Below are 130,055 nucleotides of genomic sequence, written 5' to 3' on the forward strand. Positions count from 1 at the left end.
GGCCTGATCTGGGGCCAAAGTCAACAAAGTAGTACAGAAAAGCCCTGTTCTTTTCCATTGCACCTCCCCTGATCCTAAGATGTCCTATTCTGTACTGATTTTTTAATAAAAATAATTGCGGCAATAATATTAACAGCCATCATTTATCCAGAACGTACTGTATGCCAGGTATTATGCTGTTAGTGCATTATTTTATTTAGTCATCACCAGTGAGTGTCCTTGAGGTAAGTATTAGTGTTGTCAGTAGCTCAGCTGTGTCCGACTCTTTGTGACCCCATGGACCATAACCCACCAGGGTCCTGCATCCATGGAATTTTCCAGGCAAGAATACTGGAGTGTGTCGCCATTGTCTTCTCCAGGGGCTCTTCCTGACCCATGGATCAAACACAGGTCTCCCACACTGCAGGCGAGCTCTTTACCATCTGAGTCACCAGGGAAGCCCAAGGTAAATATTAGAGTTGAACTCATTTTATAATTGTAAACTGAGCTAAAAGAAGTAAGCAATTTGCTTATATGTACATAATTCCTTCAAAAAATGTTTTTGTTTAAAAACAGCAGTTTTCAAATACCTGTTTTAATGAACTAAATGCTTCTCACTTTTAATTAATATTCTTTTGATGCCTTTCCCTCTCTTTTTCTTTCTCAAAGAGCCAGACCCAAATAAATGCTTTATAAGCATTATTCCACTTAATTCTCATAACAATTTTATAAAGCTTATGTAAGTTATGTAACTTGCCCAAATGATCAAATTGATAGTAAGCTACTAGGCTGGATTTGAACTCAAGCCGTCTGAATACAGAGCTTGCACGGATAACAGTCAAATCATGCCATTAAAACCCACCTGTGCGATAAAAACCGTAAGCCGATCAGGCAAAGCTCAGGTGGTCTCTCATGAGCTATCATCTTCTCATTTGACTTTTTAGCCTTTCAACAGGTCAGATCTATGTATCTGGCTGGCACTAAAGTGTGAAGATCCATCTCATAAATTCAGTCACTGAACTCAAATAAGCCCCTGAAATCTACTTTTCTACAGCTTCACAGCAGAAATTAACTAAAGCCTGATTCTAGCCTTCAGTTTAATATTATAAGTTAATCAAATCTACTGAATCTTTGCTTTGTTTTGAGAACTGGTGAACTGTATATTTGTACTGAAATCTATGGGCTTCCCTGGTGCCTCAGTGGTAGAGAACCCACCTGCAATGCAAGAGAGGTGGTTTTGATCTCTGGGTCAGGAAGATCCCCTAGAGAAGGAAATGGCAACCCCCTCCAATATTCTTGCCTGGAGAATTCCATGGACAGAGGAGCCTGGCGAGCTGCAATCCATGGGGTTGCAAAGAGTCAGACACGACTTAGGGAATAAACAACAAACTCTCTAAGCCTGTTTTCTCTTCCCTTGTCAGTGGGATAATAATGCCTATATTATGGGATTTAGGAGATATTAATAAATATGCATTAAATATATGGTTGATAATCTGGTTAATGTTATGGTTAATAGTGTGGTTCACTTGGTGAACATAAGTGTTCAATTAATGTCAACTCACTATTTAACCTAAATTGTCAAGACAGTTATTTTGACTCTTCTCATGCCTATGAATTGTACACTGCTAACATTAGCTTCAGAGAAGGCAATGGCCCCCCACTCCAGTATTCTTGCCTGGAAAATCCCATGGACCGAGGAGCCTGGTGGGCTGCAGTCCATGGGGTCGCAAAGAGTCGGACACAACTGAACGACTTCCCTTTCACTTTTCACTTTCATGCATTGGAGAAGGAAATGGCAACCCACTCCAGTGTTCTTGCCTGGAGAATCCCAAGGATGGGGGAGCCTGGTGGGCTGCCGTCTATGGGGTCATACAGAGTCGGACACGACTGAAGTGACTTAGCAGCAGCAGCAACATAAGCTTTGAATGTGAGGGTTCAGTAGGCAGACAAATCTGAAGAATTAAGCATGTGTTTTTGATCTAGTACTTATTAGGTTTATTGTTTATAATTCTTCATACTTTGCTCCATATTAATTCATGTAAAGTTTGAGTTGGCATTCATAACAAGTTCAGTTTGGAACAAATTGTGGCAGATACTTAATGACACACACACAAAACAGAAACTCTTGCCTCTATTATTTGCAAATAAAAAGTAAGCAACTGGGACTTCCATGGTGGTCCAGCGGTTAAGAATCTCCCTTGCAATGCAGATAATGTGGGTTTGATCTCTGGACCAGGAACTAAGATCTTGCACATGCCTTGGAGCAACTAAGCCGCACTCCAGAATTAGAGAGTCTGTGCGTTGCAACAAAAGAACCTGCATGATAGAGAACCCAGAGATAAACCTACACACATATGGGTACCTTATTTTTGACAAAGGAGGCAATAATATACAATGGGGCAAAGACAGCCTCTTCAATAACTGGTGTTGGGAAAACTGGGCAGCTACGTGCAAAAGAATGAAATTAGAACACTTCCTAACATCATACACAAAGATAAACTCAAAATGGATTAAAGACCTAACTGTAAGACCAGAAACTATAAAACTCTTAGAGGAAAACATAGGCAGAACACTCAATGACCTAGATCAAAGCAAGATCCTCTATGACCCACCTCCTGGAGTAATGGAAATAAAAATTAAAGTAAACAAGTGGGACCTGACTAAACTTAGAAGCTTTTGCACAGCAAAGGAAACTATAAGCAAGGTGAAAAGACAACCCTCAGAATGGGAGAAAATAATAGCAAAGGAAACAACTGACAAAGAATTGCTTTCCAAAATACACAAGCAGCTCATACAACTCAATTACCAGAAAAGCAAACAACCCAATCAAAAAGTGGGAAAGGGACCCGAAGAGACATCTCTCCAAAGAAGACATACAGACGGCTAACAAGCACACGAAAAGATGCTCAACACCACTCACTTTTAGAGAAATGCAAATCAAAACTACAATGAGATACCACCTCACACCAGTGAGAATGGCCACCATCAAAAAGTCTACAAACAATAAATGCTGGAAAAGGTGTGGAGAAAAGGGAACACTCTTGGATTGCTGGTGGGAATGTAAACTGATACAGCCACTATGGAAGACAGTATAGAGATTCCTTAAAAAGCTAGGAATAAAACCCCCATATGACCCAGCAATCCCACTCCTAGGCATATACCCTGAGGAAACAAAAATTGAAAAGGACACATGTATCCCATTGCTCACTGCAGCACTGTTTACAATAGCAACCTAGATGTCCATCAACAGATGAATAGATAAAGAAGCTATGGTATATATATACAATGGAATACTACTCAGCCATAAAAGGAATGCATTTGAATCCATTCTAATGAGGTGGATGAACCTAGAGTATATTATACAGGGTGAAGTAAGTCAGAAAGAGAAAGATAAATACAGTATACTGACACATATATGTAGAATCTAAAGAGATGGCACTGATGAATTTATTTTCAGGGCAGCAGTGGAGAAAGAGACATAGAGAACAGACTTACGGACATGGAGGAGGAGAGAAGGGAGAAGGGGAGATGGATGGAGAAACTAACAGAAATTTACAATAGTGTATGTAAAATAGATAGCCAACAGGAACTCAAACAAGGGCTCTGTGACTGGGTGAAGGGCAGGTTGGGGAGGGAGATGAGAGGGAGGTCTGGGAGGAGGGGACATGGGTGTACCTATGGCTGATTCTTATTGAAAACCACAAAATTCTGTAAAGCAATTATCCTTCGATAAAAAAAAAAAAAAGAACCCACATGATGCAACAAAGATCCTGTGTGCTGCAACTAAGGCCCAACATAGCCGAATAAATACATTTTTTAAAGTTATTGTTGTTTAGTTACTAAGTCATGTCCAACTCTTTTGCAATCCCCATAGACTATAGCTTAGCAGGCTCCTCTGTCCATGGAATTTCCCAGGCAAAAATACTGGAGTGGGTTTCCATTTCCTTCTCCAGAAAATCTTCCCAACCCAGGGATCAAACCTGAGTCTTCTGCATACGTAGGCAGATTCTTTACCACTGAGCCACCAGAGAAGCCCTTTTTCACAAAGTAAGCAACCATAAAAATTCTCAACTCCTACAGAGTCACTTAGATTTAGGAATAGTCAAGTTTATAGAATAAGAGTTTCTCTTTGAAATACAGATATGCCTCAACTGCCAACAGATATTCCTCAACTGACCATGGGGTAAGCTGACTATATTGCATGTTGAAAATACATTGAATACACCTAATGCACTGGACATCAGAGCTTCACCTCATTCACCCTAAACATGCTCAGAACAGTTCCAGTAGCCCACAGTTGGGAAAAACCATCTACACAAAGTTTAATTTATAATAAAGCATTGAATAGCTCATGTATATGAATATTGTACTGAAAGTCAAAAACAGAATGGCTGTGTGGAGACAGAATGGTTATTAACGTATGTTGGCTGTTTACTGTCATGATCGTGAAGGCGGCTGCTCCTACCGAGTATCGTGAGATTATACCATATAACGCTAGCCTGAAAAAAAGATCAAGCTTCAAAATCTGATGTATGATTTCTACTGAATGCATACTGTCCTGCCATTAAGTTAAAAATTTATTAAGTTGAACCACTGTAAGTCAGGGACCATCTACAGCAGCATTGTTAATACCATATCTTTCTTCTCTAAATATAGCAATGTTGTTAAGAACATTTCTTTTTCAACTTTATGACTTCCTGAAATATGGGATCCATTTACTTGTTTTTCCTGAACATAGTATATATTCATTTTTGCTGATTTATGTAGAACAATTTCTTTTTCATTCAGTATCATTCTTAAGATTGTTTAATATCCTGCAACTTCATGAGAACTGTGGTCTAGAGTGTGACATTTATGAAAACTGAAATCACAGCATTCTCCAGTAGTGTGGTTGTGTGAATTCCATGATTGATTTTGCACTTGTATGATGGGCTTCCCTGGTGGCTCAGATGATAAAGAATCTGCCTACAATGTGGGAGACCTAGGTTCCATCCCTGGGTTGGGAAGATCCCCTGGAGGAGGGCATGGCAACTGACTCCAGTATTCTTTCTTGGAGAATCCCCATGGACAGAGGAACCTGGCAGGCTACAGTCCATGGAGTTGCAAAGATTCGGACACAACTGAGCCACTAAGCACATGATTTACTCTGACCACCAAAAACACTTAAAAAAATTGCCGTTGCTCCAAAGTCATCTCCAGATGCTTAAAAATTGTTTGGTCACAGTCCCTCTAGATTTGCTAATCCAATCTATCATCTAAGGGCATAAAAAAGAAAATATAATGGGAAGATACATATCTGTAGCAAAATAAAATGTTCTAAATAAAGTCAGTTTCTTTGTTTTTATTAACATTTTCCATAAAAACTCAATTTAACTTGCAGGGAAAAAACTCTGCATTTCACTGCCTTCTGTGCATTTAACTCCAGGCAACCATCTCACAAAGGTAAACAACTAACCATCAAGAGAACTAGATAAGAGACTAGAATCAGTGAAAATATTTATTGAGAAGCTTATACTAAGTAATGAGGATCCAGAAACGAATAAGATCCAGTACCTCACTCAAGAGCTTATATAAGCCCAGCACAAATCCATCCAACCACTTGAGAAAAATTCATTATGAAAAAGACAATATATTTTTAAGTGCTCACTTGGATTCCACTAAATGTGCCCTTTGTGCTTTCTTTGTAAATCTTTATCAAATATATTTTGAAAATAAAAGAATATAGAAAATTATGAAGTACAAAATCATAACTTTCAAACACTATTATGTATCACAATCAAGAACCCAAATTATGGCATTATCTATATTCTTAAAACTAATGTTATTGCTTAGATTTTTGTGTTGATTTCCAGTGTTCAAGCATTTTAAAACTCTTCAAGAGATCTATTTCTTAACAGATTTCTTCTTTCTGCCTTCATTATTATATGCCCTGTTGCGCTAGTTAAGTTCCAAAGGTTAATATTATTCAAAGTTATTGTTGAGTCTTTGAAACAATTTACCTAAAACATTTCTGAAGACAAACATTCCCCAAGACATAAGCATTACATTAATAGCTGTTCTTTCACAGAACAAAACCTTGTTAGTTAACATTTCTTATTTCAGGTTCCTCCATGGAACCCAGAAACATCCGTGAAGTTGCCTTTGCTCAGGCTCAGAAGTGAGCTCCAACAGAACTGATACTGTGTGCCTAGTATTATTTTTCTTGTTAACTGACTGACCATATTTCATTTTTCTAATGACCATGGGATAGCAAAGAACATTCAGTCATATGTAGAGACTTTCAACACTGGATAGAGGTTTTCTAAGCCTTCTAAAAATAAAGACTAGTCTAGAGTAGCATCATATTTTTAATGCCCCGTGTTTGTTACACAACTCAGTTATAGATACTGCCAATGAATCTCTGTTTCAAGACTGTTATCTATCTTTCAGTCTCCAAATGAGGGCAAACTGTACTTCACAATGTAACTGTTTTATGGAAGGGGAAAAAAGAAATTCTTTCTAATTTCAGCTCCACCAGCATATTTTATTTCTAGTTGTTATAGCAGTGTTATGCATGAGCGTGAGCCTTTTTAATGCTTTGGGGTTTTTGGTTTGAGGGTGTGTAGGAAAGCAACAGCAATGTGTGAAGCTTAAATGTCTTGGACAAGAAACTTCACTGCATTACAAAATTCTGGGAGTTGTGGTGAATACAATTTAACTGAGAAGTTTTGTGATCTCCTCATCAAATTGTTATTGCTGTTGTTGATCAGTCACTAAGTTGTGTTTGCCTCTTTGCAACTCCATGGACTATAGCCCGCCGGGCCCCTCTGTCCATGGATTTCCCAGGCAAGAATACTGGAGTGGATTGCCATTTTCTTCTCCAGGGGATCTTCCCAACCCAGGGATCAAACCTGCTGTGGTCCCCTGCTTGGCAGGCATATCCTTCACCACTGAGGCAACGGAGAAGCGCTCTCATCAAATTAAACCAGGGCTATTTTTGTTTCATGTTTCTTTTCCTTTATCAGTATCCTACTAGGGACAATCTTACATGTGGTACAACTGCAGGAGGCTGCCTCCTTATCCAAATTCCTGCTCTCCTGGGACTCCGTTCAGGGGATGCCTGAAAGCCCATAATTCCTTTGTCCGTTCCATGCATTCTTTTGTCCCTGTTACAATGTGAATATCTCCACACTGGTTGATACATTAAGTCTTATCAGGCAGCTGGTACACTTTGGGAGTCTTTTACTAGGAGTTTGGAGACTTGAATTCATTGATAAAATCTTTTGGGTTTTTTTTTTTCCTTGCAAACAGATACAAAACAAGACTGAGTTAGCTTATAATGGAGAGTGGGAGATAATTCTAGGGATATTAAGACATCTTTGCTTACAGCTGACCCTATGTTTCACTGAAGTGATTGTTTAATTGACAACACACCTCCAAGATATTTAGCTTGGGGAAAATTCATGTAGTCACACTGCAAATAAGTATCTGTCTGTCTGGGACTTCTCTGGTGGTCCAGTGATTAGGAATCTGCCTTGCAATGCAGGGTTCGAACCCTGCTTGGGTAAGGAAGATCTTCTATCCCGCCGGACAACCCGGCCTGTGCGCACAACTAGAGAGTCCAGGCTCTGCAACAATCTGGCTCAATGTAATAAAGATCCTGCGTGCTGCAACTAAGATCCCATGCAGCCAAATAAATAAATAAGTACTTTATAAATTCCTAATATATATACACATTTCCTTCATAGAACAGTTTTATAGAATGCAGCTATAGTAGCCAATCTCAAAGACAGCCCCCACCCCACCCCCCCGCCCCCGCCCCGGCCGTCTCCACCCCCTGGAACTCACACCCCTCCTGCACTGTAGCACAGTTACTTTACTCTAGTTTACTCTGTGAGCAATAGGATATGGCAGAAGTGACAGTATGTCAGTTGAAAGATTAGATCATAAGAATCTTCGTGATTTCTGTCTTGGTCACGCTCACGCTCTTTTGGATCACTGGCCCCGGTGGAAGCCAATGCCTTATTGGGAATGGCCTTATGAGAATTCCCTGTGCTGAGGAACTAAGGCCTCCAGCCAACAGCCTGTGAGTGATCTGGGAAGCAATTCCTCTAGCGCAGCCAGGCCTTCAGATAACTGCAGTCCCATCACCACTTGGACTGCAGCTTCATAAGACATCTTAAGCTGGAAACACCCAGTCCGGCAACTCGCAAATTCCTGACTCCCAGAAACTCTGTGAGATAATAAATGCTTATTGTTTTAAACCACTAAATTGTGGGACAAAACATTGTCATGTCACTGTAGACATTTATCATGTGTCTCCAGAATCCATAGGCTAAAATCGATGAAATATCATAACTTAGCATGAAACTGCTGCCAGATAAAAAAGTATAAACCGGGTGTAGTAAACGCAAATGCTTACAAAGTCCAGGCAGGTAGGACCCATGGTGAATAGAAGACTGTTCCCTAAGTCTAGGATGGAAACAGCCATAGATATTTGTCACTGTGTGGGAACTAGGGTTGTGATAGTGCCAGAGCTTCTAATTTTTTCAATTTGTAGTATACATCAGTTGATCTCTTTCCAAGTTCCTACAAAATTAGTCCAAGCTAATCACAGCTAAGTCTATTCTTTCAGTCAGTGATTGCTGCGGGAACAGGTGTGCACGCATGCTCAGTGGTGTCCGACTCTTTGTGACCCCACGGACTGCAGCCTTCCTGCCTCCTCTGTCCGTAGAATTCTCCAGACAAGAATATTGGAGTGGGTTGCCATTTCCTTCTCCAGGGGATCTTTCTGACCAAGGGATCACACTTGTGCCTCCTGCTCTCTTGCACTGGCAGGTGGATTATTTACCACTGAGCCACCAGGGAAACCATAGGTTCAGGCATGGGGCTCAGGAATGGCCTACAAAGCGCAAGGGGAAATGTCCCTGGAAGCCTCTGGGAAAGATTATTTTGCTCCTCAAAAGGGGCACAGAAGGAACAAATCTCTTTTCTTCTTCCGGACATGAACTCTATCTAGATGTAATGTCTTGTTCTTTGTTGGCAGTCTGAAGATGAAGCCAACACTTGGATAGCCACACAGAGAGATAAAGAGCCTGCCACCTCAAAGGCATGGTTAGGCACTGAAGCAATCAACCTGGATTGCTTGGTACTTCCTACTGAATGAGATCATATAATCCTTGAAAATACCTGACTTTAAGCCAGTTTGAGTTGAAGCATCTTTTACTTGCAGCCAAAAGCTTTCTAACATGCACACACACAAGGAAGGCTGGTAACCCGTAATTTCATGGATGAGCTACTGATTTTCAATAATACATACAGTTCAATTATTAAAATAATGCTTCACTAAACAAAATATATCTGGATGGCATGTCCATCTTGGTGGTGGCTAGTTTGTGATCTCTCTTGTAGACACTATCTGATCATATTAGAAAAAAGCATTAAAAGCTCATTTGCATTTTATTTGAGGATCTCATTTGCTCACTGATCATTGGCTGACATTTTAAAAAACTTGACTTAAAATTCTTAGAGCAGTTTTAGGTTTACAGCAACACTGAGGGGGAAGGTACACAGATTTCCATATATCCTCTTCACCACTCATGCACAGCTTCCTCCATTATCAACATCCCCCACCAGAGCGACATATTCGCTACAATTGATGAAGCTACACTGATACATGATAATCACCCAAAGTCCATAGTTTATATTAGAGTTTACTCTTGGTAATATACATTCCGTGAGCTTGGGGAAATGTATAATGACATGGATGCATTATGATAGTATCACATAAAGTATTTTTACTGTCCTAAAAATTCTCCATGCTCTGTCTGTTCATTCCTGCCCCAACACCTCAACCACTAGCAGCCACCGATCTTTTTACTGTCTCAACAGTTTTGTCTTTTCCAGAATGTCAAATACTTGAACTCATATAGTATATAGTCTTTCCAGATTGGCTTCTTTCACGTAGTGATATGCTTTTAAGATCCCTCCACATCTTTTCATGCTGAGTAATTCTTTTCAGTGCCGAATAATACTCCATTGCCTATTGGCTTCATTTAAGGACCAATCACTATAGAATGCATAATTCTTTCCATTGGGGATTTTACAATGAAAGCAAGTCTGGAACAATGTGATTGTGACTGTAGAAATCCTGTGTGTATGGCATGCCAGGCTAACCCATATTCCAAGAGCATAACTTGATTAGGGAAGATTTCATAGTTTGAACAGGGTTTTAATGGCTATGGGGAATTTTGTCAGACAGACAAAAGTTTAAGAGTAAACTCAAATAGAAGAGTGACTGTGTTTATTGTATAACTACCACATATTATGCGGCTGTGGAAAAGTTAATGTAATCATAGTGTGGTATATGGAATAAGAGTGACTTTTTTCCCATTGAAATCTGCAATGGGGAAATAATATCTGAGGTACCATTTTTAATTCTGTGAGTTGCCATTTACTGCCGTATTTGTCCTGATAATTGTCTTCACATACTTAAATGATAGTCATGTGCTCACTGTCCAGCCCTTAATATACTGTTTCTAATTCTTATAGCTTTGTAAAATAGAGTTATCTCCATATTGCAGACAGGGAAACTCTATTTTCAAAGAGGTTAGCAGTGATTGATGGATGAGCAGGCAGCCAGGACCCCTAAATCCTATCTCTGCTCCCACTCTCTCCCATCCTCGGGCAATGAGTTCCCCAGAGGACGTTTATGCATAGTATACAAGCCGGGCAAATGCAGACTTTTACAATCAGCTGAGGCTTTGATCCCAAACCCCAAAGTAGTTTCCTAGTAGTCGTGGAAGTGTTGGTCGCTTAGTCATATCCAACTCTTTGTGACTTCACAGACTGTAGTCCGCCAGGCTCCTCTGTCCATGGAATTCTCCAGGCAGGAATACTGGAGTGGGTTGCCATTGCCTTCTCCAGGAGATCTTCCCGACCCAGAGATCGAACCCAGGTACCCCGTATTGCAGGCAGATTCTTTACCATCTGAGCCACCAGGTAGGCAAATGACCAAACAGCTAAACTGCTTCTCTCCCTCTCTTCCAACCTCAACCCAAATCTCAACTTTATGGTCCCTAAGATTCCAGTGATGAAGTAGGAAAAACAGTAAGCAAAAGGAGGGAAAATAGGACATTGACCATTTATGCTTGTACAGACTTAGACCTCCCACAATAATACTATTAAGGGAGTCCAGTAATGCGAATCAATTGCTGTTCTTGGATCTGCACACTCCAAATCGGGACATCTCTTTCTTGAACGTGAAAGAAGCTGGGGAGAAAGGAGTCTTTAATACCACTCTACCCCTGGAGGCCAGGAAACTAATAAATAATTTAATAGGGATTTGAACCCAGGTCTGCTGGACTCTAAATCAGTAGGAGAGTATAACCAGCATCATAGCTGGATAAAGTAGGTTTCCACTTGGAGGCAACTTGTGGCTTAGTAGATGGGCAGATTTTCCTAACAATTTGGATTTTCTACAGACAGAGTGAGCTGGCTTCCAAGTAGAAATTTCCCCCACTCACAGTTTTTAAAAAGTACCTGGAAGTCTACTTGTTAGGAAATTCTGGAAAGGTTTCCTGCATTTGACAGAGAGTTGGGGCTCTAAGTCATTTTTAGCGTGGAGATTCTGTGCTTCCCAGATCACGGGCAAACAGTTCTAGCCAGGTTTTTCTTCCTATCCGTTTATTCCTTTTACCAGTGACCATAGCTCGCTTGCAACTGAGAGATTTGAAAACTATTCATTATCCTTAGGCAGACTGCTCAGGAAGAGTTTTAACTCAAAATATCTAGTATTGGGTTGACCAGAAAGTTCATTTGGGTTTGTCTGCAACGACTTGGCTTTCAGGGACCAAACCTGTGGGGGAAGGAGAGAGAAAACCCATCGGACAGGACTAGTGCTCAGGAGAGTGGAGCGAGGGTGGCTTCATTCTTGTTGTCCATCTTAGGGGGGAGATGCTGGGGTGCAGCAAGGGACAGGTGCATGGTAGTGAGGGGATTTTCTGTTTTGCGGAGGCAGGTTTTCACAGAGTGACGTACTCTGAGGAGTTAAGAACTCAAAGGCAGTTACTGAGGCTAACCTACCACATTATAGTTGGCACTTCTGAGTGCTCTGCTCATCCGTTTATAGGCATTATCTCAGTTACCTCCCCCCATCAGATCTATCTTGGAAACATGATTACTATCCCTTTTTCAAAGATGCTGAGCCTTTGACTTAGGAAACTAAGGGAACTCACTTAAGATATTTTAAGGCCAAATTAACCTTTTTTTTCTTGTGGGGGGCTCAGGGGTAAAGAAACCTCCTGCCAATGCAGGAGATGCTGGTTTGACCCCTGGTTCAGGAAGATCTCCTGAAGAGAGAAATGGCAACCCATTCCAGTATTCTTGCCTGGGAAATCCCATGGACAGAGGAGCCTGGTGGGCTACAGTCCACAGGATCACAAAAGAGTCGGACATGATTTAGCCTTAGCAACAAAACAACAATGAAAATCTATATTCCTCATATATCCTATGTACAATTTGAGTAAGCCTGAAAATGAATCTATAGAATTAATTTCCATGTAGGGATTACACCAAGGTTAGATGAGCTTTTTAAAATAAATGGAAACAAGTATTCTGTTTTATAAAATTCTATTTGAAACAATAAGGAAAATAGAGATCAAATGCCTCTTAAAAGCATTATGAATACAATGAGTCACACAGAACTTTTCTTTGGCTCTCGGCCACCATATGTAAGGGCAACAGCCCTTATACATGGGTATATATGGTTAAATATGGAACAGCTGTTGCAATTGTGGGTCCTCAGACATCTTCATGGCAGAGGGCTGGCAAAGCAGAGCGAGACCAATACAAGGAAGAGGTATAAACCTGACCTCTACTGCCGGAGACTTCTTGCCAACAGAGGCCCTTTGCCCAAACCACTCATTTAGCAATTCACTACTTGTTTTCTGGATCTTTCATTTCCTAGAACTTTAAACTAAATACTACATGTTCTTTTACTGTATCCACTCCCCTTGGCCAAAGCCCTGATAATGTCTTATAACTTTAAATCTTCCACAGTCCCTAGACAGGGACTTATGTTATTGATATTATTTAATATATTTTTGCTTTTATGTGAAAGAACAACGCCCAGTGTTTCTTTTTTAACAATATTTTGGCACTTGGAATTGTTCAAGTAAATACTGCTTTTAGCTTTTCCAAATATAGGCAGGACCCAAACTGTACATGGAAACTTATCCAAAAGTTATTTGGTGTATTGGTTTTAGAACCCTGTATATTCAGTCCATTAAGTAGGTAAAGCATAATGATCGCCTAAATGACCGTAAAACCAAATGTCCCTGTATAACAGTTGCCACAGTAAAGTGCAGGTATGCACATGGGTTCAGTACTCGCGCCCCGCTCCACCCCCCTGAGGCTGCAGCTCCTCTCTGCTGTGAGGTGGGCAGGGACACACCCCTCTTCACTTCCCTTGTTAGGTTTTTGGCTGGGAGGCTGGGGACAGTTGAGCTCTTGAGCCTTTGTAACCCAGGTTGCTCGATGGAGCTAGAGGCTGCAGAGGTGGCAAGAGAGACTGGGGGACCTCAGGGGGCTTTCAAGACTTTTGCTGGGAACGGCCTGCCGCGTGCCATCTGCTTCCTTCTGTTCCTTCTCCTCGCTCCTTTAGTGCTGCTGAAGGGACGGGAAGGCAAAGAAAGAATCCACAGTGGGCTTCTTGCAGCTGTAACACGATGGAGCTGCAGCCCCCTTTCCTTCGGCTTTGCTGTGTGTGACAGCGTGAGGCGCGTCTGAGGGGAGAGCGGTGGCTGGATGGGGCCTCGCCTCTCCGGGGTGGAGGGAGACTTCTCCCCTGGCCCCCAACACAGGTACCGTAATGTGTCAGAGGCAGGAGTGAGAAACGCATGCCAGGGAATGGGGAATCCACTCCATCGGATGGGGAACTGGAAATCCCAAACATCTGCATGTTGGCAGCAGCCAGGAGGAATGAAAGAAGGAAGGAAGAGATTAGCAGCGGAGGGGAGTAATACGTAAAGAGCAGGTCTGTTTAAGCCATACTTTCCCTGTAAAATAGAGGACAAAACCCAGACCGAGGCCCTTGACTTCGCAGTCCAATTACAGACATGCTGTTTTATCAACTCAGAAAGGGTACGCTTTAAAATGGAAGCGATTACATCCAGATGTGGAGTTTTCTGTGGTTAACTCCACTTCGTACGTGTCAGCTTCATAACCTGTTAAATGTTAAGCGCTAAGTCGCTTCAGTTGTGTCCGACTCTGTATGACCCCATAGACAGCAGCCCACCAGGCTCCTCCGACCCTGGGATTCTCCAGGCAAAAATGCTAGAGTGGGTTGCCATTTCCTTCTCCAATGCATGAAAGTGAAAAGTGAAAGGGAAGTTGCTCAGTCATGTCTGACTCTTCACGACCCCATGGACTGCAGCCTACCAGGCTCCTCTGTCCATGGACTTTTCCAGGCAAGAGTACTGGAGTGGGTTGCCATTTCCTTCTCCAAAATGTTAAGTAGACCTTGGAAAATCTTCAGCTCCTCTTAGGTGTAAAACGAGCTGGCGAATAGGCCACACCAGGGTCCCTCCTCTTTTGAGCTCAGTTCCAACCATCTTCTCTTCTACTCACTTCTTGTTATTTTCCTCTCTCCAAGGTGCATAGGTGCTCTGGGACTGGGTCTGCCTTCAGGCTCCCAGGAAGTGTGAAAGCCTGGGTGTAGGCGCCACGCAGAGAAAGGAGGGCAGCAGGGTTAAGCGGGCCACTCAGAATCCCCAGGTGAGCCTTTCGTGGACCATCATGAGAGTGGCAGAAGGCGGAGACTCAGTTTTGAAGAAAGAGGGTGATTCCTTTTAGAACTGTCACCTATTATAGGCAAAGAATCTATGATTTGTCAGAATCTGTGATTCTTCCCTGATGGTCCAGTGGCTCAGACTCCATGCTCCCAATGTAGGGGCCTGGGTTCAATCCCTGGTCAGGGAACTAGATCCCATGTGCCACAACTAAGACCCAGCACAGACCAAAAAAGAAAAATAAAGAGGTAATTAAAAAATAAAGTGTACAAATCAATGGTTAAATAAAAAAAAGAATCTGGGATTGATGAATTCTGCTGACCCCTTCTAAAATAAGTAAATCAACTTCCCCCAAATATGGATTTTAACTTTACTCTTTCTCGCCAAGTACAGTTTTAACTATGCTTTAGGAGTCGGAAAAGTGTAAGTTAAAAAAAAAATGAAACAGTGGGAAAATCATCTTGAGTAAAACATATCAAATAAAGATTTGATAAACATTACTGGATGCCTAATATTGTTCATTTGTCCACTTCTCAAAAACAACAGAATGATCTCTGTTCGTTTCCAAGGCAAACCATTCAATATCACAGTAATCCAAGCCTATGCCCCAACCAGTAACGCTGAAGAAGCTGAAGTTGAACGGTTCTATGAAGACCTACAAGACCTTCTAGAACTAACACCCAAAAAAGATGTCCTTTTCATGATAGGGGACTGGAATGCAAAAGTAGGAAGTCAGGAAACACCTGGAGTAACAGGCAAATTTGGCCTTGGAATGTGGAATGAAGCAGGGCAAAGACTAATAGAGTTTTGCCAAGAAAATGCACTGGTCATAGCAAACACCCTCTTCCAACAACACAAGAGAAGACTACACATGGACATCACCAAATGCTAAACACCGAAATCAGATTGATTATATTCTTTGCAGCCAAAGACGGAGAAGCTCTATACTGTCTACAAAAACAAGACTGGGAGCTGACTGTGGCTCAGATCATGAACTCCTTATTACCAAATTTAGACTTAAATTGAAGAAAGTAGGGAAAACCGCTAGACCATTCAGGTATGACCTAAATCAAATCCCTTATGATTATGCAGTGGGAGTGAGAAATAGATTTAAGGGACTAGATCTGATAGAGTGTCTGATGAACTATGGAATGAGGTTCGTGACACTGTACAGAGGACAGGGATCCAGACCATCCCCACAGAAAAGAAATGCAAAAAAGCAAAATGGCTGTCTGGGGAGGCCTTACAAATAGCTGTGAAAAGAAGAGAGGCGAAAAGCAAAGGAGAAAAGGAAAGATATAAGCATCTGAATGCAGAGTTCCAAAGGATAGCAAGAAGAGATAAGAAAGCCTACTTCAGCGATCAATGCATAGAAATAGAGGAAAACAATAGAATGGGAAAGACTAGAGATCTCCTTAAGAAAATTAGAGATACCAAGGGAACATTTCATGCAAAGATGGGCTTGATAAAGGACAGAAATGGTATGGACCTAATAGAAGCAGAAGATATTAAGAAGAGGTGGCAAGAATACACAGAAGAACTGTACAAAAAGATCTTCATGACCCACAGATAATCACGATGGTGTGATCACTCGTCTAGAGCCAGACATCCTGGAATGTGAAGTCAAGTGGGCCTTAGAAAGCATCACTACGAACAAAGCTAGTAGAGGTGATGGAATTCCAGTTGAGCTATTTCAAATCCTGAAAGATGATGCTGTGAAAGTGCTGCACTCAATATGACAGCAAATTTGGAAAACTCAGCAGTGGCCACAGGACTGGAAAAGGTCGGTTTTCATTCTAATTCCAAAGAAAGGCAATGCCAAAGAATGCTCAAACTACCGCACAATTGCACTTATCTCACATGCTAGTAAAGTAACACTCAAAATTCTCCAAGCCAGGCTTCAGCAATATGTGAACCGTGAACTTCCAGATGTTCAAGCTGGTTTTAGAAAAGGCAGAGGAACCAGAGATCAAATTGCCAACATCTGCTGGATCATGGAAAAAGCAAGAGAGTTCCAGAAAAACATCTATTTTTGCTTTATTGACTATGCCAAAAAGCCTTTGACTGTGTGGATCACAATAAACTGTGGAAAATTCTGAAAGAGATGGGAATACGAGACCACCTGAGCTGCCTCTTGAGAAATCTGTATGTAGGTCAGGAAGCAACAGTTAGATCTGGACATGGAACAACAGACTGGTTTCAAATAGGAAAAGGAATACGTCAAGGCTGTATATTGTCACTCTGCTTATTCAACTTATATGCAGAGTACATCATGAGAAACGCCGGACTGGAAGAAACACAAGCTGGAATCAAGATTGCCAGGAGAAATATCAATAACCTCAGATGTGCAGATGACACCACCCTTATGGCAGAAAGTGAAGAGGAACTCAAAAGCCTCTTGATGAAAGTGAAAGAGGAGAGTGAAAAAGTTGGCTTAAAGTTCAACATTCAGAAAACGAAGATCATGGCATTCGGTCCCATCACTTCATGGGAAATAGATGGGGAAACAGTGGGAAAAGTGTCAGACTATTTTTTCGGGCTCCAAAATCGCTGCAGATAGTGATTGCAGCCATGAAATTAAAAGACGCTTGCTCCTTGGAAGAAAAGTTATGACCAACCTAGATAGCATATTCAAAAGCAGAGACATTACTTTGCCGACTAAGGTCCATCTAGTCAAGGCTATGGTTTTTCCTGTGGTCATGTATCTATGTGAGAGTTGGACTGTGAAGAAGGCTGAGCGCCGAAGAATTGATGCTTTTGAACTGTGGTGTTGGAGAAGACTCTTGAGAGTCCCTTGGACTGCAAGGAGATCCAACCAGTCCATTCTGAAGGAGATCAGCCCTGGGATTCCTTTGGAAGGAATGATGCTAAAGCTGAAACTCCAGTACTTTGGCCACCTCATGCGAAGAGTTGACTCATTGGAAAAGACTCTGATGCTGGGAGGGACTGGGGGCAGGAGGAGAAGGGGACGACAGAGGATGAGATGGCTGGATGGCATCACTGACTCGATGGACATGAGTCTGAGTGAACTCCGGGAGACGGTGATGGACAGGGAGGCCTGGCGTGCTGTGATTCACAGGGTCGCAAGGAGTTGGACACAACTGCGTGACTCAACTGAACTGAACTAAGTAAAATTCTGATATTTCATTAACAGGAATGAAAAATTAAGAAAACAATAAGATGATTCAGAATGGTTAAACTAAGATTATTTGAGTTGGGTGTAGGAAATTAACTCAGTTTCTAACTGAATTAGGTTTTAACAGTAAACATTTAAGTCATGTTCAAGCTTTCTTCAGAGTACAGTGTACTATGGGATTCCCAGGTGGCTCAGCACTAAAGAAACTGCCTGCAATGCAGGAGCCTCGGGTTGGATCCCCGGGTCAGGAAGATCCCCTGGAGAAGAAAAAGGCAACCCGCTCCAGGGTTCTAGCCTGAGAAAACCAATGGACAGAGGAGCCTGGTGGGCTACAAAAGAGTCATGGGGTCATAAAAGAGTCAGACACGACTGAGCGACTAAACAACAGTATACTGTGGGACAGGCGGGCTCCCTTACACTTTAACACGATTATGCCAGGCTGCAAAGCATTACCTTCTTTATTGGCCTTCCTCGTTTCTTGTTTAACTTCAGTGGCATAGTCAGGAACAACTGAAAGGGGAAATCCCTAAAACATCCAGCTTCAGGGATGTTTAAAAAGATTCTAAACCAACTTTTTTTTTTTCCTGGCCGGAGAGGTGGGGCGGTGCAAGTCGGGGGAGGTGTTGAAAAGGCTTTGCTAAGGTCGAGCCAACAGCTACAGAGTTGCCGGTGGACAAGGTCCACTGTGGAGAGGCAAATGAGTAGGCTTAACTCAAGTCCCATGCTCGGCCAAAACGAGGCAGGTGTTAGAGGGATGGGCTTTTTGGATAGGATGGAGACCCGGACGGATGAGGTCTTCTCTGGTTAGAAAGGAAATTTGGTATTAAGAGGGCTTCACTGAATCCCAATAATAACCAAACAACTGGTGTTGTTCAGGGCTCCGGTGGAGAGTGGGTGGCAGGAAGTAGAAAGGCTCGACCTGCTTTCCCTGGGTCGGTTCAGGAATTTAATTTCAGCAAATGTTTATTGGAGCCTAATAAGCGCTGCCCACGGTTTTAAGTTTTAAGCACTGGGATACAAAGGGAAACGAAACGTGGTCTTGTCCTTGAGGAGTTCACAGCTCAGGAAAATGGCTTCGGCATTCCAAGTGGGCTTTGAGAACTTTTACGCCGGGACTTATCAAGGGTAGTAACCCATCCACACTTGTAAATATTTCAAAACATAGGAAATGAGGCGCGGCATGGGGGTGGAGGAGAGGTGGGCTGCAGGGGCTGGCGGCAGGTTTGGCAGCCGCCAGACGGAGGGGCTGTGGTGGTGTCGCCTGCTAGCAAGGAGCAGCCAAGACCGTCTCCCGCGTTGGCACCCTCGGATTTGGCTCGGGCACCCCGAGGCCGCCCGGGCGCGCGGACGGCGGGAGCCGGGCAAGGACAGGCGGAGCCCGGCCCCGGGGCGAGACCGCGCGCCTGTGCCCGCCGCCAGGGGGCATAGTGCCCGGGTCCGCGCCTTCTCCCGGCGGGGCCTCTCCACGAGCCAGGGCTCCGCGGAGCGCACGCCTTCCCCGCCCGGGACCGCTCCCGAGCGCGGCGAGCAGGGGCGCGGCCGCGGGCCCCGCGGCGGGAGGCGGTCCGCGCGCGGGAGGGCGGGAGGGGGCAGGCGCGGGGGTTCCGGGGACGCGCAGCGCCGCCCCCGCCTCCCCTTCAGAAGCGGCGGAGCCGGGGAGCATGGACCAGACGCCGCGGCTCCGGCACCATGACACTCCCCCACTTCGCGGTGGCTCTGATTCTCGGGGCGCTCCCCGGAGTGGTCAGCCTTGATTCGGTCCTCGGTTATCCCCTCCACCCCCGCCATCACCATGCGCCCTCTCGGGGTCCCCGGGACCCTTATTACCTTACCACCCAGCGGCGGCCACAGAAGACGCCGCCGCCCCCGCTCCCGCGCACCCCGCACCCCCCGCCGGCGCTCCGCGCCTCGCGCGCGCACGGCCTCCGCGCGCCCCGGCCGCCTCCCGGGGGCTGCCCCGCCGGCGCGCCCGGGGCCAACGCGACGGACTCCGGCGCCCCTTGTCTGCGCTGGGCAGACGTGCCGCCGTTCCTCGCGCGGCCGCCGCCGGCGGGCTGGGCGCAGCTGCGAGGGCAGCGCCACAACTTTTGCCGGAGTCCGGACGGCGCGGGCAGACCCTGGTGCTTCTACGGGGACGCCGGCGGCAAGGCGGACTGGGGCTACTGCGACTGCAGACGCGGTGAGTGGCCGCGGGGCGGCGGCGCCCGCGCACCGGCGGGGAGCCCGGCTGGGTGGCCTAGGTGCTCCTGGAGGAGAAAGTGAGAGCGGGTGGGGTTGGGTTTGCCTCGCTCTGTGTGAAGGTGGACGGCCACGGACCTGCCGTCCGAGTGCCTTGGCACCGTACCTTTGAACTAGCGAGGCGCGCTTTGTGTGCGGTTACCTGGGGTGACAGTCTCTCCGGAAGGTGCTGCCCTGTCGGGCTCCTGCGTGCGGGCGTGGCTCCCGGCTGCGGGCTGGTCTCCGGCCACGGAGATGTGGTGGGGGGAGGGGAAGGGGGTGTGTGCGCGCGCGCGCGCCCGTGGCGTGGATGTGTGTTTTCTGCATCCGCTTTGCCTTGAGAATGGTACCGTATTTAAGTGGAAGTGGCAAAGCAAAAGAGAAGTAGTTTCTAATTACCTGTTTTGGAAAGGGAAATATTAAATCTAATATGACAATCAATTACCACCCCCCGCCCCCAATTTCTGCCCGCAGGTGACATGTATTTGAAAAAGTTTTTGCAGACTTTCTGGGCCAAAATGCGACTTGTCAAATGATGTTAATGTTCTGGGGCACAGCGTGGTAAATATCAGTGAGTGAAGAAGAAAGAAAGGGAAAAGATAGGAATAGTAACTATTCTAGGGAAAAAGCATCTTGATATAATAGTCAAGGGCTGTTTTCAAGAATGCCAGTATTCAACTGTATACGTTATTTGTAGAAAACCGAAATTAGTTGGTAAAGAGATAAAGTTGGTAAGATGTTTCACATTAATTAATGTAAAAGATCACAATAGATTTAATGTAAGTGAATCATCTGCCTTTGAACAGTACTTTGTTTTGAATTGGTGGCGTTTTGTTTACTGTTATTAGGGGTTTTTTTTCTTTAATATTTGTGGGGAAAAAACCCTAAAGTTCTTCAAAGTTTGGATTTTCCTTAAAAAAAAATTTTTTTTTTTGGCAACTCTCCATCCAAGCTCTGTGGCAGGGGCTTCGTTAATTGTGATTCTGAGATATATTGTACTTTGTACCTTTTGGTGATTTGGAGGTTAAACTTTCACCGGGCCATTCTTTCCCTTCAGAAATTTTTATTTATCTGTGCCTTCAGTTGCATTAATGCATTGAGTTAAAGGAAGGTTAAGATCCATTATCCTTCATCCTAGAGGATGAAGTCATCCCTATACTTCTTACACAGACAGAATGCCAATGTGGCTATAAAAAATTTGAGGTGATATCAAGCAGAGAGCTCTAGTGCTGTTTCACTCTTTGCTATGAAACTATTTGTAGTAAAAGCTCATGGTTAGCAAACACTGACACTTTGTTCATTTTTGTATTATTATATTTCATATTTCTTGTTGTATATATATATATGTATAAATAAGTGGAATTCAAAGTTAAAACCCTGTAGTGATCTATTGTTCTCTGTTTAACATATAATTTTTAAAATTTTACATTCGGAATAGCTTGGCGGTTCATTCTCCCCACCCTCTTGTGTTGAAAAGAAATTTAAACCTAACATCAGTACAGACTCTTTGGGATACCTTTATATTGATAGCTAATTCTCACCAGACAAAACTCTGCTGCTGCTACTGTTGCTAAGTTGCTTCAGTCATGTCCGACTCTGTGCGACCCCATAGACGGTAGCCCACCAGGCTCCCCCGTCCCTGGGATTCTCCAGACAAAACTCTAAGCACTGCATAATAGTGTGTACTTCCTGAAATAAAGTGACTGAACACAAGAGAAACAAGAGAAGCTCCCCCCCAAGATGGGAGATAAATACACTCCCCCCACAAAAAAAGAGAAACAGGAAAACCATCTGCTGGCTATGTAATAACTTAATTACTCTCACAGGCTCAGTGTGCCCTTTACCCTTCGCTTTCTGATTGAGCATAGTCAGGCCTTAAAATGCCTGACATGTTCTGAAACTATGGCTTTCTTGGTTCTACATTTCACTGCGGAGTGTAAACAAAGCTATCTTGGTGTGGTGAAAAGAATATGGAACTGTGCTCCGGAAAACACTGGTGTCCACTTGGGCTCAGCCAGTAGCTATACAGTGTTGAGTAGGACTGTTAACCCCCAGAGCTTTGGTTTCCTTATCTGGAGGAAGGCGGTTTTGGGATAGATCTATTCAAAGGACTTTCCTCGCACTGAGCACCTACCAGCACAGCCCAGCCTGATAGTAACAGGGAGGATTTATTGAGGATTCATTCTGTGTTGGATGCTGAGCTAAGCATTTTATATATCAGTTTTCTCATTTATTTCTCATAGGAACGTTATAAGATACTGCACGTTTCACTCCACAGCTCATTTTCCTCTTTAATTATATAAACATGTAGAAAGTCTGTGTGCTTAGTTGCTCAGTTGTGTCCCACTCTTTCTGACCTCATGGACTGTAGCCCGCCAGGCTCCTCTGTCCATGGGATTCTCCAGGCAAGAACGCTGGCTAGAGTGGGTTGCCATTTCCTTCTCCAGGGGATCTTCCCCACCCAGGGAATGAACTCAAATTTCCTGTGTCCCCTGCATTGCTGGTGTATTCTTTACCAGTGAGCCACCTGGGAAGCCTGTAGAAAAGTCTGATGAGTCTATAAGCTTAAAGACCAGTTTAAAAGGAGAGAGAAAGGAAACTATGTTTGGCCTAATGCACATGATTTCCAGTCTCTTATGACTTGAAAATATTCAGGGTTTTCATTCTCTCTCTCTTTTTTTTTTTTTAAACAAAAAACAGCTTGAACAAAAGGAAAGATTAATTGTAACGGAATCCCTCCTTTGAAAAATACACTGGAGGCCAGATTTTCGTGTCCCTGGTTGCGTGGAGAGAAATGAGGAAGTTGGTGCCTCCAAGGTGGAAAGTTGGTTGAAACCTCGTTGAAGGGGTGGCAGGGGGATCTCAGGTGAGTGGAGCAGGGCGTGGACACTCCAGTGGCTCGAATGGCTGAGAACAAGGAAGATGATGCCTGGGCCCTGGGTGTGTGAAACTTGCAAATTAGTGATAAAAGAATCATTGGGGGATTGGAATCAGCCCCGGGAGTTAATTCTTATAATAAGCATTAGAATTGTGGCACGGGAAGAGGGGGGATGGTCTTATTAAAATGCAGATACCTGGGCTCTAGCCTTGAGACCCTGTTTAAGTAATCTCAGGAATCTGGCTGAGGAATGTGCGTGTCTAATGAGCAGTCAAGGTCATTTGGGAACTGAAAACTCATTGCCACGGTCAGGGAAAACCAGGGGAGGGCGTCAGAACCCACCTAAGCTGTGTAGCGGTGGGTGGTCAGGTCAGCTGAATCTGCCATTCTGTGACTTAATCCTGCTAGATTTGGGTGGTGCTAACGGTAAAGAACCCTCCTGCCAATGCAGGAGACGTAAGAGATGCAGGTTCGATCCCTGGGTCAGGATGTCCTTGGAGGAGGACATAGCAACCCACTCCTGTATTCTTGCCTGGAGAATCCCATGGACAGCAGAGCCTGGCTGGCTACAGACGGTAGGATCGCAAGGAGAAACAATTTAGCATACATGCACATATGGCAGGCCTATGGTAACTTTTTGTGTGGTTTTAGAACATGGTATCACACTTTTTATTTGACCAGTATGGGATAGTACCAACTTAGTTCACCAGAATATGATATATTAACTGAATGTGAGCCAGATTAGTTTTTACATTTCTATAGGAATAATCGACAGGCAGCTGATGACCTCCAGTAATGCATTCCGTTGTGTCTGTCTCTCGGCGACCTCATGGACTGTAGCCCACCAGGCTACTCTGTCTATGGAATTTTTCAGGCACGAATACTTGGAGCGGGTTGCCATTTCCTCCTCCAAGGAATCGTCTAGATCAAACCCCCATCTCTTGTGTCTCCTGCATTGGCAGTCAGAGTCTTTACCACTGTGCTCCCTGGGAAGCCCCAGTAATTTATGACTTCCTGCCTAGAAAGAGAAATCCCTTTTCTAGTCTTAGGTTGGCCCTGGCAGGTGGGGCAACTTGCTTGCACTGTGCTGGGAACTCCTCTTTGTTACAAGCAGCTGAGTGGAACTCAACCTTAAGTGACTGATGGGTAAAATAGATATAAGAAACAATAGTGCCCTAATAACTGCGATTTTACCAGAAGGAATGATTCACAGATCTGACTTTTTGTCATGTCCTGCTAATCTGTTCGCCCAAATCTGATTTAAATAGAGATAGTGGACTTGTGGGATAAATGATGTTGTTTACAGGCTGTGCTCTTTGGAGTCCATCTGGTGTTTGAAGTGAAGGTTAATTAAAAAGTTGGCTGAAAGCTGTCCCTTTAAAAATTTTTTTAATGCTTCGTCTTGATTCTATGTAGCAGGTGCTAAAATCATTTATTAGCAATAACAGATTTGATATATTTCCTAGCTGGATTTTAGATATTGAGCTCAATTTTCTTTACAGGCTAAGGCAGGTATAAAATACTTTGATTTGGAGACATTATCAGACTCTTTACTAATGTGAAAAAAGATTTTAAGAAGAAAATTAGATGTTCAGTTACTATTGCCTTTTATGAGTGGTTATCCTGGACACACACTGTACACAGATAGACATACACACACTCTCTTACTGCATATATATTTATGAAATATATATTTATTCACATATAAATATGAATATATTTATGAAGCATGTATATTTATATTTATGCAGTGTGTGTGTGAAGGTAACCTTTGTAAAAGTAATTGGTTTTATAACTGTGAAGGCAAACCCAAATATGCAGTAATAATGTATTACTCAGAGATCCCTTCTTGGAAGAAAAGTTATGAGCAACCTAGACAGCATATTCAAAAGCAGAGACATTACTTTGCCGACTAAGGTCCGTCTAGCAAGGCTATGGTTTTTCCTGTGGTCATGTATGGATGTGAGAGTTGGACTGTGAAGAAGGCTGAGAGCCGAAAAATTGATGCTTTTGAACTGTGGTGTTGGAGAAGACTCTTGAGAGTCCCTTGGACTGCAAGGAGATCCAACCAGTCCATTTTGAAGGAGTTCAGCCCTGGGATTTCTTTGGAAGGAATGATGCTGAAGCTGAAACTCCAGTACTTTGGCCCCCTCATGCGAAGAGGTGACTCATTGGAGAAGAACTCTGATGCTGGGAGGGATTGGGGGCGGGAGGAGAAGGGGACGACAGAGGATGAGATGGCAGGATGGCATCACTGACTCGATGGCCGTGAGTCTGAGTGAACTCCGGGAGATGGTGATGGAGAGGGAGGCCTGGCGTGCTGCGATTCATGGGGTCGCACAGAGTCGGACACGACTGAGCGACTGGACTGAACTGAACTGTGCAGGTCCTAAGGACTTCCCAGGTGGCACTAGTGGTAAAGAACCCACCTACCAGTGCAGGGGACATAGACGTGGGTTCAATCCCTGGGTCGGGAAGATCCCCTGAGGAGGGCATGGCAACCCACTCCAGTGTTCTTGCCTGGAGAATCCCATGAACAGAGGAGCCTGGTGGGCTGCAGTCCATAGGATCGCAAAGAGTCGGTGTGTGGTGCAGCTCCTGAGTGGTAATTGCAAAGATTGTCTATAGAAGATGGAAAAATGCGAATGATAAGGTTGAAGGGAAAAGATTAACACAAAATGTATATACGTTTTTACTAACTGAAAATAAAGATGGCTGTGGAAGGTTTGGGAGAGAAACCAGATGATGATTATGAACTCGGATATGAGTGTGGCTTCGATCAGTTCATGTAATTTTGGTGGCAAAGAATAGAAAACCCAACTCAAAATGACTGAAGAAATAAGGAGGTTTGTTGTTCATGTTGCAAGTAGTCGGGCTCCAACATAGTACATCTCTGTTTCTCTGCTACTCTTTTGATTCTATTATTTTCAAAGTGTGGCTTTTACCCTTAGACTAATGGTTAGTCCAGATTTCATATTGGGATAGAACAACTTGAAGAAGCAAGGTAGGGCGCCCTCTTCATGTATGTCCCGTTGAAAGAGCAAGGAGACCTTCCCAGAACTCTTGCACAGATTTCCTCCTGTATTTCACTGGTCAGACCTTCCTGGCACTCGCTGGGAAGGAAAATGCAGTTACCATGCGTTGCCGATATTAGTCAGGATCGACCTCTGAACACATGGGGAGGGAGAAGCAGGTAGTTATTCAAGAGAACCAACAGAGTCCGTCAAGAAGCGTGATTGAGATTTGTCCTGTTGGGCTGCACACCACAAACTTGCAAGCCCTGGTACCTGCCCAGCCTCCTACATCCGTGGTTTGATGGATGTGGGGACCTTACATGTCTGCAGCCAGCTCCTGAAGCAGCATCTCACCAGGTGTGGCAGGCGGTGGGTGGGACGTGGCAGTAGGCTTTGCTCTGTGTGTGTGTGTGTGTGTGTGTGTGTGTGTGTGTAGGGGGTGCGAGGTAGGAGGAATAGGGGTGAGAGTTGGGGCTGGGAGGTGGAGAGGGAGGTTACCAGTTCTAGAGGGAATTGACTTTTCAGGTTGGCTCCCTGGTTACCAGGGAAGCTAGCAAGAAGCACACCTCTCACCACCCCTTTGACAAGCTGTCATGGTGGAGATGCTCTGCTCTAAGAGTTCACACAGTCCCTAGCTGGAGTTGGGGCAGGTATGTAGGTGTTTACTGATTAGGCTCTGTGATTAAGAAGAAAGGTCAGTTACACGAGTAGGGTATAGGTAACGCAGGGACTGATGGAGCAGAGGGGTGTGCTGAGAGCAAGAGGACTTCATCTGGGATGGCCTGACCATAGAGTCCTTATACTGGTATCCCCCACTTTTTGAAAGTTTGCTTTATGCTGCTTCAGTTTTAAGAAAGACCTCCATCAGTACTTGTTTTCACTAACCAAAAGAAATCCAGAGACAATTTTCACTTTTATGCAAAATGGTGAAAATTGAAAAGTGCTTTCAGCATTTGTTTTGCTGGGGCCGTTATAAACTCAAGGAGATAGTGGAGGACAGAGGTGCCTGGCCTGCTGCAGTCCCTGGAGTCACAGAACTTAACAGACTTAGCATCTGAATATTATAGAGGCGGCTCACACCCTACTCAGCAGCGAGAGTGCTGCCCCCAAGCGCCTTCCACAGGAACTGCACTCAGTAAATCAGCATCCGGCCGCCGCCAGGCTTTGAGCTGTCTGGGAGCATCTGTGCTTTTTCTGTTTATTTTGTGCATTTCTTAGCAAGATGTTTCCTAAGACTAGTTGCTTCTTTTTTGTTTGTTGTTGTTATTGTAAGGTGTAGGTGTTGTTTTTTCGACAAGTTGTGTCTGACTTTTGCAGCCGCACGGACTGTAGCCCGCCAGGCTCCTCTGTCCATGGAATTTTTCAGGCAAGAATACTGGAGTAGATTGCCATTTCTTTCTCCAGGGGATCATCCTGACCCAGGGATCGAACCCACGGCTTCTGCATTGGCAGGCGAATTCTTCACTGCTGAGCCACCAGAGAAGCCCAGGAACAGAACTTACAAAGATGAATAAGAAATCTCCTAAGTCCTCTGGTTAAGAAAGCCCACTCTCTGGTTGAAATGTCGAGATAATACTAGGCATTTTTTATTACCTTTCCTGTGATATGTACTCTGGGAGACAGATAAACTTACTATTAAGTGTAGTTTAGTTTCATCACTTAGAGTTGTACAATAAAATGTTAATACCCACACCATGTGTTTAAGTGTGGACTGAGCTACTGAACTGAACAGTGGATAGTTCAGACACAATTTGTAAAATTTTCTGCTGACGTTATTTAAATGCATATATTGTCTTCTTTTGCATAATATTATAAAATGTTTTAAACACATGAATAATTGGTAGTGGTGGTGTTCAGTAACTCAGTCGTGTCTGACTCTTTGGGACCCCATGGACTGCAGCACTCCAGGCTTCCCTGTCCTTCACCATCTCCCAGATGGGCTTATAAATTTATGTAAGCCCAATGTTAATGGGTAGAATTGCTTATTCAAAAGATAAGCTTTCATTTTGAACCTGACAAGTTCATATTTTTCTCAGTACGAAAGGTATCTGCATATATAATAGATGAACAGTTAATATGAATAATAGATGTGGACTAATGGGGCGAGTATAGTTCAGTTGGATATTTAAGGGGATGCTGACAGGGAGGCCTGGCGTGGTACGATTCATGGGGGTCACAAAGAGTTGGACATGACTGAGCCACTGAACTGAACTGAACTTCCTATGTTAAAAGATGATTTCATCTTGACATGACATGATTTGAATGAAATCTATTATTTCACAATGCTAAACTGATTTCAGAGAAGGCAATGGCACCCCACTCCAGTGCTCTAGCCGGGAAAATCCCATGGATGGAGGAGCCTGGTGGGCTGCAGTCCATGGGGTCGCGAAGAGTCGGACACGACTGAGCGACTTCCCTTTCACTTTTCACTTTCATGCATTGGAGAAGGAAATGGCAACCCACTCCAGTGTTCTTGCCTGGAGAATCCCAGGGATGGGGGAGCCTGGTGGGCTGCCGTCTATGGGGTCGCACAGAGTCGGACACGACTGAAGCGACTTAGCAGCAGCAAACTGATTTCAGTTATGGGTAAGTGTAATCATTGATAAAATAGAATACCTGAATACTATCAAATAAGCGGTAGGAAAAAAAACAAACCATAAAAATTAATGTAGCCTCCCCAACTGTACTTGAAAATTTCAACTATTGCTCTATTCACTTGTTTTTAGGCATTGTGATTTTTTTGTGTGTATTTATAATTAAGACCGAAAATGATCATTTAGTATATTTTTCCAGTTTTGCCTTTGGTAGAAGGTATAAGATTGTATTTAATTCATTGTCAAATATGTGTACTAAATTGTCCAATCTGTAATGGACTTTTGTTCTGTTTGTTTAATAGTTCATAAACTGAAATTTCTACGTCACTTTCGGCTTTAAGTATACTTTTTGTCAAAGATCTGAATAATAGATTGATGTCACCAGCATGAATTTCTGATTCCACCAGAACAATAGAGCTGACTAACATTAATTATTTTGTGCCTCTGTGAAGTTCAGTAATGGATGAGAAAGGATTTGGGTGATAACATTAAATTTCTATTACTCATTTATCAAACTGTGATTTTTACAATTTCAGAAATATTTATTTTTAATTCTGTTCAGAATACTGCTGTTTTTTCTGTCGCATGAGTGAGTGCTATTGTATAAGTATATCTTAAGGAGTTAACTAAACAGGCATAACTTTTCATTTGGCTAATTTTGGAATGAGCTGGATTTAGAGAACAAAGATAACTGACCTGTTTGGTTCCTTTCCTGATATTTCTTTTAGGTCTTCTTGAAGTATGGACGGTGAGAAGGGAGGTTTTGCCAGCTGTCCACAGAGGGATAATACCAGAATGGGTCTATTAGTTCGCTAGAGCTGCTGTAATGAGTACCACAAACCGAGTGGCTTAAACAAAGAAACTTGTTATTTCACAGTTCTGGGGACTGGAAGTCCAAGATCAGTGTCAGCAGAGCCATACTTCCTCTCAAGACACTAGGGAAGGATCTGGTCCAGGGCTCTCTCCTAGCTTCTGATCGTTCCTTGGCTTGTGAAAATGTAACTGCAACCTCCGGATGCTGTTCTCCCTATGTGTGTCTATCCAAATCTCTCCTTTTTATAAGATCATAGCCATACTGGACTGGAGCCCACCCTAATGACCTCATTTATCTTGATCCTCTGCAAAGACCCTATTTCCAAATAAATTCACACAGTCACTGGAGGTCAGTGCTTCAGCATCTTTTGAGGGGAAGGAACTGAGCCCACTGCAATAGCCTTGAGAACCAATGAAACTTGTGAAGAGAGATTTAATCTAGTTAGCTCTCTTTCTCTAGACTACCTTGTATTGAGTGAGACTGATAACATGGCAGAGGAGAACCCCTCTGGAATGTCTCTTTGTTTTAGGAATCCTTATTTATTTATTTTTTTTAGCTAAGTTATCCATAAAGCCAATTTCTGTAACAAAAATCTTTTATGTTCCTTTTCTTTTATAAAACTGGAGATATGTTTACATAATAAAAAATAGTAGTAAACTAAAATGACAGTGATTTCAACATTTTTAAAAAGTGTATTCATTTTCAATTGGAGGATAATTGCTTTACAATATTGTGTTGGTTTCTGCCATACATCAACACGAATCAGCCATAGGTATATGTATGTCCCTGCTCTGTTGAACCTCCCTCCCACCCCATCGTACCCCAAGTTCAACATTTTTGGCAGGGAGTTAAGGTAATAGAATTCTGGCCATTGTTGTGTATTGGCACATTTTGCCTTTAGGTAGTTGTTAATACCAAGAGGCTGGTACAACTGACAGTTTTCTTTGTTTTTTGCAATAATTCTTTCCATGAACTCTAGGGGCTCCTCTCCATGACATGCCATCATGCATAGCTTTATAGTTCCAGACTTTTTTCTATTACTGGTTTAGTCTGTAAATTAGTAATGACTACTATAGTTGATCTAAAACCTCTGAGACTTCAAATTTTAGATTACGGTTGTTAACACTTTTTAAAAATAGGAATATTTAGAATAGAATATTTTCCATCAAACTGGCACATGAGAGACTTTAAGACCATGCAACCCTGGATTCACCTTGGTGTTGCAGAGAAACATGAGCTGAGACTATGAGGAACATCACAAAGTGCTGGGCGGAAGTAGGAAAATGTGGACCGAGGAAGACATCAATTTTTGGTAATAAGAGGCCCTGACAATGGAGCAATATTTACCAAATATTTACCAAATATTCAGAATTTGTCTGAAGAATTTTATTGTTAGTAAGATAGTAATAGAAATGAGTTTACCAGGCTCTGGCCTTTGTGGATTGCTTTATTGTTTTATCCTCTTCTCTCTCTCTGTTTTTTTTTTTTTTATTGAGCTAAGGGTATTTTCTCTTGTAATTTTGTACCTATAAATTTGTGCAAATGTATAGTCCTAGAAATTTGTACAGCCCATGGGACAAATCAGCCTCCACTGGAGGATTAGCCTCAAATATAGATCACCAGAAAGCCACTTCTCTCGTGTTGTGTAGTATAGAGAAACTCTTAAGACTGTCTTATGGATCTGCCTGGCTAGTTTATTCCCATGTAATGTTTGGTAGATTTGTAATATTTCACCATGCTGGTGAATGCCAACATGGCAGATTGCATAAAGTGGTGCCTGAGCTGTTGAAAGGTGCTTATTGCATACCAAGTCTTTGCTCAGGTTCGGAGGCAAGGGACTGGTCGCAAGGGAAGGAATCTGGGAGGCAGTTTGTCATGGCTCTGCAACTGCTCAGTTGATTGGCTCCATAGCTTCCTCATCCATAAATTGCTGCTGCTGCTGCTAAATCACTTCAGTCATGTCCGACTCTGTGCAACCCCATAGACTGCAGCTCCTCAGGCTCCCCCGTCCCTGGGATTCTCCAGGCAAGAACACTGGAGTGGGTTGCCATTTCCTTCTCCAATGCATGAAAGTAAAAAGTGAAAGTGAAGTCGCTCAGTCGTGTCCGACTCTTCGCTACCCCATGGACTGCAGCCTACCAGGCTCCTCCATCCATGGGATTTTCCAGGCAAGAGTACTGGAGTGGGGTGCATCCATAAATTAAGGGAAACCAATTACAGTTCAACCGTCTTAAGCATTCTGAGAGAGCTAAGTGAAGCAAGAACAAAGTAAAACCAAAGCCAAACAAAAACTACTGCCTGTCTTAAATGTATGTAGTATGAATTGTGTGTTCATGCTTCTGTTATCTTAGGCATATTATCATGCTGATATATTTTTAAAAAGTTCTTTCAAAAAATTATTGGAAGTATAAACTTCATGGAATTACATACCAGTAAGACATACTTACTGAGTTCAAAGTAGATGATTACTCAGATATTTTGGAAATTTTTATGGCGTAAGGAAAGGATAAACTATGTGGAGGGCCACTGCTAGGCAGGTGTGTGCTTTGGGGATGTTGGTGTTGAGAATGGATTCTGCCAGAGAATTTGTTATTCATTGACATGCAAACTGCCTTTCCAGAATTGCAAGTATTTGTATCCATTTGTTAAAGGAAAATTGGATGAGCACTCCACATTTCTTGCCATATAGTGAATACAGATAAACAAACCCAGGTTTTCAGAGCGTGTTTGGCGCATGTGAAGAATGATGGTAGAACTGATAGTTGACCTGGAAATTATTTCCAGTGCTATCATTTTTGTTATAGTGATGTTATGGTAACAATTACACATTATGCAGAGTTTTCTCCTCATTTGTAGATGCCTTAATCATTTAGATAATATGTCTGCATCATTTTTTCTTTGAAAGCTTTTTAGTGATTTGGGCAATATTTTGCATTTTATTGTGATTATTTAACATGCATAAGTAGAGTTCCAGTTTGTTTTCATTGCTAGAACTTTTGTCCAACCCTTTGACATGAATAATTTGATGGTGGTATTTGTGGTGGTGGTGAATTAATAAACAGGTAATAGATTAAACAGTTTCCCTGGTGGCTCAGCTGGTAAAGAATCTGCCTGCAATGTGGGAGACCTGGGTTCGATCCCTGGGTTGGGATGATCCCTGTGCAGAAGGAGACGGCTACCCACTCCAGTATTCTGGCCTGGAGAATTCCATAGACTGTATAGTCATGGGGCCACAAAGAGTCAGATACGACTGAGCGACTTTCACTTTCAGATTAAATATCATTTCAAATAACATGTGTTTGAGGTGAACAAATGAATTCTTTGATTTGGAAAAAATCAAAAGATGTTTTTATTGTGCATGACATTAGTATTATGTGGGTCTCTATGGAAGACATTTTGTGATTATAAAAAATCATTAAAGTTCAGTTAAACTCTTTGGACATATTTCTTTAAAAATATTCTATAGTTCACACTTTTTGTTGCAGGAAAGGGGACCTCTTAAGAGTGGGCTCTTGTCTGACACTGAGAAATGAATTGTCTGAGGAGGCACATGGGCTGACAAAGCAAGAGATTTTATTGGGAAGGGGGGCCTGGGTGGAGAGCAGTAATGTAAGGGAATCCAGGAGAACTGCTCTGCCCCATGGCTCACAGCCTTGGGATCTGTGGTGATGAGATTAGTTTCCCGGTTGTCTCTGGACAATCATTCTGACTCAGGTCCTTCCTGTTGGTACAGGCATTGCTCAGTCAAGATGGAATCCAGTGAGGAGGATTCTGGGAAGTTGGTAGGACATAGGGATTGGTGGCTCCTTTGGAGCTTTCCCAAATTCTTCTGGTTGGTGGTGGCTTGTTAGTTTCATGTTCTTTACCAGGACCTCCTGTCATAAAAGAAATCATGCAGAAGGCTACTGTGGTGCCTGGCCAGGGCGAGCGGTTTCAGTTGGTATTTCCCCCTAACATTTTCACTGAGCTAGACAGGGCTTCCTCTTGCTTGGTCTGAATTAAAGAAGGTTATGACTAACCTAAATAGCATATTAAAAAGCAGAGATGTTACTTTTGCCAACAAAGGTCCATCTAGTCAAGGCTATGGTTTTTCCAGTGGTCATGTATGGATGTGAGAGTTGGACTATAAAGAAAGCCAAGCGCCAAAGAATTGATGCTTTTGAACTGTGGTGTTGGAGGAGACTCTTGAGAGTCCCTTGGACTGCAAGGAGATCCAACCAGTCCATTCTAAAGGAGATCAGTCCTGGGTGTTCTTTGGAAGGACAGATGCTAAAGCTGAAACTCCAATACTTTGGCCACCTCATGCGAAGAGTTGACTCATTGGAAAGGACCCTGATGCTGGGAGGGATTGGGGGCAGAAGGAGAAGGGGACGACAGAGGATGAGATGGCTGGATGGCATCATCGACTCGATAGACATGAGTTTGGGTAAACTCTGGGAGTTGGTGATGGAGAGGGAGGCCTGGCGTGCTGCGATTCATGGGGTCGCAAAGAGTTGGACACGACTGAGCGACTGAACTGAACTGAACTGAGAATATAAATGAATGAGTTTTAGATTATCTGCTGTATGAATGATGCACGCCCACGTTCTCTCTTGAGTAATCGGGATTTGGCAGTGCAACTTTGCCTCCATTTGTTCTTGCCTTTTGTTTGAATTAAATGACATGAGAGATAGGATATGTGAGAGATAGGATATGTGTTTCTTAGTTACATTTTTTAAGGATGTATTTATCGTGAGAGATGATATGTGTTTCTTAGTTACATTTTTTAAGGACGATTGTGTGGAAAATAATAGTGATAGATATCTAGGCTAGTGCAAATGAAATGAATGGATGATTTAGAATCTATTATTTTTGAAAAATAATTATAAAGCCATAGATTACTTTGAAATACGTAAAATATGCCAGAAATTTTTAGTAAAATTTAATTTCTTCTTTACCTATGAAATAAAGGTCATCTTAAGTGACTTTTCACAGACTTTTATGAAATTTTTGAGTTGTCTGAGTTTGATTCTACCTCTGCATATCTCAACTGCAGCCTCAGGACTGACTCTAAAAAGTGCTGGTGAGAAGAGAAGCGTAGTCCTTTGATGCACACTTAAAAAAAACCCCGAAATATATTTGATGTACGCTATTATGTTGGTTTGAGATGTACTGCATGGTGATTGGAATTTGCATATGTTATGAAATAATCACCACAGTAAGCCTAGTAACCACTTTGATCCACAGTTAAGGGATAAGACTTAAAATATTATCTTCCCAGGGATGCTCTAATTTAAATTTTTGACTCTTTTAAGACTGAGAAGAATGACTCAAATTATGGACTGTGGAGCAGCTGAGTGGGGATCCTGTGTAAAGAGAACTGAAGTTCAAGGGCCGTTCAGTTACACCACACCACTCTCCCTAGGGGCAGTTTCCTTAAGCCTAACATTAGACAATAATTCTGACACTTAACACCTTTCTGAAACTTTAGACATTATCTTTAGACTTCTCACAACTACTGGTAGAGGCTAAAAGGGGAAAAACATTTATTCTCCTTTACTGGAAGAACAGATAGAAGGAAGATACAACAGCCAATAACAGGTAACTTATAAACAGTATTGTATTTGTTTCTGATTTTGTTTTTTTTAAATCTGTGACCTCTCATGAAGATGGAAAGTGATATATAAGTGATAAGAACTTCATATGTGATGTAATCAAATATGTGGAATGCAATATCAGCCATTAGTCAAAGGCTTCCACTTTTTCCCTTGGGACTTCTGTTTGCCTGGGTTAAAAAAGAAAGTATCCTTAGCATTGACATCAGGATGTTAATTAAAAAAAAAAAGAGCCTGCTCAATTCTCATTTAAAGAAAGGAGGACTTGCTGTGAACAGTGAAAGCCTGGCTCTCTCAGCATGTTACCCGAGGACTTGTTCAGTATGTTCAAAGGGTTATGTTCTATTCAAGGATGTGGGGATTCTTTTCCGTTTAGGGTCAGTCCGGCTTCGTGGTGGCAAAAGCGCCTTTGAAGGCACAGTAGAAGTATATGAGAACGGAGTCTGGGGCGTCATTTGTAGCAGCCACTGGGACGACGCTGATGCCTCAGTCGTTTGTCACCAGCTGCGGCTGGGGTGAGTTTGTTCGACCTTGACCGAATCTGTCTGCTGAGACCTGAAGGGGGTGCTGGCCCCCTGCCGTTACCTTGGAGAGGTCACCTCCTCCTTCTCCTTCTCTCACATTCCTCACTGACTTCTTGCAGAAGACTTTTAAAGAAAGAGCCCCCAATGGGAGGAGTGAGTTCCTTTATACACAAATGCACTTCACTTGTTACTACCCCTACTGACTAGGAAACACCTGCCAGAGACACTCAGAGGGCTCAGACAAACCTTGTGCACACCAGGACCCAGAGACCCCACAGAGACTGAGACAGGCTGTGTTTGAGTGTCTCCTGCAGAGGTCCGGGTCAGCAGTGGCCTGCCTCAGGGGCAAGGGCTCTGGGTGCCGCAGCCCTGGGTGTGGCATAAGCCCTCTTGGAGGAGGTCACCATTAAGCCCACCATAGAGCCGCCAGAACTTCCACAGGACTGGGGAAACAGACTCTTGGAGGGCACAAACAGAACCTTGTGTGCACCCGGACCCAGGAGATAGGAGCAGAGACCCCTCAAGACACTGACCCAGACTTGCCCGTGAGTGTCCAGGAGTCTTCAGCGGAGGCGTGGTTGCCAACAAAGGTCTGTCTCATCAAAGCTATGGTTTTTCCAGTGGTCATGTATGGCTGTGAGAGTTGGACTGTGAAGAAAGCTAAGCACCAAAGAATTGATGCTTTTGAACTGTGGTGTTGGAGAAGACTCTTGAGGGTCCCTTGGACTGCAAGGAGATCCAACCAGTCCATCCTAAAGGAAATCAGTCCTGGCTGTTCTTTGGAAGGACTGATGCTAAAGCTGAAACTCCAATACTTTGGCCACCTCATGTGCAGAGCTGACTCATTTGAAAGGACCCTGATGCTGGGAAAGATTGAAGGCAGGAGAAGGGGACGACAGAGGATGAGATGCTTAGTTGGCATCACCGACTCAATGGATATGAGTTTCAGTAAACTCCGGAGGTTGGCAATGGACAGGGAGGCCAGGCACACTGCAGTCCATGGGTTTGCAAAGAGTAACGACTAAGCAACTGAACTGAACTGAATTGGCTAGGAAATGGGCAGAAGCTAACTGGTCCAAAAAGAAAAGCATCTTTTGGTCTTTGATTTAACAATCGGATTCTTCAGTGCCAGGAAACAAAGAATTGGGTCCTAAGATTTTCATTTTCCCAGTAGCCTGTGCAGCCTGTGGTTGCTGTCATTTGCTTTTGTCTTTCTACCTTGAGCCACCCACAAATTCCACTATTGTGTGTGTGAGTAGGAGGTGAAGTTCATTTGCAGTTTCATCCCATGCTGGGTAAGTTGTGATATCCTGGGACATAGGTTTCTGCACCGAGAAGATTCTGTAAGAAATGGCAACTCCCTAGGCCCAGCAGCACCCGTCTTCCTGGGAAGCTGCTGGCCCTTCCTCCCATCCTCAGTTCAGTTGAGTTCAGTCGCTCAGGCGTGTCCGACTCTTTGCGACCCCATGGACCGCTGCACGCCAGGCCTCCCTGTCCATCACCAACTCCCGGGGTTTATCCAAACTCATGTCCATTGAGTCAGCGATGCCATCCAACCATCTCATCCTCTCTCACCCTCTCCTCCTCATGCCTTGAGGCTGACCCTAGGCACTCTCCTTAAAATGGACTGGTGTACACTGACTCCCACCATGCCCAGTACCTTTATGCTTTGTTTCAAGGGGTTTCCCAGGAGCAGAAGTTTCCATTTTGGAATGAATGGTTTTGGTTTTGTTGTTATCGTTCTGTTTTTGTGTATCATTTATTTTTTCCAAGTATACATGCCCTATATTTTTCTTGACCTTTATCACCAAGGATCTTTAAAAAGCTTGGAAAATATCTTGTTATGAAAAAATAAAGGCCTGAAAGAAAAACTTTCCATTTGCAAATATTTTGGATTAATAATCAATGAGTGGTAATATCTAATGGGATGACACAAATGAAAAGATTAGTCCACTAAGTCAGATCAGTAAGAGTTTTAATTTGTGCGTTTCCTGTCTTCTCACTTGGAAGGTGGGAAATTAGTATTTAGTACAGGCTAACCTTGAGGGCTTAAGGGTTAATGTAATACTTAATTGATGCTTTCCGACTGTGGTGTGGAGGATACTCTTGAGAGTCCCTTAGATTCAAGGAGATCATACCAGGCAATCCTAAAGGGAGTCAACCCTGAATATTTATTGGAAGGACTGATGCTGAAGCTGAAGCTCCAGTACTTTGGCCACCTGATGTGAAGAGCTGACTGATTGGAAAAGACCCTGATGCTGGGAAAGATGGAAGGCAGGAGGAGAAGGGGATGATGAGATAATTGGATGGCATCACTGACTCAATGGACATGAGTTTGAGCAAGCTCCTGGAGATGATGAAGGAAAGGGAAGCCTGGTGTGCTGCAGGCCTTGGGGTCTCAAAGAGTTGGACATGACTGAGCGACTGAACAACAGCAACAACAATACTTAATTAAGCTTCCCTGGTGTCTTATCTGTAAAGAATCCACCTGCCAGTGCAAGAGATTCAAGTTTTATCTCTAGGTCAGGAAGAGCCTCTGGAGAAGGAAGTGGCAACCCACTCCGGTTTTCTTGATGGGAAATTCCGTGGACAGAGGAACCTGGTGGGCTCCAGTCCGTGGGATTGCAAAGAGTCACGACTTAGCAACTAAACGATTAGTTAACTAAACGATTAGTTTTAAGCAACAACTTCACTAAGTTTTTACAATGAGGGTTGGAATAAATCAGGGAAAAAGCAAGAGGAAGGGGAGAGCCTACAAAGAGTTATGGTGTTAGCATGTTAATTACTGATTTCATCTCCGGTATTTTGTCTGGCAAACAGTCCTTGGCTGGTGGGCAAGTCACAAAGAATGTTGGCTGGGTGCTTTTTCTTCGACAGCCTGACGGTGTAACAGATTTGTCGGCTGGTGTCAGTGTCTTCCTTCACGAACCTTTCTCCCCGTGCTTTTATTATCCCTGAAAATCAGGGAAGAATGAAATTTTCTGTGAGACTGACATAAGAAAAAACGAAAATGGTACAAATGAACTTATTTACAAAATACAGTTACAGATGTAGAAAACAATCTTACGATTACTAAGGGGGAACAGTAGGGAGGGATAAATTGGGAGATTGGGATTCATATGTACACGCTACTATTATAAAATAGATCATTAAGAAGTACCTGTTTTATAGCACAGGGAACTACTCAGTGCTCTGTGATAACCTATATGGGAAAATAATCTAAAAAAGAATGGATATATGTATATGCATAGCTGATTCACTTCTTTGTACAGCAGACACAACATTGTAAATCAGCTATGCGCCAATTAAAAACAAGCTCTGTAGTGGAGATGTGAATTACAGAGATTCTCTTGATTGATAAAAGAATGTAAACTACCTTTCTGCAAACATAAACTTCAAATAAGCTGATCTGATTCCTTCATCTCTTAGTAGATGCCCCGGTGGCTCAGACGGTAACGGGTCTGCCTGCAGTGCAGGAGACCGGGGTTTGATTCCTGGGTTGGAAAGATCCCCTGGAGAAGGAAATGGCAATTCACTCCAGAGCTCTTGCCTGGAAAATCATCTCTTAGTAGTCCATTAATAAAAGAGAATTTCAAATAAGGGCAGAGCAACCTGGCTTTATTGCTGTCAAGAGAGATTCACATTTTAGACACACCCCAAATATTTATTGTTGGCTTAATGGAAGCTGTCGCATGGAGACAGTTCTAGAGGTCATCATGTTATTCAGATAAGCATTTAATCTTTTAAAAATTTAATTTCAGTATTGTACCTATCAGAGGTTAAAAGTATGTAGGCTAGATGAGTTATCTTAATTGATTTCAAAGTCTTGCTAGCAAATACTATTATATATACGTAAAATTTTTTTAAATGAGAATGGATGGTCTCTCTTGATATTACCTTGCCTAGGTGTGGTAATAATAATTGTTTTAGAAATGACAGCGTAAAATATTGGAGTAGGAAAGACTCTTCAAGCATCCAGACTTCTTTCATGTATCAGAAGGAAGGACTTAGAGACATGTTAGAGTAATTTGCAGCTGACTGGAATCCAAGTCCCCCTAGACCACAGGACAGACACACTTCTTCCACATAACCATCCAGACTCCTGTTTTATGTCTGTAGTATTTGCCCATTTTCGTGTAAAATCAGCTGTAGATAAAGGCATATGCCTAGCATTAGTTATTCAAGGTTAATTAGAAGGATTGCCATAGGTAGTCTTTCTGATCTAATGTTTTGATTTCCTTGAAATTTACATAATCCATCATGTTTGTCTTTTTCTTCCACATCCACCTTTATTGATTTCTTCCATTCTGTAAAACCCTAGCGCTTTGATAAAAGTTAGCCTACATTTGATCAACCTAACCTTGAGCATTGTACTTCCAGAGGAAAAGGAGTTGCAAAACAAACCCCATTTTCTGAACTGGGCCTTATTCCCATTTATTGGAGCAATGTCCGTTGCCGAGGAGATGAAGAAAATATACTGCTTTGTGAAAGAGACATCTGGCAGGGCGGGGCGTGTTCTGAGAAGATGGCAGCTGCTGTCCTGTGTAGCTTTTCCCATGGTAAAAAAAAAAAAAAATTATTCTCTTGCTTTACTTTTATTCTGTTTTCAGCATTCCAGATGAAAAACGTGTCTTAGTTAAATGTTTTCCTAAGCTTTTAAATACAGACTTGAGTCTAAATCATCATGGTCTATCAACAATCTAATTAGTCTTCAAAGGAATTCATCTAACAGTTCGACTTACATTTGAAATCAGTTGTTTTTTAATTTTTATTTACTTAATTGAAGGCTAATTACTTTACACTATTGTATTGGTTTTGTTACACATCAACATGAATCCACCACGGGTGTACACGTGTTCCCCATACTGAACCACCCTCCCTCCTCCCTCCCTGTACCATCCCTCTGGGTCATCCCAGTGCACCAGCCCCAAGCATCCTGTGTCCTGCATTGAACCTGGACTGGCAATTCGTTTCATATATGATATTATACATGTTTCAGTGCCATTCTCCCAAATCATCCCACCCTCTCCCTCCCCCACAGAGTCCAAAAGACTGTTCTATACATCTGTGTCTCTTTTGCTGTCTTGCATACAGGATTATCGTTACCATCTTTCTAAATTCCATATATATGCATTAGTATACTGTATTGGTGTTTCTCTTTCTGACTTACTTTACTCTGTATAATAGGTTCCAGTTTCATCCACTTCATTAGAACTGATTCAAATGTATTCTTTTTAATGGCTGAGTAATACTCCATTGTGTATATGGAGTATATGTATCACAGCTTTCTTATCTGTTCATCTGCTGATGGACATCTAGGTTGCTTCCATGTCCTGGCTATTATACACAGTGCTGTGATGAACATTGGGGTACATGAGTCTCTTTCCATTCTGGTTTCTTCAGCGTGTATGCCCAGCAGTGGGATTTCTGGATCATAAGGCAGTTCTATTTCCAGTTTTTAAAGGAATCTCCACACTGTTCTCCGTAGTGGCTGTACTAGTTTGCATTCCCACCAACAGTGTAAGAGGGTTCCCTTTTCTCCTCACCCTCTCCAGCATTTATTGCTTATAGACTATTGGATAGCAGCCATTCTGATTGACGTGAAATGGTACCTCATTGTGGTTTTGATTTGCATTTCTCTGATAATGAGTGATGTTGAGCATGTTTTCATGTGTTTGGTAGCCATCTGTATGTCTTCTTTGGAGAAATGTCTGTTTAGTTCTTTGGCCCATTTTTTGATTGGGTCTTTTATTTTTCTGGAATTGAGCTGCAGGAGTTGCTTGTATATTTTTGAGATTAGTTGTTTGTCAGTTGCTTAATTTGCTATTATTTTCTCCCATTTCGAAGGCTGTCTTTTCACCTTGCTTATATTTTCCTTTGTTGTGCAGAAGCTTTTAATTTTAATTAGGTCCCATTTGTTTATTTTTGCTTTTATTTCCAGTATTCTGGGAGGTGGGTCATAGAGGATCCTGCTGTGATTTATGTCGGAGAGTGTTTTGCCTACGTTCTCCTCTAGGAGTTTTATAGTTTCTGGTCTTACGTTCAGATCTTTAATTCTTTTTGAGTTTATTTTTGTGTATGCTGTTAGCAAGTGTTCTAGTTTCATTCTTTTACAAGTGGTTGACCAGTTTTCCCAGCACCACTTGTTAAAGAGATTGTCTTTTCTCCATTGTATATTCTTGCCTCCTTTGTCAAAGCTAAGGTGTCCATAGGTGCATGGATTTATCTCTGGGCTTTCTATTTTGTTCCATTGATCTATATTTCTGTCTTTGTGCCAGTACCATACTGTCTTGATGACTGTGGCTTTGTAGTAGAGCCTGAAGTCAGGCAGGTTGATTCCTCTAGTTCCATTCTTCTTTCACAAGATTGCTTCGGCTATTTGAGTTGTTTTGTATTTCCATACAAATTGTGAAATTATTTGTTCTAGCTCTGTGAAAAATACCGTTGGTAGCTTGATAAGGATTGCATTGAATCTGTAGATTACTTTGGGTAGTATACTCATTTTCACTGTATTGATTAAAAATTTTTTGGTTGCACCGAGTCTTTACTGCTGTGCACGGGCTCTCTCCCGTTGCAGTAAGTAGGGGCTACTGTCTAGTTGCAGTGCACGGGCCTCTCACTGAGGTGGCTTTTCTTACTGTGGAGCACAGGCTCTAGAGCATGCAGGCTTTAGTATTTGTGAAGCTTGGGCCTAACTGTCCCCTAGCATGTGGGATCGTCCCAGACCAGGGATTGAACTGGTGTCCCCTGCATTGCAAGGCAAACTCTAAACCACTGGACTACCTGGGAAGCCTGACCTCACTTCACGTATTTTCTGTTTTAATCTAATTTGTTTATAGAATTGTTATATACTGTATATGAAACACTTATTTGGGTAATGAAAAATTGTGATGGAATGAAGTTAAAAACCATCTTGAAACCAAAAATAAAATACAGCAACTACAACAAAATATTTTCACTTTATAGAATAGAATAGAATCATAGTTATTAGTGTTCTAATAACTTTGTTCATAAAACAAATCGGTACCTTGGATGAGGGCTCCTTCTATGCATGATGTCCTAGGCATTCAGTTCAGTTCAGTTGCTCAGTCATGTTTGGCTATTTGCAACACAATGGACCGTGGCATGCCAGGCCTCTCTGTCCATCACCAACTCCTGGAATTTACTCAAACTCATCTCCATTGAGTCAGTGATGCCGTCGAACCATCTCATCTTGTGTCGTCCCCTTCTCCTCTTGCCTTCAGTCTTTCCGAGCATCAAGGTCTTTTCAAATGAGTCAGCACTTCACATCAGGTAGCCAAAGTACTGGACCTTCAGCTTCTACATCAGTCCTTCCAGTGAACACTCAGGACTGATCTCCTTTCAGATGGACTGGTCGGACCTCCTTGCAGTCCAGGGGACTCAAGAGTCTTCTCCAGCATCACAGTTCAAAAGCATCAATTCTTCAGCGCTCAGCTTTCTTTATAGTCCAACTCTTACATCCATACATGACCAGTGGAAAAACCATAGCCTTGACGAGACGGACCTTTGTTGGCAAAGTAATGTCCCTGGTTTTTAATATGCTATCTAGGTTGGTCATAACTTTCCTTCCAAGGAGGAAACGTCTTTTAATTTCATGGCTGCAGTCACCATCTGCAGCATTGGTGATGAGTATATGGTTTCAGTATACAGATGTGTGTATGATCATGTGAACAGAAGCAGCGGGAGAAGCTCCCTTTGCTGGTTATTTTTCCTTGTTTGGGATATTCTTTCTAGGCTGTTAGTTTCACAATGGTGGGTGGGTTTTCTGGAGTCCATGGTTGTTTTAATGTGTGACCACAACCTGTGGCTATCACACTTTTTTGGATTTTCTTGGAGATAGCAGCGTGATCAAATGTCCCAGGTCTTAGAATGCCAGCAGACAGCCGTGGGCAATGGTTTCTGATTGAGTACAAGTATCAGGGAAGGAATTGATATGCTCCCTCTGCAAAACATAGGAAGATCCAAGGTAGGGTGGTTCCTGTGAACTGACTGGAAGACCCAATGGAAATGGTGCAAGATCTCATACAAGGGTGTGCTTGGAGAGCTGCAGTCCTTTTGTGGGTGCAAGGTGCATTCTAAATCTTTTATGTCTTGTAAGGTTTTCCTTTTCTTCCTTTGCCTCTCCACCTCTTGGTAATACTGCTGCTGCTGCTAAGTGGCTTCAGTCATGACCGACTCTGTGCGACCCCATAGATGGCAGCCCACCAGGCTCCCCCGTCCCTGGGATTCTCCAGGCAAGAACACTGGAGTGGGTTGCCATTTCCTTCTCTAATGCATGAAAGTGAAAAGTGAAAGGGAAGTCGCAGAGTCGTGTCCAACTCTTTGCGACCCCATGGACTGCAGCCTACCAGGCTCCTCCGTCCATGGGATTTTCCAGGCAAGAGTACTGGAATGGGGTGCCATTGCCTTCTCCACTTGGTAATCCTACCTTTGGCAAATACATGTTTACACTTTGCTACATCAGGGATGCTCTGAATCGGGCTCAATGGTACACTGCTTTTTGTAGATATTGCTTGTATTCTGTGTTCAACCTAACTGGTAAAATATGTTAACGTTTTTCAAGTAGTGAAGTAAGTAAAATTTTGAAAACAATCATTTTTTTCAGGATCTCTGTCTACTCTTTTTTTTTTTTTTTAAAAAAGCTCTCCATTCTCTATAATCTATCCACTTGTTTATACTCTGGCTGCAAAGATAAATTTAAGGTTGGTGTAAGCATATATATATCAAAGGTTGAGATAAAATTAGAAGTGGGAATGAAAAAATATGCTTTTATGGTAAATTAAATGAGAATATGAAAACAAATAGCTCAGAGCAGCAAACACTGAGTCTATCTTAAGGCACAGCAGCAGACCTTTAATATTAACACTTTCTTTTAGTTTCGAATTTACATTTAGCATCTGGGCATGTGGCACTTTTCCAACACTTACAAAGTAGAAGATCGTATCTGAGTATTTGACATAGGAAATATCGATATAAATGAAAATGTCTGGGAGTTTTATTTATCCATAAGTTAAGTACGAGTCAACTACTTCACTGAAATGTCTTTCAAATGATTTTTTTTTTGTGCATGTATTTGTTGGGAAGGTGTGAGATGGTGACTAAATTTTGTCTTTGAGCTTCTTAATATTTTCACAAATGCTTATACAACCAATGTAAAAACTCCATTTAAAAATAAAGCACAACATTTTAAAAAATGTAAGGTAATTGTGCCATAATGTTTCTAGATTGAAGATAATTTTAAATGTCCTCTTAAATTTTTTTGTTTTTCTGTTTTCTCCAAGCTTACCATGGGGGTGGGGAGAGGAGGAGGCAGAGAAGGATATAATAATTTAAGAAATTTATGTTGTTTCCATTGGTTTGTTTCTATATTTTCCAAGCTTCTTAAAAGAAAAATAAACATAATAACATGTAAATTTAGGTTTCTTATCATAATTGAGCAATCATTAATTATAAGAAGCTGCTATATAATGTTGAGAACAGTTATGTTTATTAAACCTACATTTATCCTTTTCCAAATTACAAGTGCTAGTTGACTTATATAAAAAAAAAAACTGTGTTACAAATATCAGCATATGAGTAGATGTACATGTTCACTAATCTAAATCTCTTCTCTGGTGTGATATTTGAATATAAATATGAATGTCCAAATACCGTTTATTGATAGCTGCTTATACTGTGGAGGAATTAGAAGCATATTTCAAGTGGATAAATGATGAGTATTTGGCAAAAGATAAAACTAAATTTCCTAATAGGGACCCAGCCTGTTCTGAACCTTTGACCATCTCACATTCTTTATTCCAGAAAAATTAGAGGGCCTGTTTCCCAAACACATACAGCTTTGTGCTTCTATGCTTTTGTTCATTCGGTTCATTTTGTCTGAACTGCACATCCCCCATGTCTAACTTATGAAGTCCCATCCATCATCTTGGCCTTCTTAGCTACAGCTTCTTTAGAAGAGATGCCCTAATTTCCCCCAGTGGTGGGCAAACACCTTTTGCACCTGAACCCCTGCAGGGTCTTCCCAGTGGTCTCCCGTCTGTGCTCATGTTGTCCATATCCCAAGGCAATATGCTTCTTAAGGGGAAGCATTTGTGCAGTGCCTCTCTGCCTAATAGCTGTTTAAGAAACAGAATTGAAGGGATGGATATCGATAGTTATTTTTCATTGTTTGAGATATTCTTTCTAGGCTTTTAGTCATTGCTTGCCAATCCAGTCAGTCAACAAATATTTATTAGATGCCTTCTACATAGCTGGGTATCTGAAGTACTTGAGTGAAAGGGAAAGGCGTTCCCTGTGTCCTCAATTCTAGACTAAGAAAAAGAGAAAAATTAAAAAACTGATAAAACTAGATAAGGGTATTGTAGACTATAATAGGGAATTTGCATGGGGAAGCCTCTGGTATTCTTCACAGAGAATAAATTGATTCATACACAAATGAATCTTCAGTATTGTTTTTTTGAAGGTACTGGCTGCGATGTCCACCAGCTTCTTATATAATGTGATAATGTAAACTTTGACTTGATCTCTACAAGTGTAAAAATATTTCTATTCGGAAAGCAAGTATGTCATAGATATAAGTGCCATTCTTAATAATTACATGTTGGTAATGCTCAAGTTACTGTAAACAAAAAAAATGCTGCCCCCCACAATACCATAAAAATCAAATGGATTTTCAATAACTGCAGATTTTGAGTGTGTCTTTTCTGGTTTCTGAGGTCCTCGGGGAAAAGTGAATTTAGACTGCTTCCTCTTGACAGCTATTTGTATGAGTGTAATTCAAGTTGGAGGATTTAAATCAGTTGAGATTATCATAAAATATATTAGACATGCGTGGATATGTCCATATTGCTGAAGTGGCTTATTAAATATAACTTTATGATTGAGAATGGCAAACAAATAGAGTATACCTGATCTTCTACACTGATCTTCTCAGTGTAAATGTGTAGGTTTAATTTGTTGTTAATTTCATATTGCAGGCCCTGCATTCCCCACCCTGCGCCTTGTTGGGGGGAGCAGTGTGCGTGAGGGCCGAGTGGAGGTCTACCATGCCAGTCAGTGGGGGACAGTCTGTGACGACCAGTGGGATGATGCGGATGCGGAAGTGGTCTGCAGGCAGCTGGGTCTGAGGTTGGTTGTTCTTGTTTTGTTTTGCTTACATTTCTAAGTTTATTACTTCCATACCCAAAGGTAGGTGTGTTTAAGTTGCACATTTCTTTGAACAAATAGAAAAAGCCATCTTTTTGATCATTGTATTTGGCTGTAGTCTCCTTGAAGAGAATATCTGTATACCTATAGATCTAACCTGTTTGTATCTGAATTCAACTGATTTTGTATCCTTAAGAATCTTAAGCCTTTTACCACTTTTTATCAGGAGCCGACTCCCAGGTAGTAACTAGCACGGGCAACCACAGTAACTTACCAAAGTCATATGATGAAACTAGTTGTGAGGTTTTAACTGAAGTTCAACTTCTTTCCCCCAAATATTGTCTAAATTTTTGACCATTGCTTCCTTATTTGTTAGGTTGTGCTTAGAACAAAGAATGTTTATTAATGTTCAAAGGAAATAATTCCTGTGCAGGATATGGCAATGAAGCTTGTGGAATAAAGACAGAAAACCCAATATTATGTTGCTTTAGTTATGATTACTTTGGAATAGTATGTTATAATTCTGTATCCTCTGATCCTTGTCTTTAGTGATTTTGAACATTGGTATAGCAGGCCTAAAAGTTTCTCTCAAATTATATTGGCAGATCTTCTGAAAGTTGATATTTTACTTTAAATTTGAAAAAAAATTATTTAGCATGTTGTGGTAGGTAGCGGTGGGTTGATGTGGAGACTTCTCAAAATGAAAACTTCTCAGTTCTTGTTTCACTTTGTCCAATTAAGCATAGTCTTTGATGCTGGAGCATGAGTTTTGAACCTTGAACTGTAATTTTTTTGCAATTGTTTTTGCAACTGACTCGCCCCCCCCACTTTTTCAAAACTGTAGGTTAATATTAAAGTATTTTAAAACAAAATAAAGTTTTTTCAACATTTTACCTGTAAATACTTAAGTGTGCCCCTTTTAAAAATAAGAACATTGCCCTACATAGCCAAATTATCATCACAACTAATGTAAGAGGTAATCATTCTTACATTGTCTGATATCCTGTCATACTCAGATTTCCATCGGTGTTCCCACCATGTCCTTGGCAGGTGGTTTCTCTGTAGCAGAACTTAGCCCAGGGCCTTGTGGTGCATCTGAATGTTGTGTCCCCAGTCTTTTAATCCAGAACATTCTCTTGTTTGTCCTAACACTGACTTGTTGCAGAGACCAAACACCAGTTGTTTTGTAGAATATCCTACCTTCTGGATTGGTCTCATTTCTTCCTCCTGGTGTCAGTTAGCTTACTCCTCTGGTTCTTGTAACTTCTGAAATGGGAGGCTAGATCCAAAAGTTTGATTAGATAAACATCACTCAAGTATTTGCTTCCCAGGTGGCGCTACTGGTAAAGAACCCACTTGCTAATGCAGGATACTCAAGAGACGTGGGTTCGATTCCTGGGTTGGGAAGATCCCCTGGAGGAGGAAATGGTTATCCACTCCAGTATTCTTCCCTGGAGAATTCCATGGACAGTGGAGTCTGGCAGGCTATAGTCCATAGGGTCGCAAAGAGTTGAATACCACTGAGCAACTAACAGTTTCACTTTCATAGTTGTAAACGTGATTCTAAAAATTCATGTTGTAATGTAGAGTTCTTTCTTGACAGCCAAGATTCTTTTTTTTTTCCACTTAGATAAACAGTTCTTAAACAAAGACTGTGTTGACAAACAGTAGTCTACTACCTGGAAAGAATGTAGAGATAGAATCACAAGGAAGACTCTATTAATGTTGAACATATGTGTGGGTTGAGTAAAGTGTTTACATCTTTCTTAAGCATTTGCTCATTGCTGTCTTTTGAATGAGGGAGATTTGTGTTTAGAGAAATGGTGAAAGGGAAAACTATATTCAAATATTCAAGACAGCAACAATCTTCCACAAGCCTGTGTAGTAACCAACAATCTACCTTGGTGGAGTTTTTTTTTTATTATAAGTACCATAGGCTCTGAGCTGATGCTGTTCGTTTGCTTTGTTTTTCTTTCCTTTGCTTTTATACTTCTCTCATAAGCTTGCATCATAGCAGTATTCTGCAACTGCTCTTCCTCTGGAATTTGTTTTGCTCACTTAAAGGCACAGTACTTTCAGATGAAATAATTTTTAATGTTACATGTTTCATCTCAGTGGTACTTGCTTTGTTGAATTCCCAAAGGGAAACTATGTTATGCCTCCCTGGAGTACTGGTGACAATTTCTTTGTGAGATGCTGTCTTTGTGGACCCTCCTCTTTTAATGGTGGCTGTAGATTTTGGTAGCTGGCAAGCTTCCTAAAACACAAAAGGAATAACTGTACTTAAGATATTTAAATTTGATTAACTCAGAACTTAGAGAAACATGAGGATCAGGAAAGGAAGCAGCCAAGGGTTAGAAAATTGAACTTGAGAATGCATACATATGCAGTGAAGTTCCAGGTAGAGACATTTTAATTGGGGTTCTTTTTGTGCACTTAACATTGAAGCATTTCCTATGTCTTTCAGAACTCTTAAAAGTGTAGCTGCTCATGGAACTGTCACATCATATTTTATTCTGTGGATATGCCATAATATACATAAGAATTTAAATTTTTGAACAATAGGTGTTTTTTTGGCTATAAAATTATCTTACAGAACCATATTATTCAGTGGTCAAAATAAAAATTCTTCTCATACTCTTTTAAAATATTTATTTGTTCTCATTTCATTGCTTATTAATTTAAAAAATATTTTACAAACATTACTCAGTTCAGTTCAGTTCAGTCGCGCAGTCATGTCGAACTCTTTGTGATCCCATGAATCGCAGCACGCCAGGCCTCCCTGTCCATCACCATCTCCCGGAGTTCACTCAGACACGTCCATCGAGTCCGTGATGCCATCTAGCCATCTCATCCTTGGTCGTCCCCTTCTCCTCCTGCCCCCAATCCCTCCCAGCATCAGAGTCTTTTCCAATGAGTCAACTCTTCGCATGAGGTGGCCAGAGTACTGGAGTTTCAGCTTTAGCATCATTCCTTCCAAAGAAATCCCAGGGTTAATCTCCTTCAGAATGGACTGGTTGGATCTCCTTGCAGTCCAAGGGACTCTCAAGAGTCTTCCCCAACACCATAGTTCAAAAGCATCAATTCTTCGGCGCTCAGCCTTCTTCACAGTCCAACTCTCACATCCGTACATGACCACAGGAAAAACCATAGCCTTGACTAGATGGACCTTAGTCGGCAAAGTAATGTCTCTGCTTTTGAATATACTGTCTAGGTTGGTCATAACTTTCCTTCCAAGGAGTAAGCGTCTGTTAATTTCATGGCTGCAGTCACCATCTGCAGTGATTTTGGAGCCCCAAAAATAAAGTCTGACACTGTTTCTACTGTTTCCCCATCTATTTCCCATGAAGTGATGGGACCAGATGCCATGATCTTTGTTTTCTGAATGTTGAGCTTTAAGCCAACTTTTTCACTCTCCTCTTTCACTTTCATCAAGAGGCTTTTGAGTTCCTCTTCACTTTCTGCCATAAGGGTGGTGTTATCTGCATATCTGAGGTTATTGATATTTCTCCTGGCAGTCTTGATTCCAGCTTGTATTTATTCCAGTCCAGCGTTTCTCATGATGTACTCTGCATAGAAGTTAAATAAGCAAGGTGACAATATACAGCCTTGACGTAACATTATTGGTGTGTCAAATTATTGAGCAGAAAAGAGGCCTTATTTAACAGATGAGAAAGTTAGGCTCTCTGAGATTACTCAAAGTCCCCAAGTTATACTGTGAGTAAGGGCCAGAATCTTGAGATTTATGGCTCCCAAAGTAGGATTTTTCCTTTCATGTTACCCTGTTTGCAAAATAGGCAGGTATTAATAAGAATAAATATGAATTTAGGCTGAAAGAAATAGGGAAGTCAAGAGAGAAAAGTTTATTGTAAACGGAAATTGATGATGAGCATGTTTTAAACAGACTATATATTAATGTGCCATAGACACCTCACTGAAAATGCCCCATGAGACTGAAAGAAAGCAAAGTGTTTCAGAGTCTGCTCTAAAGCCAGACACGTTTTACCATCTGCTGCTCCTGCTAAGTCGCTTCAGTCGTGTCCGACTCTGTGCGACCCCATAGACAGCAGCCCACCAGGCTCCCCCATCCCTAAGATTCTCCAGGCAAGAACACTTGAGTGGGCTGCCATTTCCAATGCTGGGCAAATTGTTTAACTTCTGCACCTCAGTTTCCTTATCTGTAAACAGTGGATAATAACATCATGGGGTTGTAGGGAGGATTGAAAGAGTTAATACATTTGAAGCTCTTAGACCAGCATCTGGCATACAGTAATCATTTAGTATTCAAAATGTCATTTTTGGAGATAGAGGGGATTGTTTTCCAGAAAGAAATATGGACTATTGACCAGTAAAAATGAGTTTTTCATCCAAATGTTATGTGTCACAAAATGATATTTGCGGTCAAAGAACCAATCTTTTATATCCTAACAAGTAATTCTTTTATACAATAGAATTGCCTGACTCAATTCTTTGTCTATTCAAGCTCAATTCAGTTCAATCGCTCAGTCGTGTCTGACTCTTTGCGACCCCATGAATCGCAGCACGCCAGGCCTCCCTGTCCATCACCATCTCCCGGAATTCACTCAGACTCACGTCCATCGAGTCAGTGATGCCATCCAGCCATCTCATCCTCTGTCGTCCCCTTCTCCTCCTGCCTCCAATCCCTCCTGGCATCAGAGTCTTTTCCAATGAGTCAATTCTTCGCATGAGGTGGCCAAAGTACTGGAGTTTCAGCTTTAGCATCATTCCTTCCAAAGAAATTCCAGGGTTGATCTCCTTCAGAATGGACTGGTTGGATCTCCTTGCAGTCCAAGGAACTCTCAAGAGTCTTTTCCAACACCACAGTTCAAAAGCATCAATTCTTCGGCGCTCAGCCTTCTTCACAGTCCAACTCTCACATCCATACATGACTACTGGAAAAACCATAGCCTTGACTAGACGGACCTTAGTCGGCAAAGTAATGTCTCTGTTTTTGAATATGCTGTCTAGGTTGGTCATAACTTTTCTTCCAAGGAGCAAGCGTCTGTTAGTTTCATGGCTGCAGTCACCATCTGCAGTGATTTTGGAGCCCCCCAAAATAAAGTCTTACACTGTGTCCACTGTTTCCCCATCTATTTCCCATGAAGTGATGGCACCAGTTGCCATGTTCTTTGTTTTCTGAATGTTGAGCTTTAAGCCAACTTTTTCACTCTCCTCTTTCACTTTCATCAAGAGGCTTTTAAGTTCCTCTTCACTTTCTGCCATAAGGGTGGTGTTATCTGCATATCTGAGGTTATTGATATTTCTCCCGGCAGTCTTGATTCCAGCTTGTGTTTCTTCCAGTCCAGCGTTTCTCATGGTGTACTCCGCATATAAGTTAAATAAGCAGGGTGACAATATACAGCCTTGATGTCCTCCTTAGCCTTTAACAAACCATGAGTTTTACGTTGCTCTCCCTGGTATTAGACAATCTCTTGAAGGGCAGAGTTATCCATTTCTTTGGTATTCCCCTGAAAGCCAGTACATTCCAGGGCACCAGGAAATAGGCTGAAGGACTGTGTGTATTTATAAATATCATCTTAATTTTTAATAAACTCAAAAATTAGCTGGGAAACCGAGTTTGTTTTACATCATGGTTTCTTAGTTAGTGTTTTTTTGTTTTGGTTCTTGAATTTATTGCATTAATTTTTCTGATTAGTTTAAAGATTTTTGTGATCATTAAAATAATGGTTGTAAACAATGGAAAATATGGAGATACATAAGGAAGAAAATAAAACACTCAAATGATGTTTTAAGGCTGCATTGTAACATAGATAATTTTCTCCAGAGTCATTGTCCCGGGCTTCTGATCTCCCATCTATTGTCCTCCCTTAATGAAGGAACACAGTTTAGAGGCTATTAATTGGGCCTTTTGCTTTTTCATAGAACCTCTACCACATCTTTGACATATTTGAAATGCAGTGTGTTTCATTTACTCTGTCCAGCCTGCCTCAAGTCACTCTCAAGTAATGAGTATTTTACCTTTGTTATTTTTTTCTTGGGAATAGAAAGCCTTTAGTTTTTAATCTTTTAGCCTAGATTTTTAGTGCAAAGGATTTTAAGGACATGTAAAAATGCATTCTTACTGTTTTAATTTCATTATTGTAAGTTGAGCATCTTAGCGTATGCTCAGTGGCCATGGGTATTTCTTCCTCTGTAAATAGCTTGTTTCTCTCCATTACCCTATTTTTGATGTTGGTCGTTTTGTCTTTTATTATGATAATAATAAATTATGATTATTTACTTCTAAGAATTGTTTTTCTTTGATTGCTGTTATATTTTACAAATATATCTTTCACCTACTTTGCCTTTTGATCTGACTGTGGTGTATTTTGCTATACAATAGTTCAAATTTATGTGTTTGGTTTATTTATTGCATAGTTCAAATTTATAAGTTTAACTTTTTTTCATCTTTGTTTTCTGATTTCTCTGTTTTTTATTTTGCTCAGGAAATTCCCTTATTACAAGGGTTACAAGAACTATGTTCTTATTATTTCATTGCATTGTATTAACTTTTTAGTCATCTTGTCTTCCTCTTTCCCTCCTTCCTCCCTTTTTTTCCCTTCTTTCTATTTAGATTTTTAAACCATCTGGAGTTTATTTTTTGTTTCCGAGTTTGGGATCAAATTTTGTTTTCTCTCATATTGGTCCCTTGTTTTATGTTAGCACCTAATCTTGCCTCAAGGAATTATACTCACTGAAATTGTCTTTAACAGATCTGCTTCTTTTCTAGCAGTTGTCACAGGGCAGAGATCCAAGGAGACGGTTACTCTGCTTTTCTCCAGAGCTTTCCTCTCCGGCTCCCCATGACCTGCGTTAATCACCCTGTCTCCTATGCTTCCGTTCTCCAGCCTTCAGTGTTCTCTAAATCAGTTTCCATATTTGCTTTCATTAGTCTCTTTCCTCTAGAGCAAGGGTCAACAAACATTTTCCGTAAAGGGACACATAGTGAGTACTTTCGACTTTCCAATTACTCCACTGAGCTTTTGTGTAGTGCAAAAGCAGCCACAGACAATAATTTGGGAATGAGTGTGGCTTTGTTCCGATAAAACCTTATTTCTGGATAGTAAAATTTGAATTACATATATCAAAATTGCATTCCTGTTTTGGTTTTAAATTCTCAAGATAGTTATAATGTAAGGAGAAAAAGGCAACTTAAATAATGGGGAATAGATGCAGTATCTTGGAAAGCAAACTAAAAGTATAAATACTCTGGTCTAGGAATTAAATGGCTGAAAAGGGCTGAAGATGCAATTTCTGAAGTCATTTATCATTTTGACAGGCAAACATGATCTTCTTCATTGAAATCTGGGGTTCTAGAGAATATGATATCACTTTGAATTGTGAGAGAAGTAAATTTAGTTAAATAAATTTGAGTGAAGAGATGTTTGCCCATGAGCAATAGAGAACTGAAAATAACCGTGGCTTAAACAAGACATGAGAAATGTCAGGCTGGATGAGTTACAAGCTGGAATCAAAATAGGCAGAAACATCAACAACCTCAGATATGCGGATGATACCAGTCTAATGGCAGAAAGCAAAGAGGAACTAAAGAGCCTCTTGATGAAGGCAAAGGAGGAGAGTGAAAGAGCTGGCTTAAAACTAAATATTAAAAAAGCTAAGAACATGGCATCCAGCCCCATTCCTTCATGGCAAATAGAGGGGGAAATAGTGGAAATAGTGACAGGTTTCCTCTTCTTGGCCTCCAAAATCACTGTGGACAGTGACTGCAGCCATGAAATCAGTAGATGTTTGCTACTCGGCAGGAAAGCTGTGACAAACCTAGGCAGTGTGTTGAAAAGCAGAGACATTACTCTGCCGACAAAGGTCCATGTGGTCAAAGAGATGGTCTTCCCAGTGGTCATGTCCGGTTGTGAGAAGTTGACCGTAAAGAAGGCAGAGCGCCAAAGAATTGATGCTTTCAAATTGTGGTCCTGGAGAAAATTCCTGAAAGTCCCTTGGACAGCAAAGTCAAACCAGTCAATCTTAAGGGAAGTCAACCCTGAATACTTGTTGGATGGACTGATGCTGAAGCTGAAACTCCAGTATTTTGGTCATCTGATGTGAACAGCTGACTCATTGGAAAAATCTCTGATGGTGGTAAAGATTGAGGGCAGAAGAAGAGGGCATCAGAGGATGAGATGGCTGGCTGGCATCATTGATGCAATGAAGATGAACTTGGGCAAACTTCAGGCGATGGTGATGGACAGGGAGGCCTGGTGTGCTGCAGTCCATGGGGTCGCAAAGGGTCAGACATGACTGGGTGACTTACAACAACAACAAAGACAAGAGTCTTATTTTTCTCTCCGGAGACCAGAGATGACAAGGTTGGTACAAAGTGGTTCCATAGTCATCAGGGCCCCAGATTCTGGCTGTAGCTCTTTCATTCTTATTTGGTACTTTATGGACCAGGATAGCTACAATGGAGTGAATTGATAAGGAAAATTACAAATTAATCATAAGTTTACCTTTGCCAGAGGCAAAAGAAGAAACGGGTCAGACTAACCTGTCATCTGACTTATGTTCTTATGTTTGTTCAGTGGCATTGCCAAAGCATGGAATCAGGCGTATTTTGGGGAAGGGTCTGGCCCGGTAATGTTGGATGAGGTACGCTGCACCGGGAATGAGCTTTCTATTGAGCAGTGTCCGAAGAGTTCCTGGGGAGAGCATAACTGTGACCATAAAGAAGATGCTGGAGTGTCCTGTACCCCTCTAACAGGTAGGAACTTCACCCTGTCAACCTAGCCACTCTTGCCTTCACCCCTATTTGGACTTAACTTCCCTCCTCAATTTAGCTGATATTACTGAATGAACTTACAAATAAATCCCCCAAATAAGACATAAAAAGAATATATACTTATTAAAATGCTATCTCTTTATTTATAGATATTTCTGAGTTTTTCAGTTGAAAGCTACACAATCCTATAAAGTAATTAAGAACATATGATCTTGTTGCAATATATAGTACCCAGTAGTCAGAATCAGTGTGCAATGATAAATTTAGGATGTTAGGTATTATATATTTAGTCCATTCATTTATTAGCCTGTCTTGACTCTCAGAATGTGTTTATAGCTGGTAAACTATTTTGATGGGATTTTGATTAAAGCACGCTATTAAAGAACCAGGTTAACCTTTGCTGTGTTGAATGTTCAGACTGTTCCAAATCACAACATGCTTGTCAAGCTATGTCTTGTGTTGCAAGAAGGACATGTCTGAGCACAAATGAGTGCATGGGTATGTACTTAAATGTTTGGGGGGAAGAAGAGAGAAAGGGACGGGCAAGAGAAGTTGGGTCATCACAAATCTGTTGTTTCTACAGCAAAAAGAGCTTGGAGAAAAAAATTAGGGCTTTAATATTTCTTTAAAAAAGTCAAATGAAATACTTCTGAGAGACTGTGAAATGCTGAAGGTCTACTTTTTTAGTTACATAGTTCTGTACACACTGTTGTTTGATTAGAATAACACATTTATACACAAAATAAATAGAAAATTTATACCAGATTGTAAGCCAGAGCACTTCATCTTCTTGAGCCTCCATTTCCTCCTCTTTCAAATGAGGATAGTCTTGTAGTGTTGCTGGGGTGGTCAAATGAGGTAACAGGTGTAACAATGCTTTGCAAACAGTGAAATTTTACATTAATAATGATTCTGTTGCTAGGAGACCTTAATTTACTTTGAATGATCCCAGAGATTCATGAAAAGGATGACTTTCCCCCAAGATTATTTATGTATTTCATTTGGGAGGAGGGACAGTGGATTATTTTGGATGGAAATGGCCTTTTATGCTTTTTGGGGAATGAATTTATTATATTGTGTATATGCTTAGAAGCTCTTTACAGGATTTTCTGGGAATTAAGTATTCATTTAATTTCAGAAGATTCAGTTTAGATTTGTATTATTGATAAAAGAACAAAGGCAAAACGTGCATCCCAGTTTTTATTCCGTTCTCCAGGGGATCTTCCTGACCCAGGAATCGAACCTGGGTCTCCTGCACTGCAGGTGGATTCTTTACCATCTGAGCCACCAGGGAATCCTTTATGAATGCCTAAGGAATAATAATAAATACTTTGACATGACTGGTCACTCTTTAACCAGAATAGCTTATTCTGTCTTCATATTTCGGTATTTTTTAATTCACAGTTAAATTTTTCAGCTATTTCAAAGTTACTGTGTTTTTATACTTTTTAAATTTAAATGACAAATGTTGCTCATACTTAAGGAGATTAAAGCTGTAAGAAATTTCCCAAGTATTATTTAATCTGGAGAAATCTAAATAATTACTTTGGAATTATATCAGGGTATATTTTTCGACTTAGACACAGGAGTACAAATAAAAGGGAAAGTATTTTGTTAGGACAGATATGTGTTATGACTTTGTTCAAAAACAATCCCATTAATGACCTCAGATCACTGAGCACAGTTCTCTTTGTCTGCTTAGTCGCTTCAGCTGTGAACAACTCTTTGCAACCCTATGGACTGTAATCCACCAGGCTTCTCTGTCCATGGGATTCTCCAGGCAAGAGTCCTGGAGAGGGGTGCTGTTTCCTTCTCCAGGGGATCTTCCCCACCCAGGGATTGAACCCAGATCTCCAGCATTGGAGGCAGACTCTTTACTGTCCGAGCTACCGAGGACAATTCTAGTAGGAGTTTAAAAAAAGGCCCAGAGGGAGATCTGGGTAGGATGATATTTCTCATGCAATTAAAATGTTGCTCTGCCTTTTCTGGTCATTATTTGCTCGGTCTCCGTGTCTCCTTCTTGTCGCAGATGGCGTCATCAGACTTGCAGGTGGTGAAGGCGCCCACGAGGGTCGCCTGGAGGTGTATCACAGGGGACAGTGGGGAACTGTCTGTGATGACGGCTGGACTGATCTTAACACCTATGTGGTTTGCCGGCAGCTGGGATTTAAGTAAGATCTATTGATACAAGATAGCTAAATGCCAAGCTATATTTTTGAAAGTCTTGTTTTTTACCCTTACTTGTAATGTCTCTAATACTAACAATATATATTCTCAATCATTATCTACCTGTCTATTCTACCTACCTTCCTACCTCTCTTATCTACCTATCTATATGTGGAAGTTCAGCAATTAAAAAACAATAACATTCTCTTTGATGATAAATAACCATATCTTGCTGTTTATCTCATTTGCCTTTCCTGCCACCACCCCTCTTCTTGAATAACTGGTTGGAGCCATGGATGATGTATTTTTTTTTTTTCCCCATGGATGATTTTTAAGTCCCGTTCTGTCTATTTAAGTAAGACTGTATGCCGTGAAAGATCAGTTTTATTCTGATGCATTGCTGCTATTGGATGTTGTTAGTAATAACATCACTGTGTTTAAAATTGCAGAGAAGTTCAATGTCAAATTCTTTGGTATTACATTATTTCCTTTCTCATAATGTGATGATAATTATCACTTTTATTTGAGAAAAACAGCTTTCTTGTCATGAGATGACCTTTTGAACTCACCCTTGACCTCATTCTCCTAAAAACTGAGTATCACACTTTGAGCAATATATTTCATGTCACACACATAATGCATTCCACAGTAAAGACCTAAGTTGCTTGAAGTGATTGCAAATGATGCCTTTGAGCTAATATCTGAATGAAGCCTGTGAATGCCCATTCTTTCTTATTTTCCCTGTTTTTATGTCATACTTGAAGTAATTGTCTGATGTTTAAAAGAAATAAGCAAAATTATATTATTTCAGCTTCAGATAGAATTAATTGCAAATATTTATTAAAACTTAAAAATATGCTTTCATTGAAGCTAAACATTCAAGCTATGTTTAAACATATATTTTTAAAGTTGTAAAAGTAATATAAAATTTTAGAGGTTTGGAAAAAGAGAAAATAAAAAACTACCCCCAATTTTTCCATTATTAAAACTTGCGTATAACTTTGTAACAGCTCTAGTAGTAGATATATAATTTTACTATTCACTTTTTTCCTTTATATTACTGTAGTCATAATTTTTGATAACATAACTGATGATGTTCATATTATAATTTACTTAATATTTAAATTAGTTTAAATTTTCTTGTTGTAAATAATGACATCACAAAGGTATGGATGTATGAGATTGACAAATATTTTGAATTTTCATGGGCAGTGCAGTTAATTATAATTATGAAGTCAAGGGCTATGACATGCTAGCCAAATAAATATTGATATTTAATTAATAAGAATTACTTTAAAATGCCATTTCATCTGAGTAAATCTCTGTTAGTCTGAGAACTGTATCCCATTTTCGCAAGTTTAGAAAAATTCAAAAATATTAGTTTACTGTTCTCATACCGTTCTCATATTTTCCTTATTAGTGAAAACAATTGAATAAATGCTGATTTTTTTCTCCATTTTTTTATTTTGTTTCACAGATACATTCAGTTTTTCTTGCATATACAGAGTATCAGAACTTAATGGTTCTGAAAGTGTTCTCAATATTTGTTAAAATTCTAAATGATTGAGTTAGAAGATAGAATAGGCGCCTGCTACATTTACATTTTAGTTTACAGAGGAATTTTTGAAAGAATGCTCTTTTGGAATAAAAAAAGAGGGTGAACTCTGGGTTTCTTCATACAAACAAAATCCCAAAGTAAAATGGCCACTTGCTGTCTCTTACATAATTGACATGAACGAATGTAATCAGATTGCTGCATTTTGTGGAAACCTGGTGTAAACTGAAAGTGATAGCAGTATGGAATTTAGGATAATTACTTTTCTAGCTAAGAATCGATTAGTCAGCAAAATAGAAGTCTTAGAATGACATTGAAAGTTGCATTGTTTTAATTTATTGAAATGTTCATCATGTTAAATAAATTTAATGAATAAGTGCACGGGAAAAAATTAGGAAAATTCATCTTTCAGACTGAAAGATCTCTTCATATTCTTAGTACAGAAATAATAAAATGGAATGAAAGTGACTAACATAAAATTTATGAGTTAGAGTTTAATTATTTATATAGACCAATTGAAAGACACTTCAGATATCTTTTAGCTCAGGGATTTCTGGAGGTTTGTTTGGATTTTACAGAACAAAAGAACCAAACTGGGGACAAGATGAATGAAGGTAGAGATTGACTTATTTGGTAATTTTTAATTTTGTGTATCTTTCCTATTTCTACAATGTGTGTATATATATATACATATATATATTATAATGCACTGGGGGTTTTTCAGTAGGGCAGTGTGACAAAGTCAATTGAAACACAAATATAATTCATGAAAGTTAAAAAATTCAGATTTATGTAACCTTATAAAAAGCACTGTTATTACTCTGATTTTGATTGGTTAAAATCCAAGTTTCATCATGGATTGGAATGATTCTTGAGAAATCACTGAACCAATACATACATTTTGTTTTAATTTTTTGTTTATTTGTTTCCTTTGACTGCGTCATGCAGCTTTCAGTATCTTAGTTACACTACCAGGAATTGAACCTGCAACCCTTGGCAGTGAAAGTGTGGAGTCCTAACCGCTGAACCACCAGGAAATTCCTCACACGGTTTATTTTGGAAGACAGGATAGGAAAGAGGCTCAGAGAGCTAATGAAATCAAATGCACTCAGAAGGCTTTCAGAGGCTGATACAAGAGTTCTCACTTTCTGGTGCTGTGTTATTTCCACGGTCAGGGATTTGACATTTATCTGTTTGCATTCTCTCTGGATGGTGGGTTAAATTGTAGACAAAACACAAGAATGGTTGGGGGAATAGGATTATCTGTTTGTTACCCATTCAATCAATCAAACATTGTTAAGATCATCAAAATATGTGATACAGTGAACACTGCTGTTAGAACTGAGTTCTCAGGATAGGAGAAAGAACAAATACCCTCTGAAGTCATGACACTTAATGAGGTTGCTTGTTTTATGGTTTGTGGTTCCTTGAAACAAGAGACAGCAGTTGTGTGCATGTTTGTTTTATTGCCACAGATATGGCAAACAAGCCTCTGCAAACCACTTTGAAGAGAGCATGGGACCCATATGGCTGGAAGGCATCAGTTGCTCAGGAAAGGAAGCCAGTTTCCTTCAGTGTTCGCGGGGACCCTGGGGAAGGCATGACTGCACCCATCGGGAAGATGTTGGCATCTCCTGCTACCCCGGCGGGAACGGATTCAGAGTCTCCCTGGGTGAGGTCCTACCACAGCTCTTGACTGTTCATATTCCAGTAGCCACTGCACGTCTAGCCACTGGTCTCTGGCTTTTCAACAAGTCTATTTTCCCAGATGCTCTAATTTTTAGTAATTTTATTTCAGAGAAAAATAGTCTTTTGAGTCAATGTTACAAAATTTTACTCCTAATTTTTCTCTACCCATGAGCCTACTTTTCTCATGTATCTGAAACATAAAAGAAAGAAACTGCAATGTCCATTCCCCAACTGATTGTTACTTATTCTGCCTTTCATTTACCTTGAATTCTAATGAACTATTTGAGAAAGGATTGAAAATAAATCAGAACAAAACAGGAGGTCTCTTTCCCACCCTCCATGATTCATTTGTCTTTAGTCCTGAGGCCTTGTCAATCATTGCTTGCCAGCCAGCCGTTGCTGTGTCCTAACACAGATCTTTCAAGTTTCTCACTGGACCCCAAGGTGGATTCATTGGAGTAAACAGCCCACCTATCTTTCTAAGATATCCTGTTACTAAAAACCCATCAGCATCACTTATTATCCCCTCATTCCAAATTTCTTCAGACTTATAGTCAGATAAAAGATACTTAGCTCATTTAACAGTCTAAAATATTCGTGTGTAGTGTTAATCACTCAATGTCCAACTTGTTCGACCCCATGGACTGGAGCCTGCCAGGCTCCTCTGTCCCAGGCAAGAATACTGGAGTGGATTGCCATTTCCTTTTCCAGGGGATCTTCCCAACCCAGGGGTCCAACCTGGGTCTCCTGCATTGCAGGCAGATTCTTTACCATTTGAGCTACAGAGAAGACCTTAAATATTCTTAGATGAAGGTCCTTTTGTGAGCGGAGAGCAACTACTATATATCCTTGACAGACTTAACATCTGATGAGGAGGCCAGAATAAATATGAATGAAAAGTATAGAGGGAGATATTCAGAAGACTTGCCAGGACTCTACCATAGCTCTGTTTGTATGTATACATGCATTTTTTGGTACATAAATGTTGAAATAACCAGCGGTGGTCCTTAAGTCTCACCTCAGGCTTGAGTCAGCCCCTTTTATATCCTCCTGTTTTGAGACTGTGAAGCTGGAATCCTCATATTATAAAATAATGGGATGTATTGAATCTCACAATATTAACTATTCCCTGGTGGCACAGTGGTAAAGAATCTGCCTGCCAGTGCAGGAGATGTGGGCTTCATCCCTGGGTCGGGAAGGAAATGGAAAAGGAAATGGCAACCCACTCCAGTAATCTTGCCTGGAAAATTCCACAGATAGAGGAGCCTGGCAGACTGCAGTCCACGGGGTCACAAAGAGTGCGACACGACTGAGCATGCAGTTAAGCACACATACTTTAATTTGTCAAAGTGTATGTTGATTCCCCATTGTACTCTGACCTGTGAGATCATAGTGACGTACTCCACTAATCTAGCGCTAATGATACCAGGTAGAAATACAGCATTTTACCCTGTCCCTCATAGGTCATATTTTAAATTGTTTCTGTTTGGTCTCCTCCCTTGCTACTTTCTTCCTATAAAGGATTTATGACCCTGCTAGGATTATGTGATGAGTAATTACATGTGGTTGGGAGAGATAGAGCCTGTTTGCTAGACATGGAACCTCTTAGCCCCAGATAGCAGGTATTTGGATCATGGAGTGATCTATTCAGGCATATTCCATCAGTACTCCATGTGATGAAGTATTATAAATACTATGCATGTGTTCTAAGCCACTTCAGTCGTGTCTGACTTTTTGCAACCCTTTGGACTATAGCCTGCCAGGCTTCTCTGTCCATGGGGCTCTCCAAGCAAGAATACTGGAGTGGGGTGCCATGCCCTCCTCCAGGGGATCTTCCCAACCCAGTATCACCTGGGTCATCACCCCCCAACCCTCTGCCCCGTCTCTTTTCTCTCCTGCATTGGCAGGTGGGTTCTTTACTACTAGTACCACCTGGGAAGCATACCAAATACTACAGTCTCAGTTCTCTGAAGACCTGTGTGGTTAAATATACACATACAGTTAGGACAACTAATCCTCTCAATTTCCTTAAAATCTTTAATTTTCTGAGATTATATTGATAGATATATTTTTTAAAAATTTAAAAAGTTGAGGGTGATAATTATTAATAAAATATGAGATCATTATTATGAATTCTTTGGTCCTAATTTTGGTAATATATTAACTATTCATTTGTCCAAAGAACATTATATCTGAGCCAAATTATTCTGTTGCAGTAGAATCAGATTACCATTTATTCATCCAAAGAGATCATTACTTTCCCACTTATCAAAAAGGACTGCAAAGAGATCATGGAATGGTGCAGTTTAAAAACAATTTAGTTTTTTCACTTCTTTGGTGCTATGATAAGAGCTGTTAGACTATTAGAGTATTCAACTGTTTGAAGGCAACTCATTGACGTTAACTTTAATTGTGAATGAAACTTTTCTCAAAATTAGTAGTAGTTCAGTAGACACTTCCTAATTTTAGGTGTGTGGTAGATGGAATGCTCAAAAACAATATTCTAGGTCAGTAAAGGTGATTTAGTACAAATGTAGTTAGTTAATGCCTATGTTAGTTGGCGGAAATTTGTGGGATGGTAAATATGTAGATTTCTTATTTTAATACTGCATTCTTTTTTAAAAAATTAAATAATTATCACATTTTCCACATCCTATCTCATCCTATCTTTTACTTGCCCTGATTGCCCTAAGACTACTCTCCACCAATACTGCATTAATTCTAAAGTTCAGAGTATTAAATCTTAACAGAGATATCTTTCACACTTCATTGTCTCTGAATTTTACAGTGTAAAGATTTTATCTTTCTTTTAGGAAAAATATTATTTTCTTAAAAAAATGTATTAAATCAGTTTTATAGGAAAATTGAAATAAAGAAAACTCTGTTGTAATCAGAGTTTGTGATATATAATGAAAGATACTATATACTCTGTTTAGTTTTCCCAAGCATTTTAAGATTTTAGAAATAAATCATGTATGTTATTATTGCTATAACAAAAAGAACTTAGTGAGGTAGTATTAATAGAATGGTTTCTGTCATTCAGTTTCCCTTCAAGCATCAAAAATCCAGTGATTTAATAAAATGAATGGCTAAAATTAGGTTCAGAAATATTGTATATATTATTTTTACAAAGTATGCAACTTAGGCTTTAAAAGTACTTCATCATTTTTATTTTTATGGAATGTGAAAAACTGCCCATAAAACAACTAGGATGGAATGTGGAGATCTAATTCCATGTGTGTATGATTTCTTAATTTTGCACCAAAGATCTAAAAAGTGTAAAAATGAAAACTTGAAGAATTTCATCTCTTTAAATTTTTTCTTTAAGAATCACTTTTCCCCTTGCTCCTCTTGCAGAGAATCCCTAAATTTCAGATACAATAATAAGAAATGTAAAGTTTTAAATATATTGTGTTATGTTCACATGCCTATTACAAAAATTTTTTAGCTAATGTAAACAACGCATAGAGAAGGCTGTTATTTTGACTTTGCTGTATTGATTCCACTATGATGCCTGTTCCATGAAGTGGGTGTGATCAGAGATTAGAGAGCCAGCAACTCTGGGGCAACAAAGAAGAGTTCGAGGAATCAAAGTAGGATGTGTCTGTCTTGCCAGTGTGTTTCCTTTCAGTTAAAAAATGTCATCTAGTTATTACATACATGGGGTTGAACACAGATTGAATGATACTTGGTTTGTTAGCTGATTACATCACCTCCTTGCTGCTGCTGCTGCTGCTAAGTCACTTCAGTCGTGTCCAACTCTGTGTGACCCCATAGACAGCAGCCCACCAGGCTTTCCTGTCCCTGGGATTCTCCAGGCAAGAACACTGGAGTGGGTTGCCATTTCCATCTCCAGTGCATGAAAGTGAAAGGTGAAAGTGAAGCCGTTCAGTTGTGTCCAACTCTTAGTGACCCCATGGACTGCAGCCTACCAGGCTCCTCCGCCCATGGGATTTTCCAGGCAAGAGTACTGGAGTGGGGTGCCATTGCCTTCTCCAACATCACCTCCTTAGGTTCTGATAATTTCACCATGTTGGATGGTATTCTTTGAATCCTTATCAATCTTAGAGGTGCAAGCTGGAGACCCTTCAAGTAACTAGATAATGTAAAGAAAGTGTATTAGTTTGCTTGGACTACTGTAACAGATCACACACTGGGTGGCTTAAACAACAGGTATTTATTGTCTCACACTTCTGGAATCTGGAAGTCCAAAATCAAGGTGTGCACAACAGATGTTATGTGTACTCTGTAATGCCAAGCACTGTTTCAAGTGCGGGGAATATAAAGTTGAGCAAGATAAGCACTCTGACCTCAAGGCTTCAAAAGATACTGCAGAAGTGGATACAGTTTTGTTTTTTTTTCCTAAATCAGTATGTCCTCTCTCTCACTGTCCATCTAATATTTAGCTCATTTTAAAAGCAAATACTATTTTATAAAGTCTCTGATGCTTTAACATCAGTTTGGTTGTTTTGGCTCTTATAAAAGTAACAATGAGTATTACTTTTAACGCGCGACTTAGGTTTTCCAATCAGACTGATGGATGGAGAAAATGAGAAGGAAGGACGAGTGGAGGTTTTTATCAACGGCCAGTGGGGAACAGTTTGTGATGATGGGTGGACTGATGAGGATGCCACTGTGATCTGTCGACAGCTTGGCTACAAGTAAGAAAACCTAATGATATGGGATGGTTCCTTGACAGAATGTATGATTTTTTTTACTCTTGTTCTTGTATAAAATTAGTATTTATGATTCCGTTGAAAATACTGGCAGCATTCTGACTTGATTCAGAATGGTAAAGAAATACGAAGTAGAGTCTGTTTAAATTTTTCTATACTGTTATAAGACATATACGTTATGTTACTTAAGAAATGTAGCTTTTATCTAATAACAAATAGTCCAATAACTCTTGATTATTCATAACACTGGAGAAGGAAATGGCAACCCACTCCAGTATTCTTACCTGGGAAATCTCATGGACAGAGGAGCCTGGCCCGCTACAGTCCATGGGATCGCAAAAGAGTCGGACAGAACTTAGCGACTAAACAAAAACAACAACATTCATAACAATGCTTCTGTCAGCCAAACGTATTAACCTTTTCTCTGTGATTTATGTCACAACACAGTAGCCTTATAAGGGATTCTGCTGTTACTGAAATTACAGTTGGTTCTTGTTATTTGTAAAGTCACTGTGAACTTTAAGTTAGGAAACACTGAGCCATTGCTTCTAGACCTGAGGTCAAACCAAGTGACGGTCTGCCTTCTTGTTTTAACTCTCATGCTTGCAAGCAGTTGCCCTTTTTGTAGTCTACTAATGCTTTCCCCTCCCCTGCATTTCTGCACCTTTTTGTTGATGATTTCTGTTTAAAATGCCCCTAAGCATTTTGCTGCAGTGCTGTCTAGTATTCCTGAATGAAGAAGGCTGTGATGTCCCTTATGAAGGAAATGGTGTTAGGCTTCATTCAGGCATGAGTTATAGCATAAAAAACGTGGCATTAAGTGAGATGGGAAATAGACACTTATTTCCAGTTTGAGGTGAACTAAAAAAAGGTAGTTTATCTCCTGTGAGACCTCAACTGGGAAACTCAAAATTGTTTGAGACTTTAGGCATGTCCACAAATGACGGTGAAGAGTCTGATTGATTTTGGAGTTGCAAATATATGTGGAATATGTTCCAATTTAGAGGGCTATGAAATTTAAGCTAATAAACATAATTAGCCTGGCTTATTTTGGATTGCTAATAGTGGTGTGAATTTTAAAATATATCTTTAATTACACATCTATGTGTATCTTAAATATTGATAAACTTAACTGGTTATTCCCATGCAGAATATACTTTTATTTTTAAAACTATTTCTATTTTGATGAAAATTCAATTTTTTCCCTAAAGCTTTAACCCAAAGTTTATTTTCAACTACTTAGATCCTACTTCAATGTACTGCTCAGTTTTGGTCCTAGTTGCCATTCCAATTGCTCTGTAGTCAGTGGGTTCATTATTTGTAATATAGATTTTTCAGTATCCAAAATCGGTGGTATGTGACATTTTTGACTTTCAAAATATAGGGTAATAGAATAAGGGAGGAAGAATCTACATTAGATGAATTTAGTCAACAATTTAAGTTTCCTTTGCTCACTACATTTCTAACATTTGTTTTTCCCTTAAAAAAAAATATATATATATATACACACACACATATTGTTCTTAGATTACATTCTCAATGAATTTATCTAAAATCAGCCATTAAAGTGTATTGCTGCTTGAGACTAATTTTTTGGCTTACTTTTATTTTTTTCGTAGAGGTAATCCAGGAAACCTAGTGTTACCTTTGGAAGTACGAAGGAAAATGTGAAAGAAAAGGTCAAATATGATCCTTGAATTGTGTGTCTAAGTCACATTTAAGGAGCAAAAAAATTGTACAGATATCCATCAATGCATTTTCACTTTGCTTTCCTGCTACATCTTTCCTTGCTTTTTGCGTATCATGTAGTCCATTTTGCATTCAACTCAAATGGTGAATGTAGGTGAGAACAATCTAGACTGAGTGAACAAAGTTTGTAGAAATCTTCAACAATATTTCTGTAGCAATTATCAAGAAAAGCATTAAAAGAAGATCCTACTTTATGCTGGGTTTTATTTTTAAAAGTATTTATTTGTGTATTTTTGGCTGTGCTGGGTCTTTGTGGTGCAGACTTTCCCTAGCTGCGGCGAGCTGGGTTGCTCTCCAGGAGTGGTATGCGGGCTTCTTGTGGTGGTGGCTTCTCCTGTCGCAGAGCACAGGCTCTAGAGTGCATCGACTTCAGCAGCTGCAGCATGTGGCCTCAGTCGTGTGGCTCCTGGGTTCCAGAGCGCAGGCTCCGTAGTTGTGGCTCAGGGGCTTATTTGCTCCTTGGCATGTAGAATCTTCTGGGATCAGGGATCGAACCCATGTCTCCTGCATTGTCAGGCAGACTCTTTACCACTAAACCACCAGGGAAGCCCCTTAGTTTATAATTGTTTCTAAAATAAATCTTAATACATAAATCAGTGATTTAATGTTACTATGACAAAGTGGATGGTCATCTTCTAGTGTACAAGCTACAATTTGCCATCAAATAGTATTTAGAAGAGAATCATTTAGCTTTTGATCAGTCTACATATATTTGAACATACACTTGTTTTTATAATTTCCTATGAGAGGAGATAGAATTTCATATAAGAACTTATAAGTAAGTATGTGATTAGAATAGGGGATTTTTTCTCCATGTCTGTTTTGAATTATTAAAAATCTTTAATAAAGCATTTATTTGTAGAAATCAATCCAGAAAGCTTTGAAGATGTCAGAAGACTTGAGGTTTCTTAATAAGAATACCAGAGAACTGTCCCCCACCACCTATATTGCACTTGAGGTTAGTACTTGGAAACACTGAGAATTAAAATAGCTTTTTCATAATGTAGGAAACAGAAATGAAGTAATAAGAATCAGGAACCTGAGTGGTAACTAATATAGACGCACTTAGAATGAAGGTAAAAGACACCCTTGAATGGTGTGTTACATAATGTCTGACAGTCTAGCATATGAGCACATCGTTTTTAGAGGGTTGAGAGAGAATGTGTTGCTATCAGCTAACCTTGTTAGGAGTGAATAACCATGATGGAGAGTCCATTCTTTTCGAACTCTGTGTGCTTCCATTAGTGCATGCTTCGATATGACATTGCTCTTGCACTCTGTGTTTATTAGAGTTATATCCCTTAAAAGAGTTTTCAAAGGGTGTATCCTTATTGCTTTGCCTGTGTGCTCCGTCGTTTCAGTCGTGCCCAACTCTTGGCAACCCTATGGACTGTAGCCCACCATGTGCCTCAGTCCATGACAGCAATACCATGCTTCTCTCCAGACAGGAATGTTGGAGTGGGTTGCCGTGCCCTCCTCCAGGGGATCTTCTCCACCCAGGGATTGAACCTGCATCTCTTACATTTCCTAGCACTGGCAGGCAGCTTCTTTACCACTAACATTACCTGGGAAGCCCATCCCTATTGCCTTAATAGAGACCTAAAACTAACTGTATCTAATTTTTAATCTTATGTTTAAATAGCTGCAAAGAGTTTAATTTCTGCCATATTTGTATATGACATTTAAAAGTTGAAGTTACATTATTCTTTTAATTATATCCAGTAGAACATAAATATAGTGTTTTGATACTGTCATTCATTTAAAAAATAGATGAATATGTTCTTCTTTGACCTTCACAAATTTTACATAGTTCCTTTTTCTCCTTGAAGTTTTAGTTTAAATTTTCTTTCCCCGCAGAATCCTAATGTTAGTATATTTTTAAAACTGTGTGTGTGTACACATGCAGAGAGTGAGATAGAGAAATTAAATTCTTCTAACATGTTGCTATCAGGATTTTATGATTTCTGGTACACAACTAATTAAAAACGACAAATTTGATAAATGGTTTTTCAACGTAAGAAAGAAAAGTTGACAAAAGCTCCCATTTCCTAGACCGATGGGTTGGGGTTTGGGTCCTTGGATAACAGGAGGCTTCATTGCTACCGTTTGTTTTGAACTGTTCTTTTGGCCACTTCAGAGGCTTTTAAATCTTGGAGCAATGAACTGTGGTTGGATTGGCTGAGTGAAAGGCATGCCTTTTTTTAGTGTAGTGGGAAAAGGGAAATTTTGAAGACTTAGCAAGACCAGTTTGAGGAGAGAATACACATGGATTTTGATGATCTACATATCAGTTCCCATATCTCTTGGAAAATCATCATCTACTTCCAGGAGGACTTGATACTCAGTTGAAGTGAAGTGAAGTGAAGTGAAGTGAAAGTCGCTCAGTCGTGTCCAACTCTTTGTGACCCCATGGACTGTCTGTGGAATTCTCCAGGCCAGAATACTGGAGTGGGTGGCCTTTCCCTTCTCCAGGGGATCTTCCTAACCCAGGGACCAAACCCAGGTCTCAGTTTAAAGCGTTGTGTATTAGAGCCTATTGTCTCACTGAAATTATCAGCTATGAATTACTTCATGCTTGTAACCCAGAAGTCCCTATAGGTGACACAGTCTTTAATTATTTCTTTTAAAGTCAAAGAAAAATGTATTAGATTTCACTATATCTTTGAGAATGTCTCTAATTATGTACTTTTATTAGTTAAAATATTCTCTAATTCTACTTGCTGATATATCTAAAATGGTACATTCTCTTTAGTTTGTTCATTGATTGGTAAATTGCTAAGAAATTATCCTTTTGGTTTATTTAATGAGTCTAATTTTATTTTCAACATGTTTACTTCCATCTGTCATCTACTTTTTATGCTATCTATCACGCTTTATTTTTGGTTCTTTTATGACCTTCTGGCTTTTGATTCACAGGGAATCTAATATTCTTTCTTTGCTATCTCTAGTTGTCTGAAATTTCAGCATTCTTGTTTTACTAAAAATTCTCTTTAAATTTTTAGCAAAGATTTTCAGATATTTTCTTACCAATTTCACAAATTATCTGTAATTTCCCCTTCTTGAAAAATATCAAGGCATTAAGCTTATTGTTATTTGCTTTCTACCTTTGCTCATCCTCACACCCAAAACTGATGGGAATCATCTTGGATATTAGTTTCAGGATGTTATTAATTTTCAATTTTCTTCAAATTATGGCTATTTGAATTTCAAATTGCTCTTCATTACAGAGGCACTTATCAGCAATTATTTCCATTTTTTAAAAAAGATTAATGAGATAATAATTTCTGGCAATTCTGATTAAGAAAGAGAGAATATAAGTAAACATTCAGTTCAGTTCAGTTCAGTTGATCAGTCCTATCTGACTGTTTGTGACCCCATGAATTGCAGCATGCCAGGCCTCCCTGTCCATCACCAACTCCCAGGATTCACCCAGATTCATGTCCATCGAGTCAGTGATGCCATCCAGCCATCTCATCCTCTGTCGTCCCCTTCTCCTCCTGCCCCCAATCCCTCCCAGCATCATAGTCTTTTCCAATGAGTCAACTCTTTGCATGAGGTGGCTAAAGTACTGGAGTTTCAGATTTAGCATCATTCCTTCCAAAGAAATCCCAGACCTGATCTCCTCCAGAATGGACTGGTTGGATCTCCTTGCAGTCCAAGGAACTCTCTAGAGTCTTCTCCAACACCACAGTTCAAAAGCATCAATTCTTCGGCGCTCAGCCTTCTTCACAGTCCAACTCTCACATCCATACATGACTACTGGAAAAACCATAGCCTTGACTAGACAGACCTTAGTTGGCAAAGTAATGTCTCTAGTTTTGAATATGCTATCTAGGTTGGTCATAACTTTTCTTCCAAGGAGTAAGCATCTTTTAATTTCATGGCTGCAGTCACCATCTGATTTTGGAGCCCCAAAAATAAAGTCTGCCACTGCTTCCACTGTTTCCCCATCTATTTCCCATGAAGTGATGGGACCAGATGCCATGATCTTAGTTTTCTGAATGTTGAGCTTTAAGCCAACTTTTTCACTCTCCTCTTTCACTTTCATCAAGAGGCTTTTGAGTTCCTCTTCCCTTTCTGCCATAAGGGTGGTGTCATCTGCATATCTGAGGTTATTGATATTTCTCCTGGCAATCTTGATTCCAGCTTGTGTTTCTTCCAGTCCAGCGTTTCCCATGATGTACTCTGCATAGAAGTTGAATAAGCAGAGTGACAATATACAGCCTTGACGTACACCTTTTCCTATTTGGAACCAGTCTGTTGTTCCATGTCCAGTTCTAACTGTTGCTTCCTGACCTGCATACAGATTTCTCAAGAGGCAGGTCAGGTGGTCTGGTATTCCCTTCTCTCTCAGAATTTTCCACAGTTTATTGAGATCCACACAGTCAAAGGCTCTGGCATAGTCAATGAAGCAGAAATAGATGTTTTTCTGGAACTCTCTTGCTTTTTCCATGATCCAGTGGATGTTGGCAATTCTCTGGTTCCTCTGCCTTTTCTAAAACCGGCTTGAACATCTGAAAGTTCACGTTTCATGTATTGCTGAAGCCTGGCTTGGAGAATTTTTAGCATTACTTTACTAGCATGTGAGATGAGTGCAATTGTGTGGTAGTTTGAGCATTCTTTGGCATTGCCTTTCTTTGGGATTGGAATGAAAACCGACCTTTTCCAGTCCTGTGGCCACTGCTGAGTTTTCCAAACTTGCTGGCATATTGAGTGCAGCACTTTCACAGCATGATCTTTCAGGATTTGAAATAGCTCAACTGGAATTCCATCACCTCCACTCAGCTTTGTTCGTAGTGATGCTTTCTAAGGCCCACTTGACTTCACATTCCAGGATGTCTGGCTCTAGATGAGTGATCACACCATCGTGATTATATGGGTCATGAAGGTCTTTTTTGTACAGTTCTTCTGTGTATTCTTGCCACCTCTTCTTAATATCTTCTGCTTCTATTAGGTCCATACCATTTCTGTCCTTTATCGAGCCCATCTTTGCATGAAATGTTCCCTTGGTATCTCTAATTTTCTTGAAGAGATCTCTAGTTTTTCCCATTCTGTTGTTTTCCTCAATTTCTATGCATTGATTGCTAAAGAAGGCTTTCTTATCTCTTCTTCCTAGTCTCTGGAACTCTGCATTCAGATGCTTATATCTTTCCTTTTCTCCTTTGCTTTTCGCCTCTCTTCTTGTCACAGCTATTTGTAAGGCCTCCCCAGACAGCCATTTTGCTTTTTTGCATTTCTTTTCATGGGAATGGTCTGAATCCCTGTCTCCTGTACAATGTCAAGAACTTCATTGCATAGTTCATCAGGCACTCTATCTATCAGATCTAGGCCCTTAAATCTATTTTCACTTCCACTGTATAATCACAGGAGATTTGATTTAGGTCATACCTGAATGGTCTAGCGGTTTTCCCTACTTTCTTCAATTTAAGTCTGAATTTGGTAATAAGGAGTTCATGATCTGAGCCACAGTCAGCTCCTGGTCTTGTTTTTGTTGACTGTATAGAGCTTCTCCATCTTTGGCTACAAAGAATACAATCAATCTGACTTCAGTGTTGGCCATCTGGTGATGTCCATGTGTAGAGTCTTCTCTTGTGTTCTTGGAATAGGGTGTTTGCTATAACCAGTGCATTTTCTTGGCAAAACTCTATTAGTCTTTGCCCTGCTTCATTCCGCATTGCAAGGCCAAATTTGCCTGTTACTACAGGTGTTTCTTGACTTTCTACTTTTGCATTCCAGTCCCCTATCATGAAAAGGACATCTGTTTTGGGTGTTAGTTCTAGAAGGTCTTGTAGGTCTTCATAGAACCGTTCAACTTCAGCTTCTTCAGCGTTATTGGTTGGGGCATAGACTTGGATAAGTGTGATATTGAATGATTTGCCTTGGAAACGAACAGAGATCATTCTGTCGTTTTTGAGATTGCATCCAGGTACTGCATTTTGGATTCTCTTGTTGATCATGATGGCTACTGCATTTCTTCTGAGGGATTCCTGCCCACAGTAGTAGATATAATGGTCTCTGAGTTAAGTTCACCCATTCCAGTTCATTTTAGTTCGCTAATTCCTAGAATGTTGACATTCACTATTGCCATCTCTTGTTTGACCACTTCCAATTTGCCTTGATTCATGGACCTGACATTCTAGGTTCCTATGCAAAAAGTAAACATTAGCAAAAAGAAACATAAGCACAGATACAGAGGGTTAAAAATTGTAGAATACTATAAACTTACTTTTAGCCAATGAATTTGCACCTCTGGATGAAATGAACAATTATCTAGGAAACTGTACATTTCAACAAAAAATATAATTATTAAGAGGATTCCCTGGCAGTCCAGTGGTTTGGCCTTGGTGTTTTCACTGTGGGGGCCCAGGTTCAAACCCTGGCTGGGGAACTAAGATACTGCAAGCCATGTAGCATAGCCAAAAAAAAAAAAAAAAAAAGAAGAAGAAGAAAAAAAAAACCCTAAAAACTCAAACCAAAAAAAAAATTTTTACAGTTGATACAAAAGATAAAAAACCCAAATAAATTAAATAAATTACTAATGACAGGAGAACTGACTCTTGACTTTTGCTGAAGAGTTTTGACCAGTCTTTAAGACACAGATGGCTCCTGAGTTCTTAATATAAACGTACAGCAAAAAAAAAAAAAATCTTTCCATTCACTATGAAGTTAATATAACTTAACTTTAAGTCTAGACAAGGATTCATACCCAAAAGAAAACTCATTAATCTATATCAAAAATTCTAAACAAAATATTAATGAATTTATCAGCAGTGTATTAAAAGAACAATATCACTCAAATTTTCTGTAAGAATATGAGAGTAGTTCAGCTGAAGCATTCAATTTAATGTATTTTGGTGTGTTGTCTATAAATGAAAACATATATGATTATCATAATAATGTTGAAAAGTTACATGGTAAAAATCAGTATTCCTGTCTCATATCTCCTAGGATGCTGAGAATAGAATAAAACTACCTTAACTCTATTATCACAAACAAGCATGAAATAGGAACAAATAAGTGTGCCTGTTTTTACTGCAATGACTCAGTTTTATCTGGAGTTTCCACTAATCATTAAGAGCTGAGATATTGGAATTTTTAAGAAGCCAGAATTTTATATGAATAATGCAGTGTCCACCTAGAGAACCCAGGAGGATCATCTGAAAAGACACTAGACTAGTGTTTATTAATGTAAAAATATGAAATATAAATATTTTTTTAAAGCAATAATGTTACTATATGCTAAGTAGAAAATTTTTTTAAATGTCATTTATAAAAGGTACAAAACTCAAAAAAATTCAAGGAATAAACTTCACAAATATTGAGGTCTGTGCGAAAAAAAGCTATTAGTAAATCTTTACAGAAGCTGTAAGACTTCTTTATACTCCACAACTCTGAATGGGAAGACAAAATAGAAATTAATCTGTACCTTCAATGCTCTCCTCATCGAAGTCTTTGTTTTTCTTGGTGTGTATGATGGTTGGGGAGGGCTTCACTTCCATATTCATCTGAAATCAAGTCTATGTGAAATTGGCACAGGAATAGGCAAAGAGGTCAGTGATGGTTACAGCCTTGGTTGTGCCTGGAAATCACTTTGGGACATAAAAATATTACCCAGGCCTGGCCCCACTCCCTCTTTACTTAACATCTTAGTTCTACTTTAATTGACATCCAGTGGGGTTTAGATGGTGCTGTATTTTACAGGTACCCAAAGGTAATTTTAATGTGTAGAATTATTGAACTTACAGACCAAGAAGTGGCTTGTGTACTTACAAGCATGATAAATAAGTAAATAAAAATGCCCTTTAAGTCAGCAGGAAGAGTTATTAGGACAGTTACTTTAGGGACTGAAATAAAGCTAGATCCCTCACTAATATTAACAAAAATAAATTCCAGACAGATCAGAACTGTGATGTACAAAGTAAATCAGAAAAATACCTTTCCTTTAAATAGTTATATTTTATTATACATATTTCAAATGCGTAATTTGCTTTCCAAAGACTTGTCCTATATGAAACATTGTATATATCCAGAATCTTAAGACATGTTTATATCTGTTGAATAAAAAATTTCACTTGTGGGAGGAAATTTAAGCTGCCCATAAAGATTAATATATCAGGATGTATATACTTGTAAAACCTATAAAAATTTTAAAATAAACATGCAACAGTAAGGAAATAAATTCTTTTCTTTTCCTACACTGAAATTTGATGCAGAACCACCTTCGTAAGAATCGTCCACTTAGTTTGAGATCCACTAGTCTGTACAATGAGTTTTTGTTTAACAATTAAAAATCATAGTTAATATTTTCCCCATAAATGTGTGCCAAAGCTAGCAGTGTGTAGTTGTGGTTTTTTAATATTTTTATTTTGCAAACTTGATACAATGAGCATTTTTTACTTATACAACTATTGAAAGTTTTATATGTAGGAAGAATTAAAGAGTAACTTTAAAGTTGCCTGTTTGATCTTCCATGACTATAAATATTTCTAATGGGTTAAATCTTATTTTTACTTGTAATTTATGTCAGAGTAGCCATCACTAATACAGACGAAATTTTAGGGTACATTTTTGAAATGAGTGTACTGCCAGCTACAAGCCTGTGAGGCCAGGTCTCATAGCTGAAAGGGGATTATTCAAGCAAATTCCTCAGATAATCCATATCAATAAACTACTTTGCCTGAGTTCCTTGCATAACTATAAGGAAAGTATAATAACCTTATCCTAACTAAGTAGAAAGTATTTTAATATTAGCAATCTGGTCTATATTGTCATTTTTAATAAGACAGTTTCTTTTGATTTAAAACTCTCCTGCTTTTCTACTGGTTGCTGGTTTTTTATTTTATAGATGAAATTTGAGTTATTTGTATATTGTATGCTATTTCTCTCTGTTAGAGAATGCATTCATCAACACACACATATTTATAGTATACATACTCATCAACTTTAAAATTATCTTTTCACTTTCCTTTGGTGGTTTTTAGTGAAGTGGCATTTTTAAATTTTTGTTGAGCTTATCAGTCTTTTAATTTAAGGTATACCATGTATGCTTTTTTTTTTTAAATAAATCTTTCCCTAACTTGAAGTTATAAGGATAATTTTCCTATAATTCAAACATTAAAACTTGGCTATTCATAATCATGTCATTAATTTAACAGGAACTGAATTTTGAATATGGTGTTAGTTTGAAATGGTTCACTGAAAATTTTGTATTTGGATATTTAATAAGAAGTAATATATTATTAAAAAAAGAGGGAAACCAAAGAAAAGTGATATACCTAAAGTAATTCTGCCTTCTTAACTATGGTTCCTGGTTTTCTCTTTCCCAGTTGAAATTTGTGTGTTTTTGCTTCTAAAGCGGGCTTTAAAAATTCTTAGCTCCTTAGGTAATTATTTAATTCTCAAATTTTCTTGGAAGCCGATTTTAAGAGTATTATGCTCTGGAAGAGAGTAGATATTTTTGAGAAGATTTTTTTTTCCTGCTTAAACTAGAGTTTAAGACTATCATAAATTTTTGATATGCGACTTTCTTATTAGAAATTAAGATGTAATCAAGAAGGCGTGGAATATGATAACAAAGAATGTATAGTTATTATCTCTCAAGCTTTTTTTTGATAGTCATAAAATAATTTTTAGCATGCTGCTAAGTCGCTTCAGTCGTGTCCAACTCTGTGCGACCCTATAGACAGCAGCCTACCAGGCTCCTCCGTCCCTGAGATTCTCCAGGCAGGAACGCTGGAGCGGGTTGCCATTTCCTTCTCCAATGAATCAAAGTGAAAAGGGAAAGTGAAGTTGCTCAGTCGTGCCCGACTGTCAGCGACCCCATGGACTATAGCCCGCCAGGCTCCTCTGTCCATGGGATTTTCCAGGCAAGAGTACTGGAGTGGGGTGTCATTGCCTTCTCCGAATTTTTTTTTTTTTTAGCATATATAGATGCTAATATTAATATATGAAAGTTAAGAAATATTCTTGGATGAGAGTATATGTTGTGATTTATTCAAATGTATGATTGACTGACTCTCCACATCCTCAAGAATGCTCTGTTTCCAGGGGCCCAGCCAGAGCAAGGAGCATGGCGTATTTTGGGGAAGGGGAGGGACCCATCCATATGGATAACGTGAAGTGCACAGGAAATGAACGGTCCCTGGCCGACTGTGTCAGACAAGACATCGGAGACCACGACTGCCGCCACAGTGAAGACGCAGGAGTTATTTGTGATTATCTTGGGAAAAAAGCATCAGGAAACAGTAATAAAGGTATGTCACCTTCTGGGACGTTTCTGTGAAGGTCAAAGAATACTCAACCCCTTGTTATTGTTTTGAGCAGTACTTGGGTAATGAACTCCCTTCCCTAAGAATATATTCAATCCCTTGTTCCTTCTGCTAGTATTTAGAGGCAGTGGTTCTTCACCAGCTTTCCTGTGTGGGAGTCCCAGAGAGAGCAGAGTTCAGGGGCAGGAGTGGGTTTAGAGGATTTTGTAATCTCTGAGATTGTCTCCCTTTGACATTCTTAGCCATTTATAACCATTCCTTCTTTCAATGTAATAAAATTGTCAAACTTGCTGGTATCCTTGAAGGTTTAGAAATGATATTTGCTTCATAAAAGCAGGAAAGAAATGAAAATTTAAAGGTGAATCAGAGAAGGGCACTTCTTCCACTCTTATTAATATCTTAACAGGGATAGCTTTTTAAATTAATTGCAAAAAGAAAATTATCTTTTGTAGATTCTACTTTCTGAAATTTAAGAATGTAAGGAGAAGGCAATGGCACCCCACTCCAGTACTCTTGCCTGGAAAATCCCATGGACAGAAGAGCCTGGTAGGCTGTAGTCCGTGGGGTTGCTAGAGTTGGACACGACTCAGTGACTTCACTTTCACTTTTCACTTTCATGCATTGGAGAAGGACATGGCAACCCACTCCAGTGTTCTTGCCTAGAGAATCCCAGGGATGGTGGAGCCTGCTGTCTATGGGGTTGCACAGAGTCGGACACGACTGAAGCAACTTAGCAGCAGCAAGGAAAATAAGAAGTAATCTTTCAGTATAATACAGTGATGGATAGTTCATATTTAGATAAATAGACGAGTTCATAGAAACTGAGTTTAATTTTTATGAAACAAATACTGCTTTAAGTGAAGAAGGGGAAAAACTAGCTCTTTTGGAGGAAACTATGGTTATGTTTTATGAAAAGAACAGTCATTTATTTATGTAGATTAAAAATTCATGGTTTTGATACTTAAGATTTTCTTAAAATCAGGTGTATCTATACTTGAGTATCCTCTTTTTCTAGCATCTTTTAATAACCATTAAAGAAATCCAATAAATTGGATATTGTTAATATGATTCTTCATTATCTGAGAGTCTTTTGAATGTGAAGAATATTTGCAACCCTTTATGTTTTGTTTTATATTATATATATATGTATTACATGAAATAAACATGATTTGGTAAGCCAATTTTTCCTAACTATAGACTGTAACTTAATTAAATTCCCTTCAGTAATTTAAATATAGTTACAAAGTAAACATAGCTAATTCTTTGGATTATGGAAAATTTCTTAAGCAGTAGAAAAACATAAAAATTCAGTAACTGTGAAATATTTTAGTATATTTTTATGTAAAATAAACCTATCTTACAATATGAAATAACCATATTTATTTCATCATTATTAATACATTTGCTTTAATGCCTTCCAAAGGTGTAGCAGTGCTCATTTTGATACCTTTCCATGGTCCCCATGCTACCATATCTGAAATAAAAAGATTTTATCTTAGACCAACTGGATTACTGAATCTGACTTATTAACTTGTTTATTTTGTGTTGAGGTTCAAGACCTGTTAACTTCTATAAGGTGATTAACTCAAGCCATCAGTTTTTGATCATCTAATGGGATCCTTTCATAAATGGATTCCATTTTACTTTATAACTTTTTTATAATAGTGAATTTTATGGCTTTCAATAAATTCTACTTTTTTGCAATCTGGTACTTTGCCCCAGAATGATGTAAACTTTTGGTTTTGCTTGCTTAATTTCACATCATTCTTTGTGTTGGCATTATATGCATTGACCTGACTTGGAACATTATTGGAAACTTGTGTTTTTCTGGTATCTTCTACCTCACAGTGTCATGTAGAGGACTCATATCATAAGAGATGAGGATTAAGGTTTGACAGCATGCCTCTGAGCTCATTTGACAAATTAGTGACCTTGGTACACACTGCTGAACCTCTTTCTCCATGAAGAAATATCTATGGATATTTCTGTTTGGCTCCCTTTTACCTGGTTATTATGGCAGAATATTAATGCTGACTAGACTTTCATGGTCTTGGCACAATTCCTACCTTTTCTTCCTACTCTGATAGAAAAACAGTACATACTGTATTTTACACTTACATACTTAACCATCCCTGGGTTGGGAAGACCCCTTGGAAGAAGAAACGGCAACCTACTCCAGTATTCTTGCCTGGGAAATCCCATGGACAGAGGAACCTGGCAGGCTCCGGTCCACAGGGTCACAAGGAGTTGGACATGACTGAAGCAACTTAGCACACACACGCACTTTCTAAAATTATTTTTAAAACTAGTCACACCTTATTTACTCTTCTTTTATATACCACCTTTTCATATATTTTCAATTTAACTCTTCTTTTTTTTTTAATACTCTTGACAGAAATCTGTTATTTTGAGATGTTTGACTGCATAGCCTTAAATCCAATTTGCCGCTTAAACTGGCTTCGTAAATCCTTTGCATATATTAATATGCTATTTGAATAAATGTAAATTTGTGTCAGAATTTCTTCCTGGGAATGTGCTTTGCTTCTCTGAGTTACATGTGTATATGTGGCTTGGAAGAGTGTTGTCTGTGACAGTTAAATAATTCAGATCATTATTTTTTGTAGTCCTCTTGTTTAGTATTTCTGAACTCCTGAACAGTCTCCATAGTCAGCAGAGGAGTAGGTGTGGGTGCCATAAGGACGATGCACTAGATAGGGCCAGACCATTCCACAGTCCATGAAACGTCAGCTGACTGTGGGAAACCTCATAAAGTTCCATGGCTACTTGTGAATTATTGTTGCCTTTGTTAATTGAGAAAACAACGTTCAATTTTTATTATAAGAAAGTGAAGTGAAGTGAAGTAGCTCAGTCGTGTCTCACTATTTGCTACCCCGTGGAGTATAGTCCACCAGGCTCCTCTGTCCATGGGATTTTCCAGGCAAGAATACTGGCGTGGGTTGCCATTTCCTTCTCCAGGGGATCTTCCCAACCCAGGGATCGAACCCAGGTCTCCCACATTGCAGGCAGATGCTTTAACCTCTGAGCCACCAGCGAAGCCCATTATAAGAAAAATAGCCTATAATTTGAAGAGAAAAGGCACTTTAAAATAGAGGAAGCAGCTGCAGGGAAATGCGTCACTTGTATCTCTTCCCTAGTATCAGCAATGTGGTAGTTTAATTAAAAACCTCGTTCTGCTTCAGAGTCCCTCTCATCTGTTTGTGGTTTGAGATTATTGCCCCGTCGGCAGAAGCGGATCATTGGTGGGAAGAATTCTTTAAGGTAAAAGTTTCTTCAGAAGTGATTTTCCATATTACAGAATTATTTATACAGAGAGAGAGGGGATTACAAATTGGGACATTTTCTACTATTATATAGTGGATTTGTCTTATTTTCTAAACTAAATACAGATTACACCAATAATTTCACTGCCCTTTTACCTATATTTATTTATATAGACCATGTTCCTCAAATCAGTATCCCCTGATATATGAGATGGGTTGCAGAAACAAACTGACTTACCAGGAAATCTGAAAAATTGTATAACTACACATTTATTTAATTTAGAATATATTTGTTTTGGACTTGACTCATTCTTAATATAATTTTGTTGCTTATTGAATTTACAAATGGAAAACCAGTGCTTGGCTTAGTAGATATTTCTTCAGGGGAATTCCCTGGACCTGGCGGGCTACAGTCCATGGGGTTACAAAGAGTCAGACATGACTGAAGCAACTTAGCATGCATGCCAATGGTTAGGACTCTGCGCTTTCCCTGCCATGGCTCAAGTTCAATCCCTCATTGGGCAACTGAGATCCCGCAAGCCATGTGGCATGACCAACAGAAAAAAAAAAGAAAAGCCAGCTTCTTTAGGGTGTTTAGGTGAGGGAGAAAATACGCTTCAAATCATGAAATATAAAGAAGACACAAATTGTTTCCAAGGATGTCAGAGTTAGGGGCTATGCACACACGTGTTCTAGGCAAATCTTCAGGGTGTTCTGCTCAAAGCTGTAGGAATATCATTCTCAAAGTGGGAAAGGAGTTCACATTCTCAAGTCTCTTTTATACTCCTTTCCTCCTACCTGCATGCCTAAGTCATTGTTTTACTGGATGATGTGCCTTGCTTTTCTGATGAGTGGCTTACTTTCTTCTTAGGGGTGGTTGGCCTTGGCAAGTATCCCTCCGGCTGAAGTCATCCCATGGAAACGGTAGGCTCCTTTGTGGGGCCACGCTCCTGAGTAGCTGCTGGGTCCTTACAGCAGCACACTGCTTCAAGAGGTATGTGTGTACCTTTCCAGATAATGCATTTTGGCCCTTGCTTACCAGTTCTTCCAACCCCTTCCTGCTCTGCAGCATACTGGACACTTGGAGTGTCAGAGACAGGTACAGGCATTCCTCGTCTCCTCCAGTGGTGTCGTGGAAGCAAGGGGGTAACATTAGGAGCAAAGAGAGCTCTCAGGAAGTCACTTGCTGACTCTGGTATTAAAGCAAACTCTAGGTTTAGGGAGAAGAGAAGATGGGTCTTTGGAGGGGAGGCAGCTGTGTTATTGCTTCTCCAAGAACATGTCTGAGGATGTAATCATGTGCCCACAGAGCTGGAAGAGACCTCAAATTATTTGCTTCTGAATGCTAAGGAATAGGGAGTCCACGTTTAGTGTTTTGATTTGAATTTTAGAACCTTCGAGTCTGCTTGGTGTTTTGTGTCTTCTAGAGAAAGACTTTTCTGTGTCTGTGTGTACCTGTCAGTTTGCATCCTGGTTATTTCCTGTTGTCTCAGACATTTTGGGGTTCCCTGGTGGCTCAATCGGTAAAGGATCCGCTTGCAGCGCTGGAGACATGGGTTAAATCCCTGTGTTGGGAAGGTCTCCTAAAGAAAGAAAGGGCAAACCACTCCAGTATTCTTGCCTGGGAAATCCATGGGCAGAGGAGCCTGGCGGGCTGCAGTCCATGGGGTCGCAAAGAGTTGGACCCAACTTAGCGACTAAACCACCACCAGGCATTTTATCAGCCCAATCTGAAGTCTTTCCAGTTCAGATTGGAAGCCCTGCAGAGGAATTCGGTGTGCCAGAGTCACACTGCTCATGGTGGCGGCACCTGCAGGACCTGGTGGTCCTTTCTGCATGTCCTGTGCCCTTTAGTGGCCCTGGATAATGGCCATTTCCTCAGCATGAATTTTAGTGTTTAAAAATGTGTACCATTGCTTGGCAAATATTAATGATGACTGAAGCAAGGTGATGAATACAGGGGTTTCACTATTCTAATTTTGTATATTTAAAAATACTCAAAAAATGTTTTAAATAGAACATTTCCATAGTGTTAAAATATTCTTACAACCAAAAATTCGTTCTGTATTTTTTCATTTGAGAGATTATGTGGCTTCGTTGTGTATTTACTATCCATCCCTGTCGATTTTGTTTAACTGCCATATGAGTGTGTTAAGTCCTATTGTAAGATGCAGGCAACCACAGAGTATTTATTCTCCTACTGGTGGATAGTTAGGTGGCTTCCATTCTGTCATTACTAAAAAAGAGTGCTGCGGTAGCTGTATGGGTCTCATTGGTCCATACCCGTGGGCGCATTGTTCTGGGTCCAGGAGTGTGGGTGTCACTCATACTTTGTAGGCACTACTGATCTATGTTCTGAGTTACTGCATCTGTTTATATCACAGCAGTTTGTAAGTTCCTGTTTCCTCACATCCCTGTCTCAATTTGCTACCATCAACATTTTCAGTTTTTGCCAGCCTTAGAGAGTTTTTGGGTTTCTTCTTAATTCTATTCTTCTGATTTTGTGTCTTCTTCTTTTGTGAATTATTTGTTCATATCCTTTGCTTATTTTTCTATTCAATTGTCTTTTATAATTGATTTTAACATTTTTTGGATACACTTTGTACAGAGCCTTTGTTATTATGTGTTACAAATACCTTTTACCAATCTGGGGCATGTCCTTTCACTAGCTTAAAGTCTTTTTCTTATGAAGATATTTCAATTTTAATATTCTTAAGTGTGTCAGTTTCTGAAGTCTTATAAAAGCTTTGTATATCTTATTTTTAAAATCCTTCTTTAGCCCCATAAGAAGATACTATCCTAGTTTTTTACAAAAAATTTTAGTTTTGCTTTTCCTGTTTAGATGTTTAATCTGTTTACATCTGTGTGTGTGTGTGTGTGTGTGTGTGTATGGTATATGGTATAAGGAAGGGACCTAATGATATATTTTTCCTTATGGATAGCTAGTTTATGCAGTACTTTTAAAAATTAAGCATTCCATTCTTTACCCACTGATATGTCAATTGTGTTGTTAAGTTCTCATATATCTTTGCTTCTAGAATCTCTATTCATTTCCTCTTACCTATTTTGATAAATACTTATGGACTAATGTTCCATGTTCAAAGTGCTGCAAAAGACACAAATCTGTATTTTACATATTTTCTGTCATTCATGGGTAATAGTTGAGTTTGAGAGTTCACCTATATATTGGTAGGTTTATTATATTCATGTGTTACATGAGTGGTACAGACAATAAAGATTCATTTATTAACTTAACAAAAAATTACTGAGCCTATAATATTCCCAGAAATGTGCCATGCACTAGAAATATCTTGGAGAATAAGACAGATAGCACCCTTGTTAGCATGAGGTTTTATTGCAGTTATAGGAACCCAGAGGAGGGAGACATATAGGATGAAAAAAAGTAAAAAGTGTCATTTTTAAAATGAGGTCTTTTCTCCATAATATTATTTAGATACATTCAGCTTATTAAAAACCCAGATTCCTGAGCCGCTATCCTAGATCTTCTGAATCTTAGGAGCTAAGACCCAGGAGTTTGCATTCTTATCAAGCATCTTTGATGATTCTTATGAACATTAAAAGTTAAGACCCTCTTGCTCCTGGATAGAATAGCATATGGTCTGGACATTTGAAGAAAGATGATGAGAAAGAATATAATGGAGCTAACAGGATACTTATCCTTGCCCTATTCAACATATTCATAGCTAAGCTGAAAAAGGACACTGATGGCAAGTTAATTATATTTTTTGATGCCAGGAAATTGGTAGGGACACATAACAGGTTGGAAGATAGGATCCAAGGTGGCAAAGGATCTTGATAAGCTGGTTCTAACAAGTGATGTGGAATAAAGAATAAAATGCTGCCTTCAGTTTGGGAACCATGACTTAAATGCAGCGCAAGTGAAAAAGGCCTTATGGGTTTTAGCATCCTGCAGCCTCAGGGGTAAAGAATCTACCTGTCAAGGCAGGAGGCATAAGAGATGCAGTTTCCATCCCTGCGTTGGGAAGATTCCCTGGAGGAGACAGTGGCAACCCACTGCAGTATTGGGATAATCCCATGGACAGAGACGCCTGGTGAGCTTCCATGGGGTCGCAAAGAGTTGGGCATGACTAAGAGTGACTGAGCACGCATGAAACCTTAATAGAGTCAATGAGGTAACGCGGTTCCACAAAGTTAATCAGCCTTGGGCAGCCCTGCCAGAACAGCACCAACACAAAGCAGCGAAGAGCCTTGCTCTTCTGTCCTACTGTGCTCAAGCTGTTGTCGGGGGCAAAAACGGAGAGAACTGTGCTCAGTTCTGAGTGACATCCTACGAGAAAGCGACATGGTGCACCAGGGAAGGCAAGCAGAAAGGGGCGATTATCAGGAATCAGATTAAATTTACTATGTGTTGCTTACTTACATACCACAGATGGTAATGGGAGGTAATTTTCATTTTAGCATAGGAAAGAGGTCTGTTGTTGGGACAGGTCCAAGCTGGAGTGGGATGTATGTGGGAGGAAGAGTGAGTTCTGTTATGGAGTCTGTTCAAGCAGAGACGCTGAATTCATGTATTGGTAGAGGCTGGAGGCAGAGATGTCTAATGTTGAGAACACAGTGGTGAGAAAGGATAAAGCATATTTGAAGGATGGCAGTTACTAGGATCACGGATCCAGAATGTGTACAGTGGAGTTACAGTAAAGAAGCAGGAATGGTCTGGGATGTCAGGGTAGTGAATCTCTGTTTCATTTCCTTGGTAGTGCAAAATCACTAAAGGTTTTTGAGCCTTGAAATAGGATCAAAGAGGAGTTTTAGGAGATATGTCATTAGAGATATATGGGATAGATCTGAGGGGGAAAAGCAAAGCTATTACTCTACGAGTCTGTGAACAAGCTTCAAATTATATGAAAAATATTTGCATACGTGCTTCTGTCTTTTTTTCTAGAGTGATACAAATTGGCCCATGTCCAAGTGAGTAAACCCACTGTGGTAGGAACTTAAGGGAGACTGGTTGAAAGGCTACTATAATAAAGGTAGAAGGTTGCAAAGGAGAGGAGGGAGAGAAGGTAGAGACCCCAAGAGAAATCAATAGAACTTGGTACCGGGTAACCAGAGAATGAGATCTGGCCATTAAGACCAAGGTTAGTATGGCCCAGCAAGTGTTCATGACTGGGCCCCCAGGAGTTGGAAAAACAACACTGATCTAGAGAGCCACTGAAGTTTTAAAGTCCTCTGGTGTGCCTGTTGACGGATTTTATACAGAAGTCAGGGAGGAATAGGAATAGGGTTTGATGTTGTCACTTTGTCTGGCATCCGGGGACTTTTATCCAGGATTGGGTCAGAGCTGCCCCTTGGAAAGCGTGAGTAGGGCGGTACGCAGTGGGTCTCACGTCCTTTGAGGAGCGGTGCTCCCAGTCTTGAGGAAGAGATCAAGCCCTTAGCCTTGGAGTGGGAGCAGTGACTCCAAGACCCTAGACTACCAGAGAACTAACCCTGCTGCTACTGCTGCTAAGCCGCTTCAGTCGTGTCCGACTCTGTGCAGCCCCATAGACGGCAGCCCACCAGGCTCCCCTGTCCCTGGGATTCTCCAGGCAAGAACACTGGAGTGGGTTGCCATTTCCTTCTCCAATGCATGAAAGTGAAAAGTGAAAGTGAAGTTGCTTAGTCGCGCCCGACTCTTAGCGACCCCATGGACTGCAGCCTGCCAGGCTCCTTTGTCCATGGGATTTTCCAGGCAAGAGTACTGGAGTGGGTTGCCATTGCCTTCTCGGACCAGAGAACTAACCCTAGGGAGTATGAAATAGTGAAAACTCACACAAAGAAACCATTAGCATATAAAACCTGGCATTTTCCAACCACCAGTAGCACCCTGTGCAAGACATGTCAGCTAAACAACAAACAAAACAAAAATACAAATCCTATCATCAGCAGACAGGATTACCACCTCACTCAGCCTTGCCCATCAGAGGAAAAATAAACAAACAAACAAAAACTCACCCTATAGGAAGCTTATACAAACAACTGGACCAACTTTAGGAGGGCAGAAACCAAAGGGAAGAAGGAATTCAACCTTGAAGCCTGGGAAAAGGAGAGCTTAAACACAATACTTAAACAAATGAAAAGGCAGAGAAATACTACACAAATGAAGGAACAAACTAGAAACACAGACGTCCAAATAAAAGAAGAGGAAACAGGCAAACTACCTGAAAAAGAATTCAGAATGATAGTAAAGATGGTCAAAAACCTTGAAAAGAGAATGGAGAAAACCCAAGAATCAATTAACAAAGACCTAGAAGAATTAAAGAATAAACATACAGAGACAAACAACACAATTACTGATATTAAAAATACTCTGGAAGGAATCAGTAGCAGAGTATCTGAAGCAGAAGAACGATGAGTGAGCTGGAAGATAAAATGGTGGAAATAGCTTCTGAAGAGCAGAATAAAGTAAAAAGAAGGAAAGAACAGGATAGTCTCAGAGACCTCTGGGACCTAAATGTAAGACCGGAAACTAGAAAACTCTTAGAGGAAAACATAGGCAGAACACTCAGTGACATGAATCAAAGCAAGATCCTCTATGACCCACCTCCTAGAGTAATGGAAATAAAAACAAAGTAAACAAGTGGGACCTGATTAAACTTCAAAGCTTTTGCACAGCAAAGGAAACTATAAGGCGAAAAGACAACCCTCACAATGGCAGAAAATAAAAGCACATGAAACAGCTGGAAAAGGATTAACTTCCAAAATATATAGGCAGCTCATACAACTCAATACCAGAAAAACAGCCAACCCAATCAAAAAGTAGGGAAAAGACCTTAACAGACATTTCTCCAAAGAAGACAGATGGCTAACAAACACATGAAAAGATGCTCAACATTGCTCATTATTAGAAAAATGCAGATCAAAACTACAATGAGATATCACCTCACACTGGTCAGAATGACCATCATCAAAAAAGTCTACAAAGAATAAATGCTGGAGAGGGTGTGGAGAAAGGGAATGCTCTTGCATTGTTGGTGGGAATGTAAATTGATACAGCTACTATGTAAGACAGTATTGAGATTCCTTAAAAAACTAGAAATAAAACCACCATATGACCCAGTGATCCCACTCCTAGGCATATACCTTGAGGAAACCGAAATTGAAAAAGACACATGCATCCCATTGCTCACTGCAGCACTGTTTACAATACCTAGAACATGGAAGCAAGCTAGATGTTCATCAAGAGATGAATGGATAAAGACGCTGTGGTACACAACGGAATGCTCAGTCATAAGAAGGAACGCCTTTGAGTCAGTTCTAATGAAGTGGATGAACCTAGAACCTATTATACAGAGTGAAGTAAGTCAGAAAGAGAAAGAGAAATATCTTATACTAATGGATATATATGGAATCTAGAAAAATGGTACTGAAGAATTTATTTACAGGGCAGCAACTGGAGAAGGCAATGGCACCCCACTCCAGTACTCTCGCCTGGAAAATCCCATGGGCAGAGGAGTGTGGTAGGCTGCAGTCCATGGGGTCGCTAAGAGTCGGGCACGACTGAGTGACTTCACTTTCACCTTTCAGTTTAATGCATTGGAGAAGGAAATGGCAATCCACTCCAGTGTTCTTGCCTGGAGAATCGGGGGAGCCTGGTGGGCTGCCGTCTATGGGGTCACACAGAGTCGGACACGACTGAAGTGACTTAGCAATGGAGAAACAGACATAGACTTGTGAACATGGGGAGAGGGGAGGAGAGGGTGAGATGCATGGAAAGAATAATGTGGAAACTTACATTATCATGTGTTAAATAGATAGCCAACCAAAATTTGTTGTATTGCTCAGGAAACTCAAACAGGGGCTCTGTATCAAACTAGTGGGATGGGGTAGGAGATGGGAGGGAGGTTCAAAAGGGAAGGGATATATGTATACCTATGGCTGATTCATGTTGATGTTAAAATCAACAGAAAACAACAAAATTCTGTAAAGCAATTTTCCTTCAATAAAAGAAAAATACATTCAAAAAAAATAAATGGCAACCTTAATACCACCAGTAAAAAAGAAAAAAAGACCGAAGTTACAGTTCCAGCTCCTCCAACTCGTCATTGTTGCACTTTGTGGAGACTATTTTAATAATTTAATAAATAAGTTTATTCTAATTAATTATTTATAATTACAAATAATAAATATAATTAAATTAAAAATAATTTAATAAACAGCAGCCTCAGTTTTCTCATCTTTTGTAAAATGAAGGCAATAATGTTCCACAGCGAGGAACAAATGATCTACAAATATGTAAAGGTTTTTTATATCTGTAAAGTTAAGAACAAATGTTGGTTGTTGTTATGGGAGGGTTCAAAAACAGGAATCAAAGATTATTATTAACAAAAGTAGAGAATTCAGGATGGTTTTATCCCACTGACTATTGGAGAGAAAGGTAGGAAACTGCAGAGAAACTGGATTCTTGGGCTAAGATTTTAAGCAAAATAATTCAGTATGTTCAGTTTAGATTTTCCTCCTCTTGCTCGAGACTCCTTGTCTTTCAAGTTGATCTCTCTCTGCTAAAAGTAGACCTTGGGGTTCAAGGCTTAGAGTATTAAAGTAGGGAAATTGTCCAAAAATTCCACTTGAGGTTGAAAACTTTGATCTGACTTTTGAGTTTCCTTAAACGTTTTTCTTTTTTAAGGTACATGTTTGGGTTTGTTTGTTTAAAGGTCGTTATTCCTCTCTTGGCTTGCTCCTTCTAGATTATTGCTTCAAGTCAGTAATCATCTCATTTGTGTTTATTAACCAAGTGTCTAATATATTACTTGGCGCAAACAGACCCCCTAAATGATGGTTACATGATGAAAGTGGGGGATCAGTTGCCAGATAGTGGATATATTTAAGAATGTTGGACTCTTTAGAAGATGGTGGTATTTTAAACCTAGATCAATGGATAATTCCTTCCATATGTCATTCTGAATTTCTTCCCATTATCTGCACAGTATAAAATAAAGACAGTTGATTTAAGAGCAGAGGGGCACTTGATGATATGCAGCATTCTGACTTGCTTTGGATAGAATGCAAGACTCTTCATGTTAATAGGGAGAAATCTGTTTTGCTAAGGTGTTACGCATCCATCCGACTTGGTCTGTTGTTTTGAAGTGCCCAAGGAGGCTACAACTCACATCTTTATTACAGTAAGTTTTTTGAAAGCCAGTGATTAGAGGACAGTGACCAGTGATTAGAACAAACTCCAAATTTTGTCTTCTGGGTTCAGGGACTTTGGATTAAAACAACCTTCTTTTAATCATCAAAAGCTTGGAAATGTGCAAAAATAGAGAATTTTTCTCTGGAATTGTAGACACTGTAGTGTAGAAGGGGCTTCCCAGTGGTACAGTGGTAAAGAATCCGCCTGCTGATGCAGGAGATGAAAGAGACATGGGTTCAGTCCTTGGGTTGGGAAGATCCCCTGGAGGGGGAAATGGAAACTCACTCCAGTATTCCTTTTTTTTTTTTTTAATATACATATTTTTATTTATTTGGCTGCACTGGGTCTTAGTTGTGATACGTGGAATCTAGTTCCTCGGCCAGGGATTGAACCCAGGCCTCCTGCATTGGGAGTGTGGCGTCTTAGCCATTGGACCAGCAGGAAAGTCCCCCACTCCTGTATTCTTGCCTGGAAAATTCCATGGACAGAGGAGCTGTCGGGCTATAGCTCATGGGGTCACAAAGAGTCAGACACGACTGAGCAGCTGCGCACACATGCAGCACACTGTAGTGTAGAAGCAATGTGGTTAGCTCTGAGAGGTTCTCTTCCTCCAAAGGGCTTCCCTGTGGCTCAGCTGGTAAAGAATCCGCCTGCAATGTTGGGAGACCTGGGTCGATCCCTGGGTTGGGAAAATCCCCTGGAGAAGGGAGAGGCTACCCACTCCAGTATCCTGGCCTGGAGAATTCCATGGACTGTATAGTCCACGGGGTCGCAAAGAGTCGGACACGACTGAGCGGCTTTCACTTCACTTTCACTTCCTTTTAAATTCTTGGGAGTCTAAGCTAAGGCCCACTGGGAGGGGACCTAGATTTCGTGTTTTGAAATTAGCTCTCTCACACCCTTTTCCTTTCCATTTGTATTTCTACTGCTTTAACTATCAGTGAAGTGTTAAGTCACTCAGTTGTGGCCGACTCTTTGCGACCCCATGGACTCAGCCCACCAGCCTTCTCTGTCCATGGGATTTTCCAGGCAAGCATACTGGAGTGGGTTGCCATTTCCTTTTCCAGGGGATCTTCTGGACCCTGAGATCAAACACTGGTCTCTTGCGCTGCAGGCAGATTCTTGGCTTACTGATCTATGAGGGAAGCCCAAAAGCCAAATTTTCTTTTCTTCAAAATCGCTCAGTCACGTCCAACTCTTTGTGACCCCATGAACTATATATACAGTCCATAGATTCTCTAGGTCATAATACTGGAGTGGGTAGCCTTTCCCTTCTCCAGGGGATCTTCCCAACCCAGGGATTGAACCCAGGTCTCCCGCATTGTGGGTGGATTCTTTACCAGCTGAGCCACAAGGGAAGCCCTAACTATAGTTTCTTACTCATGGGGCCTTTTTTGGTGCCTAATTATTGCAGTGATAATATGGGCTAGTGCTCTTGAACAGCCATTCTGAACAGTATAGCATAGATTGCTCTCATCATCTGTGTTATTTTATGCTATAGGATGCTTAACTGTTTATTTTTTTGGCTCTGTAGAATGTTCACTCTTTTATGTAATCCTCATATCAGAATAATCTGGGAATGATGGCCTGAGGATGATGAGATCAGAACACAATTACTCATATCCGCCATCCTGTTATACTCATTTCTTATAGCGTCTCTATATGATAAAGGTACTTTATTGGCAGGCTGACAAAATTTTAGTAATCCAGCTCTATGTTCATAGCTTTCACATATTATGAGGTGTCCAAAACATTCTTTTATGCTGACAGGGGTAACTGAGGTAGTGAATCACTGTTTAAAGGCCTTCTATCCCACTTTTCACATTTTTCCTAGTGTTAATAGGAATGCAACATCCCACTGGCAGTTTGAAGCAGAAACCTGGATAAATAAAGTTTTTGTTTTGCAATTACCCTATGAATTTTACACAATACAAATTGCTCGTTTTTGCTGTTTCTTATTTTAAATAATTATTCAAATACAATAAAATGACCCTCTCTCTGTGGTAGTATGGGAATATAATAGAAGAATTCCTGAATGTTAAACTAATTTCTTTTAATTGCTTGTTCTGATAACAAACACCATTTTGGAGGAAAGAATGTACTTCAATAAAAGGATTCTTTTCTTTCTGTAGTTCTGCAACACATTTGATTTTATCAAGAATTATAGCTTGACCTGATTTTATCTTTTTGACTGTTTGCCTAGAGACACTATAGCAGCTGGAAATTGTCAGAGACTAGTGCTCTGAAAATCAGAACTATCTCGATTATTAGAGATTATAACTATAAAGATGAGGCACAGAAGTAATGGGACTTACTTTTTAAAAACAAAATGTGTCCTGTACTTAAACCTGTGTTCCAGCATGACCTGGAACATGGTACAATTCTTTAAGAACGAGGTCTTTGGTGATGTACACAATAGCATCAATCATGCTAAAATCATTTCCTGAACACACACCACATGTGTATAAGGGGCCGTGAAAGATTTTACAGAGAAGGTCACTTCTCCATGAGCAATTGGAATCGTCTACCCAAGCAACTCAGCCAGCCACTTTTTGACGTTCAGACAGCAGAGAAGTACAGATTCTAGTAGCAGCAGATGTGTGCAGGCTGATGTAAAACGCTGTCTTTTTGAACAGATAAATCTATAGAGAGAACACACATAAGATGACCCTGCCACCTGAATTAACTCTTCTGTGTTTAATTCTAGGAATTTGAAATTGTTAATTCTAGAATCTCAGAAAAATTGAAATGGAGGATCTGCCCTGTCTTCGATCCTTTTTTGCTCAAACTTGTCCAGGAATTTCATCCAGTTTTTATTCGAGGGGGAGTGGAAGGCATTTCAGCAAAGCAAACAACTGAATAGCGTGTCAGCCAAAAGCTGAAATGTTTGTTTTAGAAGCAGTTTTGAAAATAATCTATCAAAATAACAAAAGTTCAACTAGAAATACCTTAAAATACACTGAAAAAGAGAATTCCTTGATAAGTTTTCTTGAGAAGTCTAGAACCATAGAAAATGCTTTCTAAGCCCAAAACTACACTGGTAACCTCAGCCAAAGTGTTATCTGTGAAGTATATAATCATACCCACCAGGAGAGGTGACACCGGAGACAAATATTTGGCTAGCAAACTAATCCAGTCTTATGTCAGATGATTTTCAAATTCCAAGCATAAATCTATTCTAAGAATAACTGGAGTGAAAGGAGTGTGGGAATCACTTTTTGGGTTTAGCTGGTCCATTTCTTAAATGAGGATTTTAAAAGTATACATACTAATAAAGAACTTCATTTTAACAAGAGTGGTGGGTTTTTTCCTTCTTGTCAGGTAAATATTTTGTTTTTATTCTCAGTTTAATATCAACTCCTGGTTGGTGAGCATATTAACTTGGGGGTGTACTCAAAAATGGGCTTCCCTGGTGGCTAGGCATTAAAAGAAGCCACCTGCCAATGCAGGAGACATAAGTTCTGTCCCTGCGTCGGGAAGATCCCCTGGAGAAGGAAATGGCAACTCAGTCCAGTATTCTTGTCTGGAGAATCCCACGGGCAGAGCCAGGCCGCAGTCCATGGGATCGCAAGAGTTGGACACGACTTAGCGACTAAACAGGAAAACGCATGCTAAAATCTCCCCGGTCGGAAGACGACAGTGTCTGCGCATGGAGTGCCTGTGCATGTACATGCTCATGTGATTGCAGTCTACTAGCCGTCCTTTAGGAGGCTCACTGCATTTCAGTGAGATTCCAGGCATGAAGGGACGGGAGTTAAGCCCGTGCCTCTCGGTCTTTGTTTCGGTGGTTCTCTAGTCCTGCTGTGAATTTGGATCACCTGTGGTCCTACATCAGCTCTGTTGATTTCATGTTCTCAGAGTTTGTGTGGCCTGGACATTTGTAGTCTTAAAAGTGGTACAGGTGGTTCTCATGAACAACCAGCATTTATGAGAACAGAAGATCTTTGTGAGGACCTTTGTTTATTTTTCCAAAGAAATAAAAACTTCTGTGATGGTGTTGTTACCACATAGCAATTGGTGAGATGTCTCTCACTTCATGAATTTAGGGATGAGAGTATATGTATCTTCCAAAATAAGTCATTTAGCATATATTTATTAAGAGCTTTCTCTGTGCCAACTTCCTTGCTCACAAATGTGAGCATCACATGGTCTTACACTAGGGGAGCCTTTAACAGGGTAGACCTGACATCTTAACAAGTCCTAGTGTGTGTGTGTGTGTGTGTGTGTGTGTGTGTGTGTGTGTGTGCATACTCAGTCACCTCAGGTGTGTCTGATTCTTTGTAACCGCATGGACTGTAGTCCACCAGGCTCCTCTGTCCATGGGATTCCCCAGGCAAGAATAAGCCATGCCCTCCTCCAGGGGATCTTCCCAACCCAGGGATCGAACCTGTGTCTCCTGCATTGCAGATGGATTCTTTACCACTGAGCCACCGGGGAGCCCAACAAGTCCTAGAAGCTGTTGTAAATGCTCTGACAATGCTGTTGGGAGTGTTCAAAGGAAGGTCTGGGCAGCTCTCTGGGAGGGCAGGAAGAGTGTCCTAGATCTTGAGACTTAAAAGTTAAAATCAGTTTTTGCCATCTTAGGGTGAAGGAGGGGGCAATGATACTGCAAATAGTTTGAATAAAGATAGGTTTGTCAGACTCTTCTTCAAGCCACTAAAATAACTGTGGCACAAAAGCGGTATCACAGTGGTGGACAAGGGCCGTTCTTGGACGGATTTGTGTATTACTGGAGGAATTTGAACTTTATTGTGTAGACAGTCGGGACCCCTTGAAGGGTATGCAGAAGAGTAGTTATATTACCAGATATTTCTATCTGACTATTTCTATTTCGCTCTGGCTGCAACGTGAAGGATGGCTTGAAAAGTTAAAACTTGAAGTAGTGATGCAAGGATTATTTTATCTAAGTGTCAAAGCCCTCTTTTGAAGAACAGAAAATACTGTTGCAGTAAAAAAGTCTGGCAACAATATTTTCTGTTCTTCAAAAGAGGGCTTTGACACTTAGATAAAAATAATCCTTGCATCTAAGAAACCTACATAAATATGTCCTACGTTATCTAAAAATTTAGCCAGTGAACAAAGAAACAGAACATGGAAACTTATTTTTTAAATATCCCAGTCTTAAAGTCTTGGATAATCTTGCCTTCATGTGCCACTTCATGCCTGGATTACTGTAACAGTCTGCCAAATGGCCTCACTACTTCAGGTAGGTTGTGAGCCACAAATACAAATTGTATATGTAACTTTAAATTTTCTGGTAGCCACTTTAAACGATTGAAAAACTGAATGGGTGAAGTTAATTTTAATGATATAGTTCATATAACTTAGTATATCCAAAATATTATATAAAAATTGAGATATTTTATATTCCTATTACCTATAGAAACAATATATTTTATATTCTTTTTCATACTAAATGTTTGAAATCCTGTGCACATTTTTACTTTTTAATAGTAAATATTCACCACTATATTTCTTTTTTTAAATTACTTAATTGGAGGCTAATTACAATATTGTGATGGTTTTTGCCGTACATTGCCATGAATCAGCCATGATGCACGTGTCCCCCCATCCTGAACCCCCCTCCCACCTCCCTCCCCACTCCATCCCTGTGGGTTGTCCCAGAGGACCGGCTTTGAGTGCCCTGCTTCATGCATTGAACTTGCACTGGTCGTCTATTTCACATATGGTAATACACATGTTTCAATGCTATTCTCTCAAATCATCCCACCCCCACCTTCTCCCACAGAGTCCAAAAGTCTGTTCTTTACATCTGTGTCTCTTTTGCTGCCTTGCATATAGGGTCATCGTTACCATCTTTCTAAATCCCATATATATGCGTTAGTATACTGCACTGGTGTTTCTCTGACTTACTTCACTCTGTATAATAGGCTCCAGTTTCATCCACTTCACATCTCATTTTGGAGCATCCACATTTCAAGTGCTCTGAGAGCACATGTGGCCACTGCCTCCTGAGCTGGACAGTGAAGCTTGAGATTAATTTCTTAAATTCCACTCCAGAGATACAGGCAACCTTTCAGCAGCACTTTTAAGGATGCAGTGACAGTTGATCACCTGGGATTTTTCTTTAAAAACCTGTATATTAATGAGACATACTGAATTTTACAATACAACAATATCAATACACAGAAAGTAGAAATGAGTTATTTAAATATCTGATTATTCTTCATGACTGTTGCTTTTTACAGTTTCAGGATGTGAAATAGTCCTAAACTATTGAAGTAGAACCCGCAAGAAGTCTAAACACAATATATGAAAAGCCTTCTGTACTTTAAAGATATGTGATAATTTAAGGTTCAAAATGGAGAATTTCAAGGAATCGCAGGAAATTGTTAGTTTTATACATCACCAGTAGGTGATCATCTTTGTTGCACTGCTCAGGTTTTTGAGTTGACATAGTTATGAAAACCACTTTGTATATTGAAGTGTTGTCAGAGCCCTACTTAGGGCTATGAGAGTCTTTGAACCACTTTTAACTCCGTTGCTGCGTGGGCTTGTCTCTAGTCGCAGTGGGCTGGGGCCACTCTCTAGTAGTGGTGTGTGGCTTCTCGCGGTGGTGGCCTCTTGTTGCGGAGCATGGGCGCTCGAGTGGGCTTCATGATCGTGGCCCTGGGCCCCCAGGGCACAGGCTCAGCAGTCCAGCACGTGGGGACATCCATCTTCCTGGACTAGGGGTTGAACCCCTGTCTCCTGGGTTGGTAGGTAATTTCTTTGCCACTGAGCCACCAGGGGAAGTCCTGTTGAGAATGTTTTAAGTAGCCACAGAGGAGAAGTGGGGGCTTCCTAGGTGGGGCTAGTGGTAAAGAACCCACCTGCCAATGCAGGAGATTTAAGAGACACGGGTCTGATCCCTGGGTTGGGAAGATCTCCGGGAGGAGGGCATGGCATCCCACTCCAGCATTCTTGCCCGCGAATCCCACGGACAGAAGAGCCTGGTGGGCTACAGTCCATAGGGTCACAAAGAGTCTGACATGACTGAGGCGACTTAGCACACACGCACAGAGGGGAGTGAACAAGGGGCTGTACTGTTCAGTGAGAAAGAGGAAGTGATCAGGAGGTGGACTGGATCTTGTATTGTAGGTTGGTGGTTCTCAATGGGGGGCAGTTTGCACCATAGGGAATATTTGGCAATGTCTGGAGACATTTTTGGTTGTCAAACTTGGGTGCATGTATGTGAGTGTGTGTGCAACTGACATCTAGTGAACAGAAAGGCCAGGGATGCTTCTAAACATCCTACAATGCACAGGACCCCCCTTTACATTAAAGAATAATCTGGTCCCTAATGTCAGTAGTGCTGAGCTTGAGAAACTGCTTTAGGTAGATATATCAGAATCAAGGTATGTTGGCTGAAAGACAGGCTGAGACCTATCAATCAAGTAAATATTATGCTTATTTTTTATGTGAGTAGTTCCTATGGAAAAAAGACATTTCATTAAAAATCTGCATTCATTCATTAAATCAACCAATGTATGCTGCCTTTCTGCTTAACTGGCATTGCTGAACTAGATGTGTGAGATTCATCAGTGAACACAGATGAAAGGTCCCTGCCCTTAAGTACCTTTTGTTTAAGCAGGGCGAGACAGAGAATAATAAATATGATAAGTAAACTGGATAGTTTGTTAAGAGTTTTTAAAAAAGGAAAAAGTAGAGCAGATAAGGACAGTGGGAGTGCTGGGGGAATGGAATGACAAACAAGGGTGGGCTATAATTTCAAATGAGCATCAAAGTAGGTCTCACTCTGAACAAAGATTTAAGAGATGAGAGCGTATAATGCATATATGTTGCCTGAAGATAACAGTTTTGGTTTACATTCAGTTCCCAGGAAAGGGGAGTAAAGTGGATTGTGCTACGTAAGTGATCTGGGAGATATACAGTTAGACCAGACATGGTTTCTGCCCTCATGCAACTTCATGGGAAAGTCACCATCTTGGAAATGACAGAAAAATGATGACAGCAAAGGCAGGATTGTAATTTTGCCCTATTCCATTCGCTCCTGTTTTGATCCTTTTTCATGGTGGGAAAATGACTGGTTAGTGATCACTTTCCATTCATCCTCCGCATTTGATCCTTCTCAGAAAACAGACAGTAACCTGGGTTAAACAGTGAAATGAATGAAGGAAAAACATGAGTAGGAGGCAGAGAGCAGTGGGGTCAGAGAAATGGAAAGAAAGGTGAAACTTACAAAAGGAGTTAATGATATGGAAGGGTTACAGCTATCTCTATTAAGCTTCCTGGCAGGCAGTGACCAGTTTACAGTGTTTGAAACAAGCCTCCCATTAGCTCTCTCTGCCTCTCAGGTACGGTAACAGTACTAGGAACTACGTGGTTCGGGTTGGGGATTATCATACGCTGGTGCCTGAGGAGTTCGAAGAAGAGATCAGAGTTGAGGAGATCGTAACCCACCGGCTGTACCGCCCGCACAGCAATGACTATGACATCGCCCTGGTTAGGTTACAAGGACCAGAGGAGCAGTGTGCCAGACTCAGCAGCCATATTCTGCCCGCCTGCTTGCCACGCTGGAAAGAGAGGCCACAGAAGAGAGCCCACAACTGCTATGTAACAGGATGGGGAGACACAGGTAACAGAAACCCAAAGCAACAATGACGATACGGCCCCCTTCTTGTGTCTGGATTTCCCATTTGGGTGTGCAGCGGGTTGTTCAGTCTCTAAGTCATGTCATTCTTTCCGACCCCGTGGACTGCAGCATACCAGGCTTCCCTGTTCTTCACTGTCTCCTGGAGTCTGCTTAAACTCATGTCCGTTGAGTCGGTAATACCATCCAACTGTCTTGTCCTTTTGCCCCCTTCTCCTCCTGCCTTCAGTCTTTCCCAGCACCAGGGTCATTTCCAGTGAGTTGGCTCTTTGCATCAGTGGCCAAAGTATTGGAGCTTCAGTTTCAGCATCACTACCCCATTCAGTACAGTGGGTAGCAAAATCTTAAAAGGGGGTTCAAGCTTACTTGTTTGGAAATTCTGCCAAGTGTGAGATGCTTGCATGTAACTTGGATCCCTATCCTGAGGGTACTATGGTTTCCATTAGGATGTAGACGCTACCTTAGGACTTGGGCCTGGCTGTCTCTGTTTGAAAGTTTTCCCAGATGACTTTGATGTAGCTACCCCAGCAAATGGAGAAGGAAATGACAAACCACTCCAGTATTCTTGCCTGGAGAATCCCATGGACAAAGGAGCCTGGTGGGCCACAGTCCATGGGGTCGCAAAGAGTCTGGCCCTACTGAGCGACTAACACACACACAACCCTAGAAAGGGCTTTGGTATTAGGGTTTTTTTTTTTTATAATAGAGGCCTTTATCAAACTAAATCTTATGGAGATTTAAAAATAAAGAACAGCCAAAATACAAAACAAAGCTGCTGAGGTTCAAGAGGAGGGATCCACCCTACTTGGGTTTCTCCTTCACCACTCTCCCCTTCCTATTCTTCCCACAGATAGTGTTCAGCTTATGCTCTTCTCAGGCAAACAGCTTTCTGTATTGTCTTGCTAGAGTTAACATCAGCACAGAGTCGGACACGACTGAAGTGACTTAGCAGCAGCAGCAGTGCTTTCTCAGGAGTTCAGGGGTAAAGAATCCCCCTGCCAATGCAGGAGATGTGGGTTTGATTCCTGGGTCAGGAATATCCCCTGGAGAAGGAAATGGCAACCCACTCCAGTGTTCTTGCCTGGAGAATCCCATGGACAGATGCACCTGGTGGGCTACGGTCCATGGAGTCACAAAAAATTGGACATGACGTCCTAAACAACAACAGTGTTTGCTTAGGATAGTCTGAAACAGAACTCTTAAGTCTCGCCTGGATCAGGTACTCGATTCACAAATGACTGTTGAATAAGGAGAAAGGATTGGGCTGACTACTCTGCATTAAAAATAATTTAACACTGTTAACTGTACTCTTGAAAACAGCATCCAATATGTATTTCTATAGGTGGTGATTTCAATAAGGTTTTACCTAGTAAATTTATTGTATTTCAGTGTTCATTTTATCCGTTAAATCTTGGCTTTAGACTGGGAGTCCATGGGGTCGCAAAGAGTCAGATAAGACTTAGCAACTAACACTTTCACTTCCTTTAGATTCAACACTATTTCATAGCAGCAAAATGTAGAAACACCTGTAGCAGATACAGAATATTGGGACCAATCCTGAGAGAAACCATAAAAAATGGAAACATTTCCTGGATGATGTAATAAAATCAGGTCAGAGTAAATGCTTTCTCAAGGAAACACTATGCTGAGCTGTGAGGCAAATTGACGATTAAAGTGTAGGTATTAAAATTACTTCTTCAGGGAAGTTCAGTCATCTTCCTTAAGGCACTACATCTAAACAGAGGTAACACAGGAAGTAAATTTCACCAAATGATTTAATTATGAATGAATCACTGCAGTTGAATATACTGGACAATAATGGTGGAATTTAGACAGCAAGTAAAGGCTGTCATGGAGAACCTACCTACCAATTATGCATTTTAGCCACTAAACAAAGAATGAGTGGCTTACTAGTAAATACAGTATCTTAACATCAAGAGGTTAAACTTAAGGCTGTCTGTATATAAAGTTGTTTCTGAATCATCTTCATGAAATATTGAGGATAGTAATTGCCAGTTGACGTAGATGAGTTTTAGAGCAATGGACATGCCAATACAGAACTAGCATGACTGCACTCTCAGCATTTTAATACAGAGAATTTAAATTCTAAAGCCTACACAAACGAGCTTTCCGTACGTTACCCTTTTCTAGCAGGCAAATCCATAAATGTTACTCAAAGTGAAAGTGAAGTCGCTCAGTTGTGTCAGACTCTGCGACCCCATGGACTGTAGCCTACCAGGCTCCTGTGTCCATGGGATTTTCCAGGCAATAGTACTGGAGTGGATTGCCATTTCCTTCTCCAGGGGATCTTCCCAACCCAGGGATCTAACCCGGGTCTCCCACATTGTAGACAGACTCTTTACCATCTGAGCCACCAGGGAAGTCAAATGTTACTCAACTATTCTTCAAAAACTTTAGTACTGAGAAACAGATCAGTGAAGGATTAGAGTATGTTTAACTGCTCACTCCAGTACTCTTGCCTGGAAAATTCCATGGATGGAGGAGCATGGTGGGCTACAGTCCATGGGTTCGCAAAGAGTCAGATACGACTGAGCGACTTCACTTCAACTGCAAACACTGAAGAAAAAAATCATTTATAGTTATCACTCATTTAAACTACACTAATGCCACAATAGGGCTTTTATCTTCAAGACTCTTAAATGTTCATTTAACTGTTAAATATAGCTCTAAGATCTTTAGCTGGAATCTAATCCAGTTGTTTGGCCCACATAGGACCAGCCTACTCAAGAACTCTACAACAAGCAGCCATCCCCTTACTTCCCAAGAGGTTTTGTGAACATCGTTATAAGGGTCTGTTTACACGAAGGATGCTCTGTGCTGGAAACCTCCATGAACACAAACGTGTGGACAGTTGCCAAGGAGACAGCGGAGGACCACTCGTGTGTGAACGACCGGGAGAGCGCTGGGTTGTGTATGGGGTGACCTCCTGGGGATACGGCTGTGGAGCCAAGGATTCCCCTGGTGTTTATACCAAAGTCTCAGCCTTTGTACCTTGGATAAAAAGGGTCACCAAACTGTAATCCTTCATGGAAATGTCAAGAAGATAGTATTTAAAGAATATGTTGGAAAATTTCCAACATTGGCATTTAGCCAGAGATGCCAACTAATGGGAGGGGAGATCTTTTTGTGTTCTGTGTTGATGAAAGTGATGTACCTCTTTGCTGCTGGAGAATGATGTGATCATTCTGGTTACAGATACCTCAGTGTAGTAATGACTATTCTTATTTAGCACTGTTGCCTACCCAAATTAGTTTTACAGGAGACTACATTCATTATTCTGTCTTGTCTCAATTTCTCAGCATTCTCCAGAGATTATTGTATATTAACTGTGCAATAAGGCTGTTTTTACATGTATTTGGATTGAGAACTCCTTTGTAACTCAATCAGTATGGTCTATATTCATATTAAGAGCCTACCTTTGACATAAAAAAATACCCTTTACTATACTTAAAATACACGTGGCAGTGTTTTCTGTTCATCTAATTTTTAAGCTGATTTTTTTCCCTGAAGGTTGATAAGCAGTCTCCACAGATGAATCTTTCTGGCCTTTCACAAGTGAGAAAAGCATAAAAGCCAAAAAGGTAAAGCAATCCTATTATAAACAGACTGGACTAGGAATATTATGTCACAATACATTTCTGAATGAAGCCTTTATACCAAGTCACTATGGCAACTAGAAAAAAACATTCTAGCTACCTTGTATACTGCTAGCACAATTTGGCTGATGACATTAAGAATACCTTCAAATGGTTTAGTACATAACCTGATTCATCCACCATGTACTTGCCAACATTTATCTGATTACTTTTAATGACTTCAAATTTGCTGCTTGGTGAAACAAAAATTTTCCTTCCTTAGCAGCATGCTCTTTTCTAGACTGTGGTGTAAGAGCACCACCTATTGAAATTTTCTGGTAACTAACTGAAACCTGCAGATTTCCTGAGACTGTCCTGATAGATAAGTGGAAGTTGATCAGTTGTGCTGACTCTTTGTGATCCCATTGAGTATAGCCTACCAGGCTTCTCCGTTCATGGCATTTTCCAGGGAAGAGTACTGGAGTGGATCTTCAGGGGATCTTCCCGACCTGGGGATCAAACCAGGGGAGACCCAGGTCTCCCATGTTGCAAGCTTTATCCTCTGAGCCACCAGGGAAGCCTGCCATCCTGATAACAGCCCTAATATTTTGTTGAGTTGCTGTGTCCTACTCTTTCCAACTCCAAAGACTGTAGCATGCCATGCTCCTGGTCCTCTCACTCACTCAAATTCATGTCCATTGTGGCAGTGATGCTTACCCATCTCATTTTCTTCCTAATAAAAATACACAATTAAGAATGCTTTCCTGTCTGTAGTGGGGGAAAGCTCTAAAACAACTGCAATATTTAACCCATATGCCAGTTATGTATCAAGTGACTACACACCTCATTGACAGCTTATAAAAGGCAGTAAAGATTTTTTATAGTATCCCGTTTCCAAATGGGTTAACAAGCAGAGGCCAATGAGACACTTGTAGGGTTTTCAGTCCAAACTCCAGGAGAGTCACAATAAAGACAAGGGAGTCTCTTTCCACCTAGTTTTGTTTCTCAAAGGAGTAAGGGATAGCTGCTTACTTTGCAGCCTTACTGGAGAAGGAAATGGCAACCCACTCCAGTATTCTTGTCTGGAGAATCCCGTGGACAGAGGAGCCTGCCAGGCTACAGTCCATGGGGTCGAGTTGGACACGACTTGGTGCTGTCTTTTTCTTTCTATGCAGCCTTACAGGGCACAAAAAAACTGTCCCAATACGTCAAGAATTGTGTATAGAAGGGATAGATGCATAAAGACAGGTGAAGACAGGTGAGGTCAAAACCACAGAATTAAGAATGCTGAGTAATCCTTTTAAATGGCTGATCATGAAGGGACCTCTTTATCCCCTTTCTCTTCTGCATCCTACTGTGTCCTTTTGTAAAGGGCGCTATGTAAAAACAGGTGCTTTATAATTTACTACTTTGCAGAATTGCAATGCCAAGCCATTATAACATTTTTCAAAGCACATTTGATAAAGGAATAACTGTACAAGCATTTACATTTAGAGATGACAAAACTATAGTGTACACATGCGTGACAGCCTGGGAAAATTCTCATGGGCCATCCTTGTCATTAAACTGCAGTGCTGGTGCAAACATCCATAGTGGAATTTTAACTATGTTACTGAGTCCAGCCTTGCTCTGCCATGTGCATCCAAAATGAGGTGTTGAGGCAAGACTTAAACGGGGAGCCAGCAGACCGAGATGGCAGGCTAGAACCTCAAAGTAACCATCTTATTGGGGTCTGGATGCCAAGTTCTTTAATAGATCAGAGAGAAGGAAGCAATAGTCAAAAGGTAGAACAGAGAGGGACATAAAGTGAGGAAGTGAAAGGTCTCCAGTCTTGCAAAACATCTCCAAGGAATATCCAGGCTTCAGAAGTGTGTTGATCTCTTCTATTCACAGGTGGGCAAGGACCTCCAGGCAAGCCATTGAGTATGATTATAATAAAAGCCAAGCCAAATAAAATTTCCAACATAAGAGTCATAATTGGCTTCCTCCTTGCAACAACTAGACCAAAGATTGGTTTAATTAAAAGGTGAGGTAGCAGGTTACCTTCAGTTTTATCAACCTTGAGGTAGAATGTTCCTCCATAAAATGTAACTTTTATTATAACTTTTTCTTGTTAAATGACTTCTGAAGATCCAAGTGTCAACTACACATACTAGGTGCTCCCTAAATACCACATACACTACTAGCTCATGTGACCACCCCCGGAGCTCTGAACAGTAGAACAGGCTGCCTCTTGTTCTCTATAGTTATCTATACACTTATCAGACCTCAGTTTGATCCCTAGATGTGAAGATCCCCTGGAGAATCCTATGGACAGAGGAGCCTGGCAGGCTGCAGTCCATGGGGTCTCAAAAGAGCTGGACATGACTTAGGGGCTAAACCATTCCCATTGTACCCATGAATCATTCACTCCTGGAACATTGTATGTACAAATCAAGCATTTTATTATATAAATAAAAGCAGCACACTTTTATTTTCTATTTAAATACCATACACGAGATTTAAAATCACATTTTGCAGTGTACTGCAGGATGCTCAGACTTCACTCACATCACTTTGGATTTCTTGGTATATCTGCAAGAGAAGAAGCTCAGCTCAACAAGACTGATTTGTGTACATAGTGTTAAGATTTTAGCAGCTAAGCAGTTAGTCTATTCAGTTGGCTATTTAAATAACAAAACGCCAACACATGCCAATCCTGGCCTTCCAAATCCTTAGGTCTAAGAGTCTGAGATGCATAAAATAGGAACCTACCTCGTTATGCTTTCCATCGTCCACTGGAAGAATTAGCTCAGCTTCCTAGAAACATTTGAACAGTAGTTTAACGTTTGCCAAATAACCCAGCACACTGCAAGTTTTTAAAGTGAATGTTACTTGTGCAAGTCAGAATCTGATACCAATTAAATGGTGACAGCTTTGCCAATAAACAAGAATATGCTCTTCCATGGCTAGGAAGGGAGACTGCCACAGCCGACAGGTCCCAAAGATACATGGAGATTCATAATCCCAGCAAAGACCAGCAAAGACAACTACAGACACTACTCACCACCTGGATAAAACTGGCGGGTCGTCAGGATGCGGTGTTACTCTTCAGAGTCGCAGAGCAACAGATTCAAGATGGCCACATGGCACCGACAGTACAACGGATGACCTTCACCCGAGTCATCAGCGGTACTTAACTTCTGCCGGAGGGCCCACGACCCACGCGCGACTGGCTTCCGACTGAGCGCCCAGGGCTGCACGTGGCCGCCCCACTAACGAACGAACATGAAGTTCACTCAAGCTTCTGAACCTAGACGTTTTCAAAGCTAACGTCGATCTACTACTACAAGACCGCTGCATCTCCTGCATCTTAAGCTAGGCCGAAAGGACGTGTTCCTTGTACTTTACCTCACAGAACAACCACAACAGGCCGCCTCCTCCTAAACCGGACGCTTACCGGACGCAAAAGGCCGAACTCGCCCGCACAAGCTCTCTTATAGCGCTGATGACCCCATTCCGGGGAGGAGCCGCGAGGGGCGAGGGCTACGCGCTTGCTCCCTCCGCCCCGCCCTCCCAGCCCCGCCGCAGCTCCGCCCGCTCCGTTGGCCCCCGGCTCCCTTGATGGCCCCGCCCCTTCCTCAGTGTTCACCTTCCTCGCGCGCCTTCTAGACCTGCCCCGCTAACGCGGCGTCTGACTTTGACGCATGCGCATGCAGGCCCCGCCCCTTCCTCAGTGTTCCGCCTTCTCGCGCGCCTTCTAGATCAGCCCTGCTAGCGCGGCGTCTGACTTTGACGCATGCGCATACAGAGTTCTCGCTCGACCGGGAATCCGCTGTCGCGGGTCTGCTGAGGAAGATTGTGTTGTTTCTTGTATACTTAGCACAGTTACCTTAGAAGTCGCTGTTGTTGCCAAAACGCCAGGTTCGATAGTTCTCTTATTCTTAACCTTTTGGTAGGTTGATTTCTGTGGAACTATCTTTTTTTTTTTTTCTCTGCTTAAAAAATTTCGTTTCTCCCGTAAGCTAGTTTCTAAGTCGTGCCCGACTCTGCGACCCCATGGACTGCAGCCCGCCAGGCTCCTGTGTCCATGAGATTTTCCAGGCAAGGATACTGGAGTCGGTTAGCCATTTCCTTCTCCACGGGATCTTCCGCAACCCAGGGATCGAACCCGGGTCTCCTGTACTGTAGGCAGATTCTTGACCGACTGAGCTACAAGGGAAGCCCATAGCTTCCCTTGTTCCACTGAAATTAAGTTTCTGAAGCACAGGTGTCAATGGTCTACAATCAGTTATTTTGTTTTTCGTGAGTCTGATTTCTTAGGAGTACTTGTACACATTGTCGAAAGCCTTGCCACACGAATTTGTACATAGATTAGGAGAAGAAAACAGGAGCGTGCGGGAGACGCTTTTTCGTGCGTGTGTGAACATTTCCTCTGTTGCCCGCTCGCCCACAGTTAGCGTCTCCAGAGCTGCTGTTGACTCTTGAAAGAGCGCACCTGGGTCTTAACATCCGTGACTTACGTTTCTTTAAGGGTGAAAGTAAAGCATAGATCTATTTTTTGTAAAAGGGAATTAAAGATATTTAGGAATACTTTTAGTCCTAGGCATGTGCATGGAGTAGGAAGTGGCAACCCACTCTAGTGTTCTTGCCTGGAAAATTTCATGGACCCAGGAGTCTGGCTGGCTGCAGTTCATGGGATCCCGAAGAGTCAGCAGGACGGAGTGAGCACTTGTGTTTGTTAAATGCCACTGAAATTTATTTTCTGTTTTCCCGTTTAGTTTTCACCTGGTGTGAAACAAAAAGGAGGATCTAGGTGAAGCTTTTACTTAGTAGCCGACAAGTTGGAGCACTGTGTGGCAGCAGTTGGCAGGCATACTGCTGTCAAGAGGTCTGAACTTTCCAGGTGGCTCAGTGGTAAAGAATCATCCTGCCAGTGTAAGAGACGCAGGTTCAGTCCCTTGATTGAGAAGATCCCTTGGAGAAGGAAGTGGCAACCTACTCCAGTATTCTTGCCTGGGAAATTGCATGGCCAGGAACCTGGTGGTCTACAGCCCATAGAGTCGCAAAGAGAGGAACAGGACTAAGTGACTAAATAACAACAATACCTGTCGAGTAAAGTGCTACAAAAGAGATCCCTGAAGCTTCTTGAAATTGCTAGAATTAGAGTAAAATGTCTTGTTAAGGTTGGGAATGGACAAGTTTTTAAGGGCATTATAAATTTTTAATTTGAAAGAGCTAAAGCTGTTCCTAAGGCTGACCTTATATCACTTTTTTCATCTTTACTCTTCATGTCACTGTTGAATAGAAAGAGCTGTTGAATGACAATGCTTAAATTAGAAATCACAGAGGGGAATTTTGCCAAAATGGGTGTGATTTTTAGAATCTGTAACTGAGCATCTGTGTTATTTTGCTAAGGCTGATACGACAAAATACCACAGATTGGGTGGCTTAAACAACGGAAATTGCTTTCTCACAGTTCTAGAGACAAGAAGTCAGATCAAGGTGTCCATAGGTTTGTTTCTTCAGAGATCTCTCCTTGGCTTTAGATGACCCTGTTTCTTCACATCCTGTTCTCTCTGTGCCTGTATCATTTTTTAAACTATTTTTAATTGGAGGCTAATTACAATATTGTAGTGATTTTTGCTATACACTGACATGAATCAGCCATGGATGTACATGTGTCCACCCCTACACCGCCAGCCCGAACTCCTCTCCCACCTCCCTCCCCATCCCATCCCTCTGGGTTGTCCCGGTGGACTGGGTTGTCCCAGTGGACCGGCTTGAGTGCCCTGTTTCATGCATGGAACTTGGACTGGTCATCTGTTTCACATATGATAATATACATGGCTCAGTGCTGTTCTCTCGAATCATCCCACCCTTGCCTTCTCCCACAGAGTCCAAAACTCTGTTCTTTATATCTGTGTCTTTTTTGCTGTCTTGCATATAGGGTCGTCATTACCACCTTTGTAAATTCCATGTGTATGCATTAATGTACTGTATTGGTGTTTTTCTTTCTGACTTACTTCATCCTGTATAATAGGGTCCCGTTTTATACACCTCTTTAGAACTGACTCAAATGCATTCTTTTTAATAGCTGAGTAACACTCCATTGTGTATATGTACCACAACCTTCTTATCCATTCATCTGCTGATGGACATCTAGGTTGCTTCCATGTTCTGGCTATTGTAAACAGTGCTGTGATGAACACTGGGGTACACTTGTCTTTTTCAATCCTGGTTTTCTTGGTGTGTATGCCCAGCAGTGGGATTGCTGGGTCGTATGGCAGTTCTATTTCCAGTTTTTTAAGGAATCTCCACACTGTTCTCCCTAGTGGCTGTACTAGTCTACATTCCCACCAACAGTGTAAGAGGGTTCCCTTTTCTCCACACACTCTCCAGCATATATTGTTTGTAGAATTTGATAGCAGCCATTCTGACTGGCATGAGATGGTACCTCATTGTGGTTTTGGTTTGCGTTTCTTTGATAATGAGTGATGTTGAGTGTTTCTTCGCCATCTGTATGTCTTCTCTGGAGAAATGTCTGTTTAGTTCTTTGGCCCATTTTTTGATTAGGTTGTTTATTTTTCTGGTATTGATGAGCTGCTTGTATATTTTTGAGATTAATTCTTTGTCAGTTGCTTTGATTGCTATTATTTGTTCCCATTCTGAAGGCGGTCTTTTTTTACCTTGCTTATAGTTTCCTTCGTCGTGCAAAAGCTTCTAAGTTTAATTAAGTCCTATTTGCTTTATTTTTTGCTTTTATTTCCATTACTCTGGGAGGTGGGTCCTAAAGGATCTTGCTTGATTTCTGTCAGTGTACTGCCTATGGTTTTCCTCTAGGAGTTTTATAGTTTCTGCTCTGACATTTAAATCTTTAATCCGTTTTGAGTTTATTTCTGTGTATGGTGTTAGAAAGTGTTCTAGTTTCATTCTTTTACAGGTGGTTTTCCCAGCACCACTTGTTAAAGAGATTGTCTTTTCTCCATTGTATATTCTTGCCTCCTTTGTCAAAGATAAGGTGTCCGTAGGTGTGTGGATTTATCTCTGGGCTTTCTATTTTGTTCCATTGATCTATAGTTCTGTCTTTGTTCTGTGCCTATATCTTTATAGCTTCTTAGAAGGACTCTAGTCATACTGGATTAGGGTCTGTCCTAATGACTTCTTTTAATCTTAATTACCTTTTTAAAGATCTTATCTCCAAATATAGTCATATTCTGGGGTACCAAAGGTTAGGACATCAACATAATGAATTTTGGGGAGACTAAGCACCACCCATTTATGCTAAGCTATGCAAATTCACTGAAGATCTTAAAATGAATGTTTCCATCGGGTTACAGTGCAAAAACACTGAATGAATGAGAGAGCGCTCTAATATTTTGTTTATGCTCTTTTCTCCATCTTGGATGTCTTTCCATCTAGTTTTTTTTTTTTTTCCTTCCTGCAGTTGGCATATTAGTTTCAGTTGTACAACATAATAATCTGATATTTGTGTGTATTGAGAAATCATCACCACAGTAAGTCTAGTTAATCTTCATCCTCATACACAGTTATAAAAATTTTTTTTTTCCTTGTGGTGAGAAATTTTTAAAGATTTATTCTCTTAGTACCTTTCAAATATGCAGTACAGTATTATTAACTATAGTCACTGTGTTGTACATTACATCCCCAGGACTTGCTTCGTAACTGGCAGTTTATAGTATGAATCTATTGTTTTTTCTATTCCATACATCAGTGGGATCATGCAGTGTTTGTCTTTCCCCAGTGTATTGCATCTAGCATGATACCTTTAAGATCATCTATGTTGTCACAAATGGAAAGATTTCATTCTTGTTTATAGCTTAGTATTCCCATGTGTGTGTATACACCACATCTTTCTTCATTCATACTAATACATCAGTGGACACTTGGATTGTTTCTATATTTTGGCTATTGAAAATAATGCTGAAATGAACATATATCTTTTTGAGTACATGTATCATATACATGTACGTATATCTTTTTGAGTTCATGGTTTTGTTTACTCTGAGTAAATACCAAGGAGTGGAATTGCTGGATCACACTCTATATTTTTAATTTTTTTGAGGAATTCCCATGTAGTTTTCCATAGTGGCTACACCAGTTGCATTCCCACCAATAGTGCATGACAGCTCTTTTTTCTCCACATTCTTACCAACACTTGTTATTTCTTATCTTTTTTGATAATGGCCATTCTAATGTGTTGCGTGATACCTCATTATATTTTTGATTTGCATTTTCTGATATTAGTGATATTGACCATCTTTTTAGGTGTTTCTGGGCTGTTTGTGTCTTCTTTGGAAAAATATCTATTGAGGTATTCTGCTCATTTTTTAATTGGATATTTTTTCAATTGAGTTCTATGAGTTTTTATATATTTTGGATATTACCTCCTTATCAGGTCATATGATTTTCAAGTATTTCTTTCTGTTCCATAAACTATCATTTCATTTTGTTGATGGTTTCCTTTGCTGTGATGAAACTTATTAGTTTGATGTGGTCCAACTTGCCTGTTTTTGCTTTTGTTGCCTTTACTTTTGGGATCAGGTTCAAAAAATCATCACCACGACTGGTGTCTGGGAGCTTGCCACCTATTTTTTCTCCTAGCAGTTTTATGGTTTCAGGTCTTACATTCAAGTCTTTAATCCATTTTGAGTTCATCTTTGTGTATGGTGTAAGATAGTGGCCCACTTTTGATCTTTTGCACATGGTTTTCCAGTTTTCTCAACATCATTAATTGAAGAAAACTGTTCTTTCCTATTGTATAATCTTGGCTTCTTTGTCATAAATTAACTGTGTATATGTGGGGTTATTTCTGAGATCTCTGTTCTGTTGAATCTGTAGATTGCTTTGCATAGTATGGACATTAGAACAATATTCTTCCACTCCATGAGCATGGAGAATCTTTTCACTTATTTGTGTCTTCAGTTTCTTTCATCAATGTATTATAGTTTTTGGTGTATAAGTCTTTAACCTCTTTGGTTGAATTTATCTGTAGATATTTTATTCTTTTTGATGCAGTTGTAAATGGGATTGTTTTCTTAATTTCTCTTTCTGATACTTTATTATTAATGTGTAGAAATGTAACAGATTTTTGTTTGTTGATTTTGTATTCTGCAATTTTACTGAATTCATTTATTCTAATAATTTTTGGTGCAATATTTGGGTTTTCTGTATATGAAGTCATGTCTTCTAAAATAGTGACAGTTTTACTACTTTTTTTTTTCCGATTTGAATACTTTTTATTTCTTTTCTTTGCCAAATTGCTCTGACTAGGACTTCCAATGCTATGTTAATAAAATCGGTGAGAGTGGACATCCTTGTCTTATTCCTGATATTAGAAGGAAAATTTTCAGTTTTTCACTGTATGCTATTAGGTGTGGGATTGATATACATGGCTTTTATTATGTTGAAGTACATTCTCTTTATGTCCACTGTTGAGAGTTTAAAATTATAAATGGATGTGAATTTCCATCTGTTTTCATCTGTCAATATTATATTCAGCTTTACTTTGCTTAAATATTTTTTGTTCTGTGAAACTTTTCATTACTTCATTACTCCAACTGGATTTTATTTTTTCCCTTTTTGTGACACTGTAGTACTTAACCAGCATGTTTCTTGTGGTATCCTAACTACATTATAAACTCCTGTGTCTTAACACTTATTTGAAAAGCCTAGCATAGTGACTCATGTTAAATGGGCACTTAATTGCATTATCAGGTGCTTTGAGGTACTCAATATGTATTTCAGAAATTGAGTAAATTTTACGTTTATTCTAAAAAGTCACTTATCTCCAGGAGATGGAATTTAGTTTCCCATCCCTACCCCAATACCATCTTGAATATGGGCTGTGCTTAGCAACTTGCTTTCAAAGGGTTCAGTTCAGTTCAGTTCAGTCGCTCATTCGTGTCCGACTCTTTGCGACCCCATGAATCTCAGCACGCCAGGCCTCCCTGTCCATCACCAACTCCCGGAGTTCACTCAAACTCATGTCCATTGAGTGGGCGATGCCATCCAGCCATCTCATCCTCTGTTGTCCCCTTCTCCTCCTGCCCCCAACTTCTCCCAGCATTATAGTCTTTTTCAATGAGTCAGCTCTTCACACGAGGTGGCCAAAGTATTGGGAGTTTCAGCTTCAGCATCAGTCCTTCCAATGAACACCCAGGACTGATCTCCTTTAGGAGATCCAGGGGTTGGATCTCCTTGCAGTCCAAAGGACTCTCAAGAGTCTTCTCCAACACCACAGTTCAAAAGCATCAATTCTTTGACGCTCAGCTTTCTTCACAGTCCAACTCTCACATCCATACATGACTACTGGAAAAACCATAGCCTTGACTAGACAGACCTTTGTTGGCAAAGAAATGTCTCTGCTTTTGAATATGCTATCTAGGTTGGTCATAACTTTCCTTCCAAGGAGTAAGTGTCTTTTAATTTCATGGCAGTCACCATCTGCCATGATTTTGGAGCCCAAAGAATAAAGTCTGACATTGTTTCCACTGTCCTACTCTCGGTCCCATCTATTTCTCATGAAGTGATGGGACCAGATGCCATGATCTTTGTTTTCTGAATGTTAAGCTTTAAGCCAACTTTTTCACTCTCCTCTTTCACTTTCATCAAGAGGCTTTTGAGTTCCTCTTCACTTTCTGCCATAAAGGTGGTGTCATCTGCCTATCTGAGGTTATTGATATTTCTCCTTGCAATCTTGATTCCAGCTTGTGCTTCTTCCAGACCAGCGTTTCTCATGATGTACTTTGCATATAAGTTAAATAACCAGGGTGACAATATACAGCCTTGATGTACTCCTTTTCCTATTTGGAACCAGTCTGTTGTTCCATGTCCAGTTCTAACTGTTGCTTCCTGACCTGCATATAGGTTTCTCAAGAGGCAGGTCAGGTGGTCTGGTATTCCCATCTCTTTCAGAATTTTCCACGGTTTATTGTGATCCATACAGTCAAAGGCTTTGACATAGTCAATAAAGCAGAAATAGATGTTTTTCTGGAACTCTCTTGCTTTTTTGATGATCCAGCGGATGTTGGCCATTTGATCTCTGGTTCCTCTGCCTTTTCTACAACCAGCTTGAACTTTACAGTAGAGAAATCTGGTAAATACTATCTAAGCCATGTAAGCAATATTGATAAGACTGATAAGTCATATTGATAGTGCGAACCCTCTAAGATATGGTGACAACACTTTACCTCCTTCTGTGTTTTTCTTCCTCAAAGCCCTAACCTCAGTCTATCCATGAGAAAAGCATCAGCCAAAATAAAATTGATGGGTGTCTCCCTCCTGACTGGGCTGTGTGGTTTCTCTCTGAGAACTGCTGATAGCAATATGTCTTCAGGAAATGTGAAAATTGGACATCCTGCTCCCCAGTTCAAAGCAACAACCATTATGCCAGATGGTCAGTTCAAAGGTATCAGTCTGTCTGACCACAAAGGAAGATAGGTTGTGTTCTTCTTTTACCCTCTTGACTTTGCCTTTGCGTGCCTCATGGAGCTCCTTGCTTTCAGTGATAGGGCAGAAGAATTTAAGAAACTCAACTGCCAAGTAACTGGTGCTTCTGTGGGTTCTCACTTCTGTCGCCTGGTGTGGATCAACATACCCAAGAAACAAGGAAGACTGGGGGCCATGCACATTCCCTTGATATCAGAGCCCGAGCACGCCGTTGCTCAGTACTGTGGGGTCTTAAAGGCTGATGAAGGCCTCTCATTCAGGAACCTTTTCACTACTGACGATAAAGGCATCTTTCCGCAGGTTACCGTAAATGGCCTTCCTGTTGGCTGCTCTGTGGATGAGACACTGAGACTAGCTCAGGCCTTTCCAGTTCACTGACACACATGGGGACATGGGCCACCTGGCTGGGAGCCCCGTGGTGATGCCAAGAAGCCTGATGCCCAGAGCAAAGAGTATTTCTCTAAGCAGAAGTGAGTGCGGGGCCATTTTAGGGCCAGGCTGCAGTAGGTGGCCTTGAGAACAAAACCTCTTTTGTACTGTTGTCGTGAAAACACACCTTACTCTCGGTCCAGATGTGTGGGACAGCACTGGCCTTTCCTGCAGGGGCTGGGAGGCCAGCCTTTCTTCCTCTGAAGAAGGCCTGAGCTGTGTTATGGAGCAGGCTAGCTGATGTGTGCCAGAGAAGGCGATGGCACCCCACTCCAGTACTCTTGCCTGGAAAATCCCATGGATGGAGGAGCCTGGTGGGCTGCAGTCCATGGGGTCGCGAAGGACACGACTGAGAGACTTCACTTTCACTTTTCACTTTCATGCATTGGAGAAGGAAATGGCAACCCACTCCAGTGTTCTTGCCTGGAGAATCCCAGGGACGGGGAAGCCAGGTGGGCTGCCATCTGTGGGGTCGCATAGCGTCGGACATGACTGAAGTGACTTAGCAGCAGCAGTAGCAGCAGCTGATGTGTGCAGTAGTAGGGTATCACTTTTGATCTTTTGTAGTTTTATTAAACTTGAACTGAGAAAAAATATCAAATTGATGGACATACTTTAGGATTCCCTAAACTGTGCTCAAAGCTATCATGCTCATGAAAAAGTATGGAAAACACCGGAGGAGATGAGATGTAATGACTAAAGGCAATGTGGGATCCTCAAGCCAAAAAGGACATTAATGGAAAACTAGTGAAACTTAAGTGTGGGCTTTAGTTAATAGTAATGTGCCATTCAGATGGCTCAGTGGTCAGGAATCTGCCTGCCAGTGCAGGAGACACAGGAGATGCAGGTTTAATCCCTGGGTCAGGAATATCAACCCACTCTAGTATTCTTGCCTGGGAAATCCCATGGACAGAGGAACCTGGTGGGCTACAGTTCATGGGATTGCAGAGAGTTGGACAGGACTTAGTGACAGCCTGCAGGCATACATGCTATTATAAGATATTAACAATAGGGGTTATTGGATGAGGGTTATCTGGGAACTCCATGTACCATTTTTGTAACTTTTTCTGTAAATCTGAAACTATTTTTACAATAAAGCTTGATAAAAGTCTTGATTTTTATTTTATCTTCATTTTAAGACGTGGCACATTTGTGATGATTTCTCTCCTCTGTGTGAAATTTGTGGCTAAGATGGCAATATTTCTACATTTTATTTGAGGGGATTCAAGATCACATCTAATGAATTTAGCTGCTGTTCAGTCTTTGAGGCTTAGAGTGAATTCTCAGGAGAGAGAATGTGGTAATAGGGGAATTAAAAATTGATTATAAGAAAAGTTTAGTTGAAGGATTTTAAAGGTAGAGTGGAGGTGGAGCCGTTAGACTGGTAAAATGATTGTTGGAAAATACTTAAATTCTGCATTGAATACATGAACTGTATTCTATACATTTGTTATAGAATACTCATTCTTCAACTACTACTTCCTTTTTAGGGTTTTAGTGTAGAAACTTTGGTAATCATCAGGGAAACAAAATTTACATAACTGTACATCTCTCATGAATGTTGAGATAAGTGGGAGAAAATATAGTCAGGAAATGGCCCGTGAGTCTATTTTCACGTTAAAATACTTAGGAAACTTAAACTTCAATTGGTGTGTACTAGCAGTGTGATCAGAGAAGGCAATGGCACCCCACTCCAGTACTCTTGCCAGGAAAATCTCATGGATGGAGGAGCCTGGTGGGCTGTAGTCCATGGGGTCGCTGAGTCGGACACGACTGAGTGACTTCACTTTCACTTTTCACTTTCATGCACTGTCTTTACTGGAGAAGGAAATGGCAACCTACTCCAGTGTTCTTGCCTGGAGAATCCCAGGGACGGCGGAGCCTGGTGGGCTGCCATCTGTGGGGTTGCACAGAGTCAGACACAACTGAAGCGACTTAGCAGCAGCAGCAGCAGCAGCAGCAGCAGTGTGATACTACTGGTAACAAAACTGTAATAGAAGTACGGTATCTAGACAAGAGAAGATGAAAAAGGTTTTCTTCTAGAACATCGCTTAGTCTCTCCCTTTTCTTGCCACCCTTAATGTTTACTCTTGGTGCCTTATATTTTTAAAAATTGTTCATCAGTAAATACATAATGAATTCATTGGTTTCGGTTCCTGGCATTTGTTTTTTCCAGTCGGGCTCCTCTGTCTGTGAGATTCTCCAGGCAAGAATACCGGAGTGGGCTGCTGTGCCCTCCTCCAGGAGATCTTCAGACCCAGGGATCAAACCTGCGTCTCTCATGGCTCCTGCATTGACAGGCGAGTTCTTTACAGGTAGCGCCACCTGCTGCTGCTGCTAAGTCGCTTCAGTCGTGTCCGACTCTGTGCGATCCCATAGACGGCAGCCCACCAGGCTCCCCCATCCCTGGGGTTCTCTAGGCAAGAACACTGGAGTGGGTTGCCATTTCCTTCTCCAATGCATGAAAGTGAAAAGTCAAAGTGAAGTTGCTCAGTCATGTCCGACTCTTTGCGACCCCGTGGACTGCAGCCCACCAGGCTCCTCCGTACATGGGATTTTCCAGGCAAGAGTACTGGAGTGGGGTGCCATTGTCTGTAAGGCTCCAGCAAATGTTTGTTAATCAAACATGTTCCTTGCCTCAAAACTACAATGAAATTGAGAAACTTATAGTCAGTGATAATCACAATTTTCTCAAATTATTCCAATCTCAAAGCCTTGGAGTTATCTTTATTTTTTTTCCACTTTATTTTTTTTTAAATTGAAAGATAATTGCTTTACAGAATTTTGCGGTTTTCTGTCGAACATCAACCAGAATCAGCCATAGGTACACACATGTCCCCTCCTTCCCAAACCATCCTCTTATCTTCCTCCCCATCCCACCCTTGTAGTTTGTCACAGAGCCTCTGTTTCTATCCTCCATTTTCAATTTCTAGTGTGTTTCTATATCATTCAACATATTTGTTATCTATTGCTGAGTCTCAGATTAGCCTAAAGCATGGTGGATTAAGGCAATGAGTTTTTATCATCTCATGCAACTTCTGTAGAAGCTGCAGTCAGTATGTTGCTGGGGCTGTGGGATTCCCTTGGATCCTCTTCCAAGCTCACTCCCAGTTTGGCAAGTGAATGCTAATAGTTGGCAGGAGGACTCAAACCCTCAGCATGTGGATCTCCTTAGGGCTGCTGGAGCGTCCTCAAGTTACAGCAGTTCAGTTCTCCCCAAGGTGAGTGATCCGAGAGACAAAAAGTCCCGATGCTTTTTTTACGAGCTAGTCTGAGAAGTTAAGCACTATCACTTGTTAAAAAGGGCTTACCAGGTGGCGCTAGTGATAAAGAACCCACCTGCCAGTGCAGGAGACTTAATAGACTCAGGTTTGATCCCTGGGTTGGGAAGATCCCCTGGAGCAGGGCGTGGTAACCCATTCCAGCATTCTTGCCTGGAGAATCCCAAGAGCCTGGTGGGCTATAGTCCATAGTGTCACAAAGAGTCAGACATGACTGAAGCTACTTGGCACGCACAAGCATGCACTTGTTAGAAGTGAGTTATTAACTTCAGCTCCTACAAAAAGGGAGTGAAATTAAGCTTCATCTCTTAAAGAGGGAAATGTAAGTGCTTGTCAACCTAAGTTAAAGCAGCCACAATCAGAATGGGTGAGGCTGTGTTACAGTTAGAAACAGTCCAAAGTCTCAGTGGCTTAAAATCAGAAAGGTTTGTTTCTCGCCATGCTCTTGGCCATTTAGGGACTCAGACCAGTGAGACTTTCCCTTTTGTAATGTTTCTAGGCAACATGAAAGGAGAAGGGAAGGCAGAGAATCACACTTGTTATTAAAGGCTTCCATTTTGAAGTGGGCCTTGTCATATCGCTTCATATTTCTGGGACCAAAGCAAGTTGTGTGGCCATGCATAACTGCAAAAGGGTGGGGAAATGGAACCATGCTATGTGTTTAGAAGGGGAATCGGATATGTCAACAAACCACTAATGATTTATACAGTTATAATGTTAAAACCTGTTTTCTTTTCTTACAGTTTCACATCTACCTTTTTTCTCTGCTGTCATACTGCTAATCTAAGACAACATATCTGTGTTGTCTCCCTACTTTTCTAATTCCCCCTTTCCAGTCAAGTGAGTATATTCCTGGAAGGTTAAATTTAATGAAATTGTGTTTTTTCCACGTTAGTCACTTGCTACAGAGACTGTAATGGCTTACCCAGGTCACATTCCTCATCCCTGGACAACATACAATGTATGTTACATTTAGCATGCTCCTCTCTATTTTTTTCATGCTATTTCATACTGTAGATGATATTTCCTTCCTGTCCATCCTTTAAGACACATTTCAGTTTTTATTTTTCACAGGAGCTTTTCTTCTAGAACATCTATTAGTCTCTCCCTTTTCTTGCCACCCTTGATGTTTATTCTTAGTACCTTATATTTTTAAGAATTGTTCATTAGTAAATGTGTAATTAATTCCTACTACATACCATTCATAGGCCCTGTTCTAGGTGCTGGGGTAAGAGCAGTAAACAAAGCGGATCCAAGTTTTTACTCGCAGAGCTTACAGATTTTAATGGCAGAAAAAAGATACCAAGTAATGTTGGAGTTGTCAGAGGAGCAGGACTACTGCCCAAAGTCAAATCGCAAATGGTTAGGTGGAGGGGACTTCAAGGATGAGCTGGGACCTGGGGGAATGGGTTGGAATTTGTATTGATTTCTCCCTGATTCCCGCAGTTCACCTTTGAAGACGGAGGTGATCTGCCCAAGGAGCCAGTCCTTTGTCACAGACTCAAGAGTGGCTGAAATTGGAAGAGAAGCCCTGGAGCTGAAGGTTGGGACCGGGCTGCTGCCCCACACCTACAAGATGAGCTGACAGAAGAGGCGACAGCATGCACGATGTGCAGCAGTGCGTTGTACCCTGCACTGGCCCTCCTGGTTAAAAGTACATGACCGCTTCCACTTGTCAGATCTCAGGCAGAATGCCTCTGTGGCTCATGCTGTCCCAGAACTCTAGAGGAAAGGAAGTGAAAATGTACTACCAGCTTAACTAAGTTGACAGCATAGAAACCAACCACAATAAGTAAATTATATGGTATGTTAAAGTCGGTAAGTGCTGTGGAGACAAATAAGGAAGAGGATGAAAAGTCTTTGAGGGGTAGGGGTTGTAATTTAAAAAGAGTGTTCACGGAAGGTCTCACTGAGCAGGTGACATTAGGTCAAAGGCTTGAAGAAGGTGCGGGAGTGAAACATGCTGCTGTCTGGAAGAAGAATAGTCTAAGTGACCAGTGCTCCCTGAGTGGCACCAAACCTGTGTGGTGGACACCCTTTTACAAGGCTCCTAGTGAGCCCCATTCATGTCACTCCCTCCCTTCTGCAGTCCCCTTCGCTGGAGTGGTGAAGAGTTGAGGTGTTACTTCCGTGGTTAGGTAATAAAAGACTCTGACCTGTGTCTTGCCCCATTCTTCCTCTTAATCCTGTATTGGAGAGGTGTATGTGGCAAAGAACAGAGAATGATCTGTGGCCCACATTCAGTAAAGGAACTGAGGCTGCCAGACCAATAGCTCACAAAATCCTGTCAACAGCCAGGTAAGCAAGCTTGGAAATGAATCTTTAAACAAGCCGAGCCTTGAGATGACTATAGCTGTAGCTGTTTATTGCCGTCTGTGACAGATGCTGAAGCAGAGAATCCAGCTAGGTCATACTTAGATTTCCTGACCAATGTGTGAGATGAGGGTTTTTTAAGTGAGTAAGTTTGGGGGTAATTTGCTATTCAGCCATCAATAACTCACATCCTTGGTAAAGTCAAGGAACAGAAATGAGATCAGTTTGGCTGGAGTGGAGTAAGGAAGTGAAGTTAGAAAGGTAATAAGCTACCTAGTGCCTTATAAGTCATTGTTCAGTTTTTAGGGTTTTTTGTTTGAGGAAATCTGGTAGCCATTGGAGAGTTTTGAATAGAGAAGTGACATGATATGACTTTGGATTTACATGTTGAAAAGTCATGTTAGTAACTGAGCAGAGAAAGAGCAGTGGTGGAAATAGGGTTGGAGCAGGAAAAACTAGTTAAGCCAGTGCACTGATTCAGATGAGAGTGATGTTGGCCGAGTGGTACCAGCGGAAGAAATAAATGATTGAACTCTGGATGTATTTTTATGGTAGAGTGGACAGTATTTGATGACAGATTGGATACAGGATATAAGAGAAAGGGAAGAGAAAAGAGAAAAATGGCTCCAAGATTTCTGATTATTTGCTGAGATGATGATGACTAAGGAGTAGCAAGTTTGAGGGGAGGTGTACTCAGGAACACAGTTTGGTACGTGTTAGGTTTGAGATGCCATTTAAACATTCACGTAGAATTGTTAGTTGAGTGAGGAGTTCACTATACGAGTACGGAGTTCTCGGAAGAGATCTGGGCTGGAGAAACAAATATGGGAGCTGTCACAGTGGCACTTAGAGCCACAAGATTGGATGCTAATATCGGGACAACATATAGACAGAAAATAGGATCAAAGAGTGAGCCCTTGGGCATGTCCACATTTATCTACCAGGAAAACTATCAGGAGCCAGGCGAGGAGGTTGAGAAGTGAAGCAAGGAGGCGTGGGGTATCCTGAAAGTCGAGAAAGGCTTTCAGATAAGAGAGAGTGATGGTACTCATGGTACGAGTAAAATGGGAGTTGAGCAATGACCGTCGGATTTACTGTGTGGAGGTCAGTTAAGAATAGGACCTTGTTAAGAAGAGTTTCATATAGAAACAGACTCACAGACATAGAGAGGAGTCTTGTGGTGGCCACGGGGCAGGGAGGGGGTATTGGAGAAATGGGTTGGGAGTTTGAGATTAGAAGATACAAACTGTTATAAATAGAATGGATAAACAATAAGGCCCTACTGCATAGCACAGGGAGCTGTCTTCAATAGCCTGTGATAAACTGTAATAGGAAAGGATGTGAAAAAAAGAAGCAAATACAGGTAACTGAGTCACTGCTGTACATCAGAGACTAATGCAGCATGGTAAATCAGCAATAGATAGATAAAATAAAAAAGGAATCGTTTCAGAATAGGAGTACAGTCAGTGGCCATGGATTTGGATGACTCATCTGAGGAATTACACTATAAAGGGGATGAGAAATAGGACAGTATTTCAGAGGGATGTGAGATCAAGGGTGGGTTAATTTCTAAGCATGGGAGAATGTAAAGAGTGTTTGTATTCTGATGGGAATGATCCAGTAGAAATGAAGAAAACTGGTTATGCAAGAGAGAGCTGGTGAATTACCTGGTTGATGAGGTGGGATCTTGTGCAGGAAGCAGAAGTAGCTTAAATGGTAGTTCAAACAGTTCGTCCATTGAAGCAGGAGCAAGATACTGGTGAGTGATACGCTGTGTGAACTTTTGAATGGCCTCTTCTATTCATATTTTCCCTTTTTTCAGAGTCATACAAAGCAAGGTCATCAACGGAGTGTGAGGATGGGGAAGGGAGTGTTGGATATTTGAGGAGAGAGGAGAAGTTATGGTTTGGGGATAGTGTGAATAGACTAAGAAATGTAGCAGGGTTCCTGTGTCACACGAGGGGCTCACTTCAGTTCTTATAATGAATTTAAATACATTAAAACAAACAAACAACTGGAGGCTTCCCAGGTGGCACTAGTAAAGAAAGCCCCTGCCAATGCAGGAGATGTAAGAGATATGGGTTCGATCCCTGGGTCAGGAAGACCCCCTGGAGGAGGGCATGGCAACCCACTGCAGTATTCTTGCCTGGAGAATCCCATTGACAGAGGAGCCTGGTGGGCTATAGTCCATAGGGTCCCAGAAAAGTCAGATACGACTGAAGTGGCTTAGCATGCACAAATAAAAAACTAGCATGATTGTGTATTTTTCCACAGCAAGCTTAGCTGCAAAGGTGTAGGTGTAAAGCTGACACAGAGTTGGAATTAACTCAGGTGGAGGTTTGCCAAGAAAGTAAACAAAGAAGGCAAAGAAAAAAAAAATAGAAGGGATCACATTAATTTGCCATGAAATTTAAGCTAAGTGAAGAGGGATGACAACACATGGCCAAGTGAGGATCACTGAAAATGTAGATAGGATGAATGAAGTTTGAGGTGACGGTGAGTCAAATTTTGGAGGTGCAGCACTGGAGTAAATGACTTGAAATATCTATAACACACATATATATTGGGAGGTTTAGCAAGGAACCTGCTGAGACATGTTTTGGTGAGGATGACAAGCTGCAGTTGCCGGATGTTCAGTGATCTTAAATTGGCCTCCGTCACCTCAAGAACGATTGCTTGCCTTGGTTGTAGAAATGTGCATATCAGTGAGATGTTGCACTCTTGTTTTATTAAATAGTTAACATCTCAAAGCTTTTTCTTTCTTTCCTTCTCAGACAGACAGCATGTAATCCTTGATTTTTGGTTTAATCTATTTACTAATAAGGCCTTATATATTTTTTTACTATCGTGCCTTTATGCAAAATATAATTATTTAATACATAATATATAAATATAGTATATTAAACTGAAAGATCTTATTACTGTTTTATGCTATATAAGCTAATATTTATAAAATATCTAATGCTTATATACTTGACATTAATGTAAGTTGAAAATGGTCACTTGCTAAAATTCTGTGTTTTCCTTTATTTTATCTTATAACATACTTTATAGATGTTTGTGATGTCAAACATTTACTCTAGTGCTGTAAATATTATTAACACCTGTATCAGTGAAAAGATAAGCTTGCTGCTGCTAAGTCGCTTCAGTCGTGTCCGACTCTGTGCGACCCCATAGACGGCAGCCCACCAGGCTCCCCGTCCTGGATTCTCCAGGCAAGAATGCTGGAGTGGATTGCCATTTCCTTCTCCAAAAAGATAAGCTTGTGTTTATGTAAAACTTAATAGGATGAAAAAGGCAAGCATTCCTTTTTTTATGAGGACACTAGGTGGCACTGGTATCCTATCAAATCTGTCTAACACTAGTTTTTTTTCTTTTTTTTAAATATTGGAGTATAGTTAATGTTCCCCGGAGAAGGGAATGGAAGCCCACTCCAGTATTCTTATCTGGAAAATCCCATGGACAGAGGAGTTTGGCGGGCTACAGCCCATGGGGTGGCAAAAAGTCAGACATGACTGAGCATGCATGTACCACATAGTTAATTTGCAATGTTTTAATTTCAGGTGTATAGCAAAAGTGATTCAGTTTTTCACATAAATACATGTATTGATATATACATACTACTGTATTTAAAATAGATAACCAACAAGGACCTACTGTCTAGCAAAGGGAACTCTACTCATTGTAGTAACCTAGATGGGAAAAGAGTTGAACAAGTATGTTTAAAATTAAATACATTCATTTATTATTGAGCATGAGTATTTATACATTCACTTATTGAATGTGTGGATAATAACGTGAAAATGTCAGAATATATAATGGCTCTACAAACCTACCCTCTGGACTTCAATTTTATACAGTAAATATCCATACTGAATGTTAAAAACCTTACAAAAGGAACAACTTTTCCCAGATGCAGATTCTAATAATATAATTGAAATATCATGTACTTTTATATGCAAATTTGATGTATGGGTTTTAAAAATGCTATATTAATCAAGTAGAGATTTAATTTATTACCTATTGTCTAAAGTGCTTAGGTTGATACATTTTTAATCTGAACTGTATGGAAGTGGAGAGTTATTCTCTTGGAGAAATGAAGTATTTTTGCTCAGTTTACCAGAGGACAAGGATGTAATCATATTCATCTTACCCATAGCAATACTTGATCCGTGAATGTGAGTGTTTGTTGAATGAGGAAACTGTGATGGTAAAGTGAAAAAAAATTTTGTTGGAAATTATACACAGCGTTCAAACGGAAAATTTCCAGCTAGTATATTAAAACAAAAATGTATTTTTTGATTTGGGGCATATCTTACCTCTGTCTTTGCCAAAAGTTTTAAATTGAGAGTTTTCTTTCCCTCCTATGACAATATATTTCAAGTTTTTATAATGGAAATCATTTTACAGAGAACATTTTGTGGCAAACTTTGAAACTGATTGCTATTAGTCAATGTTTATAATTGAAATAGATCTTTACTGTCTTAAATCTCAATATCAGAGGTTTACATATTCTTGAGACTGTAAGGATTATATTAAGTAATTTCAGTTTGATCTTCAAATAACTGAGAGGACTCATACAATACTCTGAAAAATTTTAGCTTGAGCTGAATCTAGAAAAATCTTAACACTCTTTTTTAAAATGAAAATGAAAGAATTTACGTGGTATTAAAATACCCCAATTTACTATATAAGATGTTTTAGTAGGTGTTTATCCTCTCCAAGTAAATTTATAGCAAATCAAGTAGAGTTAATATCAGAGAAATGGCTTTTGTATTTCTTTAATTTAAAAGCCTTTTACTTGTATGGTAATTTATACAAATGGATAATATGTTTTAGAAATCAGAAGAGTCCTGAAAGAGATCCCTGGAATTCAGTCAGTACATTTGATAAAAGCAATGAAAATTTTGAAATACTCATCATTCTTATTTTAAAAAATACTTATTTTTTAATTGAAGGATAATTGCTTTACAGAATTTTGTTGTTTTCTGCTAAATATCAGCATGAATCAGCCATAGGTATACATATGTCCCCTCCTTGAACCTCCCTCCCATCTCCCTCTCCATTTCACCAGTCTGGGTTATTACAGAGCCCTTGTTTGAGTTCCCTGAGTCATATAGCAAATTCGCATTGACTCTCTGTTTTACATGTGGTAATTAAGTTTCCATGTTACTCTCCCCATACATTTCACCCTCTCCTTCCTCCCTCCCCACCCTGCTGTGTCCGTAAGTCTGTTCTCTGTTTCTTCACTGCTGCCCTGCAAATAAATTCATCAGTACCATCTTTCTGGATACCACATATATGTATTAGTATGCAATATTTATCTTTCTCTGACTTACCTCACTCTGTATAATATGCTGTAGGTTCATCCACCTCATTAGAAATGATTCAAATGTGTTTTTTATGGCCGAGTAGTATTTCTTTGTGTATATGTACCCCAGCTTCGTTATTCACTCATCTGTTGATGGCCACCTAGGTTGCTTCCATGTTCTAGCTATTGTAAATCGTGCTGCAGTGAACATTGGGCTACATGTGTCTTTTTCAATTTTGGTTTCTTCAAGGTATATCCCTAGTAGTGGGATTGCTGGGTCCTATGGTGGTTTTATTCCTAGTTTTTTTAAGGAATCTCCATACCCTCGTCCATTGTGGCTATATCAATTTACATTCCCACCAACAGTGCATGAGTGTTCCCTTTTATCCACAACCTCTCTAGCATTTATTGTTTGTAGACTTTTTGATGATGGCCATTCTGACCAGGGTGAGGTGATATCTGATTATAGTTTTGATTTGCATTTCTCTAATAATGAGCAATCATCATTCTTTAAAGTACTGAACAGTAATGACTGAGGATGTCTAAAGATGGAAATATGAGCAGACAATAAAGGGATTCTGAAAAGAACAATTATTTGTTATTACCTTCTAGAGGTAATAATTATAATAATAGTGATAATAATGGTAATAACTAATATTTATTGAGTCTACACGTGCTCACTAAGTCATTTCTTTGTCTCAACAATTGAATGAAATTATAGTATTATCTCCATTTACTGATATAAATGAGTAAATCGAAGCACAGGAAAATAATATAATTAACCCAAGGTTAGCTCTGGGATTTGAGTGTAATCTCGCTCAGGTCCCCATTTCTAACTGCCAGGTTTTGTAAAGGAGAAAGAATGATGTTAGGTATAAGATAAATTTAAATCTGAGCTCAAATCTCAAATTTTTGACTTTGCTTCTGGTGTGATATTGGTTTAGTTATCTGTCCTTTCCATACCTGTTTCTTCATCTGTAAAGGAAGCTAGCAATATCTCCTTTTAGAATAATTGTTCAGGTAATTTATACAAATAATTTAGTAAATACAAAACACTACTTAAAGGCTAGAGGTTTTTTTCATCTTATATTTGAAAAAGTTACTTTGCTAATATTAGTTCTGTTAGAAATTCATTATTATTTAAAATCTGAACTCGTTTTTTATTATTTAGAAGAGAGACATTTTTTTAAGTCTTTGCATGATTGCAGAAATATATATCTTTACCAAATTTATTGATTGGTAAAAGTTATACTTTTTTCTGAGGCTTAAATGGAAGAAAATATGCCATGTTAAAACCATCATCCTTTGCTTTTATTCTTCCGCATTTATTGCTAAATTTAATTAATTCAGCAAGTATTTATTGAGTGCCTATTACATGTCAGAGATGACATACATGAATGTAGGGATGCAGTGATGAAAGAAAACAAGTGCATTTGTCTTCATGAAGCTTATTTGAGTAGGAGAAGACAACAACAATGTTGTTAAATCAGTAAGCTACACAATTAGTTATAAGATTATAGGTACTATGGCAAAACACAAATTAGATCAGGGAAATGGGAATCAGGAGAACCGAGGGAAGTGAAATTTTCTGTAAGGTTGTTGATGCTGGCTTTTTTTAAAAAAGATGATATTTGAGCAGGGACTCAGAAAAACTGCAGGAGCTGACCCTGTGGACAACCGAGGGAACATCAGCGCAGGGGCTGCATGTTAGTCAGCACAGAAACCGGTGCAGCTGTCGCAGAGGGAAGGAGGTGCGAGGTGAACCGTCATCTCCAAGGCAATGGACATCAGGTCATGGAAGACCTCAGACTCTGGAAAGGAGAGCTGCTGCAGGATATTTAACATAGGAGTACTTAATCTGTAAAAAGGTTGTTTTGGATATAGAGTTGACAGTAGATTATTAGAACAGAGATGGAAGCGGGCAAGATATCCAAGTTAAAGAGGTTATCTCAGAGCAGCTGTGGAGTTGGTGTCTTGACAGATTGAATGTGGGGTATGCTAATCAAAAGAGAGTGGCTACAGGTTCCCAACATGGCTACAGGTTCAGCCCACACTCAGGGCAATATTACACAAGACTGTGTCCACCATAGGACAGAACAGCTTATTTTGTAGAAGATAAAAATCTGCAAGTGTGCTCCATCTGCACACTCATGCCTAGTAAGACACCATGCCTACCCCTGGCTCTTCCTGAGGAAGTCCAGCCGCACTCTTGACCCTGGCTGCTTGTTCTTCTGTGCATCTCCACTGTTGCTAATTGAACCTGGATAGACTGCTATTATAGTGGGTATAATCTACAACCTGTGCAGAAATGTAGCTTTGTTTAGTTTTCAATGACTGTCCCATTTTAGATCTATTTCATCACTTTAGGGATTTTTAATTCTGTTTTAGAAACAATGAAGAATTAAGCCAAAGACTTTTGAATTGTGGTATTGGAGAAGACTCTTGAGAGTCCCTTGGACTGCAAGGAGGTTAAACTAGTCACTCCTAAAGGAAATCAACACCGAATATTCATTAGAAGCACTGATCCTGGAGCTGAAGCTCTAATACTTTGGGCACCTGAAGCAAAGCGCCAACTCACTGAAAAAGACCTTGATGCTGAAAAGGTTGAAGGCAAAAGAAGGGAGTGGCAGAAGATGAGATGGTTAGACAGCATCGCTGACTCAGTGGACATGAATCTGAGGAAACTCCAGGAGACAGCAGAGTATAGGGGTGCCTGGTATGCTGCAGTACATGGGGTTTCAAAGAGTTGGACATGACTTAGCGAATGGACAGCAATATAAACACCCAAATTAAGAATGCATCTCTCCTTTCTTGTCAGGGTGGTCTTGGACATGAGGAAGAAGGTGACACCAGGCCTCAGACGCATCTGTCCTCTACTGGCACTGGATGAGTCTCATCAAGTTTAGCCTTTGGTGAGTGTGCTCTGGCGTCTCTGGTCTGGGCTCTTCATATCCTGCAGTCATCAGTCTGTGCAGGTCATTAGATGTCCTCCTGGTCTTAGCTTACAGTCCCTTTGGATCTGAAAAGGCCCATTCGTAGTGACTTCTGCAGCTCCCCATGGAGAATGGGAACTTCTATATATTATTCTTGCCACTGTGGAACCTGTGCAGTCTTAGATTGTACGCCTACAACACCATGTCCTGTTGCCACTGTTTCGTTCCTGAGCCGTTAGTAGGCAGAGCACACAGAGGAGGTTGCTGTTTGGCAAACCTTTATTTGGAAAGCAGGACACAGCTTTCTGTCTTCTTGGAGCCTCAGTTTTAGAGAAAATCTCTCGTCCTGAACTCATATCCATGTTTGCCTCTCTTCTCCCTTTCCAGTATTTCTTCATCTCCAGCCAGGCAACGTCCAGTCTGGGAGTGGAATAGGAAGATGATAGAAGGTATAGTCTGGCTTTCCATCTGTCTTCTTTCTAGCCTATTACTTGATGGTATAAGTTTTGGTTTATGGTACATAAATTACTTTCAACTCCTATGCCAGTGATTCTCACGTATTTTGGTCTCAAGAGCCCTTACATTTTACGAAATTATTGATGACTCCAAAATTTATAAAGGTTATATCTATCAACATTTACTGTACTAGAAATTCAAACTGAGGAACCAAAAATATTAATTCATTTAAGAACAAGGGCAAACCCATAACAAGATCATAGTTTTAATAAAATATAACTGTTTTCCAAAACAAAAAAATTAGTGAAAAGAGTGATGTTGGGTTACATCTTTGTAAATCTCTTTAATCTTTGGCTTAGTAGAAGATCAGTTCAGTTCAGTCGCTCAGTCGTGTCCAACTTTTGTGACCCCATGAATGGCAGCACACCAGGCCTCCCTGTCCATCACCAGCTCCTGGAGTTCACTCAAACTCATGTCCATCCAGTCGGTGATGCCATCCAGCCATCTCATCCTCTGTCTCCCCTTCTCCTCCTGCCCTCAATCCCTCCCAGCATCAGGGTCTTTTCCACTCAGTCAGCTATTCACACTCTTCACATGAGGTGGCCAAAGTATTGGAGTTTCAGCTTTACCGTCAGGCTTTCCAATGAACACCCAGGACTGATCTTTAGGATGGACTGGTTGAATCTCCTTGTAGTGCAAGGGACTCTCAAGAGTCTTCTCCAACACCACAGTTCAAAAGCATGAATTCTTCAGTGCTCAGATTTCTTTATAGTCCAACTCTTACATCCATACATGACTACTGGAAAAACCATAGCCTTGACTAGACGGACCTCAGTCGGCAAAGTAGTGTCTCTGCTTTTGAATATACTATCTAGGTTGGTCATAACTTTCCTTGCAAGGAGTAAGCGTCTTTTAATTTCATGGCCGCAGTTACCATCTGCTGTGATTTTGGAGCCCAAAAAAATAAAGTCTGCCACTGTTTCCACTGTTTCCCCATCTATTTCCCATGAAGTGATGGGACCAGATGCCATGATCTTTGTTTTCTGAATGTTGAGCTTTAAGCCAAATTTTTCACTCTCCCCTTTCACTTTCATCAAGAGGCATTTTAGTTCTTCTTCACTTTGTCCATAAGGGTGGTGTCATCTGCATATCTAAGGTTATTGATATTTCTCCCAGGAATCTTGATTCCAGCTTGTGCTTCTTCCAGCCCAGCGTTTCTAACGATGTACTCTGCATATAAGTTAAATAAGCAGGGTGACCATATACAGCTTTGACATACTCCTTTTCCTATTTGGAACCAGTCTGTTGTTCCCTGTCCAGTTCTAACTGTTGCTTCCTGACCTGCATACAGGTTTCTCAAAAGGCAGCTCAGGTGGTCTGGTATTCCTATCTCTTTCAGAATTTTCCACAGTTTATTGTGATCCACACAGTCAAAGGCTTTGGCGTAGTCAATAAAGCAGAAATAGATGTTTTTCTGGAACTCTCTTGCCTTTTCGATGATCCAGCGGATGTTGGCAATTTGATCTGTGGTTCCTCTGCCTTTTCTAAAACTAGCTTAAACATCTGGAAGTTCACGGTTCATGTATTGGTGAAGCCTGGCTTGGAGAATTTTGAGCGTTACTTTACTGGTGTGTGAGATGAGTGCAATTGTGTGGTAGTTTGAGCATTCTTTGGGATTACCTTTCTTTGGGACT

At 40.5% G+C, this 130,055-nt stretch overlaps 1 protein-coding gene, 1 long non-coding RNA gene, 1 other non-coding gene and 1 pseudogene across 5 annotated transcripts; 2 read left to right on the plus strand and 2 right to left on the minus strand.

The window, feature by feature from the left end:
• Positions 1 to 19,330: 19,330 nt before the first annotated feature.
• On the plus strand, positions 19,331 to 102,065 carry PRSS12 (serine protease 12). Of its 3 annotated transcripts, XM_069593399.1 has the most exons (13): positions 19,502 to 20,062; positions 35,371 to 35,509; positions 39,899 to 40,077; positions 46,516 to 46,666; positions 55,243 to 55,421; positions 57,469 to 57,610; positions 60,636 to 60,832; positions 65,369 to 65,510; positions 77,322 to 77,527; positions 80,743 to 80,821; positions 81,695 to 81,817; positions 98,296 to 98,576; positions 101,325 to 102,065. In XM_069593399.1, the coding sequence occupies exons 1-13, from the start codon at positions 19,573 to 19,575 to the stop codon at positions 101,630 to 101,632; spliced, it is 2,616 nt and encodes an 871-aa protein (XP_069449500.1). In that variant the 5' UTR covers positions 19,502 to 19,572; the 3' UTR covers positions 101,633 to 102,065. The 3 variants fall into 3 exon arrangements, with proteins under 3 accessions (XP_069449498.1, XP_069449499.1, XP_069449500.1); XM_069593397.1 differs by lacking the exons at positions 35,371 to 35,509; positions 39,899 to 40,077 and having other exon boundaries at positions 19,331 to 20,062; XM_069593398.1 differs by lacking the exons at positions 35,371 to 35,509; positions 39,899 to 40,077 and having other exon boundaries at positions 19,331 to 20,062; positions 98,449 to 98,576.
• A 2,542-nt stretch (positions 102,066 to 104,607) lies between these two features.
• Positions 104,608 to 105,812, minus strand: LOC138442287 (uncharacterized). Its single transcript, XR_011257619.1, has 3 exons — positions 105,234 to 105,812; positions 104,942 to 104,986; positions 104,608 to 104,761 (listed from the first exon to the last, which is right to left on the minus strand). It is a non-coding gene; the product is annotated as an uncharacterized lncRNA (long non-coding RNA).
• LOC138443030 (small nucleolar RNA SNORA24) lies at positions 105,053 to 105,183 on the minus strand. Its single transcript, XR_011257959.1, has one exon. It is a non-coding gene; the product is annotated as a small nucleolar RNA SNORA24 (small nucleolar RNA).
• A 7,703-nt stretch (positions 105,813 to 113,515) lies between the features above and the next one.
• On the plus strand, positions 113,516 to 115,182 carry LOC138442876 (peroxiredoxin-1 pseudogene; annotated as a pseudogene).
• Positions 115,183 to 130,055: the final 14,873 nt, after the last annotated feature.

This window comes from Ovis canadensis, chromosome 6 (assembly GCF_042477335.2).
Source record: "Ovis canadensis isolate MfBH-ARS-UI-01 breed Bighorn chromosome 6, ARS-UI_OviCan_v2, whole genome shotgun sequence".
Classification (NCBI taxonomy): Eukaryota; Metazoa; Chordata; class Mammalia; order Artiodactyla; family Bovidae; genus Ovis; species Ovis canadensis.

What these genes read in the sequence shown, in the direction of transcription:
- PRSS12 (XM_069593399.1), top strand. Translation starts at nt 19,573, where the DNA reads ATGACACTCCCCCACTTCGCGGTGGCTCTGATTCTCGGGGCGCTCCCC. An exon ending in CTACTGCGACTGCAGACGCG is followed by an intron (nt 20,063 to 35,370) that starts GTGAGTGGCCGC and finishes TTTTCCGTTTAG; the next exon opens with GGTCAGTCCGGCTTCGTGGT. An exon ending in TGCAGGCAGCTGGGTCTGAG is followed by an intron (nt 46,667 to 55,242) that starts GTTGGTTGTTCT and finishes ATGTTTGTTCAG; the next exon opens with TGGCATTGCCAAAGCATGGA.